Raw genomic sequence first — 144,179 nt, 5'->3', positions numbered from 1 at the left:
AGGATGGGGGTGGGACAAGAAGGAGAGTACATATATCATATGTATATATAGTTATATATATATATATATTTATAACCGATTCTCGATGCTGTATGGCAGAAACCAACACAACATTGTAAAGTAATTGTCCTCCAATTAAAATTTTGTAAGATAATAATAATAACCAATGCCATTATGGCATATTTGAGGCAGTCAAACATGTTTGATATTACCTTGATTACACGTCTGTAGTAACGCATACAATAATTTATTAATTTTTTTTTTTGGCCGCAACACACCACTTATAGGATCTTGGTTCCCTGACCAGGGATCAAACTTGGGGCCTCCACTGTGAAATTGCAGAATCCTAACCACTGGGCAACCAGGGAATTTCTAAAACTTACAAAGTTTTAAACTCACAAATTTTAAGAATTTAATACAATTATTTTTACTTGATTTTCAATACTTTTTCTAGAAGTAAAAAAGGAATTTATTAATGGATTAATAATGTTTTAAGTAAAACTATTCATTTGAACAAATAAGACTGATAGGCATAAAGCAACTATATATGTCTCCCACTGTCCTTCAATTTAATCCTATCTGAAGCAAGTTTCTCCCACCTCCTTAGATAAAAATTAGGGCAGTTTCAAGAGTTTTTCTGGATTTGCTTAGGTAAGAAACATTCCTCTCATGACTCTGGTCCCCCAGTCTCAGTACATTTATAAAATGTCTCTGATTGCTATTGTTGTTAGTCACTAAGTCATGCCCAACTTTTTTGCAACCCCATGGACTGTAGCCCACCAGGTTCCTCTGTCCATGGGATTTCCCAGGCAAGGATACTGGAGTGGGTTGCCGTTTCCTTCTCAAGAGGATCTTCCTGGCCCAGGGATTGAACCTGTGTCTCCTGCATTGGCAGATGTATTCTTTACCACTGAGACACCAGAGAAGTCCTCACTCTCTGCTGCTGCTGCTAAGTCACTTGAGTCGTGTCCAATTCTGTGTGACCCCATAGATGGCAGCCCACCAGGCTCCCATTCCCGGTACTTGTTAAATTTCCAACTATTCTCAAGCTGGGCCTGATTCAGGCTGGACACTGACAGTGACAAAGATGAGCGTGATGCTTCCACTTTTTCTCTACCAGCACTACCCCTTTCCTCACCACCATCCCCAACTCAGCTCCAGCTGGGCCCTCGGATCTCTCAGGGTTGGAGAGGAGCAGAGGAGGGTAAGAGCTACAATATGGTGTGACGCTGTCTTCTGAAGACCTGTATAGCTGACTCCTTCTCCCGGGCTCTTCAGTGGGTTCTTGGGCAGTAGAGGACTTCTTAATTTGTAATCCCAACATGCTGGAAAAGGTATCATCTTAGACTGACAGTTTACGCCTCCTCCCTCAACTGCCATCTGTCTGTGCTTCTCCTGGATCCTCTCGATGGACCCCTCCAGACGGACCTTGGGGCAGATCTGAGATGATCTGTACCAGTTCTCTCTCTTTTGCTGCTCACAGAAACTACTGGCATCTGTTGTTGCACAAATTCTGAGTGTATAGCCTGCCCCCTACCCAGTAACCAATGTTCCCTGTTCTGCCAAAGCAGGCAACCAGTGCCAGACCTGGAGCAGCATCATTCCCTAGGCATGAGAGGAGAGTCAACCCATTCCTCCTCTCCCTTTGGAACTTCTTAACTTTCCCCTAGATTTCTTATGTCCAGTTCCCCTCTGAGTCTCTTCGACAATGCTCATAGGTTGGAGACAGGTGACCAGCTAAGGGTTACAAACCATTTCTCAGACATCTTCACTGCTTCCTTAGTAGTCTGGACCTCTGTTCACACCCATTGTTTTGGGACCTGAGCCAGAACTGATCACATTTTTTAACATCTTGTTCTTAACACTTTTGCAACACCTGCCAAGATGATTAAAACACCCTGGAATGTAACAAAGCCAGGACTGGAAAATGTGGTAGTAAGCATTCAATTTATACTGTTTTAAATCATAGTATCCGGTTGAGGAAAGATAAATTCAGAACTTCATGCTATTTTCAGACCAGGGAATCGAGTGCTCCCAGATAACAAACCCAACTGGGACCATAGAGACAATGGAGAAGAGGTAGACGACAGAGGCTGACCGATTATAAAAAAAAAAATTGATCCTGAAAGGGAGTCTAGGCAACAGGAAAGAACTGTTAAAGATAAAGGAAATCAATCAGAAGCCGGTGGAAGACCCATTGGCACTCCTGGAGCACCTCAGGGAATGGCTGCCACTGACCCTGAGTCATTGGAAGGGAAGGCAATCCTGTTGCATTTCATTTCCCAAAGTGCCCCTAGCACTAGGCATAAGCTTCCTACCTCTCATCTGGTCAAGGTTGCCTAGCAGGTGTTTAAGAACAAGACATAGAGGAGGATAAAAAGCCCAGAGGCAAGGCCATCTACTGGCTGTTTCCCTCCAAGGTCAGTCTGTCAGCAGGAAAATCTGGACTAAACCACGCACAGAGACTCTTGATTCCAGTGAGCAAGCCCTGGCTCCCATCAAGGGACACCCAGCCAAGGAAACTAGGACCCAGTCAGTGCGCCCCACGTGGACAAGAGGGACACTGGGAAAGAGAAGGGCCTCGCTGTCCCCACACAGGGATGTAAACGGCAGATCCCAGCCACTACACTTGAATGCAGATGGTCCAAATAGATTGAGCACGATGGGGCTGGGGGCAGGCGTACTGACCCCAAGGAGCCCCAGCTGACATTGGACGTGGAAAAAGCCTGTCGAATTCTTAGTCGACACCAGAGCCACCTACTCAGTTTTGAACACCAGACTGAGCAAACTCAGTCATGATGGTTGTAAACCTACGGGGGTATCAGGGAAGGTCTAAGAAGAGGCACCCACAGAACCTTTAGAATGCCATCCTTTCCTGCATGTACAGATTGGAGATTGGCACCCCCCTTAAACAAAGGGCATAATATGATAATATTAATGGCTGAGGGCAAACCTCCACGGACAGAGCAGATCCATCTGCCCAGAGTAAACTCCAAGGTTGGGGCTCACAGGTAGGTGAGTTGTAAATGTTACTTCATGGAACTTTTTTTTCTGTAATTTGAAGTAATTATTCAAATGACCTGTTTCACATGGGTCATTTGTAATAGGTTCTACCTTTACCATTTCACGTATGTTTTCAAGTGAGCATCTATAGAGTATATACTCTATAGACGTTGAGTGTTTGTTAACAGTCTCTTACTAGCCTCTTGATGTCTATAGGTTTAGTGTAAAACAAAAATTCAATCCAGTAACTATTAAAGATCACATACATTAGTTTTATATGGTTTCTCTCTACAGTGGAGTCTCTTTTATTGAAATATAATTGATTATAATATTGCTCATTTTGGCTATACTACATAAAGTGGTATGTGCGTGCATGCTAAGTCACTTCAGTCGTGTCCAGCTATGTGACCTATGGACAGTAGCCCACCAGGCTCCTCTGTCCTTAGGGATTCTCCAGGCATGAATACTGCAGTGAGTTGCCAGGCCCTCCTCCAGGCATCTTCCTGACCCAGGGGTCGAAGCCACATCTCTTAGTCTCCTGCGTTGGCAGGCGGGTTGTTTACTACTAGCGGCACCTGAGAAGACCCACATAATGAAGTAACATTTGCATTTGCTTTATAATAAGGAGCCAATCCCATGATAGTCCATCAAACACCTGAACATTCACACCTACCAGACATGAGCACCTCTTTGTAGAGAGGCCTTGTTGGGCATGGCCTCCTGATACAGGGCCTAATTGACCAGGGCCTTGTTACATCAGGCCAGTCAGCCTGTTCTCTCTCCATTCTCCCCACAAAGAAATGCACTCAGGAATGAAGGGTGGTGCAGGACCTCAGCGCAGTCAGTGAAGCGCCCCCCCACCACTCACCCCCCGCCCCGGATATACACCAATGGTCCCCAATCCCTACACCCTGCTGGTTGCTCTACTGTCCACCAGGAGCTGGTTCTGCATTAGACCCACATGAAGCTCTTCTTCCAAAACTAAACAACAAGACGCCAGGGATATTCAGGCCTCAATACCAGGGCACACTCACTTCCAGGCAAAAGATGTAGATCCCTTCATTTTTTTTTAGGAAAAATGTAACATGTGACCATTATTCCCTTGCTAATATTTGAGCCATGCACCCTAAACTGTCTAGAGTCCTTTGTCTTCAAAAGGTTAGACAGATGGTATTCGCTCAGGGAGACTGAGGCCTGAGGACCACTAAACACATCTGAAGGTAGCTGAGGAGGTCTGCTCCTCCACCCGCAGGTGTAACAACACCCACACTCATAAAGCTGGGAAAAATTGAGGGCAAGAGGAGAAGGGGGCAATAGAGCATGAAATGGTTGGATGGCATCACTGACTGGATGGACGTGAGTTTGAGCAAACTCAGGGAGATAGTGATGGACAGAGAGGCCTGGCGTGCTGCAGTCCATGGGGTCGCAAAGAGTTGGACACGACTAAACAACGAACAACAGAAAATGCAGCTGCGTCCCTCAGCACCCCCTGAGAATGAGGAGCAGGACAAAAGGCAGAGGAGGGGTTTGTCACCAGCAAAGCCCATTAACAATTTCCAGGGACTCGAGTGGGAGTGATAAAGTCTAACCTTCTTCTTTTCCTTGTGTGTAGTCTCTCTCACTGGCTCACCGGGTGCTGTGTGCTGAGGCCTCACACCTGCCACTTGACATCAGAGTTCCTCTTGTAAAACGGCTGCCCCGACACCTCACCTGGGAGGGCCGTGTGCAGAGACCGTGCCCACCACACCGCAATCCAGGGTGGGGGCAGCGGGCCGTGTGCAGGAGCGCTGTGCCCGGCACTGCCGTCTGGAGCCCGGGGCTGCACACCTGGGCCTGCCTCACAAGAACCCCGTCCCCCCTCGAGATTCCTGTAAAGCAGCCTGTCCGCGCACCACGACCCACACCTGTCCGCAAGAGCGTGTGCTCCCAGCAGGAGCCTGCATCTCTCCAATCTGTGATGAAAGAATAAAGCATTTTTACCCTTTGCTTCTGAACCCAACTCTGTCTCGCTCCACTGTCTCAAAGAACACGGGACAGGAGGACCCTCGTTGGGGAGCAACTCAAAAGGTCAGGTGACATTAATCATCAGTGCTCAGATTCAAAGCAATCTGGGGTCTTTGGGCTTGTGCTCAGCACATAGCAGCATCCTCCACCTGCGGGGGGGGTGGTCTTCCTTCCTGCAGAACAGCTCAAAGGTGTGTGTCAAGTTGTTCCTCCCTTCTGGAGGAACTAGGTATCCATTTTATCACCGAACTAGGTTCTCGACCGCTTTTCCTCTGTTTCTGCATTCCCTCGCTCTCCTAATTGCAATTGCTCCTGCCCGCTCTTTGGAACTCAGGAAAGGCCTAAGGGACTAAGATCGTTTTCTTACAAACAAGAAGTGGGGAGCCTAAGTGGGCTTTTATATTTAGGAAGGTTCCCCCAGGGTCCTGCTCAGTTTCAATCACCCCCGCTTTGCTTTGACACTTCTCAGTCCTGGGGAAAACAGAGGTGGGACAAGAAAAGGAAGAAGGTTTTGGGCAGAGAGGTTAATTATCAGCTCCACAGAGGAACTCAGTTTTAGGGGAACTAGGTTTTGGTGGCAAGACACATACACAGCTGGGGAATGTTAAAGTTGGTAGTGTCAAAGGTGACTATAATATCATCGAGTTCAATTCTTTTCGAACTTTGGAAACACAGAAGTCCAAAGGAATGCCTCAGGGTCCCCACCAGGAATAAAGGGACAACTGATCACATGACTTAGGAACGTTCCTCTGCAGCTTTAAATGGAACAGCTTAAATGTAATGTTTAAATATGAGACTTCCACAAATTGTTTCTTTTTTTTTTTTTAAAGGGTCCTCATGCAGGAGCCTGGACTACCCTGTAGCTCAAATGGTAAAGAATCTGCCTGCAATGCAGGAGACCTGGGTTCAATCCCTGGGTCAGGAGGATCCCCTGGAGGAGGGTCGGGCAACCCACTCCAGTATTCCTGCCTGGAAAATTCCATGGAGAGGAGCCTGGAGGGCTACAGTCCATGGGATTGCAAAGTGTCAGATGACTGAGCACGACAGTGAACAACTGGGAAACAAACCCCTGCTAAAAAGCAGAGCGCTTATTTACAAGAGCCACCACATGGCCTTCACTTTCTTATTGCCGTCACCATCATGTTCTGCAGTAGCAACTCCATACATGGCACTTGCCCAAGACAACACTGGAGAAGGAAATGGCAACCCACTCCAGGATTCTTGCCTGGAGAATCCCACGGACAAAGGAGCCTGGCATGGGGTCACAAGAGTCGGACACGACTTAGTGACTAAACCAACCACCACCCCGAGACAACACCGCTTATCAGTGGTAAGCAGAGACTGGAACCGAGGTCCCCAGATTCGCAGCCCAGGGTTATGACTGCCATTGTCACACTTATATTCAGCCCCATTGTCTTGGTTGGTCATGGCTTTTCTCCAGACTTAGCTTTGGGTTAAGGTAGGACAAAGGGTTCCCTTGGTGGTGCAACTTGAAGAGGAGTGGCTATGGCGACACCATAGAGAACCCAATTTCCAAGCCTTTTGATAGAGATTTCTGTTTACCAGACTTCTGCTCTTTCAGTACAAAATTTCGCATCACCATAAGTCCCTTTTTCTAATGCAAATGCTTCTGGGTAGACCAATTGTCATTATCAAAATGAATTAGATCAGTGATTCAAAAAATGGTGCACAGCTTTTATCTAGGGCTCTCCTTACAAAGTAACTTCTGATTCGGTCTTTCTGGAGTGAGGGCTGAATTTCTGCATTTCAAACAAGCTCTCAGGTGCCTTGATGCCGCCACCCTAGGACCACACTTTGAAATTAAACAGTCTCCAGAAAAAGACTTGGAGGGAATAGAAGACAGGCATAAATCTAGAGGCAGAGTTTCTTCGTGAGTTCTAGATTCACAAAGGCCAGGTCTTGGGGGTTTCTAGCGGGGGAGATTCTAAACATTTTCCAAGAAAGACCTCAGTGTGGTCACGAAGCGCAGAAAAGGCAGGGCACTGAAGACCGTTTGGCTGGAAGCTGCCTGGTTTGAAAAAGAAAGTAAAGCTGAGTTCAGCCAAGGGAATGGGTGAGTGTTAAAATGAGCCGTCTCTATGCTTAGCACCCACCTGGGCAACCACGAGAGCCTGGCGTCCTGGATTGTTTAATAAGACCCACTTCCCAGGCTCCCTTGACTTTCAAGCTAACACCTCGCTGAGGTGACTAAGCAGTAAGCACGCACTGGAGTCACACCTAGCTCCTCCGCGGCAGCAATATTATCTGATTGGAGATGATCTTCATAAAGGCTGGGGGACAGGAGTGTTGGCTAAGTTGGTTTCAGTGAGACTTTCACAAAGCTCCTTAAGCAGTTTGCCGCGTAGCAGGCAATATCCAGCCTTCCTCCCTCTGTGGCGTGATGCAGGGGCTTGGAGTTTCATTAGCCCCAGCTTAATTTTTACCAGATCCCTACTGAGCATACATAGAAGCAATTTTTTTTATTGGCTATTTTTTTTTTATATTTTGTACTTTTCTTTCTTCTTTTTTTTAAATTGAAGAAATACTATTGCACAAGGGAGATGAGTCATTGGTGAAGTTTGAAGTTTTATTTGTCAGAATTTTTTAAGGCATTATGGTAAAGCATATCTTCTCTTTCTTAGACCTATACAATTTAAAAATATATATGTATCTTTTAAGGGTGGGGAATATCTTTGTATAACATAATAAAGAAAAACTAGCTCTAAAATAATTTCCCAAACTGTGGCATACAGAAAATTACATCATTCACTCCTTTGCCAAATAAGGTATAATTTTAACGTCTAGAAATAATAGCCATGTACTTTGTGCTTATCTTGAAAACATCTTTTCTCTAACTGAAAAAAAAGAAACAGATTATCTTAATCATTTGTATCATTTGTCAGCTGCACATTTGAGGCAATTAATCTCATTTTTAACTTTCTGAGTTTGTTGACACCACTTTGCATTCAGATAGCCCTCCTTCTCCCAGAAAAGGAAAATTTTCTTGTTGGTATTCAGTCAGTACATTCTGCAGGATCGTTTTCCTAGTTCTCATCTGCACTTCCCATGTTGAAGAGTCTTCCTACTTCTTTTCTAACACTGAAAACTTAATGTTATTTTAAAATGTCCCCTGTCACAGCCTAGATTCTCCGGAGGAGCATATTCCTTTCCATAGAATGGGCATTTTTGCAACTTAATATCTTACATTTGATTACCATTGGTGCATATTTAAATATTGTCTTGCTCATCTTGTTTATTACATATATGTATTAAAAACTAATAAAAGCAAAATAAGGCAAAAAATGAACATTTCATTTTGGCATCCTCCCTACTACAAAACCCTGCAGATGTTTGGCTGCCTGTGATATATTTTGGAGGATGGAATTTGCAACTGTTATAATTAAGCAATACCATTAAGTCACCCGAGAGTAAATTAGAAACTAAACTGGTGCTGTGTGCTCAGGAACCCAAGATTATGGGCTGAGATCTCTATACAGTATCTGAAGTCAGCTCCCTTCAAATTGATTCTGAAATAAAAGGTGTTATTTCTATTCCCCACCTCCAAAATACATAAGTGTATAAAACATGTCCCTAATATTGATTTGGCATGCCGGTTGTAATCTTAAATTGTAGGGGGGAAATGTTTTCGTAAATAGAGCTATTTCTGTTTTGCTACTACTGTTTCAGTTGTAATGGGCAAGAGAAATGTGTAGGTCTGGATTATTTCCAGGGATTTGGCCAAGATCCATGAACTCAGTTGTGGTTTAAAAAAAAAAAAACATGGAAAGAAAGAAATCAAGAGAAAGAAAGGGGGAAAAAGGAATCTTAGCACATCCTGTTGCAGTTAGAATTAGATAAAGGTAATGTCATGTCTCAGACTTTTCCCTACATAATACCATCTAGAAAGACACAATCAAATCCCAGCAACCCAAGATACAAATTGTCCGTAATCAGAATAGAACATCAATACAATAGCTGTCATAAAAGGCAGTTTGAACAACCTATAAGATGATACATTTAGAATCTTAACAACTAAAAACTTGTTAATAATTACCTAATAAAATTAAACTAGATAATCTTGAACACAGCACCAGGCTAAACTCTTTAACAGCAATTTAAGTTGGTTAAACTAAAACATAAAGGTCCAGTCCCTCGCTACTAGCTGCTCAAATTAATGGTCTTTGACACCAGCCCCTTGCTACTCTGGGTATGCTCTTTGAAAGCACTATTATGAGCACAGGCTGGGAGTTTGTTGGAAATGCAGAATCTTGACCCCACCCAGGACCGAATCTATATTTTCACAAGATCCCCAGATGATTCATTCATATCTTTAAGGAGAGAAGCACTGATCTTGGCTTTCTACCTGTTTTCAGGGCCCAGGTCAGCCCAAATTCACAAAGCCTTTAGTCACAGGACAGGGGCAGCTTTTTTCTACTTCCCCACTTGTCAGTCATTTCCTTGACTTTCATGACGTGGCTGATCTCCCTAAAGTCACACTGCATTTCAACAGTTTCCAAGAATTCTTTACAAATACCACTGGTGTAGAGGATTGGATCCCAGCTCTTCTTTTCAGTAGAGCCACTTTTACGGAGCTCCTCACAGACACGTTGACAAGATATTGATGCTATACATTTTCAGAGTAGTTCTCAGACTGATCTTTCTGCACCTGAACTGTTGTTAGGATGGCTTGCTTTTCTCCCCAGACTTGACATATGCCTCCCCTGATCTAACAATCTGCTGCAACTTGGCAGCCTGAATTTATCAAGTTTTCTATTCTTTCAGTTTTTCTTCTACAGATAGTACTCTGATTTTCTTCTTCATTTGTCTGGGATTGATCAGTTTTGAGGCTTCCCTCATGGCTCAGCAGTAAAGAATCTTCCCACAATACAGGAGACACAATGTAAGAGAGACAGTTTGATCCCTGGGTCAGGAAGATCCCCTGGAGAATGGAATGGCAACCGACTCCAGTGTTCTTGCCTGGAGAATCCCATGGACAGAGGAGCCTGGTGGGCTACAGTCCATAGTGTTGCAAAGAGTCTGACATGACTGAGCACACTGACCAATACAGTAACCGGTTTTGATCTGATAGACTTGATGCAAAAGGAAGCTATTTGTAGAAGTAACATTTGTCCTTTATAGATATGGCCAGTCAGGAATGTGTCCTCCCTAGGGTGATTCCAAACACTTCCTTTCATGGCCTTCTCAGGCTCCCACTTTTTCACTCTACCCTATCAACAGAGGTGGAATGGTGTTCACATTCCTTGTGATTTTGTTGGAAGACTGCAAAAGACGTCAATACCTGAGGACATGTATCCTCTAATGAACTTTAAGGAAAAGAAAAAACAAAAAGACAAACCTAGCTGCATGAGGTCCATTGCACCATGTTAATACAGGTACAAAACCATGTTATGGCAAAGTCCCATCAATCGCTATGGTAACTAGTATATCAACCAAAAGGCCAAGAGCTGCTTTGTCCTCCAGGCAGCCTCTAAAGATCCTTCTCCTCCTCCAGTTGCCTCCACAATCATGTTCAATCCAAGATTTTGCTACATAGGGTTTGCTTTTATTTCTTCTTGGCAATTTCATTTCTGCTATGACTTCCACAAACTCAACATCATGAATCACTTGAACAAATAATGAGCCAGTAAGCACAGATCCAAGGGAAATTTCTACAAAGCCGTCTTTTGACTCTTTTCACACAGAGTGAAGTGTTTCTTGTCATGGGATAATAATCTGAGAAACAACATCTGGCCAGATCCACAACTTCGTTTCAAATTGCAAACTATTTTAATATGTTAGAATAAACATTCCTTTATGCAATCAATATCTATTCAGTGCCTACTTAGATGCAAGAACAAAAGAAGAAAGGAACAACTCTTACAGCCTGAAGAGTTTTTTCCCCTTATTTCTTCAAGCCTGTGCTTCTCAAATCCATCAAAAGCGCCTCCTAACTAAGTGAAAGGTCTCCGTGGCTCCCCCTACTTCTAAACGGCTCACATCAACCCTGGGAGCACTATCAATTCAGAAGAGGCCTTGAACACTTTTCAACTCCCCATGGAGGCACTCCCCCAAGCATCCAGGAGACAGCTCTTGATGGCAAATCAAACATAATTTGAGTTAATATGTTTCTTAGTCATCTCAGTTTAATTTTTGTCCTCCCCCCACACATGCACCATTTTTCGTACTTCTTCCAATGGTAACAATTTCCCAGCCTCTTGAAACTCTATGTGCTCAGCACTGGGGGACCTAATCAGATTTTCTAAGCAGCTCCATGCTGTGCTCTCAGCACTCTGGGACAATGCAAGACAGCGCTGAAATAAACTGGGGGAAGCATGTTTTTCTTTCCCGATTCCCAAGTATGCAGTTGGTTCTCACCAAGTTTGCTTCTGATATAGTAGCCAGGCATAAAACCTTGTGATCATATTGAGAATCACTGCCCCCAAGACGCGTCCAAAGGGGCAGAGAGACTGCTGATACCAGGCGGGGGATTTCACAAGACCAAGGAAGCAGCACTCAAGAGAGGCAGTCCACACTGGATGCTGGGTTTGTACATCATTGGCTGGGTATGAGTGGAGAGATGTACACGAGCAAATAAAATCTCATTGTGTTGAAAACCCTACTGGTTTTGGCTACCTGCTCCAGTTTGGACTGTTTTCCCATTGAGATGTTCTTTAACTTGGAAGAACTCTTCGTTCTATTTTCCTCAACATTCCTTGGTAAATTCTTCTCTTTTGCATGTGGTAAGTTTTTGTTTGTTTGTTTGTTTCCAAGGCTTTTCCTTCTAAGCCTTCCTAGAACTTCATACTGCCTCTTTCAGGAAATACCATAAGAGAAAAGGCACAGAGGATTATAAAGTTTAGACCAATGCTACCTGATTCTAAAACTAAAAACAAATAAGATTCAGCCATCACTGTCTAGGAAAATAAACCCTATTAATAATAATAGGATGCTTCTGGTACACCCCCTACTTTATACTTTGTAAATTAGTCTGCCATTCTCATCAGTCGCCCCTCAGGGTTGGCGAGAAGAGCACTGGAGCCCCAGGTAATATTTTTTTGGCAACCCCTCCCCAAAACAACAAAGCCAGTCCCCCACTGCTCTCTCCTCTCCAGTCCTCAGGTCGCCCCATGTCTCTAATTGGTATTCATCCAACGTGGAACAGTAGCTATCAGTACTTGATGATTAACAGCCTTGTGAGACCTTGTGCTAGCAGCAAGAGTTGGCTCTTGTAGCCACCATTTAAAAGGGATGCTTGAATGTGAGATTCTTGTTTCAAAGAGTTACAGATGGATGGCATTGTGTTTCCACCATCTGAATGGGTCCTGGGAGTAAGGGATGTGTGGTGGAGGACATATACCAAAATCCCTCTGTGTTCCCTCCCGACTTTGCTATGTACTGGGAAACTTTTAAAGCTTGATCTGCTTCTACATCGCTCAAACATTAATAAATCACTGGACTGTTTAGTGCTGAGACACCCATTTGTATTTCAAAGGACCTTCTGATCTGTATTCACTTTTCTCCTCCATGTTGATTTTTGTGCAATGCAACCCTCTTCACCCCTGCTACCCCCTACCAATCCCAGATTCAGGATTCCTGACTCTCTGCCTTTTGCCCCAACTTCACTGACTCATAGGAAATTGGATGATCATCTACATTTATATTAGAGAGCAACCCAGAGTTGCATACAGGATTCAACTTCTTTTCAGAATGATCCTAAAGGTCTCTAGTTACAAAGATCTTTGCATGTCAAGATGATGATTCCACCATATGGGGCTCTTGGCTTTGCACTGGACCTGGGCACAGGGTTTCAGAAACAAGGTTTGGGTCTCATGGAACCACCAAGAATGTTTAGATGGCACCAGACTTCATAAGCCACAGGGAAAATTGTAAATACTTTGGGATACTGGTGCACATTTTATAAATAATTCTGGCAGAGCTTTAATTCTCTAGGACTTTAGAGGTTTGTTATATTCCATTTTTCATTATTTGTTCATTTCCATGTGGCCTTATTTCTGCAAACACAATTTCTTGAAAAATGGAATTAGGTCCAGATTTAGCAAATACAAAAGGATGATTTGTAACATTCCTCTCATAAACTGGTTCTAAGCAAAGGCAAAAGGAACTCATTTATACTTAGAAGAACATAATTGTAAATTTACACATAAAAGTTGAAGGGAAAAATTGATATTTTGAATTTCACCAGTGTCTCCAGTTGCTTTCCTAACCTCTTCAGGGTGACGAGGCCTTTCTCTTTCTGTCGGTCTTATGCCCAGAACCCCACAGGGCCTGTGTACTGACTACAGGAAGCAGTGACCCAGTGGCTCCGGAGACAAGTTCCTCTTAGTAGAACCATTTCTTTTCTGAGTGCTCTGGAGTCACCACTGTGCACTGGTTCTACAGAGTGACCCAAGGAGAAAAGAAATGGCTCATGTAAAAATAATGTGTGAGCTATGACTCGATGGACGTGTCTCAGTGAACTCCGGGAGTTGGTGATGGACAGGGAGGCCTGGCGTGCTGCGATTCATGGGGTCGCTAAGAGTCGGACATGACTGAGCGACTGATCTGATCTGATCTGATTCATGTGATTATATTCTTTCTGCCTGAAATACTCTGAGCAGGTGACACGACATGCCTCACTCCCTCACCTCTCTTCTGGTCACTTGGTTGCCACTTTCTCAAGAAGGACTTCCCTGACCACCTATTTTACATTGCAACCCATCCATGCCCAAACCCGGATCCTCTCTCTCTGCTTTTTCTCCAGAACCACTGTACATACACACACGGACACACAGACACCACTAGGATGCCGGTGCCATGAGGAAGTGGATTTGGGGGCGCTTGGTCACTCCTGTATTCCCAGTTCCTAGAATCGTGCCTTGCACAAGAGAAACACTCTATAAATCCTTGTCGAATAAATGAAGGTATACAAGTCCATAAACAATGTACATAAAAACACACTCTTGGCCATATTATCTCTGAAGAGTTCACACTAGGATATTCACTTTTCCCTTAGACTCATTAGGACCAAGCCTACACCTGATATGCCTTTTAACCTGCTCTTATCTCTGTAGAATCCCCCTCCTCCTCCCATAATTTCCTCTCTATTCTCCTTGAGCCTTGACTTCTTGTTTGTCTTCACTAGAGATCTATAGTGTATTCATCTGCAGAACCCAGTGCCTGGAGAAGCTAATAAAACTGAGCTATCAGGGTACTTTAAAAGTCACATGAACAAATGAGATAGATGATGAGCTCCGTTTTACGTGAGGAAACTTGAGGCTCTGTGAAGTAATGTGTAACTCCCATGCTCACAGGGTCTTGGGTGAACCAGGGTGGGAACCAAGTCACCAAGGGTTGGTGCTAGAGCTAGGTGGTGCTGTTCGGTCACTTAGTCATGTCCGACTCTGAGACCCCATGAACTGTAGCCCGCCAGACTCCTATGTCTATGGTGATCTCCAGGGAAGAATACTGGAGTAGGTTGCCATTTCCTTCTCCAGAGGATCTTCTCAGCTCAGGGATTAAACCTGTGTCTCCTTCATCAGCAGGCAGGTTATCACTGAGCCACCCAGGAATCCCAGAACTAGATAATGTAGCAAAAAGGCAATGATGAATGAGTCTGAATCTGGGTTCTAAAGAATGCTCAGAGTTAAGAAGAGAAAAAGATAGAAAAAATTAGGATGCCTGGGAGCACATTTGCATAAACCAAGCAAGGAGGAGTCTGGATAACTGCCACAGAACAACGGAGATGTTCACATAATCTCTGAAATTTATATTTACTGGCTGTTTGGTGGAATTGATCAGAAAATGTTGGGGCTAGGACTCAAGTTGAGGTCCTCTTCCTCAAATACCATTAACTTTTTTTTTTTTTAATGATATAAAGCTCTTGGTTTCCTTAATCCATTTTATGGATTGTAGATGTCATTCTCATCTAACAACTTAATTAATAACTTCCTTGTATAGCTCACTCTTGAAAGATGATTAGGAATCAAGAATATTTACTGAAGTAATTCATCTCCACGGTTCATGTTAGTTGCAAAAGAGTAAAGAAGGAAGAAGAGAATTAGAGGGTATATGGCTTCCTCAAATACCATGGCTAATTGGGGGAACACTGTACTCTCTGGAATTCAACAGGGCCATCACTTGCTGCTTGCTCTAGTTCTGAAAGAGCTGCTGAAGAGCTAGCTGCTAACATCAGGTGTGTCGTTCTTATCAAGCTTCCCAACAAGGCGCTGATGCAGGAGGCAAGACGACTGCCTTCAACCAAAGGTGAGTTATGGGGAGAAATGACCCCATGTTTCCTGGATGAAGGCAAAAATGATGGGAAGTATGAGTAAATACAACACAATGACAATATTTGGGCCCACTAATAATGTGACTTGGAAGACTTTTTTATGATTCCTATTTTGGGGAAACTGTTTTAAAATCTTTCACTGGCCAAGGCAGACCTGGTACTGTTAGCTAGACTGATTAATTTTACATCTGTTCTAACACAAATAGCCAACAGGCATATTATTTCCAGATTCCTAAAGGTTGGTGAATAGCAGTGGAATTAATTCTTGCATACACATGAGAACACGCTCTCCCTCTACTTAAATACCATTGTGTTTTTTCTTATAGATGACACACAGCAGAGCCTTGTTCACAGTACTCGAATTCTAAGAAAACCTGATCCTTTTGAAAATCTGAATTCAAAAATTTTGGAGTTTCTATTATACGATTGCTATAAAAATTGTGAAATTCATCAAAACTGTGATCCTGGATTTGATTTAGATAAACTCCTAATAACAGAATTATTATAGCAAACTATGTGTTAAAGTTTGGTCTTCCTCATGGAATTTACTCTGAAACTAGATTTTATACATATATTTATATATATATAGCATGCATGCTAAGTTGCTTCAGTTGTGACCAAGTCTTTGCCACCCTGTGGACGGTAGCCACCAGGCTCCTCTGTCCATAGGATTCTCCAGGCAAGAAATATATACATACATATATATACACACATATACATATACGTGGGCTTCTCTGGTAGCTCAGGGGTGAAGAATCCACATGCCAATGCAGGAGACTCAGGTTCGATCCCTAGGTCAGGAAGATCCCCTGGAGAAGCGCATGGCAACCCATTCTAGTATCTTGCCTGAAGAACCCCTTGGACAGAGGAACCTGGCGGGCTACAATCCATGGGGTCACAAAGAGTCAGACACGACTGAGTGACTAACACCTTCAGCTTGACCAACAGATGACACAGCAAAAACTCCCTTGAGAAATACTTGGGACTATTTGTGAAGTTTTATCGCCTGATGTTCATCTATCCTTTCCCACTAATACATCTTTCCATCTCAAATGCACAGACTAAAAGCAAGAATAACTTAAGATACAAGATTGTAACCCAGCAGAGCTAACTGTAACCAAGGGAGTGGCTCCATCTAGTACAAGAGACACGAGGGCTCACTTGAATTCCAACATCCTCAAGGGACTGCCTTCTACCTCTCTCTGCATTGCCCTGCCGGGAAAACGGGGCCAATTCAGCTCTCCTGGATAACCCACAGACACAAAAGTGAAAGTGTTAGTTGCTCAGTCGTGTCTGACTCTTGGTGACCCCATGGACTGTAACCCACCAGGCTCCTCTGTCCACGAGATTCTCCAGGCAAGAATACTGAAGTGGGCTGCCATTTCCTTCTCCAGGGGATCTTCCCGATCCAAGGATCAAACCCAGGTCTCCCGCATTGCAGGCAGATTCTTTACCATCTGAGCCATCAGGGAAGCCCCACAAACATGAAGAGAAGATGAATTATTCAGGGTTCACCAAGTGCTTTCAATATGAAAAGCACGATGTATGTCACAAACAGAGGGCTCTGACTTCAGGGGAGGCAATCAGCAGCAGGCACAGATGAACTTTTAAAAAAACAAAGGCCCTATTCTCATGTAAATACTCCATAATAAAGGCTACGGAAAGGAAGCTGCAGGAAATATAAAATATAAACAGAATATTTTCCATGAGGAGTCAGCAGATTTTATCAAGTTAATAAATTATTACAATAGAGTATATAAAATCAAACTCATGCAGAATCAGACCAGAGACTATCACGTGTGGCTGCTGGGATCATCTGGTGGGAAAGATCTCATTGATTTTTATAGAGCACTGGATCTGGGAGATTTTTAAATTAGGTAAAGATGATGACCCGGTCTGGGTGGGAAAAGCTTAGATTCCCAAGGAAGAACACAGCCCAAGAAGAAGTCTCTGGAGGTGCAGTTATTTTTAACCTTTCAGACCTGCATGACATGAAGAGAATTCTGAAAACTGAATGCAAAAAGGAGACATTTTAAGAACTTCTATATCCACTTCTCCTTGTCATGACCTGGGCTAAGATTTTAAAAGGACGGGCAAAGTTTATTTATATTGAAATAGGGATTCAAGGAAGATAAAATTCAGCTTGATATTTTATATTTACCAGTATATGAAGGAACACAGCTGGGTGGATTTTCTCTTGGACTGTGATTGGACTAAGAGAGCCCCATAGGAAATAAAGGCCATGTGTAGTCACTTCAGTCATGTCCTACTCTTTTCAACCCCTTGGACCATAGCCTGTCAGGCTCCTCTGTCCATGGGATTCTGCAGCCAAGAATACTGGAGTGGGTTACCAGGCCCTCCTCCAGGGGATCTTCTCAACCCAGGGATCTAACCCACATCTCTTACGTCTCCTGCATTGGCAGGCGGGTTCTTTACCACTAGCATCACCTGGAAGCTACACTGAGATGGCTGAAGAATGTTTATTTTGAGACTACAGCAAAGTGCTGTCATCACCCACCATGGTTCCCAACAGTAACTGAGGCCTGACACTGCCCAGGGCAGCCTCCCTTTCACTGCCTACATGTAGCAGCTGCTCCAAAGCTTCCCATGCTAGTCAAGTTCTCCATACTCCATGAAGATCCTGCCTACCCTCAGCAGCTAACTTGTTCTTAGAGAAAAATGCACTCACCAGGACCTGTCTCAAACTCTTCTCCTCTTCTACCTCTCCCAACTTGCACTTCTGCATGTATCCATGCAACAGTGGATGCTGTGGGTGCCCAGATCTTCTTTACTGAAAGGTAATTTTGTCCCTCAGGCTTTCCATGTGACTCAGTTCAGTCTGACTCTTTGTGACCCCATGGACTGCAGCATGCCAGACCTCCCTGTCCATCACCAACTCCCAGAGTTGACTCAAACTCATGTCCATTGAGTCGGTGACGCCATCCAACCATCTCATCCTCTGTCATCCCCTTCTCCCACCTTCAATCTTTCCCAGCATCAAAGTCTTTTCAAATGAGTCAGCTCTTCACATCAGGTGTCCAAAGTATAGGAGTTTCAGCTTCAGCATCAGTGCTTCCAATGAATATTCAGGACTGATTTCCTTTAGGATGGACTGGTTGGATCTCCTTGCAGTCCAAGGGACTCTCAAGAGTCTTCTCCAACACCACAGCTCAAAGAATCAGCTTGTCAATGCAGGAGATGTGGGTTCAGTCCTGGGTTGGGAAGACCCCCTGGAGGAGGAAATGGCAACCCATTCCAGTATTCTTGCCTGGAAAATCACATGGACAGAGGAGACTGGCAGGCTATAGTCCATGGGATCTCAAGAGTCAGACACAACTGAACGACTGAGCACACATTCTTTTGTCCCTCAGCTGTTCTGAGAGCTGGTTGTTTAAAATTCACAGCTACTGCCTTCTGCAGAGAATTGCCCTCAGATCAACTGTATGTACCTAGTCTGGAAGGCTATGACCCATGCCCCTGGTGGGCAGAGCTTAACCAATGAGTAACTGTCAGGAGGAAAGGCCAGTCCTCTGGCTCAAGGTGGTTAACTTTGTGGTGCAGCCCTCCTTCCATTAGAGTGACATTAGTTTCCAGTCAAGATCACAGTCTTGCTTAGCTTTCTTCCCTACCCCATAGAGAAGATACAGAGTAGTATCAGAAGAGATTTTACAAGAAAAACGAATTGCTTTTGACATGTTAAGTCTTCAATGCCAGTGATATTAAACTTGAGATGTTGAGTAGGCAATTGATATTGATGGTTTCAAGAAATTTTGTGTTGGTAAATACATAACTGGCTCCTGGTGGAGGAGGGGAACGCATGCATACATAAGCATTTAAACATTTTCCTGATGTGAAGGATGTGTGGTGCCCAACTTACACATACTAATAAAATATAACACTCTATTGTAAACTCTGTATCACCAACCAATTCTCATAAAATGTTTTTGTTGACTTTGTGCTTGGATCCACAGAAAACCTATAAATGCAACTGACAAATGAGTGCAGTTATGGTCAATATTTATGTTTAAGAGAAAGCAAAACAAGTACTTCCCTGGTAGTGCAGTGGATAAGAATCCTCCAGCCAATGCAGGGGGCATGGGTTTGATCCCTGGTCCAGGAAGATTCCCCAGGCCACAAAGCAACTAAGCCCATGTGCCACAACTCCTGAGGCTCACGTGCCTAGAGCCTATGCTTTGCAACAAGAGAAGCCACCTCACTGAGAAGCCTTCGAACCGCAGCAAAGTCCCAGCACAGCAATAAATAAATAAATGAAAATTTTTAAAAAGAGAAAGTGAAACAATAAAGCTGTAGGTCAGGATTGCTCTTGTTCATCAATGAAAGAACTAATTTCTTCGCTGAAGTGGATTATACCTTTTGAATACGAAAAGACTATTTCCTCAATTTTTGGCATTACTATGTTACAGCTAGGAGAAGGCAATGGCACCCCACTCCAGTAACTCTTGCCTGGAAAATCCCATGGACGGAGGAGCCTGGTGGGCTGCCGTCCGTGGGGTCGCTAAGAGTCGGACACGACTGAGCGACTTCACTTTCACTTTTCACTTTCGTGCATTGGAGAAGGAAATGGCAACCCACTCCAGTGTTCTTGCCTGGAGAATCCCAGGGACGGGGGAGCCTGGTGGGCTGCCGTCTATGGGGTCACACAGAGTTGGACACGACTGAAGTGACTTAGCAGCATGTTACAGCTATAGACATGACACTACTAAGCTTAATCTACATTATTAACATTTTCTCTATCACCTTCGTAAGTCTAGACAATCAACTAAACAATAAATTAAACCCTGATTTGAAGCATTTCCCAATTTCCATGGCGTAAATATTCCCACTGTGGCAGTTTTCAAGTTACCAAGATGACATCGCAGAATGCAAGCTGCGAGAGATGTGCAGTAATACGCCACCATCAAGTCCTTTCAATATATAAATACAACCGACACACAAAATCTCAAGTGCATTAATAGTTTTAAAATGTAGAAAAACTGTTAGGAAGTAATGAGTTTTAAGTATTTATTACCTTTGTTTTGTTTTTTTTTTTTTACTATAATTTATTTTGTTGTAAATTTATAATAAAGGCTGGGTTTGGCATTTGGCAGCTGGCTCACAAAGTTCCTGAAAATGTAATAGCTGGCTGGCTGCAGCACACCATCAGTGTAAAGTGAAGTTGAGTGGTCTGGGCTGAGACATTAAGTATATAAGTAATAGCCCAATCAGGGATATGGATGAAATTCCCCCAGGGCGGATATTTTTCATAAAAAGGTAAGACAAGGTAGTGAGGAGGAAACCAACATTTAAAGGCAGGTAGCAGAAAAGTGAGTATGGGGAGGAGATAAGACAGAGCCAAAGAAAGAGAACAAACGAGGCAGCAGAGGGTAGGGGGGAGGGCAAGGGTGAAAAGTGGTGTAAGAAACTGGGTGTGGTAACACTGTGAAATGAGGCCAGGAAGTGATCACAAGGAATGAAAGTTATCCATTCATTCATGGGATCATTTGTTTACTCATTCAACACTAATAATTCATTAAAAATTTTTTTATCGTAGTAAGTCACATAATATAAAAAACATACACCTTTAATCATATTTAACCGTACAATTCAGTGGCACTAAGCACATTCCCATGGTTGTGCAATTCTCACCACCATCCATCTCCTTGATTTTTTACCTTCCTAAACTGAAACTCTGTTCTCATTAAACACCAACTTCCCATTCCCCCTCCCCCACTGCCGCCACCCCCTGGCCCTTGGCATCTACCAATGTACTTTCTGACCTGGATTTGACTTTTCTAGTTTCTCTGTATGTGTGTGCGCTAAGTTGCTTCAGTTGTGTCTCACCCATTGCGACCCTGTGGGCTGTAAGCCACCAGGCTCCTCTGTCCATGGGATTCTCCAGGCAAGAATACTGGAGTGGGTTGCCATGCCCTCCTCCAGGGGATCTTCCCAACCCAGAGGTGGAACCTGCATCTGTTATGTCTCCTGCATTGGCAGTGGGTTCTTTACCACTAGTGCCACCCGGGAAGCCCATCCCTGTGTAAGTGGAATCAGAGTATTTGTTTGTACCTGGGCTGCCCAGGTGGTAAAGAACATGCCTGACCGTGCAGGAGATGTAAGAGATGCGGGTTTGATCCTTGGGTCGGGAAGATCCCCTAGAGGAGGGCAGAGCAACCCACTCCAGTATTCTTACCTGGAGAATCCCCATGGACAGAGGAGCCTGGCGGGCTACAGTCCCTAGGGTCACACAGAGTCGGACACAACTGAGCAACTACGCACAGCACAGCAGCCTGAGGGTGCCTCACTCCAGGAAAGTGTCCACCTAAGGGGCAGGCTGGAGTAGTCTATAGTCTGGGTGCTCGGACACTCAGTTGTGTCTAATTCTTTGTGACCCCGTGGACTGTAGCTCCCCAGGCCTCTCTGTCCATGGGATTTTCCAGGCAAGAATACCAGAGTGGGTTGCCACCTGCTCCTCCAGGAGATCTTCGCGACCCAGAGAGGGAACCTCCCTCTTACCGCTAGCATCACCTGGGAAGCCCTCTACAGCCAGAGAAGGAAGCTACGTTTGAGAAGTACCACCTCAAAGGAGGACCTCAGCCTCTCTGAATGCATCCTAAGGGCATTCTGCCAGAGGGCCAAGCAGTCTCTGGAAAATGGCTGGAGGTGTACATTTGGCTGCAGAGATCACAGCTGCCCACTTTACCATATTTATTTTCTTTCCTTAAGTTTCTATGGCATAATATCTCCCAGTTTTCCTCTTGATTTCTCACACTGTTTCACTAATCCTCCTTATCCACCCACTCCCACACCTGCCTACGTCGTTAGCCATTCAGTCCTCCTTATATCACTGAGACTCCTCTGTAAAATTATCTTCAGAAAGAAATACTACTTCCTAGTTTGACCTGAATATACTATATTTCACCTAAGACTCGTGTTTTATCTGAGTTTCCAAACTGAAATGATAGAATATGGCTTATCTTTGTTAGTCTGAATTTTCATACCCTTTCCTTTGTCTATCGTGGCAAACTTCTCTATGCATCAGTCCAAATATGAATGTACAGATCCCACACGTGATTACCAAGGTATTCCAAGGAGCTCTTGCTATCTATTTCTCGTAGAAAAAGACAATTTAGTAACAGTAATGCCACGTCAGAAGCCCCTCATGTAAGGGAGCTGTCTACCAGAGGAACTTGGAAATGCTTAGAAGCCATAAAATGTTAATAAAGGAAACAGGTTTAACAGGCAACTTGATTGAACATGGTTGAGTGAATATTATGCGGTAAGGAAAGCCACTTGGAATGTAAAGGAATGTTTGTGGAGGGTGATGGAAAGGTGGGGGAGAAGCTCTAGGAAACAGAAGGGGCATTGTTAAGGCAGGATGGGCGGGCAGCCAAGGGTACGAGAGAGATGTGGAGAGGACGAAGAAGTTCCTGATGGCAAGATCATTCTGTCTATCACACAGTGGGCTACAAGGGTGAAGGAGGAACACTACATTTTTTCCTCGTAAGTTGTAGGATCCTTATCATTTAGCTCTGGGCACAGAGTAGAGAATAACAGAGACCAAAACAAAGACAGGAATGTTGTCATCAATGTCATCATTCTCCTCATCTAAACAGACATGCCTGAGGAGATTTCCCTTTTTTTATTAACAAGGGGAAATAAGACCAAGTTAGCTTTGATTATCATTTTATAACTATAAACTTATTGCAATTCTATAATTAATAAGTCACCAATATAAACAGGCAACTACTCCTTGCCTACTTAAAAATGAAATGTATTGTTCTATTATACAGCTTAGGTGGCTCAGTTGGTAAAGAAACCTGCAATGCAGGAGACGCAGGTTCGATCCCCTGGGTTGGGAAGATCCCCTGGAGAAGAAAATGGCAACCCACACCAGTATCCTTGCCTGGGAGATCCCATGGACAAAGGAACCTGGAGGGCTGTCCATGGGGTCACAAAAGAGTTGGACATGACTTAGCAACTAAACCACCCCAGATATTGACACAGGTTCACAATCCCTTATCTGAAATTCCTAAGACAAGATATTTCATATACAGTATCTTACAGCCACACCTCAAGGGGAATCTGAGTCAGATAAAGACAGGCTAGGCTTTGCAGGCAGATGACCAGAGGATAGGTCAGGACTGGGGAGTTTTGAAAAGGGAATTGTGGACCTGTGTTATTAATAATAATAAAACCCTTCCATTTTAACCCATTTGTTTCATTACTTCATTTATGATTCCTACATAAATTACTACAGCCTAATTCATAACCAACATTCCTGATACACTTTCAACTAATACTTATGGAATTTCCTTTACCTATCAGGCATTATTCTACACACTGAGAGACCAGCAATAGACAAAGTCCCTGCTTCAGGGAGTTGACAATGACTCCCTTTGAGCAACAGGAAGATTCATAAATGAGCTACAAAGTGATGAAAGAATTCGATTTCCTTTCTAAATCTAGTCATGACTCCCAAAGAAGCCAAAGACCACATCCTACATCTGTTTTGCGATATTAATACCAAATGTAAGAAGTTTATGATCAGGTTGGCGATACAGATCTTTTATAGTTCTAGCAAATATTTGGAATACACAATACATTTGTAATCACACTCCTTTCTCTTTCTCAAACTACTTGCTGCTGCTGCTGCTAAGTCGCTTCAGTTGTGTCCGACTCTGTGTCCGACAGCACCTCACCAGGCTCCTCTGTCCCTGGGGTACTTACTTGTACCTTAATATTTTTTGTGGTCAAATTATAGCTCTGTTAGTTATTTTCAAAACACAGATGTGGTTCTTATTTGATGATCCTTTGTCTTATTTTATTAATTTACGATCTTTATTATTCCCCTTAAAAATCTTCCTTAGATTGTTTTGTCTGTGTTTAGTTTTGGCTTCCTCATCCATATTCCTGAGGTGAATTTATTTTCCACCTTTTTGTTTTCACATAAAGACATTTAAGGCTATCAATTTACTTCTAAGAACTGTTGCATCAACACCTCACAAGTTTTTATATTGACTTTTATTTTAGCTCAGTTCTAAATGTTTTAAATATCCACTGCAATTTTCTCTTTAACCACAGATATTTACTAATAAATTTTTCAAGTTCCCAGCACATGTACCACTGTCAGATAGTGACTCATCCAATATGGATTCTGTAAAATTTGATCAGGTTTTATAAAGTAGCATAAGGTCAATTTTTGTAAATATTACATATACTTGAAAAAAATTTATACTGTCAGGTATAGGACTTTATATTTACCTATTAGATTTTCTGCATCAAGGCTATCCAGCATGGTAGCCACTAAGATAGGGTTGCTGAGCACTTGAGATGTGACAAGTGATGCACTGTAAGTATGAAATACAAACTAGATTTCTAAGACTTACTTTGAAAAGAATGTGAAACATCTCATGAATTTTATCTCGCTTGAAATAGCATTTGGGGTACTATGGGTTACACAAAACATATTATTAAGTTTCTCTGTTTCCATACTTTTAAATGTACGACTAGAACACATTTTAATTACATATGGAGCTGATACTACATTTCTATTAGACAGAAACTTTCTCTATCTTTATTGGTGTCTGGATAGCAGAGCCAAGTTTCTGCTAGAAATAGATTAAAATCCTTCCACTAAGGCTGTGCAGGCGTTCCTTGTGGCTCAGCTGGTAAAGAATCCTCCTGCAATGCGGGAGACCTGGGTTTGATCCCTGGGTTGGGAAGATTCCCTGGAGAAGGGAAAGACTACCCACTCCAGTATTCTGGCCTGGAGAATTTCATGAACTGTATAGTCCATGGGGTCACAAAGAGTCACACACGACTGAGTGACTTTCACTCACTATGGTCTTGCCGTTTTACATTTTGCTTCTAATTCTCAGTTTTTGCTTTATATATTCGAAAGTTATTATACCTTAAGTGGTTTTTCTATTTAATTACTTCAGATCCTTTATTCTGTTACTGCTTTTGCTTACAAATTCTACTTTGATATTAATATACCTGTTTCTTTTTCTACCTTTTTGTTATAGTTTTAGTAATATCTCAATAAGAATAGTTGGGTTTCCCAATTTAATATCCTATAATGAGTAAGCTTAATCTGTTTATACTTACTGTTACTGATGTATTTAGATCTAATTCTATGATATTCTTCATGAGTTTTTACCACCCCATCTCTTTTTCTTCCTTCCACTGGGTTAACACATTTTCTCTATTTCTTCTTCTTTTTTCCTCTTCCTCCCTCCCTCTTTCCTGGCTCTTAAATTTATTATATTTGTTTTTTAACATGACTCATTCTTTATGCTGACACTTTTAACATTACTCTTACAATTATACCCTAAAAATTTCCAACGAAGTCTAAAGCTTTTCAGTCTTTCTATTCCCCTGAACATGAAAGAAAACCTACAAGCCTCCTATCTTGTATCTTGTTTTTGTATCAGCTATCTATGGCTGCAATAATGCTTCATAACAAAGAAATACATACACATAGTCAGTGACATATAACAAAACAAGAGCTTAAGAGCCTGCAGGGTGTAGTTGATCTGGACCAGACTTGAATTTAACCTGTGGTCAGCTGACTGGCTGGGTGGCTTTGCTGGCCTTGCCTGGTGTTCACTCTGTTGATTCGGCTTTGCCTCTCATGACTCTCCCATTCCTGGGCTGGTTAGCCCGGGCAGATTTTCATGGCAAAGGCAGAGGCACAGAGTGCAAGCAGAACTACACCAGTGCTCTACAAGCCCTCTATATAAGTTACATCTGTGGGTGTAACAACCCATGGGTAAAAAGCAAGTCACACAGCCAAAGTCAGAATCCAGAACCCAGAAAATGAACTCAGCCTCTTCAGTGAGAGCAAGTGCAAAATCACATGGCAAAAGTGCATGAACCCAGAGAGGGGTAAAGAACTGAGATCATGAATGCAACCAACCTACCACATTTACATTTATTATTATTATTTTTTAACCTTTACCTTTCCTTTCCATGGGCTTCCCTAGCGGTTCAGATGGTAAATAATCTGCCAGCAATAGAGGAGAGCCAGGTTTGATCCCTGGGTTGGGAAGACCCCCTGAAGAAGGGAATGGCTACCCATTCCAGTATTCTGGCCTGAGAAATTCCATGGACAGAGGAACCCAGAGGGCTCTAGTCCATGGGGTTGCAAATTGCAAACAGTCAGACATGACTGAGTAACTAACACCTTTTCTTTTCCATCCCCTAAAGAAGTGATCTGTTTCCTATGAATAATTACATTTGACAAATTTTATGTAATCTCTTTTCATCATCCTATACCTTCTTCTGATCATTATTATTCTTTCTTTCCTGAAGTACATCTTCCATGGATGATAAATTCTCTTGGTCTTTGTAATTCTGAACATTTCTATTTTGCCTTCACTGAAGAAGGCTAGTTTAGCTAGGAATAACATTTAGACTGACTTATTTTCCCTCAGTACCTGCTTCTCTGTGTCTTTTAGATTGTTGCAGATTAATTCTCTTGCCAAAATTTTATTTCTTCATAGGTAATATGTCTTTTCTCTCAGGTAATTTTTAGATGTTTTGAACACCATCATAATGTTATCTGAATATGGATCCATTTTCCTTTGCCCTCACTGGACCTATGGCAAATTGATAATTCAAGTATTAATAGACTGAATTGTGGAAAACTGTCAGCTTTTATCTATGCATACTGCTACTGCTACTGCTAAGTCACTTCAGTCATGTCCGACTCTGTGCGACCCACAGACGGCAGCCCACCAGACTCCCCAGTCCCTGGGATTCTCCAGGCAAGAACACTGGAGTGGGTTGCCATTTCCTTCTCCAATGCATGAAAGTGAAAAGTGAAAGTGAAGTCGCTCAGTCGTATCCGACTCATAGCAACCCATGGACTGCAGCCTACCAGGCTCCTCCGTCCACGGGATTTTCCAGGCAGGAGTACTGTATCTATGCATAGCTTTCCTATTAATCCCTCTATTTTCTTCTGGAGCTACCTTATTGAAACTCTGCCTTCACTTCCATCTCTCTTCAATGTTCCTTCATTCATATATATATTTTAACGTTTCGTGTTCTTGTATGAGACAATTTCTCACACTGTCATCTAAATCACAAACTTCCTCTTCAGTTGTGCCCAGCCTACAGTTTATGCCAATTGAGCTTGTTTCCGTGGTATTATTTACTTGTAAGATTTCTCAGTGGTTTTTATATGTTTCTTCATGTTTTTGTATTGTAATTTCATATCCATTCAAGGATGTGACTGGATAAATTTCCTTGAGCTGCTTAAGCATTCACATTTTAAAATGTCAGACCCTTCTATACCTTTAATTTTATATAGTGGGGATACATGTTCTTCCAAGTGATTCTGACATATCTTGAAATTTTAGTTCGTGGGTTTATTTAAAGGCTTTACTTGTACTTTTTTTCTCTTTTCCCTACTCTTCTTCCTTCTTTCTGCATTTCCATTTGCACTCCTGGACCCTTGCAGAAAATTCAGAACCAAATCTCTAAAACTTCTTTCCCTACAATAATTATTTTAGGAATATTTTAGAGCTAATTACCAAGTTTCAGAATACCTTGGTTCTGCTCCATATTAAGATGCTAAATATGTATTATCCAGCATCATTATACTTAGCTGCCTGGAAAGAAGGCCCTAGATAGTGATCAGCAGATTTTTTTTAAAAAACAAAACCTCCTTTTGGATGTGTGAACAGTTGGGAAGAGTCAAATTCGAGCTTCTCTGATGTTAAATAGTAATCTTGGCTCCAGTGTCCAATCTTATTACTTTTAGTTTTTATTACTTCACAGGAGCCAATTTCTTAAGTACCACTACCTGCTTCTAGACTCAAAACCCAGGTGATCTGTGGTTTCAGTGTCACTCACCAATTCACATTTTTTATTGTTTTTGTTCCACAGAGATACTTGGTTCTTGGAGTGTGATGATATCTGCTTTGGTTCATTGTTTTGTCTTATCTTACAGTAGCAGTATTAGTTATTAGTATGCCTTTGGAGATAATACATCAAAACATGAACATCCCTACTTAATCGGAGGTCTACATGGAATGTTCAAATACATACATACCCCAAAACAAACCCCCAGAAATCCATACACATTCTTTCTGACTTTGAGTGACTGATCTTAATCATTTTCCATTTCCAAAGAAATTTTAAAATCAAATGATCTATTTAGTGATATTAATGACATAAACTGTTACCTCCCAGAAGACTATCATAAATTATGGTCCAAAGTCCTTTAATCATGGGAACATTGAGGTATATTTTATTTCAAAGAACCAGAGTTAAGTGCCACTGATTTGCAACTTGGAATTATTTCTTCTTATGAAAATCCAGTTATAACTTATTAAAACTCAAAATAAGTTTTAAGTTGGGGGGGGTGGCTGAAGGAGGATGAATGACTTTTAGAATAGCCTGAGAATCGTGAATAAAGAAAAACATTGCTGTGTTTATTTAGAGAGTATTACCCCTTGGAGCCAGCATTTGCACTAATGCATTTTACATTAGCATGCCGCATCAGGAAATCCTGAATTCTGGTGCCAAGGGGGTAATTAATATCCGTTCATGTTTTCAAAATGGTTGTGTTTATGTGGGAATGAGGACTGAGCACTAACATGTTGAGTTTGAAGTATGAAAGCTTGCTGTGAAGCAAGATCTTGGGAAAGAATGGAATACTGAAATTAATGAATAGGAATAGGATTTCTATGGACAGACTAATATTAGTACTGAAAAGAAAGCCACTGCCACACTTTCTTGTTATTAATTTACTAAGCTAAGCATTAACCGAAATAATCCCCTGGTATAGTCGCATCGATAGAAGATAAAATCTTTGATAGATATAAACAGTATTTTGGTCCATGATGTCAGGAGTCCTAAAAGTTCAAAAAACTTGATGTGTATGAAAAAGTATGAAAAAGTATCAATATTCTAAGATATCCTTCCATAGCTAATATAGTTACACTTCCTATAGATATTAAATTCTTTATATTTGACCTGAAGCTGAATGATAAAAGCTGCTACAGGTATAAAATTAGAATGCTTTTAGTACATCTTAATGCCCTCCCCCCTCCAAAGGAAAGTTGGCAGGTAAACTAGAATCAATGTATACACTTCAGATAGTGAAAGTCAGAAAACTAAGGAAATAGCAAGAAATTAGAGAAAAGGGTCCAAAGATCAAGTTAGTAAGGCAGAAGAAGCCATAATAAAATTAAAAACATAAGAGATTTTATGAAGTCCTATCTAAAACATAATCCTCAAAGTAAGTATTTAGAAAACATGCTATGTATAAAATTTATAAAGATGCCAAATGATAATAAATAGTAAGTATATTTTTTACCAGTACTTTAACTAAATCTATTGTTACCAAATACAGCATTTAGCTAATTCAAGTGGTGGAAAGCTGAATATGATCTTAAAGGAAACAGAAGGGGTTTTGTCCTGTTTCACTAGTTAAGAATATGAACTATGAAGTACACTACACACACTATTTATAATGTACCTCTCACAAAAAAACCTCTCAGTATATTACCATAGTTACAAATTATAGCCTAAACATAAATACACTGCTCACACATTTAAGTTCTTAAACTATAGATCCCTGTCAGGAAAAAAAAATTTTTATACATACATTTATTCACATATATACAAATATATAATATACACATATATATGAATGTGTATGTATAATGTATATTTCAATAATTCTCTTACTATTAAGAAGCCACTCATTATTTATACCATTGCAGTTAACTCTTAGCCAATAGTAAAACCCTTGTGAGGGGGAAAAGTTAATAACTTTATGCCAACTAAATGAAGTCATATTTAAATAAATCTAAGTAGTCTTCGAAATGGCATGAATCAAGCATGCCTTAGCTATAATTAATTTTTTAGATAAACAAAATAAGGTGACTTCTTAAATAAGTTGGTTTATTCAGTGAATGATATTGAAAACAACTGGTTATCATATAGGAAAAAAACTAATACTCTAAATCATTTCATGTACAATAAGTTTTAGAAAAAGTATGGGGAATATTCTCAGAAATTTGGAAGTTAGGGAGGTTCTAAAAAGCTATGAAATTGAATATGTTAAGTTTTAAAACTTTAATACAGTGAAAGATATCAGTATATCTACAGTTAAATAATAGAGACTAAAGAGATGGGCAATATAAAAAGAGAATTAATATTTGCATTTAGAGGACCATAATAATTTTGTAATTTGTGTATATGTATTTATACAATTTCCTGTCTCTCTTATATGCCCAAAGGAAAATGTACAAAGAACATTAAAAGCCATTTCACAGCAAAAAATAATAAACTCCCTTTAAGTATTTCGGATGCTCAAACTTGAAAATAAATCAAATGTAACTCTAAATTCTGAGATAGCATTTTTTAAAACTCTATTAGAATTGCAAAAACTAACAAGGCTAGTAATCTCATGTTAGCAAGGATATATCCTTTAGGAAGATAATAATGTACATGGTCTTAAACCTAACATACTAAAATTTATAGTTTAGAAATAGTCCAACAATCATATAAAAACAAAAGCAAAAACACCTTGCCAGATAAGTTTATGAAAGCTTTGCTTTTGCAATTGTAAAAAACAAACAAAAAATCCAAGATATACTTTACCTAAATAAAAAAAAAAAGGCTGCAAAACAGTGTGGTTAGTTCAATTACAATTTTGTTTAAAAAGAGAAAATATCTCAGCTTATGTGTATAAAATCAAGCTGGAAGGAATGTATCAAACCTTCTTAACAAGTGTTACATGTGAGAGATGATATTAGGAAAACTGTACACTTAATATACTTTTGCTAATACCTGAATGATTTAATACAAATGACTTTTTAAAATGAAAAGGCAGCAATTTAGCCATACATATTCTGAGATGATTTTTCATTCATTGTTAACACTGAGAATACAAAATTTCCAGAGCAGGAAGAATCCTGGTACCAAGGTGTTACTTTAAAAAGTATTTATCTTTTAGAGATATTTATTGAAAGAATGAAAGGACATAGTGTTGGCTTCAATTTGTGGGTGGGTGTAAAGACAACACAAGACTGGCCAGGAATTAGTGCCTCAGTCAGATTTCTGGTACACGAAGATCCTCATACCTTTCTCCACACACACAGAAAACGCCATTGAAAACAAAACCAAAAACAATTTGCCATCAAAGCTGTACAGAATACTAACATATTTTCAAATGACTAAACTAGCACAGTTAAATATTTTTAAATGTTGATCAGTAACTGCCCTGCTCTTCTTAGTAATGTTTTGCTTCTGAATTTCATGGGACAGTATGATATTTCTTCATAATAATCCATTTTGCTAAAACGAAATTTCCAGTTTTAGAATATATGGTCTATATGGTGATGTCAAACTTGGTAGGAAGCTACTGGTAAAGTTATTCAGCTTACTAGGTATCAAAGGAGTAAGGTAATTTTTGTCACCACCAATTAAAAACTTCTACGAAACAGGACTGTTATAAAACAATTAAACCTTGCAAATGTGGTAGTCTCCAGGAAGAAAGTCCTGGAGGAAATTCTGCTTATTAAAATTGCAATTTTAGTTTCCATTAAAAGGAGAATAAGACAACAGAAGATGGGTTGGCAAGACAAATTATTTCTTAATGTCAGTTGAGCTTATTTCAAATGAGATAACGTATCTACACCAGGTTGGGTTCAGCACAATTTCATCTCCTCAACTCATTTATCTAATTCAGTCATCTTGATTATAGCCTCATGGACTTCATTTTCAGAGAAAGAATTCCATAACAAACAGCCCACACAACATGCTGATTACTGAACAGTTAATTCTAATTAACTTGGGCATGACAAGAGAATTTCGATAGTCCTAGAATACAAATATAGGCTGCTTATACTTGACTAACTTATATAAAAAACCCACAGCACAGTCTCCAGACAGAACAAGAGAGTCAAAGAGATCTAATTTAAAAAAACAAATGAGAAAATTAAAATCACAAATAATTTATTCTTCTGTTAGAGTTGATACAGTTTTAAATAGCAACAAAGTACACAGTGGTGGAAAATTGGCACAGAACCTAAAAGCATTTCAGTCACAATAAGGCTGTCCATGCTTTATCTGTTCAAACTTGATGTCCATTTTCTACTGACCATGTTGAAAAAAGCCTTATTCAGACCTTAAAACACGCGCACACTCTCTTTCATACACACAGAGACACATTAAAATTTTTCCTTTTGGTTACAGTATGTTGAGAACAGTACATTTTGCTTTTTCAAATTTATGGCACCCCTTCTGTTTTGTTTCCAGTTGTAAGTGGGAAAAAACAATCCAATTATAAAGAATATACCTTATTCCCTGGGCACAGGCAACTGTGATGAAAATAGCAACTTACCTTTGGGCTAGATGTTTTCAGATTATGCTTAAATAATTGTGGTTATAAACTTCTCAATGCATGATTTCCTGCCCAATGCAAAATCCCTGAACTCAGCTCAAACAGTCAGGCACAGGACAGTCTCAAGTATGATTAAATAGACCATGCTAATAAAACAGAGTGATCTGAAATGCAACCTCTATGCTTTTAATATAGATCAGAATAAACCTCATCAGCAAGCATTTTCCTAAACATCTCTGTGTTCTATTAACCAACATAAAAAAGGGGAAAACGTAAAAGTATTCCTTTATAAATGGCATTATTTCCAGTCAAGAAAAGTTGAAAGGAAGGTTTATAAAGTCTCCTGAACTATTCTTATTATAGAAACCAATTATCCTTCTCATGTTAAAAAATAAAATGCATCATTGTTGACTCTTCTTTGATATCACTTATAAAATGTTCTGATATTACTTACTAGTGATTAGTCAAACCAGGTAAAATCAAAACTTTCAGGTTCAGTTATTGCTGTTTTAGGAGAAGACTTACATGAAACTGTTAACCAAGATTCTTCAGATCCCACATGAAGTAATTCTTATTGCCTCACATTTTAAAACAGAATTATAAATGATCTTTTATAAAAAAGGTTTTTGTCCACAAAACTGGAAAGCTTTTTTAAAAAACGCCTTTTTACTCAAAACTGTACCACAGTGCCCCTGATTAGCTAAGAGAGGAAAGGGGTCTGAACGTCCTCTGAAGAACCCAGTGGTGGACACGTGGGAGCTTTGTCTCCCCCTCGCCTTCAGCTTCACAGAACCCCACGTTCAGACTAGCACAATCAAGCATCCAACGTGCTCCCATCCCCAGCAACAGAGGATCTGATTCTGTCCAGCGCGTAGTGTACCGCCTTGCATATTCACCACATGAAATAAACATAATATACAAAATATTGCTGCTGTAAAAAGTGTACATTTCCCTCTTCCCCTTACAAAAGAATCTATGGAAAAGTATTAAATTCCCTTAACCTTCATAAACATACAAAGCTGTTCACACCTTTCAGTCTGTAACAGTCCGTTTGAAACGCAGTTCCGAAATCATTGCAAATTGGGTATGTCATTGTATTTTCTGTCCAATGTTGCCATCTAGAGTAGACATGTGAAATCAAGAGTATTTTTGAGCTACTAAAGCCTTTTTATAACTAAGCCACACAGGCTGCTTACGGATGAAACAGCCGCTTATCCACAAGGTTTTTCCAAAAACTAGATGGAATGGAAGGGTCTCTTCACAGGAAGGAGTCCACAGTGCTGAGGCGACAATATGGCTGCTAGCAGATTCTGGCTACTGGAATGGAAGTATCTTCATTGCTGGTAGTTTCCATACTGCCCCTGAAAGATAAATTTTAAAATGTAATGAGATGATCATTTGACCATAATAGTTTGCACAGAAAATCACAAGTCAGTCTTTATAGTGTCATATGGCAAAACCAGCTACTTTCAAAACATACAGAAATTGTTCTGTATTTAGGTATACAGTATCTCTGTAATTTTTTTCTGATATCACATTCAACTGCAAATGGATTTCCAAGTCTTTGAGCCTAGAACAGCACATAATGAGAATTTAAGTTTCTGGTGAATTTTGATGAACTGAAGTGATCAGGAATGAGTGAGAAGTTCTGACTCTAAACTCTGCCATGGTGTATATCAGTGTATAAATTATATGCTAATATACAAAGTCTGTAACTGTTTGGATTATTATAATAACTTATGTATTAACACCAAGTTAGGATAAGTACCAAGGATGAAGAGATATCTGGGAGATAAGGGGCATAGAACCTTATAGCCTGTCTATAGAATTTGGGCCTTTCCCTGAGGCCAGTGAGGTATCAGCAGACATATTCAGGTAGGCAGCTGGTACATAAAATCAAAGAAAGACTGTTTATCTTTTGTTGCTTTTAATAAGGTAGGTTTGAAGGGCCTATAGGCTGACAGCAAGGGAAAGAAAATCAAGTATAGATATAAAACAGGTAATGAATGAAACAGTAACCTTCTACAAGGGAGGTAAACAATGTCCAGTATACAACTGTTACAGCAGGTTTTTAGAAAAGAGAAGGAAAATCTTTTTCTCCAAAAAAGAAAGGTAGAAGAAAAGAGAGACCAGAAAAAATTTACTTTAATAAAATGTCTTAAATGTGTTTTAAAAAGATGCTCATAAAAGCACTTATTTTCCAAAAACAGTATTCACTGGGAGCTCATAATCAGCTGTTTCCTCTGGCTAAACATCCCCCTCTAAGTCCTATTAATTATTTTACATCAAGAAAGTATTCTAGAGTTGAAATCCTCCTATACTGTTAAGTAGTACCCTAAAAATTTACACTTCCATAGAAGCAGATATACTTGAAAATCTGCTGAATAGCACTATATCTGAGCAGATAATGCACTATAAATAGAATTAAGGTTTTAAAAATATTGAGGTATTTTACATAATTATATTCAGAACAATTTAAAGTCAGAGCTCATCTTAAAATATGTGTAGGGCTTCCAGGGTGGTCCAGTGGTTAAGAATCCAACTGCCAACGCAGGGACACGAGTTTGATCCCTGCTCTGGGAAGATCCCACATGCCAGGGAGCTAGTAAGCCCATGTGCCACAACTACTGAGCCCATGCTCTGCAACAAGAGAAGCCCACACACCACAAAGAGCAGCCCCACTTGCCACAACTAGAGAAAACCCCACACAGCAATGAAGCCTCACACAGCCAAAAAATAAACAGGCCATTAAAAAAAACAACATTATAAAAAGAAATATTTATAGGTAGGATTTGCTTTATAAAATAGGATGGGACATATATAAAACAACATTGGTAAAATGTTGATATTTGTTGCAGTTGGTTTGTGGGTATACAGGGATTCATGAGGTTCTTCCCTGCTGTTTTTGTTTAAAAATTCCTATATGCTCTGCTTAATCATTCAGTTGTGTTCAACTCTTTGCAACCCCATGTGTCCATGGTGATTCTCCAGGCAAGAATATTGGAGTGGGTTGGCGTGCCCTCCTCCAGGGCATCTTCCCAACCCAGAGATCAAACCCAGGTCTTCCGCACTGCAGGTGGATTCTTTACTGTCTGAGCCACCAGAGAAGCACAAAAACTCCTATAGTACAAAGTTTAAAATAAGAAATGCTTAGTGTACAGGAACTTGCTATTCAACTATAAAATTATCTAAATATTAAGTCCCAACTCTATTGTTAATTTTTTGAGATGCAGATTCTTCACCTATAAGGTGGGGACCATAACATATTCATCTCTGGATCTCATTTTTCTGTTTAAGGTTACACAAGTTCTACCTCATTTGTTTGCCAGGACACTCAAATAAGAGAGGACATGAAAAAGCACTTTCAAAAATTACAAAAAAATTAGAAATAAGCAAGTCTTAATGCTGGAAGGAAATGCTCTCCTAGTGAATGTGTATAATGAGATAGTAATGATGAAAGCAAGTGGCACATGTTATGAATGACGTGAATGCAGAAGAGAGGTAAAAACTGATGTGCTATATAAACAGAAGTTATAATCTATCTACTATAGTATGAATTAATGATAGGGACTAGGTCTTATCCATTCTTAGTCCCCAAGTATTGATGAGTGCCTGACACATAAGACTTCTTCAATAATGTATGGCAAATATGATATTCAAGCAATTACAAACGTTTACTGAGCAAATATTATATGCTCAGCACTGTAAGAAATTTTAAAAATGGGGAAAATCAGATTTACAAATAAAGTGTAGTTACAGAACAAGTTCTATAAGCATTCAGAAAGGAAAAGGTTAACACAACTAAAATTATTTTAAAAATATTTCACAGAGACTGTGTGCCTTAATAGTAAAATCTGAATAGCAGAGAAAAGAAAAAAGGGGCAATTCAAATAGCAGACATAGCTAAAGCAAAAGTGGAGAAAAAATGGTTAAAAAATGCTTAGGGAACTGGAGAATAAAAAAGAATGTACCATAATAAGGAGTAGAAGCTATTGATTATTTGGTAACACACAGCTTGAAGTAATAGATGTAAGAAGTCTGACTAATATCAATAATAGCTAACTGTTAATATATCTCAATAAGATCTTAATTACCATATGTCAAACACCATAATAAGTGCTTTGTGTTCATCTGTTACCTATGCAGTATACATATCTCCATTTTATAGATGAAGAAACTGAAGCCCTGAAAATTTAAGTAACTTGATCTAGACTTAATCACTTTGCTAGGATAAAATCAAACCACAAGCAAGCCCCCACAAATACTGTATATTTACAACCATTAGCAAATTCTAGGGTAAAAATAAGGGTTTTGCAGCCGGAAATCTATTTCTAGTTTTAACTCTCCTGCTTAACAGTTTCTTGGTCTTGAGGCCAGTTACCTACCTTCCCTTTCTTGATTTTCTCATCTGACTAGTGAGGATAATTATAATTCCTGCTTCAAAAAGTTATTCAAGAAGAAGAGCATGAAGATGTTCTGCACACAGCTGGTGTGGCTGGAGGCAGCCTGGTACAAGGAAGGGTCCAATCACTGGGTCTCTAGTTGACTACTCAGGACTTACCACCCAGCTCGACCACTTCTCACCTCTGTCATCTTGGGTCAATCACTTCTACTCTAAGCCTCGGCATAGCATCTCTCTCTTTGCCTCTTCAATTTTTCTTTTCCTTTTTTAAATTACAAAATTCCTCTGACTAGAGTAAAGAATGAATGGGAAAGGATGCAAGAAGATAGCATGGGAGAATCCTTCATCCGGTGATGAAGTTAGGACATATTAATGGTCTAAACAAAGATACGGCACTTTTAGAAGTGGATGGATACAAGAATGTTAGAGGAGACCAGGCTAACAAGATTCTGTCATTTACTAGATGGAGAGAGGGAGATGGAGAAAGACATAAGTACCACATGTGGCACATGGCTTTCTAACTTGGCAACAGTACCTGTCTCTGACAGACAACACTGAAAGGAGGAATGTGTGGCACAGAGATTATGAATGCTTTGGTTATATGAAACTGATATGCTATTTCTAACTGCAGATGACTACTAGGCGCCTGATGTTCAAAAGAGAAAGTCAGACTAGAAATAGAGACTTGACAGTCAACAGCACGATAAACTGAAACCCTGTGAGTAAATGAGATTTTCTAGAGAGTGTATGGTGTGAGAGTCCCTAGATTGAACAATAACTGAGTAATATAAACTATCTTTAAATTTCTCTTTTTCATTCACCTAATCCTAAAAAGGTCTTAAAATTACTGTCAGAATACTTTTTAGAGGTTTCTTTATTCTTATGATCACAATTCAGATTTAGGAAGTAATGGCCTTATATGTTCACTTACCACATTTACTGACTACTCAATGTGTTCCCTCCTGGAAGAAAAACTATGACAAACCTAGACAGCATATTAAAAAGCAGAGACACTACTTTGCCAACAAAGGTCCATACAGTCAAAACTATGGCTTTTCCAGTAGTCATGTAGGGATGTGAGAGTTGGACCATAAAGAAAGCTGAGCACCAAAGAACTAATGCTTCTGAATTCTGGTACTGGAGAAGACTCTTGAGAGTCCCTTGGACTGCAAAGAGATCAAACCAGTCAATCCTAAAGGAAATCAATCCTGAATATTCATTGGAGGGACTGATGCTGAAGCTGAAGCTCTAATACTCTGGCCACCTGATAAGAAGAGCTGACTCACTGAAAAAGACCCCGATGCTGGGCAAGATTGAAGGCAGGAGGAGAAGGGGACAACAAGAGGACAAGATGTCTGGATGGCATCACAAACTCAGTGGACATGAGTCTGAGCAAGCTCCAGGAGACAGTGAAGGACGGGGAAGCCTGGTGTGCTGCAGTGCATGTGGTCACAAAGAGTTGGACACACCTGAGCAACTGAACAACACTAACAACAGCAACGTGTCCCACAGGCGGTGGAGACTCAACAGGGATAAAAACAGACATGGTGAAGTCATTAAAGAACTGACGGTCTAGGGAAGAGAGTATGATAATCAACAATAACTACATGTGTCACATGGAGATAAGTGCTATGCTAGAAATAAAAGCATCTAACATAGTATTTAATGAAACTTTGCTGCTAAGATCAGGAACCAAGCAGAGATGTCCCCTCACACCACTCTTCCTCAACACGGTACTGAAATTCCTAGCTTATGCAATTAGAAAAAGAAATAAAGATACACAAATTGGAAAAGAAGAAATAAAACTGTCTGTTTGCAGATGACATGACTGACTCGGGAGAAAATCCCAAAGAAGCAACAATAAAAAAAACCTCCTGAAACTAATAAGCAAGGTTGCAGGATACAAGGTTAAGACAGAAAATTCCCCTACACACTAGCAGCTGAGAGAGTCAACTGCTAGGCAGGTTGATAAGAAGTCCAGGGTCCCCGAGGAGGAGAGAGGGGTCTGGAATTCTCAAGAAGGAAAGGACAAACGTCTTTTTTTTCCCTCTATGTTCCTTAGTCTGAGTCATAAAACATTTTTTTCTTTAAGCCTGGAACTGATGATTACACAACAAACAGCTTGGTTTAAACTCTGTACTAAGGATTATATAACAACTTATCCTGCTTGAGGACAGTTTCTCCTTCCTGAAAATCTTCTGACTAATCCTGGTATCTTAGAATGTATATTATGGGAGTGGGCCTGGTAAAATCTTTCTGTTGTTAACTTCTAATCCTATTATCTTAAAATGTAAACTGTGGGAGTGGGTCTGGTAAAATTTTTACAACTTGAGACATTCTTTTGATTTACTGTAATAACCAATTTAAAAAGTATATAACTCCCTTGCTAACACTAGTGAGGGGGCACTCTCTGCCCCCCTTCTGATGTCTGTGTCAGAAGCTTTCTCTGTCCCTTTTTATACTTTAATAAAACTCTGCTACACAAAAGCTCTTGAGTCATCAAGCCTGGTCTCTGGTCCTAAAGCTAAATGTTCTTCGGAGATCATGAATCTCACACCATTCACCCTAAGCTATCACAATGAGCAACAGGAATTTGAAATTAAAAACAATACCATCTACATAAGAATTCTCCCCCACAAGTTAAACTCTTAGGTATAAATCTAATAAAATATACATAGAATTGCATCAGGAAAACTTAAAAAGTAATAAAAGAAATCAAAGAACTTAATAAATGTAGAGATGTTCCATGTTCATGGATAGCAAACCCAGTATTGTTGAGATATAGGAGTTCTTCTTAACTTGATCTAAAGATTCAACCCAATTCCAACCAAAATCTTAGCAAGTTACTTTTGGATACTGACAATGTAATTATAAAATATATATGGAACGGCAGAAGACCCAGAATAACCATAGAATACTGGAGGAGACAACAAAGACTGACAATGTTCAACTTCAAGACTTACTATCAAGCTACAGCAATTAAGACAATGTGATATTGGTAAAAGAACAGAAAAATAGATAGATGGAAGTGAATAGAGAGCCCAGAAACAGATCCACTTGGATACAGGCAACTGATCTTTGGCAAAGGAGCAAAGGTAATACAATAGTGCAAGGGTGGTCCCATTCAACAAATGGTGCTAGTTAACTGGACATCTGCATACAAAAAAGTGAATCCAGATACAAAGCTTAACAAGTAAGATTTTCTCAATTCAGAGAATTAACTTAAGTAAGAACTTGACCTCAATGTAAAATACAAAACTAATAAAGCTCCTAGAAGACAACATAAGAGAAAACACAGGTGACCTTGAGTTCTGCGGTGACTTTACAGATACAACATCAAAGGTGTGATCCATGAAAGAAATAACTGATAAACTGGACTCATTAAAATTAAAACTTTCTACCCTGAGAAAGACAATGTCAAAAAAATAAGAAAAGTCAAGAAGACAAAGCAGTTAAAAGACACATCTGATAACGACTGTTATCTAAACCATACAAAGAATTCTTACAACTCAACAATAAGAAAATGAACAACTCTACTAAAAAATGGGCCAAAGACCTGAAAAGACACCTCACCAAAGAAGATATAAGGATAGCAAATGAGCACATGAAAGGATGTCTATGTAATATGTCATTGGAGAAATGCAAAATAAAACAACAATGAGATATGCCACACACCTATTAGAACTGCCAAAATTCTGAACACTGATAACATCAAATGCTGATGAGGGTGCAGAGTGACAAGAACTCCCATTCACTGCTGGTGAGAATGCAATACTCACATTGTGGTTGACCCACACCATTACCAAGATAAAAACCAAGCTCTCCTGTACGCCTTACAAGAGTCCTCCTAACCTGGCCCTAATTTATCTCTCCACCCTTTTGCCTCTTCCTCCCCACACTTCTGCTTTACTGAGCCACATAACTTAACACTAGTCATTCATGAGTGCACTTCTTTCTGACGAGAATACCCATCTGTTCTCTACAACAAGCTGGCTAATATCTTCTCAGCCCTGGGCTCCTGCACTTATACTTCTCAAGAAACATATATCTGAGTTAAGAGCTTCCTTTCACAAAAATCTTGCCTTCCCTCATACAAGTACCTTCTCACACTACATCATATCATCTATTACTTGTCTGTATCCCACCTAGACTTAAGTTCACAAATGCAGAGTCCATATCGATCTAATTTTCCTAACATATTCCCATCTTGGCACACAAATGTTCCTCAAGAACCATTTGCTTAATGAATGATACAAGTTTAGGAGATTCAGAAACATGATGAGTCAGGAAGAAAATGATGAAGTTGAAGAAAATGGCAAGACACCCAGAGAGATGTTCTGTACACAGTTGAAAAAATGGAGCTGGAGTTGGGTTGAGAAGGGTGGGCTAAGGATACTGAAAATGTAAGACAGGAGGAATAGAGACTGAGAAAAACACCAAGCCAAGGACTGATAAAAGAAACTGATGGGGTAAAAGAAAGATGAGAAACAAGTAGAAAGTAGAAAAGGAATCACTGGAAATTAAGAGGAACAAAACAGTAGTCATGTAGAAGCTAAAAAAGACCAGTTAAGAATGAAGATAGGAACCTGAGTCAGATGCTAAAGCGAGGTCAAGGAAGATCGAGAGAGTTGCTCCATGGGCCGTAAGGACCAGGTCTGTTTCACTCATCCAGGACACAATAGTGTCCAGCACACACAGGAAATTAATAAAAATTTGTTGAATTATGGAGTAAAAGACCACTTTTCAACAGCAATCCTGTGGATTAGAATGAGCCTAAACTATATCTGCTCAGGGATCTTGTCCTTAAATACTCACTAGTCAACACTTATTTTACAATTAAATAAAACTTCCCCTAATCCTGTGACTTAATCTTAGTACATTCTTTTTAATATTACTTATCTGTCCACATCCTTTTATTTTTCCCACCTAACTAAGAACTGTCAGTACAAGAGGGTTGTCCACTTGAGAGAGTGTTGACGAAAGAGCTGCTCATGCCTCAGCATCTAACCAGCATTGTATATGACTTGTTCCTCAAACCAGATTGTCTCTACTGGTCCTGTAACTCTAACATTAAAAAGTAATGTATTTTAGGCAGCTTAAGTGGTGAACAGATCAGATTCTCCTCACTGTAAAGACATTAAACAAACCTGAAATCAATAAAAGAAAAAAAAAAAAAAAAACCCTGCCAATGTAATAAATCATCTTAATAATTTAGAGCATGTATGAGAAGATTCATAAAACAATGACCGTGGCACAGGATTATGAAGCCTGAGCAATTTACTGATGAAAAGAAGGTTTAAGAGAATACAGACATCATAGGATGAGAAACACTTATACTTATCTGAAGGAAGTAGAAAGAAAGATAACAGGGGAGATAGAAAGATTATTAATATCTGACATAATGGATATGGGTATAGGAGGCAGCAGAGAAAGGTTATGAGTATGAACTGAAAGAGAAAGGACATCGTGGCTGCTAAGGAAGTGGAGTGAATATGCTGACATGAAGCTGGGAGCCAGGGAGAGCACTGACTCAGATGGACTCCACATTTCAACAGGTCAAGTCTTGAGTAGTCTTGAACAATAAACAGGAGGGAAATAAGAGAAATCAAGGGGTTTAGAATACAGAATAATGTTTGGAAGGGCTAAGGGAAGCATGCCTGCAGGGTAAAGACTAGAGAGAGACTACAAATGAATGAAAATGAATGAATGCTGGTGCCTGGAGAATGCCACGTTTTATATGCTACAGTAACCATGATTAACTGTGCTGCTGCTGCTGTTGCTAAGTCGTTTCAGTCGTGTCCAACTCTGTGCGACCCCATAGACGGCAGCCCACCAGGCTCCCCCATCCCTGGGATTCTCCAGGCAAGAACACTAGAGTGGGTTGCCATTTCCTTCTCCAATGCATGAAAGTGAAAAGTGAAAGTGAAGTCACTCAGTCGTGTTTGACTCTTAGCGAACTCATGAACTGCAGCCTACCAGGCTCCTCGGTCCATGGGATTTTCCAGGCAAGAGTACTGGAGTGGGGTGCCATTGACTGTGCTAGCATTCTATGAAAAAGACTCAAGAGAAAATTTTTTTTTTGGTTAACTCATGTTATAAACAAAAGGAGGGAAAAATGAGTCACCAACTGAAAAATACTTAAGGTAATCAAGAGTGAGCACACAGTGGGGCAGCCACACAGCTGGCCAAGGAACTTACCTGGTCGTACCCATAAGGCCTCTGCTGTGGTGGCTGTGGGGGTCCAGGCTGTGCCGGTCTGTAACCCCCGTACTGCTGACCTTGTCCCTGTGGGTAGTTAGGATACTGAGGACCTGGGCCACCCTGTGAAGGACCTGCAAAATAATTAACACAAATAAAACTCCAGAAGAAAATATAGCAAGTTCCTAGAATTCTAGAAAGGGTTTAGAATTAGATGTTACTATGTTCTCATTTTTAAACTCAAAAGAATAGTTTGCTATCTTGATTCTTCTCAAATGCTTAAATAAATTCCAAAATTTATAAGTAAAAATACTGTTAGGTTCAAGAGGAAGGGGACATAGGTATACTTACGGCTGATTCATGCTGACATTTGGCAGAAACCAATACAATATTATAGAGCAATTATCCTTCAATTAAAAATAAATTATAAAAAAATACTGTAAAGATACTACCATGTACCAAGATGCTTTGATTCAGTATAACTATTAAGCTATGTGTTAGCCATTAAAATTTCATATGTCAAAATGAGTAAGAGACTCGGGAGTTGTAAAGCATGTGATGTTAAGGAAACTCATCTGTATTTCCATTTGAAAGTTAACCAGTATAAGCAAGGGGGTGAAAGAAAAAAGCAAGAAGCAGATTCAGATTAAAATACTGAAGAAATTTCTAATTAAAGTTTGGAAATCAGTGATAGTCACAGCTGTATCACTCAATATTTACACTTGCAATCACTAGAAGAATCACAAAGAACGATTTTACACGTAAATTTCAGATTTACATTCACAACCACCAAAAGAAAGCTTTATGCTCTACACCGACAAGCACCGACAAACAGAAACTAAAGAAGACTTGAAAAGCCACAGACTGCATGTGAAAAAACACGATTCAGAAGTTACCCTCTGTGTACCCATCACCTTTAATACTTAACACATATAAGTGAATGATTTCAACGTCCAGAGAGAGACAAGGGACTAATTTGGCTTGCCAAACAAATATGTCTATTTCGTAAATCCTACTACTGTCTGTTGTTAGGAATGCTTTATAAAGCATACGCTGAAATGCTTTCCTGCTTAAATGTTTCAATCACAGCCATTCAAAACCTGTCATAGAAAACACTGATTATAGAGGAATGTCAAAGAGAATAAATTTTCCAGCTTAAATAAATTCCATCAGTCTTAAAAACATTCCACTCTTTTGACTATTTATCATGCACCCGATTATTAAAACTAAATTTTCTATTAGAATGAAGTTTGACAACTAAAACCTACAGATAAGCAAAGTGGGAACATTTCCATGAGGGTACCCAGTGTCAGACAGAAAAGCATTTAACCATTTAAACCCAAATTACTAGATTTCTTTTACTCTCTCTTTCCACTGAAAATACTTCTCTTAACTCAATAAACTTACCTGACTGATTTATGTAACATTTGTGGGCATTGAACACAATAAAACCAGAATACTCTATTTATTCAATGTACAAATGTCCAATGGTCATGAAATGGAAATGCCATTTGAGAGTAGTAAGAATATCCCTTCAAAAAGACAAGAAATACATGCAATATTTCTAAAGTCATATTTGGAATTAGGAAACCAGAACTGATCAATACCTAACTTCCAATACTTGACTGAAATTTCAGTGCTTATTTGTGAAGGTTCAAGAGAATTTTAGCCTGGTTCTGGTTTTCAGATTTGCTATCACAGGTGGAAAGAGGTGCCCATAACAGCAGAGTTTAAATCAATGAATAAAAATAGTAAGACGTTGTTGTTGTTCAGTCACTAAGTTAGGTCTGATTCTTTGTGGCCCCATAAACTGCAGCATGCCAGGTTCCTCTGTCCTCTACTATCTCCCAGGGTTTGCTCAAATTCATGTCCATTGAGTCAGTGATGGTATCTAACAATCTAATCTTCTGTTGCCCCCTTCTCTTTTTGCCTTCAATCTTTCCCAGCATCAGAGTCTTGTCTCATGAGTCAGCTCTTAGCATCAGGTGGCCAAAGTATTGGAGCTTCAGCATCAGTCCTTCCAATGAATATTCAGGGTTGATTTTTTAGGATTGACTGGTTTGATCTTGCAGTCCAAGGGACTCTCAAGAGTCATCTCCACTATACTGATTCTTCCAATCCATGAACATGGTATATTTCTCCATCTATTAGTGTCCTCTTTGATTTCTTTCACCAGTGTTTTATAGTTTTCTATATATAGGTCTTTAGTTTCTTTAGGTACATATATTCCTAAGTATTTTATTCTTTCCGTTGCAATGGTGAATGGAATTGTTTCCTTAATTTCTCTTTCTGTTTTCTCATTATTAGTGTATAGGAATGCAAGGGATTTCTGTGTGTTGATTTTATATCCTGCAACTTTACTATAGTCATTGATTAGTTCTAGTAATTTTCTGGTGGAGTCTTTAGGGTGTTCTATGTAGAGGATCATGTCATCTGCAAATAGTGAGAGTTTTACTTCTTCTTTTCCAATTTGGATTCCTTTTATTTCTTTTTCTGCTCTGACTGCTGTGGCCAAAACTTCCAAAACTATGTTGAATAGTAATGGTGAAAGTGGACACCCTTGTCTTGTTCCTGACTTTAGAGGAAATGCTTTCAATTTTTCACCATTGAGGATAATGTTTGCTGTGGGTTTGTCATATATAGCTTTTATGATGTTGAGGTATGTTCCTTCTATTCCTGCTTTCTGGAGAGTTTTTATCATAAATGGGTGTTGAATTTTGTCAAAGGCTTTCTCTGAATCTATTGAGATAATCATATGGTTTTTATTTTTCAATTTGTTAATGTGGTGTATTACATTTATTGATTTGTGGATATTGAAGAATCCTTGCATCCCTGGGATAAAGCCCACTTGGTCATGGCGTATGATCTTTTTAATGTGGTGTTGGATTCTGGTTGCTAGAATTTTGTTAAGGATTTTTGCATCTATGTTCATCAGTGATATTGGCCTGTAGTTTTCTTTTTTTGTGGGATCTTTGTCAGGTTTTGGTATTAGGGTGATGGTGGCCTCATAGAATGAGTTTGGAAGTTTACCTTCCTCTGCAATTTTCTGGAAGAGTTTGAGCAGGATAGGTGTTAGCTCTTCTCTAAATTTTTGGTAGAATTCAGCTGTGAAGCCATCTGGACCTGGGCTTTTGTTTGCTGGAAGATTTTTGATTACAGTTTCAATTTCCATGCTTGTGATGGGTCTGTTAAGATTTTCTATTTCTTCCTGGTCGAGTTTTGGAAAGTTGTATTTTTCTAAGAATTTGTCCATTTCTTCCACGTTGTCCATTTTATTGGCATATAATTGTTATGAGTATACTACCCAAAGCAATCTATAGATTCAATGCAATCCCTATCAAGCTACCAACAGTATTCTTCACAGAGCTAGAACAAATAATTTCACAATTTGTATGGAAATACAAAAAACCTCGAATAGCCAAAGCGATCTTGAGAAAAAAGAATGGAACTGGAGGAATCAACCTACCTGACTTCAGGCTCTACTACAAAGCCACAGTTATCAAGACAGTATGGTACTGGCACAAAGACAGAAATATAGATCAATGGAACAAAACAGAAAGCCCAGAGATAAATCCACGCACATATGGACACCTTATCTTTGACAAAGGAGGCAAGAATATACAATGGATTAAAGACAATCTCTTTAACAAGTGGTGCTGGGAAAACTGGTCAACCACTTGTAAAAGAATGAAACTAGAACACTTTCTAACACCATACACAAAAATAAACTCAAAATGGATTAAAGATCTAAACGTAAGACCAGAAACTATAAAACTCCTAGAGGAGAACATAGGCAAAACACTCTCTGACATACATCACAGTAGGATCCTCTATGACCCACCTCCCAGAATATCGGAAATAAAAGCAAAAACAAACAAACGGGACCTAATTAACCTTAAAAGCTTCTGCACATCAAAGGAAACTATCAGCAAGGTGAAAAGACAGCCTTCAGAATGGGAGAAAATAATAGCAAATGAAGCAACTGACAAACAACTAATCTCAAAAATATACAAGCAACTCCTCCAGCTCAACTCCAGAAAAATAAATGACCCAATCAAAAAATGGGCCAAAGAACTAAATAGACACTTCTCCAAAGAAGACATACAGATGGCTAACAAACACATGAAAAGATGCTCAACATCACTCATTATCAGAGAAATGCAAATCAAGACCACTATGAGGTACCATTTCACACCAGTCAGAATGGCTGCGATCCAAAAGTCTAAAAATAATAAATGTTGGAGAGGGTGTGGAGGAAAGGGAACCCTCTTACACTGTTGGTGGGAATGCAAACTAGTACAGCCACTATGGAGAACAGTGTGGAGATTCCTTAAAAAACTGGAAATAGAACTGCCTTATGATCCAGCAATCCCACTGCTGGGCATACACACTGAGGAAACCAGAAGGGAAAGAGACACGTGTACCCCAATGTTCATCGCAGCACTGTTTATAATAGCCAGGACATGGAAGCAACCTAGATGTCCATCAGCAGATGAATGGATAAGAAAGCTGTGGTACATATACACAATGGGGTATTACTCAGCCATTAAAAAGAATACATTTGAATCAGTTGAATGAGGTGGATGAAACTGGAGCCTATTATACAGAGCGAAGTAAGCCAGAAGGAAAAACACCAATACAGTATACTAACGCATATATATGGAATTTAGAAAGATGATAACAATAACCCTGTGTACGAGACAGCAAAAGTGACGCTGATGTATGGAACAGTCTTATGGACTCTGTGGGAGAGGGAGAGGGTGGGAAGATTTGGGAGAATGGCATTGAAACATGTAAAATATCATGTATGAAACGAGATGCCAGTCCAGGTTCAATGCACGATACTGGATGCTTGGGGCTGGTGCACTGGGAGGACCTGGAGGGATGGTATGGGGAGGGAGGAGGGAGGAGGGTTCAGGAGGGGGAGCACATGTATACCTGTGATGGATTCATTTTGATGTTTGGCAAAACTAATACATTTATGTAAAGTTTAAAAATAAAATAAAATTAAAAAAAGAAAATGAAAAAAAAAAAAAAGAGTCATCTCCAGCACCACAGTTCGAAAGCATCAATTTTTCGGTGCTCAGCCTTCTTTACGGTCCAACTCTCACATCTGTACACAACTACTGGAAAAACGTTATTTTCAACTATACGGACCTTTGTCGGCAAAGTGATATCTCTGCTTTTTTAATACACTGTCTAGGTTTGTCATAGCTTTCCTTCTAAGGAGCAAGTATATTTTAATTTCATGGTTGCAGTCACTGTTTGCAGTGATTTTGGAGCCTAAGAAAATAAAATCCGTCACTGCTTCTACTTTTCCCCTTCTATTTGTCATGAAGTGATGGGACCTGATGCCATGATCTTGGTTTTTTTAAATGTTGAGTTTCAAGTCAACTTTTCATTCTCCTCTTTCATCCTCATTAAGAAGCTTTTTAGTTCTTCTTCACTTTCTGCCATTAGAGTGGTATCATCAGCGTATCTGAGGTCATTGATCTTTCTCCTGGCAATCTTGATTCCAGCTTGATTCATCTAGTCCTACATTTTGCATATGAGTTAAATAAGCAGAGTGATAATATACAGCCTTGACATACTCCTTTCCCAATTTTGAACAGGTCATTCTATGTCCAGTTCTAACTGTTGCTTCTTGACCCACATACAGGTTTCTCAGGAGACAACTAAGGTGATCTGGCATTCTCATCTCTTTTAAAAATTTTCCACAGTTTGTTACGATCCACAAAAGGCTTCAGCATAGTCAATGAAGCAGAAGTAGACGATTTTCTGGAATTCTCTTGCTTTCTCCATGATCGAACAAATGTTGACAATTTGATCTCTGGTTCCTCTGCCTCTTTGAAAACCATCTTGTGCATCTGGAAGTTCTCAGTTCACATACAGCTGAAGCTTAGCTTGAAGAATTTTGCGCATATCCTTGCTAGAATGTGAAATGAGCACAACTGTGTGATAGTTTGGACATTCTTTGGCAATGGAATGAAAATTGACCTTTTCTAATCTGTGGCTACTGCTGAGTTTTTCAAAGTTGCTGACATATTGAGTGCAGCATTTTAACAGCATCATCTTTTAAGATTTTAAATAGCTCAGCTGGAATTTCATCACCTCCACTAGCTTTGTTCATAGTAATGCTTTATAAGGCTCGCTTGACTTCACACTCCAGGATGGCTCTAGGTGAGTGACCACACGATTGTAGCTACCTGGGTAATTAAGACCTTTTTTGTATAATTCTTCTGTGTTCTTGCTACCTCTTCTTAGTCTCTTCTGCTTCTGTTAGGTCCTTAGCACTTCTGTCCTTTATCATGTGCATCCCTGCATAAATGTCCTGTTAGCTCCAATTTTCTTGAAAAGAACCCTAGTCTTTCCCCTTCAATTATTTTCCTTTATTTCTCTGCATTGTTCATTTAAGAAGGGCTTCTAATCTCTCTTTGCTACTCTCTGGAACTCTGCATTCAGTTGAGTATATGTTTCCCTTTCTGCCTTGCCTTTCACTTCTCTTCCTTCCTCAGCTATCTTTACAGCATCCTCAGACAACTACTTTGCCTTCTTGCATTTCTTTTTCTTGGGGATGGTTTTCGTCACTGCCTCTTGTACAACATTATAAACCTCTGTCTATAGCTCTTCAGATACTCTATCAGATCTAATCCCTTGAATTGATTTGTCACCTCCACTGTATAATCATAAGGGATTTGATTGAGGTCATACCTGAATGGCCTGGTGGTTTCCCCTACTTTCTTCAATTTAAGCCTGAATTTTGCAATAGGGAGCTAGCTCATGATCTGAGCCACAGTCATTTAGACATACTGATGTAAAAAAAGAGACCCTGTTAGCAAAAGATGATATCTAATTAAGCAGCTGTATCTCCTATCATAGGAACCATATTTTCCTATATCTCAAGTAGTCATAGATAATTAAGACTGATATTTAAGACTGAGATATCAGGTCTGTATCATTCCCCACTCCCTATCTAATAGATAGCCAACTAGTAAATACTACAGTGAGAATATAATAAGAAAAGATGGCTATACTTCCTCCAAATTCTGTAAGATACATACCTGCAATAAACATACCCCTATGGAAGTGTACACAGCTATTTTAATAGGGCATGACAAAAACATTTTCTCTAGGCATTCCAAATGGACCTCTTTGAACCCTAAAACATGTTACTTTTCATGGTAACAGTCATTAGTTTTGGAAACGAATTTGCCAAGCAGATTATGTAGATACTGTTAGTAATCACCCAACTCATCAGTTTTCTAAGCACATGCAAAGCTACTGGCTGGTCATGAACGTCAAACAGGTTTAGGAATTGATTAATTAATGAATTCATTTCAAATTACTTTCTATACCTTACCTGTGGTCAATGAGCCATCTCCAGTTTATGCTTTTTCTTAAACAGACTACTAGTTTGAAGAACATTTTAAAGAGACACTCCATGAGTAGACTGAGCTAAAGCTGTGAATTTTCAAATGAACATTAAATATCCACTTCCACATTTTGCAGGGGGGACAAAGTTAAAGCTGCTGGAAGCGATTACCGTAGCCCTGCTGCTGTCCTGGGTAGCCTTGCTGCCCTGGGTACTGCTGCTGGGGTGGGTAGCCCTGCTGGGGAGGTGGTCCTTGGTAGGCATCTTGCTGTTGGCCATACTGCGAATTTCCTACATGATAATTGGAGAAGAGGACAAAAAGAAAATACTGAGGAGTTTGCTTAATTAACTTTTTTCCTCTAAGATGCATAGCCAACAACACAAGAACAAAATGAAATGCTATATTGATTTTTTAAAGTTAACAAAACAAAGAAAAAACTCAAACCAAACAGAAGGATTTCGGCCAAACAAACTGCAGTTAAAGCCAATTTTGCAAGGTTGAACTGCAGCATTTTCAGCGTCTCTGCCATACGAGCATTACATTTACTGGAACATCACAGTCATAAGATCATGACTATGCTAAATAAAATAAAAAAGACAAAAATTAAAGACAGCTACAAGAGCACACACTAGCTACACAAGATCAGCAAGCTGTTTCCTAGAGGCACTAAACTTATATGTAAAATTATACATATGTGAACACACAACAAGAAAAAAAATTGGATTGATGGATTTATGTTCAAATAGAAAATTTCCACTGAGGAAAAAAATTATTTTAAAATGTTTTAGTCTTTTTATGGTTGTTAGAAATGGCAAGTCATGGTTATACATTTTAAATATTTGTAAGAAAATTATTCTGATTGTTCTAGGCTCCCTGGAACTTTCAAGACAGCCAGCAACTAGTATTCTACGAGAGCTTTGCGTGGGTAGAAGTTGTCTTATGCAAGAATTTTTGTTCCTGTAGAAGGGGATATATATATGTGTATGTGTGTGAAGGTATATAGATACCTCCTTCGTAGTAATGTTGTGAGGAATCCTCATAAGGCCTATCGTAGCCTTGTTCAGGATACGACGGTTGCTGATAACCGTAATCATTATGACCTACATCAATTCGACAAGAGACAGGAAGAAACGTTAATGGCCACTGAGTGAAAACCCTAAATATATTTATACTTTCAGATAAAACTGAAAAAAAAAGAAAAAGAAATGGAAATACATAAAAAATTTCATTGCATTAGCCAAATATTTACCAAATGTGATTGCTTTCATATTGAGATAACGTGCAATTTTCTTTTTAAAGCAAAAAACAGTTTTAGAAACATTACACTTAGTCTTAACTCTGATAATCCTCATCAAGGAGGGGAAAAAAAACTTTATCTTTTATTTTTTTAAAAAAAGAAAAGGAAAGCATTTAGGCCTTTCACATGTAAATAACCTGAATTAAATTAGAATGAGCAAAGGAGGCAATTATCATATTTTGTCAAACACCTGTTCTGCTGGTCGCCAATTCCACAGCATATGCTAAAACAACGCAAAATGTAAAAGAACTCCGTAAGTTTTTTTCCCCCTAAAAGAAACTTAAATATTTCACATTCTGTATTAACTTCCTTGAAGTATTTGTATCTCAAAGTATTTTCAGATGCAAAAACATATTGCTTAATGCTGCCATTCTGGGAGTCTTTAGAAAATATTTCTAGAGTATCATAAACATACACCTTCAAAAATTAATACCGTGTTAATTGCCAGAGCACGTCTTTCATTTTAAGGCACAGTAAGTTACACCTGCAAGATGACTAGGCTTAGTCCTTTTTTTTTTTCCAAAGTAAGAATTTCATTTTTATTTGTTTGTGCACGTAGTTTTTACAGAAACTCTTACTAGGCTTAGTCCTTTTAACTTAGTTGCCCAAAGAAACTGCAGGAAAAAACCTTTCAGTTAGCTAAAATCTGAACTAAATTTTAGAAGAATACCTAATTCAGGAAGGAGGAATATAGTTATGAATAAAGATAATACTCATAGCTCTAGTATTCCAATGTTTCCAAACCACCTCCTAAATATCTACATTATAGATTGGCAACCTATGGCCTGCAGTCTAAATACAGCCAGTGGCTTAATTTGCAAATTAAGTTTCACTGGAACAGTCATACCCATTCATATTTTCTATAGCTGTTTTCATGCTACCGCAAGAGTTTAGTAGTTGAGACCAAGACCATAGGACTTGCAAAGACTAAAATATTTACTCCCTGGCCCTTTACAGAAAAAAGTTTGCTGGTCCTTAATCTACATATTTACTGGAATAAGTATCTAAATCTAGTAAGAAAACATTCAATGCTGTTTAAGAAAATTAACTGTTGCTAAAAATGAAATACTCTATGTAAATACTGGACAAATATATTAATATACATTTATGTAAAAATGATATATGGCTTAAATTTTTTAATTCCATTGTACAATAAAAGAATTATTTATAGCAACCTTAAAGTTCTGCTATTTACAAAGAAAACATCTATCTTGAATAGAAAGTTTGTATTTGTAACAATATAAATATACCTATAGTATATAAATGTAACTAAAGTTTTTCAAGGAAAAAAAAGTTAAAACAATGTCTACATGTGAAAGGAAAACAAAAAACCTCCAACATTCTAAATAACTGAGGGCAAGTAAAACATTTTTTAAAAAATATTTTCTAACCAAAATTATCCTTATTATCACTACCACTAAGAAACATATTTTGTGTGCAAAATTCTATAGGGAGTGTTTGTTCTGCCTATACAAGCAGAATCTCTGCAGGAAAAAAACAATGTCCATATAATGCTTGTGATTTACACTCTGACACAAAGTGGCAGACAATATGGTTTTTAGATACACCAGTCATATCCTCCTGCTAGTGTACATTAGCTTCTAGTCAAATGGTCTCAACATTTCAGCTTCAAGTTCTTAGTTTCTCCAAGTTTCTCTGTTAAGTAGTTTTACCTAATTATATCAAGGGAGCTTAATATAAATGAAGATTTTGGCAAATCCTTCCAACAAGGCAGATCACTTTGTAATGTGAACAGCTACCCCTATCTGATCAATTTTATGTGTCTGGATTATTTTTGCTTCAATATTGTATCATAAAATTTTCAAGCATACAGGTAAACAAAGAACTGTATGATGAAAGTCTACTTGTATGCTTGGCTAACTACTAAACACAGTACATCTTTTACTGACCATTTTTTCACAAGCCACCTTCTCGTTAAAAAATAAAATTACCATTAAACTAAATAACTAGAGTTAAAATCTGATTTTCAAATGCCTTTCTATTCTACTAACTCTATATAAACAGCTATATTATGGATATAATTTAGCCTCCAAAATTTTTCTCAAATGCAAATGATAACTAACATATATAAACCATAGTTCTTTGAGACATATGTAATATTAACTAACAGTATAAAATTTGGTAGAATACTCAAGAACTATATTCTTTGTATTTATACAATGAATAAAAGTAAATCAACAGTTGAACTTTATGGTGTATGAATTACCTCAACAAAGCTGTTTTTTTTAAAAAGCAAATCAGTAACACTTGCTTTGGTTCAAATGAACAATTCCAAATATAAAAGGATCTTCTTTTACATAAGATAGGATTTCAATGATAGAACATGTTGCCTGACAATACAAATATGGAATAACCAAGCAAAATATACTTTAAAATAGATTATAAATTAACGCCACGATTGATGCTTTAGATTACCGATGTGTTTCTAAATTTGGAAGAAACACAGTGTTAGTTTTTTCGTTCTCATTACAACGTTTTGAATAGCTAGCTACATTAATACTGGGCAGGGACAGAAAATGGGAAAGTTAACATTAGGAGAGATTACCATCAGGGTAATACTGCTGGTTCATGCCTTCTGGAGGACCTTGTCCACCATGACTGTATTGTTCCCCATAATAGTCTTCCTGGCCTGAGTACTGCTGTGGTGGGCCTGAAAAACCACAACCAGTCAAGATGTAAACAGTTTGTTCTCTGGGTCATCAAAGGCATTCCGTCTAATCTGATGTTAGGACAGATTATTTCTCAGCCGTAGATTCCCCTCCCATGCTTTGGCATCTCAGACACTTCTGACTTTTCTTACACACACACATATATAAACAAACAGCAACAACACATACCACATTTCACAGAAATCAATGTTAAGACCATACATGCAATATCAAACAACAGCAACTCAAAAAACACAAACACTACCTTTCTAAAAAGAGATTCAAACTGGCAGAAAATTAATTTCCTTTCTGGTATTAGAGCAGTTTGAAACAAATTACGGTTTGTTTCTGATCATACATTTAGTAATTTCTCAAAAATAAAATATTTTCTGCTGTAAATTAGTGAGCTTATGATAATAATTTGATGACATAACTTTTTCCCAGAAAAGAATAAATAAAACCATAAACCAGGGAGTTCATATCCACTTTTCGTGACCCTCTGTACATAGTATACCCATTACCTTTTAAGAAAAATAATAAAATATAATTTTCAAAATCAAGAAAGAAAAGGCTCTAACTTTGCCTATATGAAAAGTTTGTTAAAATGGAAAGCCTTTCGAGCACTGTGAGAATTTTTCCCCGTGGAGCCGTACCCTGTTGAGGTGGTCTATAGGGAGGGATCTGCCTCTGACCCAGCATATGATTGCCTTGGTTAACTTGACTCATCATTCCCATTGGTGGCTGCTGGCCTTGGTAATGCTGCCCACCTCCCTGGGGCATGTTGTACTGTTGAGAAGGAGGCTGCTGGTGCATCACTGGACCTGAAAACAGACAAAACATTACACACATAATTGCTGGCATTTAACTTAAACATCTTAAAAGAAATACAAACTTCTTTTATTGTCATATAGTCCCTAAACTAGGTAATTTATTGGAAGATAAACTGACTTCAAGTAATACAAGCAAATCTTTGAACTACAGTTCACGTGCCTAAAATAACCTGCAAACTAGGGAAAACAAGTGATCCACCATAGCTGATTTGAATTCCACTGGAAGAATATTGTAGCAATTTCTTAAAAAACAGAGTGGTTACAATATATGACCTTCCCAAATGCATATATGTTTCATTATGTACTATATAATATTTATCCAGACAACCTTTCCAGAAAACACAGAATCTTATGCTACATAAGAAAATATCTCAAAACAAAGAAAACCACAAAAATCACACAGCAAATGAGTACTTAAACAGAGGGAAAGAAATCTAATTCCTGGGTATGTCTTTTTCCTTTTTCAATGCCCAATCATTATGTAACAATAGGGAATCTACAAACACATGTATAAATGTACTACTTGTATCAGTGGAACTTCATACACAATTTTAAAACAAAAACCTAAGGGTCTTCTATTTTTCAACTTTGTGAGTATGTGTGTTCAGTCACGTCTGACTCTTTGTGACGCCATGGACTGCAGTCTGCCGGGCTCCTCTGTCTATGGGATTTTCCAGGCAAAAACACTAGAGCAGGTTGCCATTTCCTTCTCCAGGGGATCTACCGGACCCAGGGACCGAACTCTTTTATCTCTTGTGTCTCCTTCACTGGCAGGATGGTTCTTTACCAGTTGAGCCACTAGGAAGTTTTTTCAACTCTAAGATTTATAAACTATAACGGTCTTCCTAAAATCAAAGGCTATAAAATGCTTAATAACCTCTAACACAGTCAAAAAATACCTAGGCAGAGAATTACAATAAGCCATAGACTTAGAAATCAGAACTGCGTAGTTTCTTGAGTGAGCAATATGCAGATAGTGGAACAGCCACCGCTACAGTATCACACTGGCAACAGTAAAAATGCATCACGTGATATAATCAGCAATGACCATGAAGTTCTGTGTCGCCCGTCCAACAAAGTAGGTAGCTCAGAGGGTCACTGGGCTAAGTTACGATATGTGGAGCTCAACATTCGGACATTATAACCATTACTGCCTGAGAAGCATGTATGAGTTGTCTCCCAATTTCCTGCTTAAATAGCTACATGCCCCATCCCACCTTCACTGACTTGGGGAAAGAATTAGAGAAGTTGTACAGATAAAATTGTCCAGATGAGCCAAAAGATCACAATTTACATAAAAATTTAAAATGCAACACACCCATCTCTTTAAATATATTTCTGACTTAAAACACCAGGAACAATGTGAGCACAGAGAATTCACTCTTTTCCAATATGAAGAACTGGCTATCTAAAGAAGTACTCTATCAGAGCTAAAAATTCGTTTTTCTCCTATCTGCCTTCTTCTATTCTGCTTCTTTTCAAATTTCTTTTTCCTTCTAATTTTGTCATAAATATAAGTCTTTCAAAGGTTACTCTGGGACTTTGTTTTCAACAAGGAAGTGAACTCAATTGTAGGGATAAGACAGTTCAGTAGAGACTGGAAGGGGACAGACAATCTGACACAGAATGCACTTATGTTCACGTTTACTTCATGTCAATCACTAACAACCACCAGAGGTAAGGATCCTACCTGTCAAGTGTTCAGCCAAGAAATCCTAAGATCAAGATTATATTAGCTAATAGACATCAACTGGGAATCAGGCAAAACTCCAGTTAGATTTCAAAGCACATTTATTCCACTATTCGTCACTGCCTCTGCTCCAGCTATAGCCCAGTGAGTAGTTCAGAAGCAAATTATGCAATGAAAAAGTTTCAAAATACTACTTTAATTCAGGTTACAATTATCAAAACATTTTGTATATTGAACACTAGCATACATAATAGAATAGGCAGCATAACTGACCATTTACAGAATTCATTTCCAGTAAATGAAGGTTTTGCCTTGTCTTTCTTCTTCAACAGTGATTAAAGATCTCTTGTTTTAACAGAAGATCACTATAAAATTAAAGCATATAATATGCAGTGGAACCAAAATTAAAGGAGAAAGAAAGCAAAAACAGAACAGTTGGGGAAAAATCCAGAAAGACACAGTAATAACAAAGTTCTCAGGTTTGCTATAAAGGAGAAAAGTAATGCTAGCTTAAGCCCTAGATAGAAAAGACCATGCCACTTGAGCTTTATCTTTTGGGACTGTCAGCAGTTCCAATCCCAGAGAGCTCAATTACCACCCTTCTTTTATTTTCTGTCACTGCTCTCCCTCTAAGGATCCATGACATCACTCAAGATCAAGCCTAAAACTGCAAAAAACAGAGCAGGAGAGCACGGCTAAACACGGCACTTCCCATCTTCTTCCTTGAAGCCTTACCTATTAAAAAAAGTTACAACTTAAATTCTGATTGTTTAGAAAGCATATTGTTTTTCTTATGATAATGAAATATGTTACACTATGCCAAATAAATGTGTATTATCTACTGAGATACTAATGGAAATAAGAGCGCTAAACCTCAAAAGGCTACCCCAAAAGAAGTTCTAAAAATTTGTGCTACAGAGTAAAGATTACAAAATGAGTCTATTATAACCATTTTCTACAAAGTGTGACATTTCACATTACTATATGCTTAAAGGCTATGTTTATCTTTCACATAAACCTTTCTGACACTAAGAAGTACTATAAAGGATGATATATACAAAGATCCTACAATCAAATACTCTACAGAAACAATGTCCTATATTTTAATCATATCTTGAGATGCAAAATAATAAAACTCTAAAGTCATATCATTAATCTATGAATAATTTTAAATGAAGATTAAAAATGACAGCTAACAGTTAATGAACACTTATGGCCCAGGCATTAAGCTTAGAGCTTTATGTCTATTATTTATCCTCCTCAAACCCTATGAAACAGATAGTATTGTTGTCAACTTCACTTTATAAGTAAGAAAACAAGGCATACAAGCATTAAGACTCTTACCTAAAGTTGCATGGCCAGGAGATGGTGAGAAATCTAAACCATGCTCTTAGCCATAATATGTACCTCTCCTCCAAAGTCAAATCAGACTTCTCCAATGTAATATCTCCGAGAAAAACAGTCCTACATAACATGATCGCTGTAATAATAAAATCCTAGAATACAGTACGTTCCTTCTCTTCATCTATTATCTCTGTGTTATAGTAAGAATGAATACAAACCCATGTAGATAATATCCACTACAAGCCCATTTGCCTGTTCATCTTTCATCACCTATTGCCCACATTTTACTACTTGTTCCTTAACCATTCAATCTCAAACTAAACCATTTATAGCTCTCATTTGAAAGCATTACTAATGCTTTATTTGCAAGAAGAAAATCCCTGTATTTCAGTAAATTCAATTAGCTAACCCACTACCTATTAAAATGCCATTTAAAGTGAATAGGATTCTTTACTTACCTAAAATCTAAACCTGCCTTCATCAAGAGTTTTAAGTGGTTCATAAGACATTTAGAAAAAAACATCAAGGATAAAAGAACAAGAGCTAAGTAAGAAAATCTCAGGAGTTTAGTAAAGTCACTGTTAACTAGTGCAAACTGAGCTGAATTTCCTAGCAACCAATGAAGAAATAGAACCATGACAGATTTTATCTAGTAAAAAGAACAATTTTTAGAGAAATCCCATGAAAGTATTTAAAAAGTACTGAAACATAACAGTATCAAAAACTTTTGTTATTGTTGCTAAGCTTCTTCAGTAACACAGACCACCCTTACATGCAGTTCTTACAGTAACCATTTCTTAAGGCTGTGATTTTCAACCCTGAGTGATTTTGTCCCCAGGGGATATTCAGTAAAGTTCGGAGACATTTGTGGTTGTCTCCACAGGTGCTGGGGTTGCTACTGCCACCTAGTGGGTACAAGACAGAAATACGGCTAAATATCTCAGTGCACAGGGTAGGCCCCCCACAATAGAGATTTAGGTAACTCAACATGTCATTAGTGCTAAGTTAAGAAGTCCTGGATTCTCAAGGGCATAATTCTACATCATAGGCATCTCTACAAACTAGTCTGAGGATTAGATTATATATTTAGCTTTCTGATGATTGAAAATTAGAAAAGGGATGTGTTGTGCCTTCATAAATCTGGCAAAGCAAAAAGCTATGCAATTTCTCAGTCAACTCCTCTAAATAGTTTCAACTATACTATATAATAATATTAATTCAAAAACAAAAACCCTGTAGACTGCATCTACTGTAGACTGAAAGGAATTCCAAAAGCTCTAGATTTATGGGACACAAGTGACAATCTGCTGTGAAAGTAAAGTCCCCATCTTGCCCAAACAGGAAGCCACGGACACAGGCTATCTGAGAACATACAGCTTTGTGTCAACTTAGCATGAAAGCTGAAACTTAGGAAGCATCAGGTTCAGGAGAGATTATCCTGCCCAGAAAAACTTCAGATGGAATGGGCTATGTAAACAGGCATGACTTGGAAGATTTGTAAAATGTAATTTCTAAAATTTACCCCTAGAGATTCTCATTTAGCGGGCACGGGGTAGAGCAGACAAATCTTGTTTTAACAGGTACCCCTGATGATGCCAGTGGTCTTAGGATTACACTTTGAGATAAAGACTTCTAACAGAAAAAGCAAATCAATCATCCCCTTTTACCATAAAAGAAGCTAGATTATGGTTAACACAAAATATTTAAACCGGAGTAAAACGGCATCCCATAAAGGCACCTAAAATGTTAGTTATAAAACGAAGGCCAAGGAGTACATGTGTTACAAATACATCAAAACCCAGTGAATGAGACACTTAAGATTTTTGTATTTCATTGTATGTAAATGTAAAAAAAAAAAAACTATTAAAAGAAAAAGGAAAAATTTTTAAACGTTGTGTTCAAATGCTATGCAGACCAAAGTATTAATGGGCAAAAGTATAATAATATCTGCAAAACACTCGGAAATGCATTTAAAAAGAAGATGCCATTAATGGATGAGTAGAATACAGGAGACAACTATACAGGTACAATTCCTTCAAGTTTTCTATATGTTCGAAATTTTACACTAAAAAAAAAAACTGGGAGAAAAATTTTAAATTAATCCTAAAAGAATATACGAAGATTTCTCAAAACTCAACAGTTAGAAAATAATTCAACTAGAAAATAGGAAAAAGACATTAAGAGACATTTCACTGAAGAGGATATACAGATGGCAAATAAGCACGTGAAAAGATGTTCAGCATCACTAGCCATTGGGGAGATGCAAATTAAGGCCACAAAGAGATGTGATCTACTACTCATTTTTAGAACAGCTCAGATTAAAAAATAACTGACAATACCAAATGCTGGCAAATATCTGAAGAAAGCGGATCCCACATGCACTGTGCTGCTGGGATGGTAAAATGGGAGAGCCTACTTTGGTAATCACTTTGGCAGTTTCTAAAAAAACTGAATATATAACTGACAATAAACCACTGTAAAATAAGAGTAAACAAACCTGGCTATGACAATATTTTTTTGCCCTTCATATTTATATGGTAAAAGTACTGAAATTTCCCACTACTCTAATGTCAAGCTTCTAGATCACATCATTATCACTTGCAACTTATTAGCTAAATGAATCAAGACTTTCTTAATACTGTTCAAACAAAACTAAAGCCAGAGATAAATTAGGTCTTATGGCTAAAGAAGACAATCGCCAATAAACAGATCTCAAGTTTTCATTATTACAAAAACCCTTGGTCTCATTTTATGTCAATTATACAAATAATTATGGAATCAGGATTTTTAAATGCATCATCTCACTTAATCTTACTTAAAGAAATTAAGAAAATTAGATAGAGGTCCCATACACAGTCATCTATGGGGCCAAGACCTGGATCCAAGTCTGAAGAATTGTATAGCATACCTGGAACTTGTGAAATATATGCTTTAACACAAACATAACAATCTGCGAAAATCCTTATGTTTGAATATGTAATAAGTAAGTAAAATGGTGTTAAAATCTGGGAAGCTATAATCACTAATGCCTGGGAATGAAAAATATGCTGGTTCTATCAAATGTTAACTTTTGTTCCAGAAAGCCTACTACTCTACTCAAATTAATTAGACTTTTAAAGAAACATCTTTAAGGCACTAACTCTCCATCTTTCTGGGTTATCATGTAATATTTGGTTTCAGTTCCCATTCACTGAAAAGACAGATCTGCAGGCCTACCCCCAGGTTTTGTTCTAGACCCCAGAACAAAAGAGGCAAACCTCTGCCTCTTTGGAGCTGTATCTGAACTGCAGTGGAGCTGACGCTCTCTACGTAAGTGAGTAGATCCAACATGTAAGAAGGTGATCAACTGTGAACATGAGCCTTACTCCTAAAGTTCAAAGTGAACATCACTGAACATAACCTGGATAGTAGTTAAAATAACACAGGAAGTAGGTCGGATTAACTATTTACAACACTGTGCAGCAATTTAAGAAAGAAATTAACATTAAAAACTTGCTAAACCACTCATCTAAAAACAGTAGTCCTCATAAGAGAATATACACTAAAGGCTAAATTTAAAAATATTTGCTTTCTCAATTCATAGATATGCATAAAGCTACAACTAAAAAAAGGTAGGCACCAACTGCAATGCCACTGTCATATAAGTTCATTTAACTTATAATTTTTTAATGACCATGAATATAGTAATCAGTAAATTAAATGGGGCCAATTTTTTATTCAGCTTTTTGAAATGACATGTTTGGTGTGGTAGGTCTACATGTTTTCACTATATCAGACCTTGCATTAATTTGGTTTACTATTATTTTTCAACTTTTCAGTAAAAATTTAAAAGCTGAAAACAGCTTTTAGAGATTAATGACATCCAAAGACATTCCATAATTTCATTGCCAGAAATGATACTTTTACTATAACATTAGTACACAATGTCCCCTTTTACATTAGAACTATGAGTATAAATTATCATGCTGCTTCTCCTTCCTTTTTTAAACAATCAAAATGATAAACTGAAAATGTATCCTTTGAATTAATTTCAATCAGACTCCAAAATACATGCCAAATTTTTAGACGAGTACTTTTTTCCTCCTGAATTTCATTTTCAAAGACAGGAGGAAAAAAAGAAGGAAAGGAAAGGAAAGGAGAGAGGGTAAAAAACAAAGCCACTTCAAAAATATCAGAATAAAACACATCTAGGTCTTGACCTGCAACGTTCTATTTAGAAAACTACTATGACATCATCAAATAAAGTACCCAAATATGTCACCTAAATAATTAATAATTATTAACGTCACAAAGGTTAAATAATTGCTATTTGTTTTTAAAACATAATTATCTGGACTGGCTTTTCTCCCCTTCGTTTGTCATTGGACAGAGATTTAATCTAAGAAATCCCACTATTTCATTATTAAATATTTAATAAATTTCATTATTAAAAAGTAAGTGGTTTTAACATTTTTTTTTCTAATAGCTCTTGATGTAGGGATATGTATACAGAAATAAGCAGATAGTTAAAAGATCTCAACGTTTTGAAATCTGAATTAACTCAAAGAACAGCAAATAATATCTCAACAAATATTAACAAAAAATTTTTAAAGTAGAAAAATTTCCTTTTATAGAATATTGGTATTCCTCTAAGCTTTTGCTTAAAATATTTTAAAATGTAGTCTCCTCTAATTTCTTTCACCTATTTATCAAAACAGAAAAAATTTAATGTAAAACATATAGGTTATTTTTATAAAACTATCTAAGGAAAGGTTTTATAATAAAATAAACATTAAAACTTCAAATAAAATATATCATGCTGAACAAGTTTTTAAAAATCCAACAGGTACCACGTCATTAAAATATTTTTATAAGGAATTCCAAAATATTTTTATAAGAAATTTAACTGAAAAGTTTTTTATTTGTGATTAAGAAAGCAAGTATTGCTAAAAACTCATATAACTTTCCCTCCTTTTTCCATGGTAATTGTAATTTTCTTTGGTGGTTCTTGATTCTGAAATGTCAAAATTTAACTGAAAAACGTTATATTTGTCCTGAAGAGATTTTTTAAAACAATGGTAATTTCCTCCCTAACATCCTCTTTTCTCTTGAAATGTAGCTTTTATTTCTAAATCAGATCCTCAAAGTCATGTTTTATACAGTCTATTTTCTATTCATAAATTCAAAAATTATGAGAACAAAGAAAAAAAATAAGTTCTAAAAAAAGAAAAAACTATACATTGATACAAATATGACATTTTTCAGAAGAACACTGTGGGGTGTTGGGGGTGATGCACAAAATGGGTGAGAGAGGTTAAGAAGCACAAACTTCCAGGTATAAAATAAGTAAGTCATGGTGGTATAAAGTACACATAGGGAATACAGTAATATTTAACAATTTAGTTCAATAACATGATAAGTGGACTTGTGATCATTTCATAATGCACGAAGCTATCAAATCATTATGCTATACACCTGAAACTAATACAGTATGTTAACTGTAACTCAATAAAAGAAAAATAATTTTAATTTCAAAAACAGTAATAGCTGGTGGCTATGTTTTGAACAGAAACTCCTATAAAACTTTAACTCCTTTTCCAAAAACAGTAAAACTATTTTCTCCATACACCCTGCTGCACATGTTATTTTTCTTCTTCAAACCTTAAGTGCATGCTCAGTTGCGTCTGACTCTTTCGAGAACCTATGGGCTGTAACCTGCCAGGCTCCTCTGTCCGTGGGATTTCCCAGGCAAGAATACTGGAGTGGGTTGCCATTTCCTTCTCCAGGGGATCTTCCTCACCCAGGGTTCAAACCCAGGTCTCCTGTACTGTAGGCGGATTCTTTACCACTGAGACACCTGGGACGCCCCTTCAAATCTTAAGATGCCGTATCAATCCATGCTGCAGCAACATCCATTTTCACGCATGTTTTTCTAAGAAGTGTGCCACCATTATTACGGTGGTTGCTGTAAAGAATCACTATCGCTTATTTTTTTGCTCTCTTTCCTGGTAATCAAACTGTATAGGAAACATCTGAACCACTCCTAATCTAGCACTGACTGGATCTTGCTGTGGTTTTGAACCTTTATTTGATATAACTTAAAAAAGGAAATATTCCATAATGGGCACTCAACAACTTTCAAGGTAAAAGAATGGAACAAGTGCCAGTTCTGTGAAGCTATGTTCACTGACAATTTGTTCCATTTATCTACCTTTGTTTCTAGTGTATTTTACCAAAATTACAGAAAATATCTGCAGATTTTTAAATCACAATATATTATTTCATCAAAAATAATGATCAACAGATTAATATTAACTTCCTTTATCTGGGTGTATTTTGGTGATTTGTTTTTCATAAGCAAAATCTAGACAATTTTATTGCAAATACATTTAATTCTATCTGAGACTCTTAACCTCATCACATTTCATAATTGAAATAGCTTTAAGCTGGCAACAGGCCAAATGTTTTAACAGGCAATTAGCAGAACAGAGCGCCACTTACTGGTTTTTAGTTATTATTCACAAGAATACTTAAAAGAGAAACATGATAACAATTTCATTCTCTGAGATTGGTAATAAACTTTAATAGACTTCACACCACTCTAATAATACAAGAATACAGCAGCACCTCCACTGAACATTCTAACAACAAATTACCTTAAAATTACCTTTAATGCTGAAACACAGCATCAGAAAACATTAAATCAAGGAAGATTCAAAGAAAATTAATATATTCTTCACAAGTAAAATGAACCACAGAGCAGATGCTTTTTAAGGAGTGTACTTAATAAAATAAAATTCTATTTTCTCAATTCTCTAGGTCTAACCAAATGTTCTGCTATTCACCAATTAGCTTCAAAATCCAAAAATACGGTCTCAAACTGTCCAAAAAATATAAAAATAAATAAGCTTAAAAAGCTAAACTGAGCAATTTAATTCCTAAATGTAAAAGAAAAAAATTATTTTCAGCTGGTTTCAAACCTGATGTTCCTTTTCTGAGTATGACTTAATTCAAACTTGTTTTTTTGAAAATCAGCTAACATTTTGAAAAAACTGATTTTCAACAGCTAATGGAGCATTCTAGTCGAGAAGGGTATAAAGAAAGCTAACTTACCTTGGTTTGGCTGCATACTCATATTTGGTCTGGGGCCGTAGTTTCCCATGGGCTGTCCTTGACTCATGGTCATCTGGTTCTGTACCGGCATGCTCTGGGATGATGGCACGGAATGGTTGTAACCTCCCATGGACCCGTGGCTACTTGAAGGCATGTTCATGGAACTGTTTGTCATATTAAGTTGATTGGGTCCAGGTCCCTGCATAGGGATATGGTTGGGCCCTTGAAGAAAAGTGATCAAAACCAAAATATGAAAGTTAAACAGATGATCTATACAAAAGTACCTTAAAAAGCTTTTTTTTTTTTTGCATTAATGCAATAGTAATACCAAATAATAACTTGAGTATTTAATCAGTAGCAAAAAAAGTAAATGCTTTACTTGAATGATAGCAAATACTGTGAGGAGGACTGCTGCTGCTGCTGCTGCTAAGTCGTTTCAGTCGTGTCCGACTCTGTGTGACCCCAGAGACGGCAGCCCACCAGGCTCCCCTGTCCCTGGGATTCTCTAGGCAAGAACACTGGAGTGGGTTGCCATTTCCTTCTCCAATGCATGGAAGTGAAAAGTGAAAGTGAAGTAGCTCAGTCGTGTCCAGCTCTTAGCAACCCCATGGACTGCAGCCCACCAGGCTCCTCCATCCATGGGATTTTCCAGGCAAGAGTACTGGTGTGGGGTGCCACTGCCTTCTCCAAAGTATTGAGTATTTAATCAATAGCAAAAAAAGTAAATGCTTCACTTGAATGATAGCAAATAGTGTGAGGTGGACTACTATTCTCATTTTACAGACTAAGAAACTGATGCTTTTGAAAAGCCAGAAACATTCTAGAAAAATTAAAAAAAAAAAAAAAACAACAGTATGAAGGAGGACTTGCTTTATAAGAGACCAAAACATAGGAAGCTGAATTTAAAATGTGTAGTGCTAACACATAAATGAACAAATTAACACATCAGTGAACCTAGAGCACAATCTAAAAACTGACCCCAAAGCACAATCTGGTAAACAACAATGGTTCTGAGATTAGGTATCTGTGAGCAAAAGAAAGATAATTCAATAAGTGATGTTGTGACAACTGAGTAGACATCTGGAAAAACACAGGCTGGATTCCCTACCATGTTTTTTCTAGCAAAACTAAGTCCAGATGTAAAAGAAGAAAGAAAAAGTAAGGAAACCATAAAAGAGTCTTTCAAACTGGAGAATTTCTAAAATAAACTTAGAGTGGAAGCGCTTTTCACAACTATAAAAGATTTATAAACTAGAGTACATAAAAATAAAACATTTGCACATGACCAACAAAGCAAAATTAAATAATAAAAATATTAACTGAGAAAAAATATTTACAAGAAATAGCACAGACCAAACTAATTACTTAACATATAAACTAAGTAAGTAAAAGTCCACCAGCAGTAAACAGGCAAAGTACATGAAACATCAGTTCACACAAAAGCTTTACAAAAGGGCCATAAATATGAGAAAATTCCTTGTTTCACTTAATATAGTAAAAAGGCAAATTAAAACCATGAGATCCATTTTTAATCTTTTAGATTTGCAAAGATCAAAAGCTTTGTTCCAACCCTATTATGAAGAAAAAAGCACTTTCATACTTCATTGGAAGACTATAAATGTATAAATAAGTACTATTTTTATGTAGACCAATATGACAATAACTACCATATTATAAAATGCATATACCTTTAACCTAGCAATTTTAGTTCTAGGACTTTATCCTATAAATATACAAGTTTTTGAGTGTATATGGATATGGATACAAAACTGTAAATTTGTTTACTTATTTATATTTCACAGGCATATTCATAACAGCATAATTTTTAATACCAAAAGACTAGAAATAACCTATATTTCTATCAGAAGGAAACTGTCCAAATAAATGAGAGGCATCCATAAAAAGAATGTAATACAGTCATCAAAAACAACGAGGAAGCTCTTTATATACTGAGTGGTCTCCAAAATATACTCTTGCCTGGAAAATCCCATGGATGGAGGAGCCTGGTAGGCTCAGTCCATGGGGTCGCTAAGAGTCAGGCAGGACTGAGTGACTTCACTTTCACTTTTCACTTTCATGCTTTGGAGAAGGAAATGGCAACCCACTCCAGTGTTCTTGCCTGGAGAATCCCAGGGACGTGGGAGCCTGGTGGGCTGCCGTCTATGGGGTCGCACAGAGTTGGACACGACTGAAGCGACTTAGCAGCAGCAGCAGGTCCAATATATATCTTTATATACTCATGGTGTCTAAGGGAAATCTTTAAGAGGTAAAAATATGAAATATAATACTATCTAACATATGCTACCATTTGTGTTTAAAAGAAAAGAGAAGAAAAAAGAATGTACACCAGCACATGTTTTAAAGGGTAACTAGACACCAATGACTATCTGGAACAATGAGTCTGGGTAGATAGGGGCTGTGTGCCTTTTCGCACCTTTTGATTTTGGTACCATCAGTATATATTATCTAATTGTTTTTTTAATCAGCTAAATTTATTTTAAAGGAAGATACGTGACCAAGATCAAACAGCATATAAAGAGCACTACCACTTACAAGACAAAATATTAAAAACACAACTAAAATCAGAAATTAAAAGCCTAGATACAAATTTGTGTACAGAAAAAGGCTGGCTAAATACCGTAGAAACTTATTAAATAAAAACAATATAACTAACTGGACTTCCAATTTCTCCTACACCTAACTGTAAACTTTCTAACAATGAGTTGTTTTACAAGTTCTCCAGTATTCTGGACAACCTAGGTCATAACTGGTTGAAAATCCCTGGCTCATAAAGAGATATCTTATTCCAGATGGCCTTACACAAAAAACCAAATGTCATGTTAACAATAATTACACTGCTGCTCACTTGCTTCCTCAGCCTTTGGCGTGAATGTTACCTGGAGAAGTTGAATTGAATTCCTAATTAAAGGCACCACTATAAAAAAAAAAAAAAAAATCACAAAACTCCCCTGACTTACGAAGCTGCATTGGCACTACCCTGACAGTTTTAAAAGCAACATGTCCTGATGATCTAACTGTGGACAGAGCAAGAAGCTTCCTTCGACTACAACCAGTTCCTTCTGGCTACAACCAGAAGGAAGCAAGAAGCTTCCTTCTAACTACAACCAACAAGCTGTTATGTCTTTAATCCTGCCTCCACGTGGGGTGAGGGCCATGTGGGCCATGACTGTGGAAACCCCGGCGAGAAAGCTGCCACCAAAACACCTCACCCTCCTACATGACCAATCAATCACACATCACTCTCCTGTAAGCCAGGTGACCTGGCCTCTTCTGCTCCGTACTTTCTACATCCAAAGACCCTGAACACCAATGCTACCAACACAATCAGTTCATACTATCCTAAGGATGCTAATAATACTAATTTTAAAAATAAACTTCTCTGTGATTTTAATTTACTCTCACTATTGCTATTTGTATAATACATTCTTTATGTTAATGAAAATAACCTTTGTTTTTAGAAAGCAAAAATTCTCACATTAAATGTAGAAAACACTCCACCAAAACTTATGGGTATGGGTGTGACTATTGTTACAAAAACAAGATAATTTAAAGATACTTTTCAGATTAAAAATTCAACCCAGCAAAAAGTGTGTAAATCAGCACCTGATGGTCTGGTATTTTAAGTAGCTCTAAACTTAAAATGGATAAACAACAAATAATGCATTATATAAGAAAGCTGACACTTTTCAGCTTTTAATTCTGCTCAACTTCCATATTTCCATTATGCTATAAACATATATATTCATAAAAATCCAAGCTCAGTTTCAATAGACCAAGGAGGAAATATTAAATACATTCGCACTTTAGAGGGTGTTTCGTTTTTATCTCCCCATGTGTTATTTTTTCAGCAGTGCCGTTTCTGAGATCAATAAAATTTCAAGTAAACACAAAACTCAGAGAAATGCTACAATACATTTTTATAAACATTTTAATTCTTATGCCATGCCTTTTTCCCCCTCCAAAAGCTTCTAAAGCCAGCTGTATTGCATAGTTTCAGACAGACTAAATTTAGCCAGTTCTGTTCATCAGAGGAATGCTGTGTGTCAGCTACATCAAAGCCCAAGGGCAGCCTGATAAACACTGAATACAGGTCACGTAGCTCTGTAGCTAACAAACTCTAAGAGAGCTTGGACTCGAGGGCATTCAAAGCAGTTTTGTCATCAACAATCTAAGTATCCCTTGAGCCCCCATGTCGTTTCAGTTGCTAAGCAACTCTGGTGTTAATGTCTTAGAGGAGAGAAACTTACCAGGCATCTGGCCGTTCATCTGGTTCTGCATGTGTGGTGCCGGAGGACCCCCACCTACCATTCCATCTGAAGGCATGTTGTGAGCGCGCGGAGGTGGGGGAGGGCCGCTCGGACTCATCCCTCCGGGACCCATAGGCATATTCTGTGTGGGTGGCTGAAAGAAGACAGTTTAGTAAAACAAGACAAACAGTCAGACTAATATATTAAAGATGCATATGGTGTAACGGTTGCCTATATTATTCAAGTGAACAGGAACAAAAACACACATGCATTTCAACTTATTCTACTGCATTTTAATTATGGGCTTATTCACATTGTATTTAATACGCTCCAAAAACTTCATAGGATCATCAGCATGGATGTATCCTCTGACCACCTTAGACCAAAGGAAGAACCACAATTCAGGTCTATTTTACTTTACAGTTAAAATTTAAAAATCATAACATTCGATACAAAAAGAATTCTTGTTTATCTATAAAGATCTCTAAGGTGCCCACTACTGCTATTTCAATTATACTTTAAAAATCAAGTCTCCTTTCATTATTGATATATTTGGATATATTTACTCTTAGTGATGTATTTCACCTGAAAAGATACAGTAACAAAAGACTAAGGTACAAAAACTTCAAAATGTGATACATTTTATATTGTTGGGGAGGGGGTGGCTTTGGAGGGGGAATGTTTTAAACCACAAAGATGCAGCTCAGCCCAACATTTTTGTGCACTACTCCTATAGATTGGAAACATTACTGACGGCCTCCAAGGGTACACAGACAGCTGCCTCAAAAGGATGCCTTTGGCAAATTTCCTAATGAAAGTGTGAAGAAAATCACTGACTAACCTTGAGAGTTCACAAAAGGGCAAAAGGAAAAACACAGATATAAGATAAGGTGGTCTGTAAACCTGGCTCCCTTTTTGGGGATTTTTGGGTAGAGAAAGCATATAGTTTCTTTCCAAAACCCAGTTTTTTAAGCCTGTAAGAGGATACGGAAATCTTACCTTTACAGATCTATTTTGCTTTCTTTCTCTACTTGTCTGTGTTCTAAAAAGAACGTCCATTTCTACAACTTCAGTCTTCCTCTGACGTGTTTACTGTGTCTATACTACTCAGATTTTGCAAACACAGTCCTCCCTAGCACACTGAGCAGATAGATATACATTGTTCTTTAGACATCCCATGTAAACACTCAAATCTCCAACCACCTCATAACCACTAACACTTACAAAATTAAACAGATTCAAAATCTTAAATTCATAATCTTAGTTTCTTTCACTACTGAACCCAATAACTGCTTATTAAATATTTCCTCTTCAAGTCTTATCTTAAATTCTTTATCCAATTTGTATTCTTTAAATACTTTGCTCCATTTTCAAGAAAATTACCAAACATCAACTCGGTGTCACATATCTCACCTTTAAATCACCCTTTATCTTCCTTCAACATGGCTGACTTGATCCCCTAGTTTGAAAATCAAATTCCTTCCTCCTATTATCTTGTCTAAATTTTCTGTTCAGGAATTTATGCTCTCACTCTCAGTAAGTATCAGTTTCTCATCTTCTTGTGGTTCAACTCATAAATCAGTGTTCTCAGTTCCCATCATAATAAAGTAGCTTGTATCAAACTAACCCTCTTGCTAATAAAAGCTACAAAATCCAGATAGGCCACTCTCTCCTTCCAAGATGGCCCAAACTCTGTCTGTGGAGTGTCTTTTTCTCTAAATCCATTTCTTACCTATCACTTGGTTCTCACAGAATTCTTTCTACCATGAGACATCAAGAACCTGAGCTTCATCAAGTTCTGAAACCAGGAGGTGGATCGAGAAAGATCTTGCTGTGATTTACGTCAAGGAGTATTCTATGTTTTCCAAGACTCATTACTTTATATTTGTGCCTCTTTACCTGGTTAGTTGTACTTTTTGAAAATGGCAAAACAAAACAAAACAAAACAAAATTAAAACTGTTTCTCTAAAAAAAATAAAATCTGGATAAAAGGAAAAATCATTTGAAGGCACTGAAGAGTAATGTACACAGAGAGGAACAAGAGGGGCGACAACTGTTAAAAGACGGGAAAATGGAAACAACATGACCCCACAGCCACGCTGGCTTTTCCTGACTTCCCTGTGGAACAGAAAGCAGCCCACGCAGGAGGTGGCAGTCCCACTAGGTTGAGAGAAGACGGAGATTTTCGGCCACCAGAGAGCCGGAAACTAAAGTGCAAAGTCCCAGAGAGGAAGAACCAGAAAGAAGGGGAAGATTCAAGAAAACTAGCAGAAAACAGCCATTATGACAAAAAAGATCTGAGAAGAGATTTCAGCTCTACCCTGTTCAAGGGAGACAAAGATTGGAGTAGAGGTCTCAGCACATCAGAAGGGCCTTCATACAAGCCAATCCCTCTGTTAAGATTTCAAAAGAGCCTCTACTTGGCTTAAGATCAAAATTTAAATACATCAGCTCTATCAAGTCCAAAAACCCTCAATTAAATTTAAAAGGCATTCTACAAAAAGTAAGAAGAAATGGCCAACACTCATCAGGATGGCTACAATAAAAACTTTTTTTTTTGAACTATAGAAAATAACAAGTGTTGGTAAGAAAGCGGAGAAAATAACTCTCATACATGCTGAAGGGACTGTAAAAGGATGCAGCTGTTATGCAGAACACTTGAGCAGTTTCTCAGAGGTAAACACAAGAGCTATCAAAGTGAAGTCGCTCAGTCGTGTCCAACTCTTTGCGACCCCATGGACTGTAGCCTACCAGGCTCCTCCGTCCATGGGATTTTCCAGGCAAGAGTACTGGAGTGGGGTGCCATTTCCTTCTCCAGGGGATCTTCCCAACCCAGGGATCGAACCCTGGTCTCCCGCATTGCGGGCAGATGCTTTAACCTCTGAGCCACCAGAGCTATCAAAGGACCTAGCAATTCCACTCCAGGTATAGATCCAAGAGAACTGAAGACATACATTCACACCGTATTTATAACATGAGTGTCCACAGCAGCACTAGTCATAAAATGGCCAAACAGTAGGGAAAAAACTAAAAGTTCTTTAACCGATGAATGAGTAAACAAAATGTGATAAATTATATACACAATGGAATGCTTTTTAGCCACAAAATGGAGTGAAGTCTGATACACACTACAACACAGACACATCTTGCAAACACTTATGCTAAGTGAAGAAGTCAGACTCCAAAGTCCATACATGGTACGGTTCATTTATATGAACTGTCCAGAACAGTCAAAGCCAGAGAACAGAAAGTAGACTGATCAGTCTCTGCCAGGGGGATGGGCAGAGGGGACAACTGGAGCTGATGGTCAATGGTCAGGAGTTCTCTTTTTGGGGTGATGCAAGTGTCCTGAAATTAGATAATGTAATGGCTGTATACCCTGTGAATACACTGAAAACCACTGAATTGTATACAAGCATTCCTCACTTTATTGTGCTTCAAAGACACTGTGTGTGTGTTTTATAAATCAGAGGTGTGTGGCAACCTTGTGTGAAGCAGGTATACTGGTGCCATTTTTCCAACACATTTGCTCATTTCAAGTTTCTGTGTCACGTTTTGGTAATTTTCACAGTATTTCAAACTTTTTCATGACTATTATATTTGTCACGGTGGTCTGTGAGCAGTGCTCTTTAATGTTACTATTGCAAAAAAGATTACAACTCACTGACAGTTCTGATGCTGGTGAGCATTTTTTTAGCAATCGAGTATTTTTTAATTAAGGTGTATACACTGATGTTCAGACACTTCACAGACTACAGTACAGTGTAACACAACTTTTATATGCTCTGGGAAACAGAAAAATTTCTGTGACTAGCTTTATTGCAGTATTCACTTTATTGTGGTGGCCTAGAATGCCGCGTCCGACTCTTTGCAACCCCATGGACCATAGCCTACCACGATCGTCCGTCCATGGGGATTTTCCAGGCAAGCATACTGGAGTGGGTTGCCATTTCCGTCTCCAAGAATGGAACCCACAAAGGTTAAATGGAACCCATTTTAACCTTTTAAAGTACAGTCACCCACCCATATCTGAGGGTGACTGTACTTTAAAAGGTTAAAGTGGTGAACCTCACACTATGTGAATTTTATCTCCATTAAAAAAAGAACAGAGGAGATGGACGACCAACAGAAGTAATAGAAAACAGAAAAAAGACACATAGGTCATTCACATTTTAGAGTTATATGAGAGACCTTAATAATGACTGATGTGTTCCAGGCAAAAAGCAAACAGGATAAATGGAGAATTTCAGCAAAGCCTAGAATTCTTAAAAGAGTAAAATGGAACAACAAAAGTGTAAAATAAAATCACACATCAAGATAGAAAAAATGGAGAGAAAACACAACTCACAAGTGTTAAAGACATGTATGTCATGCTAAAAAGGCCTAACACACATCTAACTGGAGTTACAAAAAGTGGAGAAAATGACACATAAGCAGTAAGAATGCTGGTCAAGAATTTTCCAAAGCTAACAAAAGACATGAGTCTCTAGCAAACGTATGAAGCTCTACAAACCTCAGTAGGATATGAAGCAAATATAGCTAGACATATCAGAGTCAAAGTCCTAAAAGCCAAAGTCAAAGTGAAAACCTTAAAAGCAGCCAGGGAAAATACGTCACATTTCCTTCAGGGGAATGGCAATCAGACTAAAAACCTATTCTGTATCATAAATAATGGAAATAGAATACAAAAAACCAAGATCTTTAAGGTGCTAAGACAGAAAAAGAAAATAATAAATCAACCAACCTAGAATTCTATACTAAGAGAAAATATACTCCAAATACAAAGATGAAATAATAATAGTTTCAGATGAATGAAAACTGAGATAACTTGTTCAACTGAAAAGGATTCATCCAGCTAAAAGAAAATGGCCCCAGACGGAAGCACAGAACTAGAGGAATTAACAGAAAGGAATGGAAAGGTAAAAATGTAAACAAATAAAAACATTAACATTTAAAATAACAGTAACAATGACTAGTATAGTTTAAAGATGTGTAGAAGTATAAAATATGACAAGACTAACATAAAGGACAACAGAATAAATAAATTGCTATAAATTTCTTGTATTTTTCAGCAAGTGTTAGATGTACAAATTTAGACTGGAATCTAATAAACCAAACTTGCACAATGTAATCTATTGGGTAACTACTTCAAAATGCCTATACACATATAAAGGAACAAATAATGCTTGATTAATTCAAAGAAGGACCAAAACAAGACAAATAGAAAACCAGGATCAGGCTGACAAGCTCAGAACCTATTATATCATGTTCTACATTAAATGTTTATGGACCTCTCAGATTTCAAATTCATATTCAATTTCATATTCATATTCAATATTTCAATAAAATAACAAATATTACTTAATTTTTAAAACACTTAACTATATTCTGTTTATAGGAGATTTGCTTTAAACTTAGGGACATATAGATATTAAAAGAAAAATAATAATATATAAACATTAATTAAATGTATGGTGATGTCACTATGTATCAGTTGACAAATCAAAAACTATTACTACTAGAAAAACTAAAGGGACAGTTTACTATAATAAAAGGACCAATTAACCAGGAATGTAACAATCATAAATTTGCATACATCTTATAACACAGCTTCAAAATCTATATCGTAAGAGTTGACAGAATCAAAAGGAAAAACTGAATAATCCATAATAATGGTTGGAGATTTTAATATACTTCTAGTAACTGACAGGACAAAAAAACATCTAATAACAATAAAAAGCCTTAGAATATAAGATTTGACAACACTATTAACAACTCAATTTAATTAACATGCTTAGACTACTATACCCACTCTAGTGTTCTTGCCTGGAGAATCCCAAGGACGGGGGGGGAGCCTGGTGGGCTGCCGTCTATGGGGTCGCACAGAGTCGGACACGACTGAAGCGACTTAGCAGCAGCAGCAGCAGCAGCAGCAAACTACTATATACAACAGTTGCATAATACACATTCTTCTCAAACACTCAAGGAATGTAGACCAAACTAGGCTATATACAGGGCCACAGAGGAAGTCAACAAATAACAAATGATTGAAATCACATGTTACATGTTTTGAGAACAGTGAAATTAAACTCAAAATCAGTAACAGAAAACTAATAACCTGTTAGTGAAGAAATCACAATGGAAATTAGAAAATATGCTAAATGAATGAATGGTCTCAAAATTTGTGAGACAGGGACTTCCCTGGTGGCCCAGTGGCTAAGACTCCGAGCTCCTAAAGCAGGGGGCCTAGGTTCAATCCCTGGTCAGAGAACTAGATCCCCCATGCTGCGACTAAGGCCCAGCACAGCCAAATAAATAAATTTTTCTTTTTTTAAAAAGCAGCAGCAGCCCAGAAAAAAAAAAAATGAGATACAGCTAAACCATGAACATTTATAGCTTGAAAATGCATATTTAAAATGCATTTTTAAGAAAGGTTGAAAAATTAATAAGTTTCCATCTGCAGTAGTCAGGAAAATACAGCAATCAAACCCCAAATAGTATAATGAAGGAAATAAAATAAGACAAGTACAGAACTCAAGGAACCATATGCAATCTTTTAGAGAACACAAAAATGGGGAACAATTTCCAAGTCTTAATGAGGTCACCAAAACTCTGATACCAAACCTGACAATGACATCACAAGAAAGAAATTTACCCGCCAACACTTCTCATGAACAGACACAAAAATCCTAAACAAAATTTTGCAAATCAGATTCAGACTGCATAAAAAAGATGATGCATTATATAAACAATGGAATTTATTTCAGGAAAGCAGGCTAATTTAACTTTTGGAAATTAATCATTGTAACTCACCAAATTACACAATAAAATTCATATAATCATCTCAATAAAGGAAAATTATCTGTTAAAATTCAACATCCACTGAAGACTTTAAAACATTAAGAATGGGAACATCCTTAACCTAATAGATCTAGTTTACAAAATAAAATGTATACTCAATATCATCTTTTATTGATGAAAATACTGGACTTTCAGGAAGAAAATAAAAATTCAGGAACAAGACAAGTATATTCATTAACACCGTATATTCAACAAAATAAACAAACCAACAGACAAATCAACAGTATAAAAAAAGAATAAAGCAGGGGGAAAAATAAAAGATTGGTAATGACATATAATTATTATTCAAAGATAACATGATTGAGTGCATAGAAAACAAGAGAATCTTTAACCAACTGTTAGAATCACTAAAGTAACTAGACACAGGTGTCAAGTAACTAGACACAAACAGGTATATATATATATATATATATATATATACACACACACATATATACACACCTATATATGTGTGTGTATATATATAATTTCTATCATTTCCAATAAACCAGAAAACTAAAATTTTGAAAATGATACCATGTATAATAGCATCCCCAAAAGGTGAATAGCTAGAAGATAAATCTAGCAAGAGAAGTATAATACTTCTACACTGCGACATTGTTGAGAGAAATTAAGGGGTTTACTAAACAGAGGGATATGTCATCCTCACTGACTGGAAGACTAAATATTGTGGAGATGTATCAGTTTCTCCAATGTTGGCTTAGACATTTTATGTAATCTCAATCAAAATCCCAGCAGGCTTTCTGCAGAAATTAACAGGCTAACTCTAAAATTTACATGGAAATACAAAAGACTTAGAACAGCCAGGATTCTAGAAGAACAACATTACCTGATGTGCAGTGTTCAGGTATGTGGCTGATCCAAGGACTGATAAACAGACCAACAGAATCAAAGAACTGAGGAACAGCCCCCCACACACAGTCACTTTACAACAAAATGATTTATATTCAGTGGGTGAAAACTGATCTTTCCAATAAATGGTACTGGATAAACTGAACATCATATGAACAAAAATGAACCCTGACTCCTAGCTCAGATCATAAACAAATTTAATCTGCAATGAATCATGGATAAACGAACTTTCAGAAGCAAGGATATCTTCATGACCCTTATACAAGAAAGTATTTTGTAAACAAGACACTGAAAAGAAAAGAAAAAGACTGATAAACTGGGATTTCACTTACATTAGAAACTGTTCATCCAAAGACACCATAAAGAGAATAAAAAGGTAATGTGCAAACTGGAAGAAAGTATTTGCAATATACATAGTCAGTAAAAGATCTGTATCTAGAATATAGGAAGAACCCCTACAAATCAATTTAAAAGACAACCCAGTTGAAAGTGGGCAAAAAACAGGCATCAGAGAACTTTTTTGGAATGATAGCATTATTCTATATCCTGCCTGTAGCGGTGGTCACAAGGATTAGTCAAAATTCATCCACCTATACAATTTAAATGAATGAATTTTATTCTATATAAATTATAGCTCAAACATCATTTTCTCAAGAAAGCCTTCCCTTACCCTCAGGGTCATCAGGCCCCATTATCTGCCCCCTTAGTCCTAGATGCCCTTCCTTCAAAGCATTTGCAACTGTTACTAAAAATGTTTGCATAGTTACTTAATTAACATCTGTCTACCACACTATATGTTAATTTCTGTAAGGACTGAGCCCATAATTATATTTGCTTATCAATGTAGCCCCGAATCATCTAGTATCAAATAGAAGTGAAATGTTAATTGCTCAGTCGTGTCCGACTCTTTGCAACCCTATGGACTGTAGCCCGACAGGCTCCTCTTTCCACGGGATTCTCCAGGCAAGAATACTGGAGCGGGTTGCCATTTCCTTATCTTCCCGACCCAGGGATCCAACCTCGGTCTCTGGCAATGTGGGCATATTCTTTACCATCTGAACTATCAAATAGAGGTACTCAATAAATAATTGTTACGAAAAACTGGGGTTTCCCTGGTGGTTCAGGTAAAGAATCCACCTGTAACGCAGGAGACCTGAGTTTGATCCCTGGGTTGGGAAGATCCCCGCAGGGGAGAGAGAATGGCAATACACTCCAGTATTCTTACCTGGAGAATGCCCATGGACAGAGGAGCCTGGTGGGATCATGATTTTTGATTGTCAAAATTGCCTACTCAACTCCACACCTCCATTTGGAAATCTATTAGACACTCAAACTTAAAATCTACAACACTGAGTCCCTGACATCTCAGCCTCAGCCTCAAATCCCTTTATCCAACACTATCTATCAGCTGATGGCAATTTCATCATCCATTTGCTCTGCTGAAAACCAACAGGGGCATCCTTTACACCTCTTCTTACATACTGCCTCCTACATCCAACTTTCAACATATCCTTTGGGCTGTACCTTCAAAACAAACCCACAATTTGACTTCTACTACCAACTCCTCTGCTACCACCCTAGTACAAGCCACCATCACCACGTATGCTCATGATTACTGCAAAAGCCTCCTTGAGGACTCCCTGCTTCGACCCACGCTCCTCCATGGTAAATTCTCCACAAAGTAATCAGAATGAACTTGTTAAACATCAATATAGTAAATTCTCCACAAAGTAATCAGAATGAACTTGTTAAACATCAATCCACTCTCTGGCTCAAAATCCTCCATGAGCTTCTGGTTTCAGAGAGAAAAACAAAGTCCTTACAACAGCCTGCTATTAGGCTCTGTTCACACATCTTCCTTACCTTATTCTGTTCCAGCCACAACAACCTTCCCATTGTCCCTTGAACAAGCCAGGCACAGTCTCACTTCAGGAGCTTCCCACTGCTTGTTTCCTCTGCCTAAAACACTTTCTCAGGTCTTAGCTCAGACTTCACCTTCTCCAAGAGGTCTACCCTGACCACTCTAATTTCATATTATAAACTCCATCCCAGCTTCCAGTATTTCTAATACACCTCTTCCTCTCCTATTTGTTTGCCTTTCCTTAGCTCTTTCTATCTCCTAACAGGCAACATGATTTAATTATTTATCACGCCTGCCTTGCTTGGTACAACATAAAATCCAAAAGAGCAGGAGTATTTGTGTTTTGGTAAAGTAATTAACTATTGCCTAACACACAGCAGGCATCTAATACTTAGGGAAAAAATTAAGAGGCCATCAAATTTAAACAATTTACTATAAAACTAAAAATAATTCTGACTATATCTTCACTATTTCTTTAGAATATTTTAAAAAACTGAAAAATACAAACTTTAGTTTAATAATCTTTGACCTGTATAAATATCATTAGTTTAACTGTCACTAAAATAATTCCCCAAAGGAGGCAATCAAGTGACATAAAGAAACAGATTAAAAGGAAATTATTTAAAACAGGCTACATATATTTTACATATAGACACATATACACATATAAATACTTCCAAAAACTGATAAAGAGATGATCCTTAGACACACACAAGAGTCTTGATGAATCAACCAAGAGTGGATACAAAAGCCCCATCCATATCATTATTTGTCTTACTTCCTAGTCCTAAAACCAGTCTCCCAAAATGAGTTTTACACAAATCTGAAACAGTTTAGGAAGGTCTCCTCAGTTCCTCATTCATGCTATCCAGCAAATACCTATCATGATTTTTCCTAGCAGTCTGAAAAGACAAGATAGGCAACAGTGTTGACAAAATGCTCCCTGTATTAGCGTAGAGAAATGTGTTCCCATAAATTAATTCTCTATGAAATGCATGGTTACCTCCTTTATGAAACCTTCTCTAATCCTCAATAGAAGAACTAATCACTTCTGTTTCAAATGTACTTGAAATATACATACTTCTAAAATAGCATATAATTATACTGCAGAATTACTGTTGTCTTTAATTTCATTTATAGAATGCTCTGGCATATAAAATACAGATAGACATTTCAGAAGACCGTTTCACCTGCTGTCTTGCTCTGTTTTTAATACCAAAATGTCTTAATTAGACACCTTTTATTTTGCAGCACTTATTAAGGTAGAAGAGAAAGAAGACAGCTGTGGCTGGTGAAAGAAAAGCGCGTAGTCTGAGATGATCACTGTTTCTCAGTAAAGAACTCAGTGTTTATACTACTCACTTGAGACAGGAAATACGAAAATGCAGGCTGTGCACTTTTTTCCCCTTTAACAGCAGGGAACAGAGGAAACTTGAGAGAGATGAGTTTTGCCCACATCATGTGGTGAGGAATATTCAAACTGGGTATGCCAAATGGAAGCTAGATTCACGGTGCACACCCGGGCAAGAAGATACTATTTGGGAACCAAGAATATGGAGAAAAGTGAAAGTGAAAGTCGCTCAGCTGTGTCTGACTCTTTTTGACCCCATGGACTGTACAGTCCAAGGAATTCTCCAGGCCAGAATACTGGAGTGGGTAGCCTTTCCCTTCTCCAGGGGATCTTCCTAACCCAGGGATCGAACCCAGGTCTCCCGCATTGCAGGCGGATTCTTTACCAGCTGAGCCACAAGAGAAGCCCAAGAATACAGAGGGGGATCTTCAAGTCAAGAATATAAAAAACCAGGAATGTGAGTGAAATCTCCCAGAATGGGTGTGTATAGTAAAAAAAAAAAAAAAAAAAAAATGTTCAAGGATAGATCATCAGCATTTCATGGGCAGGTAAAAATAGGGAGCTGAGTAACTAGAAAAGTAAACAAAGAAAACTCACAGAAGTTAACACAAGCTTCACCATCATCACACTGACCAAATAAACATGATCATGTTCATCAAACACTTAAAACATTCTGAAACACTCTGAAAAGATGCCAATATTGAAGAAAAGTCCGTACCATAAATCTAAATAAAATTTTAAACGCTTTCGTTAAAAAAAAAAAAAACTAATATAAAATAGGACAGTGTGTACTGCAAGGTTCTACCTGCATAGAAAAGAAGGGGAAAGTATGTATTTACATTGGCTTTTATTTGCATAAAACACAGCAAGAAGACAAGTTGGAGATGGGTTTTGTATTGCTTTTTGCAATCCTTAATGTTCTAACAACATCAAAGTATTATTACCTGTGCTAAAAATTAAGCTAAAATTTATAAATGAAACAGACCTTGCTAACCTTTAAAATGTTCCACAGCTCTAACCATGTGTTCCTTCACTTCACTTGGATCACACCTGCAAACAGCTAATTTTGTAAACAGCAAATCCTATAATATCAAACTTGAGTCAGTGAAACATCTTAACCAATGAGTGCTCTGCCAACACGGTCACTGACCTGAAGACAAATATATGACCGTTTTTACTGACACTTGTCTAAGGAAAGGCTAATTGAGTGCTCAACGCTAACTCAGACTATCAAGTGTGCATCCTCCAAAAATGCAATTTAGGAAATAAAAAAACAACATATAAAGTGTAAGGCTACTTTTTCTAAGCTGATTTTTAGTAATAATTTAAGACTTTTCTTTTTTTGTACAGAAAATAGATTAAACAAAAATTATCTTTAATACCTAACATTACCTGGTTAAATTAGAGATTCTTTTTAAAACTCAATGCTCATAGTGAATTAAGTGCAAAGCCAAGACAAGCAATTCCAATCAACTTTCAGCCTTCTTTTAAAATTAAATGCACACACACTCAAACTCAGTGAAGGGCGTGAGTATCAGTGAAGTCTCCAAACTCCTTCCCTTATCCTGCATATGTGTTCAGTAACTGAATCTAGCCAATCTTCTTTCAAACACTCCCAAATCTGCATTCTCTTTCTATGTGTCCGTTCCAATTGCATACTACCTTCATTTTCATCACCATCAATATTTGCTGAGTACCTCCTACATACTGGACACCCTGAAGTGTTTTATTTAGTCCTCCATGTAATAGATTCATAGAGTAACTGTAAATTCTCATATTGTAAAATGGTCACGGTATACATCAAATGAAGGTAGATACTACAGAAAAAGGAATCATATTTTTCCAAAGCTTTACATATCCTCAAACGTCATTGGATATCCCATTCAAAATATATAGCAATATAAAATCCTCAATTCCTAGTTATACAATAGAATCAACTGAAAAGCTTTTAAAATGTGCAGCCAAGGTAAAGAAACACTAGACTATATGATTATCCAAGTTCCTTCCAGCTCTAAAACTTTAATTCTGTAGAAATATTTCCAGACTGTATGTCTTCAAAATGAAATGCCACAATAAAAAAAGACTATTTTCTCCCCAAGTTCTTCCCAAAGAAAAATTAAATCAATAGATAAAAGCTTTTTAAAATTTAAACTGTTCTCTCATAACTCTTTCCTAAATCAATGGTTAGTGATTGATAAAGATCAATGGAAAGTGAAAGTTGCTCAGCCATGTCCAGCTCTTTGAGACCCCATGGACTATACAGCCCACTAGGCTCCTCTGTCCATGGGATTCTCCAAGCAAGAATACTGGAGTGTGTTGCCATGCTCTTCTCCAGGGGATCTTCCTGACCCAAGTATTGAACCCAGGTCTCCTGCATTGCAGTCAGAGTCTTTACCATCTGAGCCACCAGGGAAGCCCACTGTTGTTGTAGACAGTAAATACCAACTCTGAAAACCAATATTCCAGTGATGCCTCCAACATCATAAGGTAGACAGAACCCTATATACACATACTAAATGGATTCAGAATAGTGTGCACTTTGAACAATGCCAACTTTGTATAAATATTTGGGCTTTTTCAATGTCACCTCAGATGTCAGGCATACTGCTTTTAAATAAGCCTGACCACAGACTACATTCTTCTGAGTTCTGATTTGTGATTTGCTGCTTTCTGATTATGGGCTTAAAATTGAAAAATCAAACTGGTAAAACATATATAAAATTAAGAATAGTTTCTGTTAGAAACTTACAATGCATTTGAAACAAGAAAAGAATACCCAGGACCCAGACTAAGGAGTACAATGCCTAATGGTTAATACACTGGCTTTATAAGTCGTCTTTCTCCTTTTAGGTCTTTTTCCATTTATTCCTGGTCTTTTAATTCTTGACTTTCATTCAAACAGAAGAGGCTTGCTAGATCTGGCCTAGTTTCAGATACATGAAATATTACTATAAACACATAATCCCTCTTTGGGGGGGTGATTAAAAACTGAGAGTTGAGCTTACATATAAGAATGGGCACATTTCCAATTCCTACAACCAGTTAAAAAAAGTGAAAAACTTCAATCTGGAAAACTTGAGTAAAATCACCCCAAAACATACAGTCTTTTTTCAGGGTCAAAATTTCTCACTCTACAGTTAGTAACTAGTATATTCTATCCCTTTTTGCCAATTGGTGATATGTATTCTGCTATTTCAGTTTTCCCAAATTCACCGTTCTTCCTATTTCATCTCTAATCCAACTGCTTCCCTTGCAGCTGATTTTTCCCCTCTCTAGCCCAGCTTTTCTTTATTGGTCCAACTCTCTGTTGTTCCCCTTACTATGAGGATCGATTTATTTCTAGTTTCTCTAAAACTCTTCCTCCTTTGCTAATGTTGCTTTTCAAACAAGCTTCAAAATACTCATTTTTTAAAATGAAAATTGGTCACAAACAGACTTCAAATAAAACTTTGACCAGTATTAAGACGGAAAATTTTTATTTCAAAGTACATAAATGGCAATATCTATCTATATTCTTTAGCAAAATATGTAAAATAGTGCCTCTGTGTTAAATGAATCTGAAATAACGGTAGGTTTGTAACGAAATCTGTCTTTCCTATGTGATAGTTCTTAACTAGGTGATGGTAAAATAATATCTGCCTTGAATACAAACAATAATAATTTTTACTGTCCTATTTGATCTATAGGGAAAAATATAAATGCTATTATTAAAAATTGCAAAAAATTCAGTAAAGTGTATAACTGAGCAACAGGTGAGAATGGACTAGTAAATTCTGAGCCAGAAAATTCTACGGTAGCATATTGAATTTCTATGGTAAGCTACATTTTACCACACTGGCTTCTCAATAATTACTACTTTCCCGAGGATGGACAAGAGAAATGAGTAACTAAATCTCAAGATGCGTGCTATGAACCAACACTGTTGCGTTCTCCATAAAAGCTAGAGAGAATAAGGGATGTCAAATCCCTTATGATTATACAGTGGAAGTGAGAAATAGATTTAAGGGACTAGATCTGATAGATAGATAGAGTGCCTATGGACAGAGGTTCGTGAAATTGTACAGGAGACAGGGATCAAGACCATCCCCATGGAAAAGAAACGCAAAAAAGCAAAATGGCTGTCTGGGGAGGCCTTACAAATAGCTGTGAAAAGAAGAGAAGCAAAAAGGAAAGGAGAAAAGGAAAGATATAAGCATCTAAATACAGAATTCCAAAGAATAGCAAGGAGAGATAAGAAAGCCTTCCTCAGCGATCAATGCAAAGAAATAGAGGAAAACAACAGAATGGGAAGAGATCTCTTCAAGAAAATCAGAGATACCAAGGAAACATTTCATGCAAAGATGGGCTCGATAAAGGACAGAAATGGTATGGACCTAACAGAAGCAGAAGATATTAAGACGAGGTGGCAAGAATACACAGAAGAACTGTACAAAAAAGATCTTCACAACCCAGATAATCACGATGGTGTGATCACTGACCTAGAGCCAGACATCCTGGAATGTGAAGTCAAGCGGGCCTTAGAAAGCATCACTACGAACAAAGCTAGTGGAGGTGATGGAATTCCAGTTGAGCTATTTCAAATCCTGAAAGATGATGCTGTGAAAGTACTGCACTCAATATGCCAGCAAATTTGGAAAACTCAGCAGTGGACACAGGACTGGAAAAGGTCAGTTTTCATTCTGATCCCAAAGAAAGGCAATGCCAAAGAGTGCTCAAACTACTGCACAACTGCACTCATCTCAGACGCTAGTAAAGTAATGCTCAAAATTCTCCAAGCCAGGCTTCAGCAATATGTGAACTATGAACTTCCAGATGTTCAAGCTGGTTTTAAAAAGGCAGAGGAACCAGAGATCAAATTGCCAACATCCGCTGGATCATGGAAAAAGCAAGAGAGTTCCAGAAAAACATCTATATCTGCTTTATTGACTATGCCAAAGTCCTTGACTGTGTGGATCACAATAAACTGTGGAAAATTCTGAAAGAGATGAGAATACAGACCACCTGACCTGCCTCTTGAGAAACCTATATGCAGGTCAGGAAGCAACAGTTAGAACTGGACATGGAACAACAGACTGGTTCCAATTAGGAAAAGGAGTATGTCAAGGCTGTATATTGTCACCCTGCTTATTTAACTTATATGCAGAGTACATCATGAGAAACGCTGGGCTGGAAGAAGCACAAGTGGAATCAAGATTGCCAGCAGAAATATCTATAACCTCAGATATGCAGATGACACCACCCTTATGGCAAAAAGTGAAGAGGAACTAAAAAGCCTCTTGATGAAAGTGAAAGAGGAGAGTGAAAAAGTTGACTTAAAGCTCAACATTCAGAAAACGAAGATCATGGCATCTGGTCCCATCACTTCATGGGAAATAGATGGGGAAACAGTGGAAACGGTGTCAGACTTTATTTTGTTGGGCTCCAAAATCACTGCAGATGGTGATTGCAGCCATAAAATAAAAAGACACTTACTCCTTGGAAGAAAAGTTATGACCAACGTAGACAGCATATTCAAAAGCAGAGACAACAAAGGTTTGCCAACAAAGGTCCGTCTAGTCAAGGCTACGGTTTTTCCTGTGGTCATGGATGGATGTGAGAGTTGGACTGTGAAGAAAGCTGAATGCCAAAGAATGGATGCTTTGACCTGTGGTGTTGGAGAAGACTCTTGAGAGTCCCTTGGACTGCAAGGAGATCCAACCAGTCCATCCTAAAGGAGATCAGTTCTGGGTGTTCATCAGAAGGACTGATGCTAAAGCTGAAACTCCAATACTTTGGCCACCTCGTGTGAAGAGTTGACTCATTGGAAAAGAACCTGATGCTGGGAGGAATTGGGGGCAGGAGAAGAAGGGGATGACAGAGGATGAGATGGCTGGATGGCATCACCGACTCGATGGACATGAGTTTGAGTGAACTCCGGGAGTTGGTGATGGACAGGGAGGCCTGGCGTGCTGCGATTCACGGGGTCGCAAAGAGTCGGACACGACCGAGTGACTGAATTGAAGACTTTAAGATATTTCCATATTCTATGAAGACAGTATTTCAAATCAAGACAAACTGACAAAATTCAGAATTGCACAGTATCATAAGTTACAGAGACTCTCCCCTGGTTGGGCCAAAGGGATTTGGAAGGAGTAACAGGATCACCTGAGAACACTGTGCACACTGCTCACTCCCCAGCCACCCACAGGATTCTGGTAACAGCCTGGGGGAGAATGTCCCCTCTCCACACTCAATGCCCTGACTTGAGAATCCTGTAATGTGTTACTGTTTTGACAAGAACATGATCAGAAAAGTGTTATATCTTTCAGGTGTACTAGAACAGGAGCAAAGAAAAACATCACCATAGGCCACCATGGTGACAATAAGTGAAATTCTTGGCCTACATCTTAAATCCACAGTATAGTCCCCAAACTATAAGCAGACTCATTCATTTAACATGTTCTTTACAAACTTAACACCTAAGGACAAGAACAATGCTAGACAAAAAAGAAATAAAAGTGATTAAGGCATTCATTTACCTAACAACACAACAGAACAATCAAGTCACTGCAGGTTGTAAAATTTAGATTCGATTCAAGCTCTAGAAAAATCTAGCCAACTCCTACCCTGATACACAAACTTAAGAGCAAAGGGATCAAACTTTTATTTCCATTCCATCCTAGTAGTAACATGACTGACTGATTTAATGCATGAACCGCTTTCAGTAAGGCGTGGGTTCAAGGGTCATGCTACCACTTACCAAGACACCCGAATCATCCTGAGACTCAGTTTCTTCAACCATGAAATGGGACCAATATTTTAAAGAATTCTGAGGATGAAATACAGTACTCAAAGAACCCAGTACTTAGCAGTCCTTCTGCAAGTGTGTTCTCTCTCCAGTGAAACAGGCATATCTGAGAAGCCATAAAAATAATTAATATACTATGGATAGCAGACAGAATTCTATTCTAATACTTAAAGGAATCACATAGGGTGATGGCAAAGGAGGTCATTCAAATCCTCCCCGGTAGACAACAAAAAAGCTGGAGAAAATATTTGAAAAATATTTTTCATGACATAGAAGAACAGACAAAGCAATTAAAAATGCACAGGCCAAGCTCCAGAAGAAAAAAAATGCAGAGACATGGGCCCAAATCTGGGGCTACATTTGCTGTGGGCACAACAGGCAGGACAGAAAGCTGGTTGAGAATTTCCCAAAACTGATCAAAGATTTCAATCCACAGACTTCAGAAATCTCAACAAAACACCAAGCAGGATAAATAAAAAGAAAATAGATAAATATAATACCTAGAGAGATCACACTAAAACTGCAAAAACCTCTAGACAAAGCAAAACTCTTCAACACAGTCAAACTGCCTTCAGAATAAAAACATTTACATCAACACAGCTGTCGATAGATAAAGATGAGAAAACAACAGCATTATTAATTTAATGTACTCATATGCCAACCTAAAATCTGTCCCTGGCAAAAGCATCTTATAAGAATGATAGTAAAAAAAAAAAAAATTTCAGATCACATATACAAAAAAAAGAGACCTGAAGGTATGTGCCACCACCAAACCAGTGCTAAAAGGAAATGTTCAAATATGTTCTTTTGGAAGGAAAAAAAGAAATGATCTGAGAGAAAAGGCTGAAAATGAAGGGAGGAATGAAAAGCATCAAAATTGGCAACAATGATAATGCTAATGAATACTAACTTTACAAAAAGTAATTATCACTTGTGAGTAAATAGTCACAGATTTAAAATGTGTAACAACAGATAAGTCATTGAGAAAATGAATAGAAATACAGTATCTGAGGGTTCTTGAATTAACTGTATAGTAACCTATATAGTAAAAGAAGAGTAAGCATGTAAGTATATAAAAACGAGCATAAAGTAAAAGGAATAATAAAAAAATTATCCAGACAGAAAGAACAGTAAAAAGGAATATAAACAGATGAGACAAACACAAAGTGTTTGTATGGTAGGTTTATATGATGGTAGGTTTAAACTCCAGAGAAGGCAATGGCACCCCACTCCAGTACTCTTGCCTGGAAAATCCCATGGGTGGAGGAGCCTGGGAGGCTGCAGTCCATGGGGTCGCAAAGAGTCGGACACGACAGAGCGACTTGATTTTCACTTTTCACTTTCATGCATTGGAGAAGGAAATGGCAACCCACTCCAGTGTTCTTGCCTGGAGAATCCCAGGGACGGGGGAGCCTGGTTGGCTGCTGTCTATGGGGTCGCACGACTGAAGCGACTTAGCAGCAGCAGCAGGTTTAAACTCAGATATATGAACAATTACGTTCACTATAAATGGATTTAATGTTTCAAGTAAATAACAAAGATTGTTAGATTGGATTTTTTTTTAAAGTTTACATATTATTCATAAAACAGGTATCTCTAGCACAAAGAAATGGAAAGGCAGATACAACATGAAAATGCTAAAGAAAGCAGACTGAGCTACACAAAAACCAGACAAGTAGATATTAAGACCAAAAGCATAATTAGCTACAAGGAGGAATACTTCATAACAACACATGTTACAAAGAATCAGAAAGCTGTAACATTTCTAAACATATAAGCACCCACTAACAGTGCCTCGGTGTGATAAAATCTTAAAACTGTACGAGGGAAAACAGTCAATCTATAACTATACTTGGACATTTTAAACATACACCTCTCAGTAGCTGATAGAACAAACACAAAAATGAAACATCACGAAAAAAAAAATCAGTCATTAATAGAAGATTCAAACAAGATTAACTTGTTTGAAACAAGTTAATACTTGAAACAGTCAACATATATAGGACTCTGCACTGAGGGGCTAACGAATACATGGAACTTTTATAAAAACTGACCGTATGTTGGACCATAAAACAAATCTCAAAGAATTCCCAAGAACTGAAATCATATGAAGTGTTAACTACCCACAATGCAATGAAGTCAGAAACCATTAAGAAAAAGAAACAATAAAATCTCCCTGCTTGCAAACTAAGAAATATATTTACCAACCCATGTATAAAGAAGAAATAACAATGGAAATTATAAAATATGTGGAACTGAATAAATATGAATATGCTACACCAAAGAACTGGACAGAAATTTATGCCCTCAAATGCATAAATGAGTATGGAAGGATTAAAACTGAGGAAGCGAGCATTCATCTTAAAACTCAGAAAAAGAACAGCAAGATACAGTGAAAGACAATAAAATGAAACAATAAGTAAGATCAGAAACGAGCCATAGCCAAAAACAGACAAAAGAGTAATGTCACAAAGTCTGGTTCTCAAGAATTCTTTTAGGGAATCCGAAAGGTGAAAACTATTTCCATAATAGTACTAAGATGATGTTTGCCTTTTAGGCTGTGTTGATATTTATAACATCAGGGTGCAACAGCAAAAGTGGACATAACAGATGCAGCCTTATATCAAGGCATCAAACTCTACTTAAATCATTGTATTATTGACTATCACAGACTGGCAGTAAGAGAAAGTCTGTTTCACTTAAGAATGTCCTTGATAAAGCAGTAAAAATTATTCATTTATTCAATTCTCCATGTGATGACAAAATGAGAAAATAATAAACATATCTGCCACAAATCAAAGTGAAATGAAAACACTTTGTGACTGAGCTGCTTGCTGATTTAGGCACTGTTTTCATGGAATACTGGGGTTCGTTTTTTCATGAAACATCTGTGGCTCACATGGTAAAGAATCTGCCTGCAACACAGGAGATCCAGGTTCTATTTCTGGGTTGGGAAGATCCCCTGGGAAAGGGAATGGCAACCCACTCTAGTATTCTTGACTGGAGAATTCATGGACAGAGGAGGCTGGCCAGTTACAGTCCATGGGGTCACAAAGAGTCAGACACGACTGAGCGACTAACACTTTCACTTCCCTTCATGGAACACCAACTTTACTTCAAAGAACAATTTCTAGACAAATTACACTTATCCAGGCAGACATTTCCTCAAAACTGGACACAGTGAGCCTGGAAAACAACTGGCAGTACTTGTTGCCAAAGATCACATTGCCAATGAGCCTTGACTTTTCAAGGAAGAAATGGGAATTTGGCAAACATATTTTCTATCTTGAGCTTGACAGCATCCCAATATATAAGAGACTTTTCTGATAAGACTGGTGGTGATTTCAACAAATGTGGTTTTTGGTATCACATACTGAAACATATCAGTATTTAGAAACTGTGCAGAACTAAGTGAATTTATTATTTTCCAAATGAGCAAATCATGATGTTCTGAAATCATGCATAAGTAAAAGATCCTCCAAAAGTGCAAGAGAGACCAATGAACTTTAAGGTACCGGAATAAGATAAATGTACTGATAAAATTTCAGATTCCAGACTGCAACCAACCTTTAAAAAAAAACAACACTTGCTGAGATGTGCTATACTACCAGATTATTCACAACAATCTGAAAAGGCTAAAAATATTCTTCCCTTTATAATCTTCCTATTTGTGTGGGACTGGGTTTTCTTCTACTTCAACCAAAACATATTATGCTAGATCGAATTCAGAAGTAAATATGAAAATACAGATGTTTTCTATTAAGCCAAACATTCAAATGAAATTTGCAAGATTATTAAACAGTATCATTTACCTCACTAAATTAGTTCTCAAAAACATAGTTTTTTCTTTTTTAAAGAATCTTATTTATATTAACATGCAATGAGTTTAGTATCGTTCATTTTAAATGAATAGTAGTATAATAAGTAAAATAAAATAAATACATCATATATATAACATATGAAACTCCTCAGAGTGTTCAGTAATGTTTACATATAATGCAGTTCTGAGAACAGAGTTTGAGAAATGATGCAACAGGGAAAGATCAAAGACAAACGCTGATTCTTTAAAAAGATTAAGAGAAAAAATACAATAAATACTTGGCAACCGTGATTAAAAAAGATTTTTAACGAGAAGGCACAAATAAACTACAATGAGGATTTAAAAAAAGAAACTATCACTACAGATCCTATAGATGTTAGGAAAATTCTACAAAACCCTAACAGATGTTAGGATTATTCTACAAACTTTATTATCAATAAATTTGAAATTTTAGATAAAATGCTAAAAAGCACAATTTACTGAAATAGGTATCTCATAAAATATAGAAATGCATAAACTGTCCTATAACCATAAAGAAATTGAGCAGGTAAATAAAAGTCTTCTCACAAAGAAAACTCCAGATCCAGATGGCTTTTCTAAAGAATTATACCAATCATCTAGGAAATAGCTATATTATGCAAATTCTTCCAGATAAAAAAAAGTGGGAAAATTCTGCAGCTCATTTTATAAAGCCAGCATAACCTCAAAACAAAAGAGAGACAAAGGCATTATAAGAAAGGAAAGCTAAAAGGCAATTACACTCATCAACACACATAAAATCATGATCAAAAATTCAACAAACTGCAATTTTTTTAAGACTGTGACCAAGTAGGTCGTGAAAAGGTAGGTTAATTACTAAAAAATTCAAGACTGAACAATAAGAAGTAAATCAGATTAAAGAGAAATAATAGATTAAGTTATTAATCTGTAAATAAATAATTAATAAAGTAAACAGATTAAAGAGAAAACTATGATCTTCTCATTAGATGCAATAAAAGTATTTAATAAAATTTAACATCCATTCAATATATAAACTCTTGGCACAAAAGAAACAGAAGGGAACTTCCTTAATCTGATTCAAGGTATCTACCAAAAAACTACAAGGAACATCACAGGGAATGGTTAAACAGTGAAAGCTTTCGCTTTCCCTTTGTGATCAGGAACAAGATTAAGATGTCCTCTGTCCGCACTTCTACTCAGGAACGTACTGGAGGTCCTAGCCAGAGAAGTAAGGCAAAAGAAATAAATAAAAGGTCTAAGGACTGGCAAGAAAAGAACAAAACTCATTATTCACAAATGATACATCGGTGAATAGAGAAAACAAAGTATCCCCAGAAAAACTGTTAGAGATAAGAATTGAACAAGACTATGGGATTCAAAACCAATTGCGTTTCTTTGTAAACAGCAATCACAGTTACAAAATAAAACAAAAAAGCACAAAGATTCCATTTTAAAATTGCCTTAAAAAGACAACGTACTTAGCAATAGATCCAAAGAGAAGTGTGTAAATCCTCTCCAGGAAAATCACAAAACTTCATTGACAGGGAGTAAAGGGCTAAATAAATCAAAATATATACAATGACCATGATTTGAAAGACTCAGTATTGCAGAGACATCAATTCTCCCCAAACTGATTGACAGTCAAAGTCATCTCAGTGAAAATCATAATGCAGTTATAGTGAACACACTGACAAGTTTAAGTATATAAGGAAATGCAAAGGACCAGTACCCAGGATAGTCTTGGGGAAAAAAAAGGAACATAAGGAAGAAGTAAAGAACCTCTCTAATATACATCAAGACTTATTACAAGTCTTGACTATGACAAGTGTGACAGGACAGAGGAAATCATCAAAACCAGCCAATGGAACAGAAGAAATAAGACACAGACCCCCAGGTATATGGGCATTTGATATATGATACAGGTGTCATGACAGAAGTAGAGAAAAGATATTTTGCTTTGTTTTCCCGATAATGCTGTGAGAGAATTATCTACCTGGAAACAAACAAAATCAAACCTATTCCTCATACTAGCTGGTAATCAAGATTATGGTAAAAAAAGCACATTATTTCAGATTCAAAACAAAATTTATTCATTATATACCCTTAGTGAGATATATCTTAAGAACAAGCCTATTATTGTTAGTGGCAACCCTGATATTGCTATATTGAAATTATGTTACATACATAGTAGTACAAAGTAAACAAGTGACTATAAAGTTGCCATCAAGATTTTTAGAAAAAGAAGAGACATTAATATACAAAATTAAAGCTAAGTTTAAAAAAAAACCTTTCCTGAGACGAAAAATATCACTAATATTTTCTTTATTTTTAAAAAGAAAAAACATGCTTACTACCTCTGTCCACTGAAAATGCTCCAAACATTCAATGGAAGGACTGATGCTGAAGCTCCAATATTTTGGCCACCTGATGCAAGGAGCCAACTCATTGGAAAAGACCCTGATGCTGGGAAAGACTGAGGGCAGGAGGAGAAGGGGGCGACAGAGGATGAGATGGTTGGATGGCATCACCAATTCAATGGACATGAGTTTGAGCAAACTCCGACATAGTGAAGGACAAGAAAGCCTGGTGGGCTGCAGGGGGTCGCAAAGAGTCAGGCACAACTTAGTGACTGAACAACAACCAAACTCAAACTTAGTAACAAATGCCCCAAACGTCCAAATTGTGGTCTCTAAATATCAACTCCCACAGAAAAAAAGGCTAGCTGAAAAAACAGCTGGGGCAGAATACTTCTGGGGCAGAAATATAGTCAGTCTTATCTCTCTCACAAATTCTAAAGCAAATAAGCTCTACAAGAATACTGGAATCATGTCAGCAGGACATAGGACGCCAAAGGAAGGGATTCCCACCGACCAAAGGTGAGAAAACTTGAGCATCACAGTGTCTCAATGGATTTAAACACATTAAAAATATAGAAATGTGTACGTTCAGATAATAATAAAAACAAAGACAAAATCCTTGGTCATCCTTTGCAAGGTGCTGCAGACCAACTTGTTATTCTGAAAACTGATGAATTGATTAAAAAATTGATAAAGAATAGAATCAAGACTTTATCACGACTTTCCTACAGGAACTCTATTTCAAGATAACCAAATATTTGCTGAAATTTTCCTTTTTAGAAGAAGTACAATGCAGGAGGAACTGTAAAATGAGAAATTTATCATTCTTAGATCCTAAGAAACAACGGACCCAACCAACGAGCACCAATGACTGATAAACCCATCAACTGAAAGGTAGATGAGGAACTTTATAATGGTCTGGTGGAACCGGTATCAACTGTGAGCACTGATCAACCTTAACATCACTAAAAATGGGACAACAGAATATGTTCCTCCCAACGAGATACAACAGCAACACTTACATGGTGCAATCAATGAAATATTCAACATAAAATAAATCTAATTATAGTCGAGCCTCTCCATCTAGAAAATACCAATTTAAAGGAAATAAAAATGAGATGGAGGAACATGTTAAAGGATCATGAGGCTACAAGCAGCCAAATCCAGAATGTGAGAAATTCTACAAAAAAATGACCCTCTTTCTTCAGTAAGTAAATGGAGAATGAAAGAAACTGATACAGGTTAAGAAAGACCTAAGACACAGATAAACCAAAGCAAAGAGTAGGCCTTGTTTGAATTCTGTGGCAAACAACCAGCAAAACATTCAAATTATTTTTATATAACTGGGGAAAACTGAAAACATCCTGATTATTATAAGACATTAAGAGATTCTGGCTAAGTTTGTTACATGGGATATCAGTCCTTATCTGCTAGAGATGCATATTAAATTACATACATGATGGACAGGGATCTACTTTAAAATATTACAGATCTGTTCCTAAATAATTTGTGTGATTACACATCAAAATAAATGAATAAATAGGTAGGTGGATGGGTGAATGAATAGATGGATAGATGCAACTTCCTTGGGCAGCCAATCAATTCTAGATGAATTAATTCAAATTAAATATGAAGGCAAAAGATTAAAGCTAATAGATCATGTAAACGAATATCTTCATGTTCTCAGAGGAGGGAAGGATTCCTAAGCAAATCTCAGAATCACTCAACAAAAATCGGTCCTTCTGTACAGAATTCCACAAATATTATCTACACTTCCCACTATTTTAAAGGTACTTACTGCTGGTAAGAGAGACTGCATGTTCTGATTAGAATCTGCTATTGTAGCAAGGTAGACCAAGTTGGTATGCAACATCTGTTGATACCTATTAAAACAAAACAAATGTCAATATTAAAAAATCATGTTCTTCCTATCTGCTTACACACAAACAGCATTCTATTTCTCAAGTTTTTAGTAAGAGATTCCTGTTACATGAACATCAGCAGCACTTCAATTTTTTCCTAGTTCTTCTGCAAAATAACTGCAAATAAGTACATTCAAAGACAAAAATAAACACAGGGCTCTTGCCATATGCTAGATACTTAAACATGCTTTATATACTTAAACATCAAACCAACACTAGGAGGTAAAGGTTCTTATCTTCTCCATTTTACAGATGAAGAAACTGAGGTTTAGAAAGGTTAATACCTTGTACAAGACTGTACAGCATAGAAAATGGAATATACTAAGACAGGTAAGGGCTCCACACAAACTACTGAGTTGGCCAAAAAGTTCTTCTGGTTTTTCATATTATATATTACACCTTAGGGGAAATCCAAATGAACTTTTCGGCTAACCCAATACATTTACAAAGAGATCTAGGATGAAGGAGTCAACAAAACTGATATGCTCATTCCGTTTCCTCTGCCATTTTCGTGTTGCCAAAAACCTCAAAGTCAAGTACAGTCAACACACTCTGTTAAAATGTCAGAAAGGAGGTGGAAACCACGCGTTTTTTTATCCTCATTCCCGTAGCAGTGACCAATAATTTATGCCCGCTGTAGCTGTGCTGCCCAACTATCAGGACCTAGCATATAGAGGACAATAAATGCTACTGCTGCTAAGTCACTTCAGTCGTGCCCGACTCTGTGCGACCCCATAGACGGCAGCCCACCAGGCTCTGCCGTCCCTGGGATTCTCCAGGCAAGAACACTGGAGTGGATTGCCATTTCCTTCTCCAATGTATGAAAGTGAGAAGTGAAAGTGAAGTCACTCAGTCTTGTCTGACTCTTAGTGACCCCATGGACTACGGCCCACCAGGCTCCTCCGTCCATGGGATTCTCCAGGCAGGAGTACCAGAGTGGGGTGCCACTGCCTTCTTCGAGAAGACAATAAATAGGTGTCTCCAATTAAAAAGCAGAGACTTTACTTTGCTAACAAAGGTCCGTCTCATCAAGGCTATGGTTTTTCCAGTAGTAGAGTTAGACTATAAAGAAAGCTGAGCGCCGAAGAATTGATGCTTTTGAAATGTGGTGTTGGAGAAGACTCTTCAGAGTCCCTTGGACTGAAAGGAGATCCAACCAGTCCATCCTAAAGGAAATCCGTCCTGAATATTCATTTGGAAGGACTGATGTTGAAGCTGAAACTCTAATACTTTGGCCACCTGATGCGAAGAACTGACTCATTTGAAAAGACCTTGATTCTGGGAAAGACTGAAGGCAGAAGAAGGGGATGACAGAGGATGAGATGGTTGTATGGCATCACCGATTCAACGGACATGAGTTTGGGTAAACTCCGGGAGTTGATGATGGACAGGGAGGCCTGGTGTGCTGTGGTTCATGGGGTCACAAAGAGTCGGACATGACTGAGCTACAGAACTGAATTACAAAAAAAAAGTTACAAGCTAAAGCACTGAAATGGAGTAAAGAACAGGACACCAACACCATTACGAATTAACTTTAAAAAATAAAGCAAACTCTCATTATTGGCGTGAAGTGGCTAAACATGTTTATTGCTATTTACTTGTGAATAATTTTTGCTAAGCCTCTCTTCATAATTTTAAAAATTAATTCCAATGAAACCAGACTGAAATTAGCAGTGATTCAATTACTTGTGTTGGTAAACACACAAAATACAAACTTAAAATCTGCATCAGATCATTATTCTTTTAGAATTTCATTTACTAATAAACAGTAAATAAATTAAAATTATGAAATAAGTAAAAAACACCTTTATTCTGCTAAATAAAGCCTTCTAATACAGATCCCAACAGACACCATAAATCCTAGCAAATTCTGTGCTGTTAGAAAAACTACCGATGCTGCTAAGTCGCTTTAGTCGTGTCCAACTCTGCGACTCCATAGACGGCAGCCCACCAGGCTCCCCTGTCCCTGGGATTCTCTAGGCAAGAACACTGGAGTGGGTTGCCATTTCCTTCTCCAATGCATGGAAGTGAAAAGTGAAAGTGATGTCGCTCAGTTGTGTCCAACTCTTAGCAAACCCATGGACTGTAGCCCACCAGGCTCCTCCTTCCATGGGATTTTCCAGGCAAGAGTACTGGAGTGGGGTGCCATTGCCTTCTCCCTGTTAGAAAAACTAGTAAACTCTTTTTCCTGTTAGAAAAACTGGTTTCATTACTTTTTTCTTATTTAGTGGGGAACAAAACTTATTTCTCACTGAACTTGAAGGTTCTTAACTAACAAGATTATGCTTTTGTAGTTTGCTTGGTTTTTTTAGATTTATTGAGTTATAACTGATATTTATAAAGAACTTCACATATTTAATATGTACCATTTGATGTTTGGACATACATGAACACCTGTGAAAATATCACCACCGTGGAGGTAAGACATACCTAACACTTCCCAAGGTTTGTTTCCTTTTGTTACTATTTTTTTATTGTTGTTTAAAAACAAGTCTACAGGTTCTTTACGTTCCTCCTCACATATATTATATACTACGCTGCTCAATCATACGTAATATTGTTACAATGACCCTTATACAAATAAGGACCAAGAAATAATATTTTGAAGTTATTCATAATTCATAATTATGCCACTGAAATTCATCAAACAGCACTGACAGGCACCACCAGCTGGAACTACTTCATTATTCCGTAGGGATCTTAAATGGAATTTAAGGTGCAGGGTTCCACAATCTTGCCATTTTTAAAAAACCAACCAGCCGTTTTTAATTAGAACATATAATGCATTTCAAAGGCTACTCCTTCAAGTTTTCCTCTTTTTCTGAGTACTGGTAAGGCTCTAATACACGTACTCAGATATGAGATTTGCTGACTGCCCTATCAAAAATAAAAATGCCAACGTTACGAAGAACTATGGCTTACTTATGACCCTTTAAGAAAAATTGTAGTCATGGTTACTGGTACTCAGTCAATCAGTACTAAAATATTTAATCTGCCACACTCTTGAGGCCCCATTTAAAAAATACTGGCAGTGAGAGTGGATCCATAAAGTGCTTGTAGTTCTAAGTATCTTCAAATACAGCACCTTTTATCAAGTATTTTAAAACATTTCCCTAACTTTCAAATCCTAATTTTTAATCTTGAAATAATCCCAAATTCAAGAATAGTATGAAGAACTCCCAAATATCTCTCTCCCACACTCCCTAACTGTCAGCATTTTACATTTGTCTCAGACTATCTCTAAACACACAAATCAACATACACATGCATGCAACTACACACTTTTTCCCAAAGCCATCTGAGAGTCAGTTACTGACATAATACTTATCACTCCTAATACTACATTTGTCAGTTTCCCAAAAACAAGGATATTCCCTTACATAACTACAGTACAACCATCCTAAGGAGGAAATGAATGCTGATACAATGTTAATCAAATCCACAGAACACAGTCAAATTGCTACAACCGTCCCAATAGCCAAATCTTTTTATCTAATATAAGGGGAGAGGTAAAAATGAAAAATTTTAATGGGTCTTTTGTAAGTAACTTCATCAGGTTTTCTCTCTGGTAAAACTGCATTCTTCTTACAGCACTCACCAAATAAGCTTATTCTCAATTCTTCTACAAATATTCTTCTGAGAAACTTTTTTTATTCTATAAATACTACTAATTTATCACTGAAGCAGTTTTCAATGTATATGCTTATAATTTCTAAAGCAGTATATTTTATATAAAAAAACTAAATAAACAAAGGGCAGATATAAAACATATTCAACATCTTATATTTGATGATGGTAACTGCCTAATAAATACCGACAGGTACTTCCAAATAGCCTTAATTATTAACCTATTAATTGTGAGGCAGTTCACTTCCCAAAGATTCCACTAAGAGCCACTATATCAATTACCCTGAAAAAAGTTAAATAACCACTACTGAATTTACTGATATAATTATAAAATGAATCAAAAATCATGAGATTTCATTTTGAAAAAGACGTCTTTACCTAGAAGCTATGAAGATATATTTATAGGTTAATAGGAATACAATGTACAGAATAAAAGTTATCTTCATAACTAGAGATTTTAAACAAAATTCATTTATATTATGATGAACACAAATTTTTCATTTGAGAATTGTTTATAACACATTCTGAAATAGATGCAATCATCCTGAAAACAAAAAGGGCTGATTTAAGCAAATATATGGAATCATTTAGAAAATGCTCAAACCAAACACCACAAGAGAGCACTAATATATTCTTACATGTACGTTGTCAGAATTTCAAGCGAAGAGGAGCTGGGTGTACAAGCTCCACAGAGATGCACTGACTTACATGGCTGTGTGTGAATGAATGTATGTATGTAGCTAAGGAAAGAGTAATACACACCAACAGAGCTTCCCAGGTGGTTCCAGTGGTAAAGGATCCTCTTGCCAAAGAGGAGACACAATAGACACAGGTTTGATCCCTGGATCAGGAAGATCCCTTGAAGTAGGAAATGGCAACTCACTCCAGTATTCCAGCCTGGAAAATTCCAAGGGCAGAAGAGCCTAGCGGCCTACCATCCATGGAGTTGATGTAATCAGCAAAAAATCTTTGGGTGATGAGAATATGGTGTTCATTCTCTAAATTTTATATATCCGTGTTTCCTAATTTTCTACAATATATATACTGTGTTCATAAAAATAAAGTTATTTTTTTATTTATAAAAAACTCTGCTTGAGGCAGTTATCACATCTTAAGGAACTGTTTAATTAAAATTGAACTGTCAATTCCCAAATGGTTGTCATTGACGTTTCTCTTTATTTTCCTTTCGCTTCTCCTCCTGTGAGAAACAAGAACATTTATTAACATTGAGAGGAGAGATTTTTTTTCTCTTCACTCCTAAACCAATTCTGACAACTTGAGAAATAAAGAGTACCTGGAAAACTCTAAGAATGAAATTAAATTCAAGAGAAAGAGCAGAATTTAAGATTCTACCTAAATCAATTTAGGCCCCATTTATACCAGATACATCTATGTGAGCAAATGAGGTCTATGCCAATAGGCCGAGAAAGAGGAAAATGACAGTATGCACGAAAATGCTGAGAATATAAAGAATAAGACAGGATGAACTTTTGCCAACAAGTTGGAAAAGAGGGTTTTAGATCTGAATACGTCTTATCCCCGTCACTTACTGCCAAGGCCTATAGGAAACTGAACCAACCCTACGCCCTCGGCTCTGCCTGGCATTTTAAAGTCACAGGTGTGGTGATCACTTTGTAATGTACAGGAGGATCAAATCACTATGCTGTGCACCAGGAACTAACACAGTGTTATAGGTCAGTTGTGCTTCGAAAACAAACGCACAGAAAAAGAAGTTAGATTCGTGGTTACCGGGGCTTGGGGGAGGGTGGGGAATGTGGACCGGCAGAGGTGCTGGATGAAGGCAGTAAAAAGAAAAAAGCCCCAAGTGAAAACGATTATTCTCATCAGTGCCTCACAGCCGTTACTATTCCACAGCCAACTTGAGGTAGTGATCTCCTGACAACTGATGATCAGCCACAGTTAAGCTAAGGAAGTAGCTCCGCTGGTAATTTCTTAGAAGCATTTTTCACATATAAACAGGCAAGATTCATCAAAGAAAATATACGTAAAAGAAATGGCAGAGGTGACATAAAATGCAAAATGCACAAATGATTAGAAAATAAGATCCTAGCATTCAGATCTTAATTTCTGAATATTATTTTCCAAAAAAAGAACGAGGGCCTGGAGAAATGGACAATTCCAGACTGGGCCAGAAAAAAAGTACAAGATAAGCCTGGAACCTTTTGTCATGCAATAAAATTCTGTAAATGCTCAAAAAATAATAAGAGCTGTATCAAGAAGCCAGCTCGAAGGGCTGCCAGTGGCCAGCATTTGGGACAATTTGAAAAAGGAAATATACAGACTAACAAATTATAATCCAGAGGATACAATAAAAATCCTTAAGTCCATTCAGATATAAATCAATGAATGAATGAATGGGAGCAGAGCTTTGGAAATTTCTTCCTTACAGTAGGATTCCAAACAATGTAGAAGGAAAGACAGATTCTGTCACCTTTTGGCAACCAACACAGTAGTAACTGAGTTAAGAACTGTTGTTGTTACTGGTGTTTAGTCACTAAGTCTACTGCTGTTTAGTCACTAAGTCGTGTTCGACTCTTTTGCGACCCCATGGACTGAGGAGCTGGCAAGGATTTCCCAAACAAGAATACTGAAGTGGGTTGCCATTTCTTTCTCGAGGAGATCTTCCCAAGCCAGAGACTGAACCCGCATCTCCTGTATTGGCAGGTGGGTTCTTTACCAGAGTCACCAGGGAAGCCCCAAGAATCACTGGTGGATGTTACAATGAACATGTAGAAACAGGCTAAGAAACAGTGTTACATGTGTCTCAAGGTATCTCCCCAAAACATAGGAATTATCAAGGGGAAAATAGTAACTTTATAGTAGAAATCTTGGCAGACGTGACAGCACCGTAACAAACTGGCCAAAGTTATCATGAATGCTGGGACAGACCACGGTCACACAGCCGCCGCGGACGCACCGAGAAGACGGCAGAAGTATGTGAGCATGGGTCTCATCGAGGACGAACGGCAGGCAAGCTCCACAGTGAGGGACACACCACACAGCTGGCCTGTACTTTTCAACAGTGTAAACATCATGAAAGAGAACAGATAAACTGAAGGACAGGTCCAGATGAGAGGATTCTGAGACCAACCTAAACATAGCATCTGCTCCTGTACCAGACTGTGGACCTGAGCAAATACACTAACGGGAAAACTGGTAAAATTTCTAAAAAGTCTGAAACTAGACAACAGTATTGAATCTTGATTTGAACAATTAGACTCTTAAGAAGTTGTGCCTGTTTTTATGAAATATGTTATGAAATACACAAAGATATTATAAAAGTAAGAGAGAATCATGTCTGTAACTTTTTCTCAAATGTTTCAGAAAAACCATGTAGGGAAGAAATTAATGATATAGCAAGGTTGCTAATACATTAACATTTGAGGAATTTCAGGGAAGGACACAGGAATTTCTTCTACTATCTTTGAAATGTTTTTTTGTAAGAGTGAAAATATTTTAAAATAAAAAATTTTAGGAAGAAATACCACTCTTCACCAATCTATGTAAAAAAAGTTTTAAGATGGCCACTATCCACTGCTGGCAGACATGGTTGGAAACTAGGTCTCTCAAACCTAGTTGGAGGAAGGCAAACCAGTACAATACAATCGAGTAATCTGGAGATTCAGCACAGTTTTTGACCCAGCCATTCCTTTTATAAAACTTTAACCTATTGAAAACAAAATGTCTGAATGTGTTTATATAAATATGAACACATATTTGTAAATGCACAGAAAAATGTTTGGAAAGACAGAACTAAACCACCGTTAAGTAGTTACCTCTATGGAGAATAGAGATAAGAGTGAGAAATAATTACCTCTATGGAGAATAGAGATAAGAATGAGAAATAAGAAGTGTATGCCGATGGCCGATTCATATTGATACATGGCAAAAAACATCACAATACTGTAATTACTTTCCAATTAAAATAAATAAAAATTTTTACAAAGTTTCATCTCTACAAACTTTTATGCTTTATGATTTTAATTCAAAAATAATTTTAAGCAAAGGGGAAAGAGTCATGGAGAAGTCATGAAGGACTCAAAATTAGGAAAGGGGTTAATCAGATAATGGCCAAGAGACCGGCACAGAATGAAAGCCGTGCAGAGCCAGAGTTGCTGAAAAACACCTTTCTGAGAGCAGACCAGTGAGATCTTCAGGAAATAGATGAATACCAAAACAACAGTGGGAGAAAAGTATTTACAAGTGAATTGTCCAATATGGTAGCCACTGCTGCTGCTACTGCCGCTAAGTTGCTTCAGTCGTGTCCGACTCTGTGCGACCCCACAGACAACAGCCCACCAGGCTCCCCCGTCCCTGAGATTCTCCAGGCAAGAACGCTGGAGTGGGTTGCCATTTCCTTCTCCAATGCATGAAAGTGAAAACTGAAAGTGAAGTCGCTCGGTGGAGTCGGACTCTTAGCGACCCCATGGACTGCAGCCCACCAGGCTCCTCCATCCATGGGATTTTCCAGGCAGGAGTGATAAGAGTGGGGTACCATTGCCTTCTCCATCAGTAGCCACTAGACACACTGAACTTGAAGCTAGTACAAGATGATGTTAGTAGAATCAGATGCACAGTGGATTTCAAAGACTTGGTATGAAACAAAAGAACATAAATTAACTGATTAATATTTTTATACTGGTTATATATTGAAGTGATATTTTAGAAACAATGAGTTAAGTAAGATATTATTAAAAATAATTTCACCTGTTTCTTTTTACTTGTATAATGTGCCTACTGGTGGCTGAGATGGTAAAGAATCTGCCTGCAATGCAAGAGACCCAGGTTAATCCCTGGGTCAGGAAGATCCCCTGGAGAAGGGAATAGCTAGCTACTCCCATATTTTTGCCTGGAGAATCCCTTGGACAGAGGACCCTGTGGGGTACATTCCATGGGGTCGCAAAGAGTCAGACACGACTGAGTGACTAACACACACACAAAAGCAAATGTAGAATGACTTATGTGGCTTGCAATGTATTTCTGCTGACAGTACTGTTCTAAAGATTTTTGATAAAATATTCAATTTGTTCCACTCTATCAGATCCTACTAGATATAGGGTACTGTTTATTTCAGACACATCATTACTTTAAAATAAGAAGTTCAGTTCTTACGAGTGATAATCAATTCTCTATTTATTAGATGTAAACTTTACATTCTCAACCACGTACAGTTGACCTTTACACAAAAGGGATGAAGACACTGAGCCACCTGCAGTTGAAAATCCAAGTATAACCGTACAGCTTGCCCTCAGTGGTTTCGCATCATGTATTCAACCAACCACAGATCATATAGCACTGCAGTACATCTACACTGAAAAAAAAATCCATGTAAGCACACTTGTGTAGTTTAAACCTAAGCTGTTCAAGAGTCAACAGAATACGCACGTTAACTATGAATGTGAAGATCTAACTGTTCCAAAAATCAGACTATAGAAATTTGAAGTCATTTATAACACAGGATAAGAAGTGTAAGGAAAAAAATGATATATCCTCCAGCCCAAGTAACAAATTTTTCTTTTACAAAAATCAAGAAAAGTCACACAAAAAAATTTCACACAAATGTGCACAGCATCACTCATCATAGTCAAGAACTGGAAACAATCCAAATGTTCATCACTGATAGATAAATAAAATGTGGTAGAGCCGTGGAAGATTATTTAGCAATAAAAAGGAAGGAAATACTGATATAAGCTTCAACATGGATGAATCCTGAAAACACGATGCTAAAAGAAAGCAGTCAATGAATGAATTCATTTGTATGAAGTGTCCACAATAAGCAAATCTCCACAGACAGAAAGCAAATTAGTGGTTATCAGCGGGTGTGTCATTAGGAGGTGAGAATGGGGAGTGACTGCTTATCACAGGGTTTCTTCCGGGACTGTTGAAAATGTTTTAAACTGATCAAAGCGATAATAGTACAACTCTATGAATATACTAAAAACCACTGAATTGTACACTTTAAAACAGGTGAATTATATGGTATGTAAGTTATATCTCAATAAAGCTATTCCTAAAAAGAAAGAAAAGTTAAAAAACTAACCAACACAGAAAAAGAAATACCAAAAAACTTTCATATCAATCTTACTGAGAACACTCTGAGGTCTTTCCTTTATTCTGATAGTCCATTATACACTGAATAAGATGGTTATTTTCATCCAGCATCTGAAATAAAAGTAAAAAAAATTTATTGTAAATCTCATGCATCAAGTAAAATAAAAAATTAAGATTTCTAGAAAAGTTTATACAGGAACTGAATCCACAGGTCTTTTTTATACCTACAATATAGCTCTGCACAAAAGACCTTATTTTATATCTTTGGGATGTTATGTTTAATCAACAATTTTTAATTTTTTTTTTTAACCACTGCCACCCAGCTTGTGGGATCTTAGTTTCCAATCAGGGATTGAACCTGTGCCCCCTACAGTGGAAGCTAATCTGTCCTAATCCTGAATGAAGTAAACTGATGAAAACTTCAGCACAGGAGGCTTAAGGAGATAGCTGGTTAGCTTCCAAGTTTTATGTTGTTGTCTGACTCTTTGAGACCCCATGGAATGCAGCACACCAAGCTTCCCTGTCCTTCACCCTTTCCCAGAGCTTGCTCAAAAGTCCATGATACCATCCAACCATCTCTCCCTCTGTCGCCTCCTTCTCCTCCTGCCCTCAATCTTTTCCAGCCATCAGGATCTTATCCAAGTTTTATGCAGCATGGTTTTGTGACTTTCCAAATATGCAATAATTAATGCCAGTAATTTCTAGGTAAGTACTATAATATTAACCACAGACCCTATGAGCCAACCTTATAATTGTCCTAAAAGTTTAAAAACAAGCATATATTTATCATACTATGAAAACAATTCAAAGCAAAACTGGCTTTAAGGGTTAAATAAGCAGAGTGGTTCTGAGGAAAAAGCACTGATGTAGCAATTAAAAGGCCAGTTTTACTGTGATGCTATCCTGAGCAAACCACTCAAGATGTCAAAGCTCAGATTTATCAAGGGACAGGAGTAGATGTTCCTCCTCCAACCGCCCCCACCCTTCCAGGATTTCAAAGCTTTAATATCATAACCACTCTTTCTCAATTTAGTTAATGTAATTCTTTTAATTAAACACGAAGATCCATTTAAAAGTGTGACCTCTTTTTTGCACATGAATCAGTCTTTACTTGGTGGAGAAAAAAAAAACATTAACATGCCCTTCAAAAGAAACAAATGCAGTTTTCTTCTTATATCTACTCATCAGATGCCAAAAAATTTGTCTTTAGAATGTGTTTTAATACAACCTCCAATCTAACGATTTCCCAACCTATCTTCTCAGTAGATTCCACAGTTTAACAATCTTCACCATTAGAACGTCTGGGTTTGTCTCGTATCTAACGTCATTCCCTCACGCTATACAAGCAGGCACTTAATGTGGGATCCTTTTTCTCTCCTGAGCTGAGGATGAACACTTTAACTGATCAGCATCTCTTGAGTTAGGCACCCACGATAAATTATCTTAAGATGTAAGTAAGAAAAACTCTTTATAGGAAATACAAACTCAGAACTTTTCTACAGTCCAAAAAGTGAAGCCTTCCAGAAACACGTTTTGAGTACGTGTACTCGGAGCTGTCTGCCAGGCCGCAGACTTCGCCCAGCACGCTATACAAAAAGCACTGCATTTCCAGGCAATGCCAAGCCTGTCTCTTCATAAATAAAGCAACAGTTGGGCAAATGTCAAACGCCACACTGTAAAGAGCCTGAGAGTCAACAGAAGCCTATTAACATAAACTACTAGGCATATGATGGTGGTGTCTTGAGTGGTCTTAAAAGTTGACTGTATTTTTACACTTTCATCTTTGTTCCGGTGCATAAAACAAAACCGAACTATTTAGGGTAAACTGCAAAATTTAGCAAGTAACTTTTCAAACTCTGGTTCACTAAAATTCAGAATGCTGCCGTGCTCAAAGGCAACAAGGGGCAGAAAACAATAAAGAAACCTTTGTGTCCCCAACTGGCAAGTAACCGCGGCCACAGCGCAGCTCCCCGCGTGTGTATCACGTCTTCTGAAACTGATCACGAGGCTCAGTCGGTCTCCACCACTCGACCCTAAGCTCCCTGAAGGCAGGCAGGGATCCTGCTCACCACCGCAGCCTCGGCGCCTACGCTTGGCGCTGCAGCTGTAAATGGGACGGGGGTGGACCCAGAGGGAGAAGCGGGTCCGAGAGAACCCCGAAGTCTAGAGGGTGCTCCCTCGTCCGCCTCGGAGCCTCGGCCGAGGTTTCCCGCAGCATCCCCCAAGTTCTGCTGTGAGCTCCCCAACTCGGCCGGAGTTTGCGGCCGAGCGCCGAGAGCGAGCAGCGCTCCTACTTCTTCCTAGGCCCACTCCCGGGACCCGCGGTGGGGTCGACCCGGGGCGGCCGCCGCACCGCGCGGGGCGGGGCGACGCCAAAGTAACTCCGGAGCGACGCGCGGACCGCGGGGGGCGCGGGCCTCGGAAAACAGCCCTGCCCCGCGCGGCCACCGCCGCCGGGCGCACGCGCCCCGCCGCGCGAACGCCGCCCCATCCCCAGAGAAATCGGGCGGCGGTTACTCGAGCTTTTGTGCCGGTAGGAAGAAGCCCGAAGGGGCGCGCAGGACTCCGCGAGGGGAGCAGTTCGCCCCTTCCGCCACCCACTCGGGCGCAGCCCCGCGGCTCAGGTTCCCACACCCGCCCGCCCGCCCAGCAGGCCCGCCTCCGCCCCCGGCGCGGCCGACAAGCCCGGCCCGAGCCCAACCCCCGGGCTCCTCCTCAACGCGGGCCAGGCCTGGCATCCCCGACGCCGCGCGGCTTCACCTTCTGAATCGCGGCGGGAGTGATCTCCCCCTTGCCGCGCTGCCTCGGGGCCGCGAACGCCACGGACATGTTGCCGCCGTCACCACTACGGGCAAGTCCCGAGCGCTCCGGGTGAACGGCAAACTGGGGGAGAGACGCCGGCCTCTCGGGCCGAACCACGTCGGGCTCGCGGGGAGGGGGGATGCTCCGGCGCCCGACGGGCAGCCGGCCGGCCCCGCCTGCGGGAGAAGCTCGGGCGCGAGCTAGTCCGGTTTCTGCAGGGTACCTGGGAGCCGCGGCCCCGGCAGAACGTCCCTGTTCTCGGTCGCCTTCCGGTTCCTCCGCCTGTCCTTCCCAGCCACCCCCGGCCCTCTGCGCTCGTGGTAGGGCCGCGCCCCAGCCCTCCCTCCGCTTCAGCGATTCAGGAAATGGTCCCGCCGCCCGCGGGAGAGGGAGCGGCTAGGGCAGCCCCTGTCACAGGAAATGCGAGCGCCCGAGCCGGCCCGCCCTCTTCGCGCGGGGCCACTTGCCTCTCTCTCCGCGCGCCCGGGTGTCCCTCGGCGGCGTTTCGGCGCTCCGCTCTATAGCTCGAGCAGTTTTGCCAACTTCATCCTTACCCCCTCCTGGGTAGAAGTGGCCGCCCCGAGCTGTGCGGGTACCCTGAGAGGGGAAGAGGAAGGTCAGAACCCGAGAGTTTCGTGCGCACCCGTGGAGCATCTACTGAGACGGGGCAGGGGTGGCCGGACTAGGGGAGCGCCGATTCGCTGGTTTGAATGGCTCGGCTACGCCCTCGAAGTGCGCACCTCCGAGTCCACGGTCTCGTGCGCACACAGAGCCCTGCCGAACAATTAGAAAGTAAGCGCGACCCAAAATCGGGAAACGAAGGCTATGTCCTGTACTTCAGGGGCAGTCGGCCAACTTGGCTGCAGCGCCCAGAGTTCCCCTCTTAGGATAAACCCTTGACGGAAATGTGGGTCAGTTTCATCTGACTTGCATCTTTGGAATTAGGTTTTGAAATAGGGCACCCTCGCGCTTTTCTTTTGCAATTATGTATTTACTGGCTTGCTTGTACATTAGGCCCAAGCTAATCAGTGTGAGGGGAAAAGCCAAAAGTTTTCAAATTGTGGAAGGGACATGGGCAAAGGTCCGTAATATGTTGGTGCAGGGTTTATTAATACACAGTAAAATTAGACTTTCATGTAACACGAAGGAAAAGTTTATATAAAAATGTCACCCAACATTAATGAGGCTCAAAAATCAATCCCTCGGTTAATATATAAAATAAACCGGGGGAAAAAAAAGGGAAAATTTCCTTATTTGAAAATATAAGTTTCAAATAAATGCTGTTCACAAAAAGGTCATGAGTTTCATTCATTCAGCAAATTTGGGTTCTTTTTATGTGCTCGCCTTTATTCTAGGCACCTGGGATACAGCTGTGAACAAGATGGACCGAGTACCTGTTCTCAAGGAACTTAAACTCTGATAGGGTTCAGAGACCAGAAACAAGTAAACAAATAGGTACATAGGTAAAGTACTTAGGAAGGCAAGCAAACTGGGGACTGAGAGCGACTGACAGAGGCACTCAGGTGGTTGTGATGGGAAGTCCCCTTGGTTATATTTAACCTGAGACCTAAAGGATGAAGACACTCAAGACATCCTCAGAATAAAAGTAAGATGATTTGTACTTCTGCAAATAGTAGTTTCTTTCAGGAATTGTCTTTCACTACCCTCAGCGTTGACAAGTAAACTTGGACATAATGCAAACACATCAATTTGGAAAACCTATTGAATTCAGAACAGAAACTAAGTCTTATCCAAAAGCCTGGTTTCCATGGTGGTGTGTTGATGTTTACACAAATGTGCCTTAGTAGTTGAGAACATCTCAGTAAGAGAAATGAAACTCTTACTGCTCCACTTCCATCTGCTAGGGAGATAGCATGGAAATTGAAAGAGATAACAGCTCTGCTTAAGTTGTTTATTCCTTCAAAGTAGCAGGGCAGGGCCTAGGGCACCCACTACCTCTAGACATGGATAAGCACAGTTTTCTCTGATACCAAGGGCTTCCCAGGTGGCAAGTGGAAAAGGATCTGCCTGCCAGTGCAAGAGACACCAGAGGCATAAGTTCAATCCCTGGGTCAAGAAGATCTCCTGGAGTAGGAAATGGCTACCCACTCCAGTATTCTCACCTGCAAAATTCCAAGGACAGAGGAGCCTGGTGCTCTGTTGTCCCAAGGGTTGCAAACTTGGACGCCACTGAGCATGCACACATATATGCCAAAAAGATACCGGTTTTTTCTGTGTCCATCCCATGAAATCAGAGGGCAAGCACGGTGTAATGGTTCATCCAAAGATACAAATGATCTCCCTGAAGAATTCACTTTTTTAAAGGGGCCCTATCTTACTCCTGGACTTCCCAGGTGGCGCTAGTGGTAAAGAATCTGCCAGGTGATGCAAGTTGTAAGAAACACCGGTTCTATCCCTGGGTTGGGAAGATCCCCTGGAGAAGGAAATGACAACCCACTCCAGTATTCTTGCCTGGGAAATCCCATGGACAGAGGAGCAAGGCGGTCTACAGTCCACAGGGTCGCAAGAGAGGGACACAACTTAGCAAACAGATACTTACAACAATCTTACTTTTAAGCTTTCAGTATAAATCCAATCAATCAGCTTGACCTGGACAAGTAAAAAATTCAGCAAGTGGTAAGGAAGACTGTAACCTGGAGGAACTCTCTGGGAATTTTGGAGTCTTTGTACCTATAAGATCCCTGAGTTAGGGAAAAGATAGAAGCATCTAGTCTCATTTTACCATTAGTTTAGAGAGAGGAATCCCAAGGTAACTACAAAGTGATAGCAGGACTGGAAGGGAAAAGAATAAAGAGTCCCCAGCATTTAGATAAGGAGAAAACAGAGAATGAATATGGGTAGTTGGCCCAAGTTTGAGAAATGACTCGGAACTTAAAAATGAGCTACGCAGGCAGCCGTCTCCCCAACTAAAAAACTCCGTCCCATTATTTAAACTGCTCTTGGACTGAGACATCTGAAAAAGGAATTCAGTCCCATAACAAAGAGGTGAAAGGTTTTTGCGAATATACAATAGCTCAGAATAAGTAAAATTATCCACATGAACAATTAATTGATCTTGATTATTCACACTAATGAATGTAGATACACTTTTCAAAAATAGTAATGAGGAAATTATCTGTGCTTGATTTTCAAATATGCTTAAATTCTCTATTTGTTTTACATGAATTTGTATTCCTAAATGTATTTAACTGAACCAACTGAATCAAGTGCTATAGGAATATGTTCAATATTTTATAAAACTATAAAATCATGGCATTAAAATTATCTTAATACACACAAAATACACCATGAATTTTCAGATAATTGAGATTACTTTCATACAAGTATTTCTTTAGTACTTACTGTTTCATAATTAGTAGACTCTCTGTACTACCAAATTAGCTGGTATTTTACGCCCCTGTGCTGCCATCAATTCATATAATACATTGGGAATGCACAGACCAAGGCTGTCTGCTTATAATTGGGCTCAGAGCAAAACCCCTCAGGTAATATCTTTCAAAATATTTCTGCTCACTGTCACCATGGCATTTGATGAGTCATTTTGAGTTGTGGCTTCCACAGCTTTCAAGACTATAAGGAGAACAGCAGACATCTATATATAAAATCATTATTCTAGGCAAGAACAAATCACCTTTCCCAATCCTTCGTAAAAGACTTTATTTTCAATACTCCAGAAGATTTCGTTCAAAGTAGACTATAACTTAACCTCTCTGGCACATTTCCATTTCTTCTAATACTATCAAATACTGAATGAATTAAGGAGGAGTTGAATCAATTATGTTTGGGGGTTTAATGTTATTAGAAAGCATTGCTTCAAAAAACTAGTTTCTTTGTGAAGCTCTGTGCAACTGTAACTAGCTCACTGTGATGAATGCACAAGTTTGGAGTTCCAAGTTCTTCCACCTATGCCATGATACTGGACAGGACACTTTATCTCATTCACCTTTTGCCACCCTATCTAAAAGACTATGAGGAATAATAAGGTATTTAATTATTTAGTTAGTATTTATTATGCACAGCCACCATGCTGAGTGATTCTTTAAGATGTCGTCAATCTTAACTGGTAAAATATGCAAAAAAATGTGACATTGTAATTACTAAATAAGGATAAGATTTGTACTTAATAATCTAATAAGGAGAGAAATACATACTTCAAGACCAGAAATGGTCCAAAATACTTGACAGTGCAGCCTCCTAAGATATTTTATAACTTAGAGATCATATTTTTTCCTGTTGAACATGTTTCCTGACCTTGAAAATGATGTGCAGTTACTTTACCTTTAGTAAAAGAATATAATAACTGTCCTTGAACTACTTCACAATTTATGGAGAGGATGATGACATACTAATTTCCCTATGAATTGTTAACTAAGTTCCCTATGAATGGATGCAATAGGCACTGTAATTTCATCCTCACAAAGATGACTACTTCCCAATCCTCAGAACCTGTGAATATGATAACTTACTTGAAAACATGGTATTAAGGTTCCAGTTGGAATTGAGGTGGTTAATCAGCTGACCTTAAAATACAAAGATGAACCTGGATTATTTGGTTGAAAGTTAAAGTCTCTCCATCTGTCCAACTCTTTGCAACCCCATGGACTATACAGTCCATGGAATTCTCCAGGCCAGAATACTGGAGTGGGTAGCCTTTCCCACTGGGAAGATCCCCTGGGAAGATCCTCCAGGGGATCTTCCCAACCCAGGGATCGAACCCAGATCTCCCGCACTGCAAGCAGATTCTTTACCAGCTGAGCCACCAGGGACGCCCTTATTTGAGTGAGCCTAAGTGCAGCAATAGCACCCTACTCCAGTACTCTTGCCTGGCAAATCCCATGGACAGAGGAGCCTGGTGGGCTGCAGTCCATGGGGTCGCTAGGAGTCGGACACGACTGAGTGACTTCACTTTCACTTTTCACTTTCATGCATTGGAGAAGGAAATGGCAACCCACTCCAGTGTTCTTGCCTGGAGAATCCCAGGGACAGGGGGAGCCTGGTGGGCTGCCGTCTATGGGGTCGCACAGAGTCGGACACGACTGAAGTGACTTAGCAGCAGCAGGTTCATCCACCTCATTAGAACTGACTCAAATGTGTTCCTTTTTATGGGTGAGTAATATTCCATTGTGTATATGTACCATAACTTCTTTAGCCATTCATCTGTCGATGGACATCTAGGTTGCTTCCATGTTCTAGCTATTGTAAATAGTGCTGCAATGAACAATGGGATACCATGTGTCTTTTTCTATTTTGGTTTCCTCAGGGTATATGCCTAGGAGTGAGATTGCTGGGTCATATTGTGGCTTTATTCCTAGTTTTTTAAGGTTTTTATCTTATTTTATATAATTTTATTTTTTTATATTTATTTTATTCCTAGTTTTCCATGTTCTTTATGGTATCTTTTGAATGTGGGTGGCCTCCAGATGCTGAAAAGGCAAGGAAGGAGATTCTCCCCAAGAGCTTCCAGAAGACATAAAACCATACTAACACTTAATTATAGCCCAGAGAGGCCCATTTTGGGTATCTGACCTCTAAAACTGTAAAGTCATAAATTTGTGTTGTTTTAAGCTGTTCAGTTAGGGATAATTTGTTCACGCATCTATAGGAAATTTCTCTAACATTCATGGTTGAATTATGCAATGTGCACTAAAATATGGATGTTATTCAATATGTTACAAACTGCTGTCCTAATTATATACTAAGCTAACCTAATCACACTTATTATATATTTTCTTTTGAAGAAAATATTATAGTGCAGTCCTATAGACACTGTAGTTTCAGCCTTCTGGACTCCAGAATTGTGAGAGAATACATTTCTGTTATTTTAAGCCACCAGATTTGTGGTAATTTATTACAGCGGCCATAGGAAAACTAATACAGATGCCAAGATAATTCAGTGGAGGGAAGACTATTTTGCAACAATTCATGTTTTAAAAAATGAACTTTGACCCTTTCCTCACATAGGCACAAAAATTAACTTGAAATATACTGTAGACCTAATGTAGAAAGTAAAACTATAAAATTCTGAAACAAAAAATTGGATAAAATCTTCATGACCTTGAGTTAATATTTCTTAGATATAACAAATATCAAGAAGCATCCAAGAACGATTGCTAAAGTGGATTTCAATTAAATTTAAAAGTCTCTTCAATCCTCTTCAAAGGATTATAAGAAAGTAAAAATGCAAGCTATACTCCAGGTGAAAATGTATGAAAACAGAGAATTTGTATCTAGAATATTTAAAGAACACTTGCTGCTGCTAAGTCGCTTCAGTTGTGTCCAACTCTGTGCGACCTCATCAGTAAAAACACAAACAACTCTTAACAAAAATGGACAAAAGATTTAAAGACACTTACAACAATGATGTGGGAGCGGCCAATACATAATGCAGGTTTACTGTGATAGTTTCTTAAAGATGGTTGAAACTTACAGATTCTTACCAATGTATTTTTATTACTCTTGTTGTTTAGTCACTCAGTCGTGTCTGACTCTTAGTGACCCCACAGACTGCAGCACACCAGGCTTCCCTGTCTTTCACTTTCTCCCAGAGCTTGCTCAAACTTATGTCCATTGAGTCGGTGATGCTCTCCATCCAACCATCTCGTCCTCTGTTGTCCCCTTCTCCTCTTGCCTTCAATCTTTCTCAGCATCAGGGTCTTTTCCTATGAGTCAGTTCTTCGCATCAGGTGGCCAAAGTATTGCAGCTTCAGCATCAGTCCCTCCAGTGAATATTCAGGGCTGATTTCCTTTAGGATTGACTAGTTTGATCTCCTTGTAGACCAAGAGACTCTCGAGAGTTCTCCAGCACCACCGTTCGAAATCATCAGTTCTTCTGCAATCAGCCTACTTTACGGTCCAACTCTCACATCCATACATGACTACTGGAAAAACCGTAGCTTTGACTGTACAGACCTTTGTCAGCAAAGTAATGTCTCTGCTTTTTAATACACTAAGTTGGTCATAGTGTTTCCTCTAAGCAAGCATTTTTTATTTCATGGCTGCAGTCACCGTCTGCAGTAATTTTGAAGGCAAGTTTGTTATTATTCCAACTCTATTACATTAAAATCCATTGGTCTATGTAGTCTTTTATTTATACATAATTGTGTGTCTTGCTTTGGTCCTTGGAAAATACTTGTTCACTGAATTATGTATAAATTCCAAATTCAGTACTACATAAAAAATTAGACTTTTTCATTGCCACTAGTCTCATCAGTAAAAGTTTATTTTTTTGCCATTTAAGATTTTAATTTAAAAATATTTTACATATACATTTTTCTATTCTTCTTCAATTTTTTTTTCCTAAATGGGTTATTATAGAATACAGAGCAAAGTTTTAATTTATGGGGAAGTTGTCCAGTTTATGGTGATATATGCAGGTCTTCCAAAAATTCTAATTTTTGCTTAAATGCTTGAATTTTATCTTTTGAAACACACACTATCTGGTTTTGGGGGGGTTGTTTTGGCCTTGCAGTGGGGGTTGTAGGATCTTCGTTCCCCAACCGGGGACTGAACCTGCCCTAAGCAGGGAAAGCACAGAGTCCTAACCACTGGCATGAGTACCTGCTCAGTTGCTCAGCTGTGTTTGATTCTTTGCCACACCATGGACTGTAGCCCACCGGGCTCCAATGTCCATGGGATTTTCCAAGCAAGAATACTGGAGCGGGTTGCCATTTCCTTCCCGACTCAGGGATGAAACTGTCTCCTGCATCTCCTGCACTGGCAGGTGGATTCTTTATCACTGAGCCACCTGGGAAGCCCTCTAACCACAGGACCACCAGGTAACTCCCTATATGTTGTTCTTTTGAAATGACAGGTTAATGTCATTCAAGAAATGTTTGCCCAAATATCTAACTCTGAAAAACCACAGTATGTCAATCATTCTTTCAAGAATAAATGATGTTCCATAAGAAAGGGGGTGGTTCAGCAAACAACTCAAATATTTAAAAAAATGCTTTTTCTCAAGCTAACATCTTAATTTGAAGGCAGAAGAGGTGTTCTATGTGTACTGCCCCTTATCTCATTCTGAATATTAAAACGGCAGGTACTCAAGAGAGATTTAATAAAATTCATAATTAAGTGCTTATTCAATAACATTCTAAAGTGAATTTGGCATTTCTTCCCACAGGTGCTCAGTGGTAAAGAGTATAATGTTTACTAGTACAATTTTGTACTACTGCCTTGATTTATTCTACAACTCTAGCAGTTTTACCCGTTTCTTTGCATTGTCAGCATAAATATCCATACAGTGAAAGGGCAAATACAGTTTTTTAAAAAAAATTTTTATTGGAGTATAATTGATTTACAATGTTGTGGGACAAACACCGTTTCAGTGTTATCACTATAGACTTGACATTGTGAATCCCTTGAAAGGTTTTTGGGTCCCTCCAAGATCTCTGAACTCCAGTTTGAGAAACATTGCTTTATTCCAGTAGGACCAAGATGATTCAAAGCTTGGTATTGGTCCCTGTGAGAAAAGGTCTATTTTTGTTTCATTCTTACTTCGGGTTGTGGCCCTCTGAATCCCAACAAAAGCCTAGATGTTTTTCGTTACCTCTGTACTCTGAAAGGCTTTGAACTCCAATTTTTGTTTATTAAAGGTCTCCTTTGCTTCTAATCTAGGAATAGGCAGATACCTTAAGAAGAAGATGCTAGGCTTACTCTCTATGAGTTTTCCTTCTCTTCTGAATCCTGGCACCACAAACCCTAGGTGGAGTTAGCAAGCATGCATATATTTTTTAATATTTTGTCCAATATTTCTGATTGTTCAGTAAGATATTTGGCTCAAACCATCAAGATGTCATTGTTGGAAACCTCTAGGCATTAAACTATAAAGTTTAATGTTGCTTTTATTGTTTAAGTATAAATTATGTTTGCTGTGGCTGAGCCACTTCCCTGGTGGCTCAGATAGTAAAGCATCTTGCTTACAATGTGGGAGACCTGGGTTCGATCCCTAGGTCAGGAAGATCCTCTGGAGAAGGAAATGGCAACCCACTCCAGTACTCTTGCCTGGAAAATCCCATGGACAGAGAAGCGTGGTGGGCTACAGTCCATGGGGTTGCAAAGAGTTGGACACGACTGAGCGACTTCACTTTCACTTTATGTTTGCTGTAAAAAATTTAAAATAATACATACATATATATACAGTTTGGAACAATATCTTCTCTTTTATTACCATGTCTCCCCATTCTCCTTCCAATCCTTGGCCTTTTGCAAAGAAAACCATTTGGTTGACAAGGTGTATATTCTTTCACTCTTTTTTCTGTAGATTTAGAAATACATATGTATACACATGTACATTTAAAAATATATAAATGAGTTCATGCTAAATTTTTACACTTCCTAATTTTTCTCTGACAGAAAAATCTTAACTTTTTACTTAACTCAATGATTAATAACAATGGTTATCATTTTTCAAGTGCTTATATGTGTTAGCTAAGGTGGACTGGTATTCCCATCTCTTTAAGAATTTTCCAGTTTGTTGTGATCCACACAGCCAAAGGTTTTGGTGTAGTCAATAAAGCAGAAGTAGATTTTTTTTTCTGAAACTCTTTTGATTTTTGGATGATCCAATGGATGTTGGCAAGTGGATCTCTGGTTCCTCTGCCTTTTCTAAATCCAGCTTGAACATCTGGAAGTTCATGGTTCACATACTGTTGAAGCCTAGCTTGGAAGATTTTGAGCATTACTTTGCTAGCGTGTGAGGTGAGTGTAATTGTGAGGTAGTTTGAACATTCTTTGCATCACCCTTCTTTGGGATTGGAATGAAAACTGACCTTTTCCAGTCCTGTGGCCACTGCTGAGTTTTCCAAATTTGCTGGCATATTGAGTGCAGCACGTTCAGCTCATCATCTTTTAGGATCTGAAATAGCTCAACTAGAACTCCATCACCTCACTAGCTTTGTTCATAGTGATGCTTCCTAAGGCCCACTTGACTTCACATTCCAGGATGTCTGGCTCTAGGTGAGTGATCACACCATCATGGTTATCTGGGTCATGAAGATCTTTTTTGTATAGTTCTTCTGTGTATTCTTGCCACTTCTTCTTAATATCTTCTGCTTCTGTTGCTGCTGCTGCTAAGTCGCTTCAGTCGTGTCCGACTCTGTGCGACCCAATAGACTGCAGCCCACCAGGCTCCCCAGTCCCTGGGATTCTCCAGGCAAGAACACTGGAGTAGGTTGCCATTTCCTTCTCCAATGCATGAAAAGTGAAAAGTGAACGTGACGTCGCTCAGTTATGTCCGATTCTTAGCGACCCCATGAACTGCAGCCCACCAGGCTCCTCCATCCATGGGATTTTCCAGGCAAGAGTACTGGAGTGGGGTGCCATTGCCTTCTCCGCTGCTTCTGTTAGGTCCATACAATTTCTGTCCTTTATTGAGCCTATCTTCGCATGAAATGTTCCCTTGGTATCTCTAATTTTCTTGACAAGATCTCTAGTCTTTCCCATTCTATTGTTTTCCTCTATTTCTTTGCATTGATCACCAAGGAAGGATTTCTTATCTCTCCTTGCTATTCTTTGGAACTCTGCATTCAAATGGGTATATCTTTCCTTTTCTCCTTTGCCTTTAGTTTCTCTTCTTTTCTCAACTATTTGTAAAGCCTCCTCAGACAATTTTGCCTTTTTGCATTTCTTTTTCTTGGGGATGGTCTTGATCACTGCCTCCTGTACAATGTCACAAACCTCCATCCATAGTTCTTCAGGCACTCTATCAGATCTAAACCCTTGAATCTATTTGTCACTTCCACTGTAAGGGATTTGATTTAGATCATACCTGAATGGTCTAGTGGTTTTCTCTACTTTCTTCAATTTAAGTCTGAATTCCCCAATAAGGTGTTCATGATTTGAGCCACAGTCAGCTCCTGGTCTTGTTTTTGCTAACTGTGGAAAATTCTTAAAGATATGGGAATACCAGACCACCTTACCTGCATCCTGAGAAATCTGTATGCAGGTCAAGAACTGAATATGGAGCAAAAGACTGGTTCCAAATCAGGAAAGGAGTACGTCAAGGCTGTATATTATCACCCTGCTTATTTAACTGATATGCAGAGTACATCATGAGAAATGCCAGGCTGGATGAAGCACAAGCTGGAATCAAGATTGCAGGGAGAAATATCAATAACCTCAGATATGCACATGACACCACCCTTATGGCAGAAAGTGAAGAAGACCTAAAGAGCTTCTTGATGAAAGTGAAAGAGGAGAGTGAAAACATTGGCTTAAAACTCAACATTCAGAAAACTAAGATCATGGCATCCAGTTCTATAACTTCATGGCAAATAGATGGGGAAACAATGGAAACAGTGACAGACTTTATTTTCTTGGGCTCCAAAATCACTGCAGATGGTGACTGCAGCCATGAAATTAAAAGACTCTTACTCCTTGGAAAGAAAGTTATGACCAACCTAGATAGCATATTAAAAAGCAGATAGATTACTTTGCCAACAAATTCCGTCTAGTCAAAGCTATAGTTTTTCCAGTGGTCATGTATGGATGTGAGAGTTGGACTATAAAGAAAGCTGAGTGCCAAAGAACTGCTGCTTTTGAACTGTGGTGTTGAAGAAGACTTGAAAGTCCCTTGGACTACAAGGAGATCCAACCAGTCCATCCTAAAGGAAATCAGTCCTGAATATTCACTGGAAGGACTGATGCTGAAGCTCAAACTCCAATACTCTGACCACGTGATGTGAAGAACTGTCTCACTGGAAAAGCCCCTGATGCTGGGAAAGACTGAAGGTGGGAGGAGAAGGTGAGGACAGAGGATGAGATGGTTGGATGGCAACACCGACTTGATGGACGTGAGTTTGAGCAAGCTCTGGGAGTTGGTGATGGACAGGGAAGCCCAGCGTGCTGCATTCCATGGGGTGGCCAAGAGTCGGACACAACTGAGTGACTGAACTGAACTATCTGTGTTAGGCACTGCTCTACAGGCAGTAACACATTATTTCATTTTCTCTTCACAACAACCTTATGAAATAACTATTGTTATCCTTGTTTTACAGATCAGAAAACTATTTTTCACCATCACTAAAAGACTATTTTAATGATGAGAAATATACTTGCCCAAAGCCACCCTGTTGGTTGCAATGTCAATATGAATCCCTGAATGTGTTGATTAATCCTTGTCAACATTTGAATGCTATATTTATTAAATGTATGCTATAACACACTGTAACACTTTCAAATGTCTTTCAGTCAGAGCTATGTAATTATTTTATACCAATGTCAATTTCCTGGTTCTGATATTGTACTATCGTTAGTATGATGTAACATATTGGGCAAACTAGATGAAGAGTACAAGAGCCCACTCTCTTTTATCATTGTAACTTCCTGTGAATCTATAATTGTCTTTAAAAAAAGTTACATACTGTATAATATAACAAGGGAATAAGGGGAAGAGAGAGAAGGAAATTCTAGAATATGAAACCAAACAGAAGAGATTGAAAATTAATTACCACTGGTTCTCTAACAGGTTTGTGGAAAATAAAAATACCTAATCTTCTAAATTCTGGGTGTGTGTCTGTGTATATGTGTATGTATGTGTGTGTGTGTGTGTGTGTGTGTGTGTGGTCAGTCATGTCTGACTCTTTGCAACCCCATGGACTATAGTCCACCATGCTCCTCTGTCCATGGGATTTCCCAGGCAAGAAAACTGGAGTGGGTTGCCATTTCCTTCCCCAGGGAAATCTTCCCAACCCAGGAATCGAACCCGTGTAATCTGTGTCTTCTGCATTGGCAAGAGGATTCTTTACCAATGCACCACTTGAGAAAGACCTATTCTCACTATTAAGCCCTACTCTTTGAGATAGTTTTCACAACCCCATCCTGGAGCAATACCAGAGTGGAAAACCGGGACTCAGGAACCAGGAACTAAGGGTAGCACTGAAACAGAATCACAGTCGATTCGCACTTAGCACGTCTCACCCGCGGTTGCAAACACTTCCGGCGGCGTCTTGAGGAGCACGTAAGCACTTCCGGATAGCACGTGGCCACAGGCCCTGCCGCTCCTCGGCTGTGATAGTGTGTGGGGGGGCTCAGCTGGAATAGGGGTAGTGGTGTGCGATGGCGTCTCGGTATGACCGGGCGATCACTGTCTTCTCCCCGGATGGACACCTATTTCAAGTGGAATATGCCCAGGAAGCAGTAAAGAAAGGCTCCACCGCGGTGAGAGAGCAACTTTTCTTAGCCATCGGCCCCTGCCTTGTGTCAGGCCTTGATTACTCCACCGTCCCAGCCCATCGCTGGATATGGGGGGACCGGAAAAGAGTCCCCTACGTGTGAAAATTGCCTCCTTTCTGTATCAAGGGAGGTGTTTCTGAAACTAGGGTTGGAAACAGCGGAGTTAAAAGTTGGTAGATTTCTTAGGTTTCCGTTGTTGCAACTGCCATTAACAGTCGCCATAGACATGTACCTGGGGCGAAGCGGGTCTGGGGTGGGGGTGGGGGGGAGTGTTTTGTAGCCTTGACTGTAGAAGAGACTTTTTTCCCCCCCAAACTTCAAGCTTTTTATTTTGTATTGAGGTATAGGGGATTAACAATGTTGTGGTATCTTCAGGTGGACAGCAGAGGGACTCAGTCATGCGTATACATGCATCGGTTCTCACCTAAACCGCCCCCGCCCCCACCATCCATGGAGGCTGGCACATAACATTGAGTTCCATGTGGTGTATAACAGGTCCTTGTTGGTTATCCGTTTTGCAAATAGCAGTGTGTACAGTGACCTTCCCAAACTCCCTAACTATCCTTTCCTTTCCCCGCCAAACATTAATTCGTTCTCTAAGTCTGTATCTTTCTGTTCTGTAAGTTCATTTGTATCATTTCTTTTTAGATTCCACATATAAGGGATGTCATACCATATTTCTCCTTCGGTGCCTGTCTGTCTTGTGGAAGAGAGATTAATGCTGTGTCTGACAGTTAGGAAAGAAAAGACTTCTTTCAGCCTGTAGCATCCTACCTGAATGCACACTACTCACTTCCTCAGGATTTGGCAGACACGTGGAAAAGTAACAATTACAGTAAAAATCAAAAATTGAATATGTCTGTCAATGAAATGTGGCCTAAATCGATGTGAAATTAAATCTTGTGGAGAAAAACTGTTGAAATGGCTAACCTACTCAAACATTTTCACCTGTTAAAAATGTTTGTTCAAAAATTTACTCCTGAGTATTTAGCGGCCATCTAGAGATTTTTAAGCCCCCAAGAATCTCCACTCTTTGGCCATTTCCCACTTTTGGTTTGGTTGTTACAAAGGAGAGTATCAGATCAGATCAGATCAGTTGCTCAGTCATGTCCGACTCTTTGCGACCCCATGAATCGCAGCACACCAGGCCTCCCTGTCCATCACCAACTCCCGGAGTTCACTCAGACTCATGTCGGTCGAGTCAGTGATGCCATCCAGCCATCTCATCCTCTGGCGTCCCCTTCTCCTCCTGCCCCCAATCCCTCCCAGCATCAGAGTCTTTTCCAATGAGTCAACTCTTCGCATGAGGTGGCCAAAGTACTAGAGTTTCAGCTTTAGCATCATTCCTTCCAAAGAAATCCCAGGGCTGATCTCCTTCAGAATGGACTGGTTGAATCTCCCTGCAGTTCAAGGGACTCTCAAAAGTCTTCTCCAACACCACAGTTCAAAAGCATCAATTCTTCGGCGCTCAGCCTTCTTCACAGTCCAACTCTCACATCCATACATAATCACAGGAAAAACCATAGCCTTGACTAGACGGACCTTTGTTGGCAAAGTAATGTCTCTGCTTTTGAATATGCTATCTAGGTTGGTCATAACTTTCCTTCCAAGGAGTAAGTGTCTTTTAATTTCATGGCTGCAGTCACCATCTGCAGTGATTTTGGAGTATACCCTCCTTTAAATTGATATATCCACATTTCTGAAAAACTTTCAAATACTCAGGGTAGCAGTAGTACTCCTGCCAAGGTTTAATTACGTTTAATAATCTTAGTGATTTATAAAAACTAAAAAGGACAAAAATGGCCTGGTGACCAAAAATCTGTTACCCCAAATCTTCCAAATCCTAGCCATTGGGTTCAGGAGGATTTGATGTTTTAAAATCTTTCGAATTTCATGAGCATGTTTGTTGTGTATCTTGGAAAAGGAGACACCAGCTATGAGAATACACAGTGCATTTCTAAGTCTAGCAATGTCTATATTTTCTCTCGCTTTCCATACCAACCTAGTTATGGAAGGAAATAATTCACTTTTATTATAAATCTATCAAATGTGAAGTGGTAAAAAAAATAACACTAGAAGGAATCTTATCATCATTTTAAAAGTATTTTTCTATTTAATTGGGCCCTCTAGTTTTACTTCTGTTTTGTAAGTAATTCTTTTAGAATTGTAAATTTAAGAAAAGTCTGATGTAGCTTAAACCAAAGGGGTACCATTTTGATAAAAACAAGAAGTTATATAATCCCCAGCATGGCGTGAAGCATATGGTTAGAAAATAATGCCCCAGTTTTAGAGCCTAAAATAAAGGGAGTAATGGGAGAAGACTGAGGTGTAATAAGAAACCGCATTGGCTATTTAAAATGTTTTAAGAATGCTATAGAACTGATTGATAGTTCCTTTGTAATGAGCTGTAAAAGGGTAAGGATATAAAAATACCTATAGTGGGCATTTTTAAAGATACATTGCGAGGAGGAGACAGTTTTGTCTCAGGATTCTGGATTATAATTTGCATCTTTGTATGGAGTTATTCGTTGTGTTTCCTTTAGGGTGCTATGACCTGTCACGTGGGGGTAAAGTTTATAATGGCACTTTTTATTAAGATATGTCACAGAAGATTCTGTCTGTAAATGACAGTTGATATGATGAGTTTTAAATAAGCCAGGGTTGGCCAGTTTTGACCAATATGAAGATGTGATATTATTTAGTAATACAAAAGTTATATGGGCTGCAACTAGAGACCCTGGGTTCTGCTTTCTTCTTGATGATTATCTTACAGAATGAAGTGAGGCAAGAGGCCTGTTTTCTTTTTCCTTAGTTCCCTTTTTATATAAATGAAAAATATGTTTGAATAACATTTTAGAGAGGTAATACCTTTCTTTTTAGGAAAGGAAAAAAATGAACCCCTCACAGTATTCCCATGGAAATGATAGGATTTATTATCGTTCTTCATTCTGTCCTTTCTCTGACCCCAAACTGTTATTGGCTCCATATTTCCTACTTTATCAAACCCCAGATCCACAGTCTGGCCATCAAAGTCTTCCATGATCCACTTTAATTAAGGGTGCAGCTTTGTGGTTTTACCAATATATGCTTCTGCCCTTGTAGGTGGGGAGAGCAGAAAACACCTCTGTCACTCTCCATCTTATTCTCTAAGAATCTCTGCATATTTCTCTCCTTTGTGGAGCCATCTCTGATCCACTCCAGTCATCATGGATCTCTTGGTTCTCTGAATTTATCATCTGTACTACAGAACAGTGTATAGTATTTATTATTTGGCCTCATGGGCTTCCCTGGTGGCTCAGTTGGTGAAGAATTTTCCTGCAGTGTGGGAGACCTGGTTTCAACCCCTGGGATGGGAAGATTCCCTGGAGGAGGGCATGGCAACCCACTCCAGTTTTCTTGCCTGGAGAATCCCCATGAACAGATGAACCTAGTGGGCTATAGTCCATGGGGTCGTAAAGAGTCAGACACAACTGAGCGCCTAAGCACAGAACATTTGGCCTCATACTCTCTTTAATGTCAGATATTCTTAATAGTCTTCTCACTTCAACTGGATAGTAAGACCTTGGTAAAGAATCCACCTGCAATGCAGGAGACTCTGGTTTGATTCCTGGGTTGGGAAGATCTGCTGGAGAAAAGATAGACTACCCACTCCAGTATGCTTGGGCTTCCCTTGTGGCTCAGCTGGTAAAGAATCCGCCTGCAATGTGGGAGACCTGGATTCGATCCCTGGGTTGGGAAGACCCCCTGGAGAAAGAAAAGGCTACCCACAACAGTATTCTGGCCTGGAGAATTCCATGGATTGTGTAGTCCGTGGAGTCACAAAGAGTCGGACACAACTGAGCAACTTTCACTTTCGAGAATTTAAATGGTGTAATGCCTTTTGTGTTTCTACTGCAGGATATACAGTGGAGGAGCTGAGAAAGAAGTAAACTACCATTTTAAGTAATACTCATTTTCCCCCACATATGTCGTGTACATTGTCTTATACCGTATGCTCAATTGATCAGTCACGTCCAACTCTTTGCTACCCCATGGACTGTAACCCGCCAGCCTCCTCTCTCCATGGAATTTTTCAAGCAAGAATACTGGAATGGGTTGCCATTTCCTACTCTAGGGGGTCTTCCCAACCCAGGGATGGAACCTGCATCTCCTGCATCTTCTGTGTTGGCAGGTGGATTCTTTACCACTGAGCCACCATTAAGAACAGTGTTTAATCCCCTTTTTAATGTCTGTGGGAGCTGTGATTCAGAAGCTTCCATAACTTGGTAAGGGTACCCAGCCAGAAAGTCAGAGTCCATACCCTCACTTTAGTTTCTCTGCTTCCACAGCCTTTGCGCTTTGTGTTGCACCATGTGATTTATTCCATAAATGTTGGTATATTAATTATGTCAACATCTTAAATGTGGAAGCTAGATATGTATCATATAAGGCAATTAACTTCTCTAAGCTTCAGTTTTTTAAATAGTAAAATAGGCATCAAAATAGTGCCTGCTTCATAGAGTTGATTTGAGAATTGAATTGAGGCAATAATATGTGTTCACCATCTTGCAGTGTCTGGTTCACAGCAAGTACTTAGTAAATGGTAGTTATTCTTCTTTACTATCCCTTTGTTTTCTCTTTATCCTTCAATTTTGTCTGTAGTTCTTCCAGCACTTCCATTTACTATTTAAAGACATTTTTGTTTAACACTTACACCTGCCAGATGTGGTGCGAGGGCCACTGGTTTCACAGTGGACAAAAGAGACTCAGTCTTTGGCCTCAGAGAGCTTGCTGTCTAGCAGGGATGTTGGATAACGGTGAGTCTATAGTCCTAACAAGGCCTGTCTAAGTATTATAATGGGAGATTATGAGGCATTGTGGGAACTCTAGGTATTAGGTCCTAGGTCCATGGTCCCTATGAGGAAGTATGTAATATTTATGTAGACACCTGAAAGATGAAGTTAGCCAGATGAAAAAGTGGAAGGGGAAAGAGAGTATTATAGACAAAAAGAACTAACGTGACAAGACCAAGTAGGAAAATACAACTGTGGTTCACAAACTGAAAGACATTCAGGATTGCTGAAGCAATGGAAAAATGGGAAGAGGTGAAGCCAGAAACAGGAGCCAGACTGTGGAATGCTTTTAAGGGAATAAGAAGGCTTGAAGGGTTTTGATGTGGCTATTATTGTTCTGCCTTTCTAATAACAGACTCCATTTGTCTCACCAAAGAGGTACTCACATGACCCAAGAAATGTCATTCGTAGTTTCTGTCCTCCTGCAATAAGCAAGGGACAGAAATCTAGCCAGTATAAGTCCATAGAGCAGGACTTTTCTAGCTAGAGATACTGGTAGCTTTTTTCCTCTGGGAGAACTATTGGGATATGAGTCCAGGGTTCCCATTTTTTTTTTCCTGAACAGATAAAGCATGTCTGCATTAAGAGAGCAGAAAGCTGATAATACAGAAGTAAATATTACAGTCCCTAGATCCTTTTGTCCCAAGTTTACTTCTGTGTTATCTTGGTTTGCCTAGTGAGAAATGTTCCCTACTAATACAAGTTTTAAGTGGGGGAGTGCAACATTCCGATTTTCTTTTCTTTTTTTCTTCATATTTTTATTTTTCAAAGATTTCTCAGACTGCATCATGGTCAGTGGATTAGATGAAATCAAGGAAGTGGGGAAACCTCATAGGAGTCGATGGGAGTAGCCCAGATGAAAGACGATAGGAGGTGTTACTAGGGTTGGGGCAAAAAGGGACACACGGCAGATTCTGGAGAAAATTCCATGGTATTGTTGATACGTTGGATGATTATTTGGATGGTTTTGGGGGTTGAGGAAGGAGAAAAGGTATTGAAGAGGGAGGAGTCAGAGAAGGTGCCTCTGTTTCTGGATTTAGTCTCTTGGTATATGGCACTGCTTTTTTTTTTTTTTAAGGCAATCTGAAGCAGTAATTGACATGCTTGTAGGATCTGTAGTAAGCAGCCTCCAAAATGGCCTTTAATGATCCCCAGCTTCTGGTGTTCATTCCTTCAAGTAACCTTCTCCCTGTATGTGAGCTAAACCTAGTGGGTGGCTTCTAAGGAATGGGATGGGAAAGGTGATGGAACGTCACTTCACATGTTGGGTTTCAGATGGTGACTTACTTCAGCCTCTTGCTTGCTTACCCTGGTGAAGCCCAGTTGGCATGTTGTGATTTGTCGTATGGAGGGTTCTGTATAGCAAGGAACTGAGGGAAACGTTTTTGTTAAAAACCCAGTATGGAGCAAAACCCAGTGTGGAACTGAGGTCCTTAGTCCAGCAATCCACAAGGAACTGAATCTTGTTAACAACCTTGTGAGTAAGCTTGTAAAGATTCTCCCCCATGAGCCAGGAGATGAGTGCAGCCTTGGGTGACAGCTTGGTTGCAGCCTTGTGAGAGACTGAACTTAGCTAAATTGTCCAGATTTCTGACCTACAGCTGAATATACATGTTTGGAAATCAAGAGACTGATCTAGGCTCGGAAATACTAATTTTAAAGTGTATCCTTTCTCTCCTCAGCTTAAAACCTATGTTGAAGGTCAAGCAAATGAGTTTTCTTAAGTACCCTTCTTCACTCAAGAAAACAAAATATAGACTACAGACTGTGTAGAGGATAGACTAAAGCCATAAGGGACCTTAATGACCTATGAGTAGTCCACCTTGGCTAAACACTGGGAGGAGTGGGGTGGAAAGCAGGTTGCTGTACAAACTAAGAGTTGATGACAGTATTTAGCCTTGAAAGGGTTAAGAGAGAGAGGCAGAATTGAAATAAAGTGGTCTTTAATATTTTGTTTAAAATAAGAGAGATTTAGCCATGTGTTCAAATGTTGGTGAAAGTTGCTCAGTTTTGTCTGACTTTGCAATCCCATGAACTATACAATCCATGGAATTCTCCAGGCCAGAATACTGGAGTGGGTAGCCTTTTCCTTCTCCAGGGGATCTTCCCAAACCAGGGGTCAAACCCAGGTCTCCCTCATTGCAGGCGGATTCTTTACCAGCTAAGCCACTAGGGAAGCCCATAAGGGAAGCCACAACGGACTTCCCTGGTGGCTGAGACAGTAAAGTGTCTGCCTACAACGCAGGAGACCTGGGTTCGATCCCTGGGTTGGAAAGATCTCCTGGAGAAGGAAATGGCAACCCACTCCAGTATTCTTGCCTGAAAATCCCATGGATGGAGGAGCCTGGTAGGCCCTAGTCCATGGAATTGCAAAGAGTCGGACACAACTGAGCGACTTCACTCACTTCAGATGTTGGTGAGAAAAACCCTGGAGAGAAAGCTGAAGTTTATTTGTTTTTGGCTTTATTTGATTTATTTTAAACTTTTTATTATGGAATATTTTACATTTACAAAGACATAGAGGGAACAGTATAATTAACTTCTGTATACCCATTACGCAGCACCAGTAATTATCAACATTTTTCCAGTCTGTTTAATCTTTCCTGACTTTTTCCTGTCTCCAGTGGAGTAATTTTAAATGTAATTTCTACTGAGATCATTGTAGATTCACATGCAGTTGGAAGAAATAAAACATAGGGGTTCCTAGTATACTTTCTGCATTTTCTGCCAATACTAACATTTTGTAAACTGGTACAGTGTCACAACCAGGATATCGATGTTGATGTTTTATTCCAAATTCTCCAATTTGCCTTGGACTCATTTGCCTGTGTACATTCCTGTCTGTATCCACAGTCAAGATACTAACCATTTCCAGCTCCACAATTCCATATGTTGCTCTTACTTAACCATACCCAACTCTTTATTTACCTTCCCTGCCAAACTGACCTATCGATGGCCCTAATCCCTGGCAGCATTCATCTGTCCTTCATGTGTAAAATTTTGTAACTTCAAAACGTTATTGAAATGACATCATACAGTATGAAACTTTGGGGATTTGCTTTCTTCCCTTGAGTTTCATCCAAGTTGTTGCATGTATCTGTTTTATTGCAAGTAGTGTTCCATGGTATGCATGTACCATAGTGTTTAATTAACTCTTCATGTATTGGAGAACATTTGTTTCCAGTTTGGAGTTTTTATGAATAAAGGTACATTCATAGCAGGCTTTTGTGTCAACATGCTTTTATTTCTCTGATAAAATCTCCCAGGTGTACAATTACTAGATTGTATGTTAATTGCCTGTTTTATAAAAAGCTGCCAAACTGTCTGCTCTGGGCCCTAATCCTTATCCCTCCTGTGAGATGTTTGAAAGGGCTTTCAGGATTTTATCTACTTGACCTTCTAGACTGCTTCTACTACCACCAGTACTGGTACTGCCCATTTTACAAGAAATGGTCATGTGTTCCCAGCATCTTCTTTCATTTGGGTGAACATTGTCCTGTTTTTAGATAGTACTCCCTTAGGTGTCTGAGATTAGGACAGTCATGTAGTTTCAGCACTGGTGGTGTGTTCTTCTAGTTTATACCTATTTGCTTTGAGTTTAGGAAATAGACTTTCTGTAAGCCTATACTTGTGTGTTTTATTTTTCTTAGATGTCTGTTTTTCTCTTTTATACTGAAGGTTTAAAGAAAAGCCTTTTCCTGTAAGTCATTTGTTAGAATAATTTGATTATAGGCGTTAAAATGGCCAGCTCATTCTTTTTTATAATGACTCAACAGGTTGGAATTCGAGGTACCAATATAGTTGTGCTCGGGGTCGAAAAAAAATCCGTTGCCAAGCTTCAAGATGAAAGAACTGTGAGGAAGATTTGTGCCCTTGATGACCATGTCTGCATGGCTTTTGCAGGTACTTGTGGGCCTACAGTAATGATGCAGAGTATGTTGATGTAACACAGCTGGCCCCACGGTAGCTGTTACATAATATACATACTTCATAAATATACTTCATAAATATACATTTCTCATTAAACATAAATAGTATGTCTTATATTTTTTGGGAAAGTCACAACTCTATAAACCAAGATTTCTGACAATGAGTTTTCTACATATGATACTTTTATTTTTCTATAGTTTTGGATCATATCAATATTTACAATGTAAAGAAATACTGTACTTCAACATCTCCTATCATATTTTTAAATGGAGTGAAGCTTTTAGCCTATAGGGTAAGCTAAGTCAATGTATCACCATTTCTTTCTCTCAGATAACCTTTGCAAAGAGAAAAGAATCAATTTTTCTCTTTAACTGAGTGTCTGATTATAATTCATACCCTACTCCTGAGTGTTAGAGTGGTTCTCAACAGTGGCATGTTCTGACAGCTGCTGCTTTGTTGGTTACTGTTAACTATCTTCAGGAACTAACCATTCTTCCAGGTTTATAGAAACACATTTTGAAATGGTGTGGAAGGGAAACAAGAGTTTGTGACTGCCGAAGACTGATTGGTTATGTGAGAAACGGCTGTTTCAGAGATTTTGTGAATGAGTTTTTTGAGCAATATGATATTAAGAGAGTGGAGAAAGAAAGTAAATGGTGATGAAAAGGTCAAATGCCATAAAGTCTTCAATAGAAATGTTTGTAATCATTTGAATCCATTTAAGTTTTTGGTCATTTTGATAGAAACATCTTCTATCTCCTCCTAGAAGTGTTAAGAATTCATCACATGATGTTTTGATGCGATAAAAGCAAGATGAAGTTTTTTCTTTCCTTCTTTCTTGGTTTTTGGCTCTAACCTTGTGGTATCCTAGTTCCTGACCAGGAGTCGAACCCAGGCCCTCAGCAATGGACATGCCAGAGTCCTCGCCATTCGACTGCCAGCAAATGCCCTTCTTTTTCTGTTTTAATGTTCTTCATTTTCAAACCCCTAATCTTAGACAAAAAGCTGACAAGCGGCATGTCACGGTCATGTTGAAAGCAGATTGAGTTCGTGTTTGATAATGAAGTTTCGTTGTTTTCATAAGAAGAAATCCAACTTAGTTTATGTTTAGGTAATAAGTAGCTTGGTTCTGGAATCAGGATAGATGGTCAGCTTTTGAACAAATCTGCCACTGATACTGTCTCAAAAAAGCTTTTAAAATTTGACTACAGAGTTTTTTTTTTTAATTTAATAAAACCTAATAATCAAACCAGCTACTGTAAATTAAACCATCCTGATCTTTGGGAAATAGGTTACTTAACCTTCCTGTTTAAATATTATTTAAAACAATTTTCTTTAAAAAGTAAATAACAATGGATCAAATGAAGGAAACAAAGCAACTTAGGATGAGTGATACTCTACTTCATAAATTCTTTATTATGGACATATATTGGAAAAAACAAAGAATGTTACAGGAAAAATAGCATGGTGGCCAAAACACTTTTAATGAGGAAGACTTCATTATTCTTTGACTGTTTTTATAGGCCTGACTGCTGATGCAAGAGTAGTAATAAACAAAGCTCGTGTGGAATGTCAGAGTCATAAGCTTACAGTTGAGGACCCAGTCACTGTAGAATATATAACTCGCTTCATAGCAACCTTAAAGCAGGTAAGCCAGTATTCCAACAGATTTCAAGTGTTCTTTTTTCCACCATGATGGGTCCTATCATGGGAATACTAGTCACTCCAACCATTCAGTCTGTTAAAATGTACTAAATTCCTTATTATTTCTCATTTCATATTCAGATTCTTATTCCAGTGGAGTGGATTGATTTGATCACTAGAAATCTCAATCAGTATCAATTCTGAGAATTAAATATTAAAAAAAAAAAAGAGTGACCTTTTAAGGAGATTTCTGTAGTTCAGAGATGTAGCAGTAAGACACCATTTTTAAAGTTTTCCACAGAAATACCTGATTCTTTCATCTACAAAGCTAAACACAACTGATCAGGTTTAGAAATTATGTCTTCTGAATCCATGTGTAGATACATGATTTGATCTTTAGTATAATCATGATGCATATAAATATTGCTTCATTTATTATCATTTTCTTTGCTATTTATCCACAGCAGCATAGTTCTTACACTCACCATCCTAACTATATAGTACTGTTTCTAATTGCCGTCTCCTGATGATTTAGGTTGCTCCAGGTTCTTCTTTCCTTTTCTCCTTCCCTCCCTCACTCCCTCTTTCTGCCTTTCTCTTTCAATCTGCTACTTTAATAACATTATTCTATCTTGGTCACAGTTTTTTCTTTTTTGAGTTATATTGTTAAATTAATTTTCAGTCTGGGATTCCTAGATTAAAGGTTGTAATTAGTTTTAAGACTCTTGTTATATGTAGCTAAATTGCTTTCTAAAAAGATTGAACAAATTTTTATCGTACAACTAGCAGTACCTAAATATTTCCCTAAAGAATCATCAGCATTGGGTTTTTCATTTTTCTTTTATTTTGCAAATAAGTATAGCATAGCATTGTAACAGTTGTTTTAATTTGTATTTTATAATTAGTAGTGAGGTCAATTTTTTCCCCACATGTTTGTTTGCTATTTTCATTTCTCCTAGTGTAAACTGTCTTTTCTTTTGACAGGCACTCTGGCAGTTAAGAATTTGCTCCCAGGAGCGAGAAATGTGGGGTTTAAGTCCTGGCTTTGCTACTTCCTAGTTAATGCCCTGGGCAAATCATTTAGCCTGTTTTGCCTCAATTTCCTTATTTATAAAATTAACATTACAATGTTTGTTGAGTTGCAATATATATAGTACACTTAAAGAATTTAGAATATTTCCTGGGATGAATTTTACTATTTGTTTTTACATAGAGATTTTTTTTATAGGTTCTATATATTCTAGATACTACATTTTTAAATTTCATACTTACAAGAAATGGCCCTATTTTTTTTTTTTTAGAATTTAATTCGTTTCAACAAAGTTTAACATTTTTATATTGTTCTGTTTTTCTTTCTTCATTGCTTTGATTTTCCCAAGTTAAAAGGTACTCACCAAAAGCCAAGGTAGAGAAGATTGTGTACACAAGGTTCCCAGTTAAGGTTTTTAGGTTTTCTTTTGGAAATATAAAAACTATTATGCATGGAACATTTATAGAGACACGCATTGTGAATCTGTAACAGTGGCGTTGCTACCGAGAAGCCTGAGGCTCTGGAACAGAAGTTATCCTCATGTACAACTTTTGTTCTTTTAAATGATTTTACCCTTGTGCACGTGTTTCTTTTTCACACTGGGGATGCAGCTTCGATCCCTGGTGGGGGAACTAAGATCTCACATGCCTCTCGGCATGGCCAAAACAAAACAAAGTGGTTGCTTAAGCAAACAAAGTAAAAGTTTCTTTCCTTTAAGGTATGTTTACAAAACATCTACTTCATACCTACGTGTGAACTAGGAACTTTAGGGAATAACAGAGAAAAAAGACAAACCCTATTCTTTCAGAGTTTATGTTGCAACTAAATCTAAAGTGGCTTTGGAAATTCCCTGGCAATCCAGTGATTACAACTCAGGCTTCCACTGCTTGGGGGTGCAGGTATTTTGAGCTAAGATCCCACAAGTTGTATGGCATGGCTGAAGAAAAATCAAACAAAAAAACGCCAAATTTAAAGTGGCTTGTAAATATATATATATAATAACATTAAAATTTTTTTAAAAATTATGTAGACAAGTCCAAGAAGAAAGCTAGTCTAAATACAGGCCAGACTTCATACAGTTGCCTACAAATGTGGTCCTGAGTTTTCTACCATGGCTGCCTCTCTGCACAACTTCTGTGGATGCCAGTCTCAGAATCACTCCCTAGGACACAAATTTAGAAAGTTCCTAGCACCAAAGTAAAAAGATAAAACTGGTTTCCAGTGCCCCATTGTCAGGAAAAAACATGCTTTTTCTTCAACAGAAGTTTCTTGTTTTGAGACTGAAAGAAATGTCTTAGTTGGATTTTTATGTAGAGATAAGAGCATACTGAACAGAATATACTTGATAATAATAGTATCAAGTAAGAATACTTGATAATAACAACAGTGTCCCTCACAATGAAACCAAGGCCGTGCTTCGCACAGCTCACTGAAATCAACTTTGTTGAGAACCGAAATGACCTGACAAGCACAGTTCTCTGCAATAGGAAAATGGTTACAGTCTAGTTATGCTACCAAACTTACATAAGGCAACAGGAAAACAAATTTGAGACCATACATAAGAAACTTATGATTTCATTTTACAAGACTGTCAGTATTTACTTTTTAAAATTTTCATCATGGATTGAGGTTACTACAGAAAAGTTCAGCAAGAGGATCTTGAAGTTATACAAAATAGAAATTAATAAAAGATAATTTTATCAGGAATACTTTATATTAGAAATTGTTATGTGTTAAGTAATAGTGTTGTCCTTTCTTTGGCCTCATACAGAGAGTAGTCAAGAAAACATTTTATTTTTCAGAAATATACTCAGAGCAATGGACGAAGGCCTTTTGGTATATCTGCCTTGATTGTAGGTTTTGATGATGATGGTATCCCAAGATTATACCAGACTGATCCCTCTGGTACTTATCATGCTTGGAAGGTGAGTCAGGAATTTGTTCATGTCTTTTAGAATTTGAGGGTTATACTTGTTGGATAGCATCACCGGCTCAGTGGACATGAGTTTGAGCAAACTCTGGGAGATAGTGAAGAACAGGGAGGCCTGGCATGCTGCAGTCCAGGTCGCAGAGTTGGACACAACTTAGCGACTAAACAACAACTGCTGAGAAGCATTTTTATTTCAAAGTCAGTTAGGAAAATAATGGAGATTGCTTAATTGTTGGCAAGTTTATTTATCATCTGGGTCTGAAACTGCTTTGCTGTGGTGTTGTAAGGCCAGGTGGTGGAGGTGGGAGGGTGTAAATAGTGCGAGCATGCGCGCACACATGTACACCGTGTCATCCTCATTTCACTGATTCTATGTATTGCACTTTCTTATAAGATTTTGGTTGAAGGAAGCATTATGCAACTTAAAAAAATCATCTATAACAAAAAATCTTGGAAACTTTTTTATTCTATACGTTTGAAGTAATACTCAGGAGTTAAGTGACTTTTTAAGTTTTCACCACTAGTTAATAGCAAGACTGGAATTAGAACTCAGGGTCTCCTGCTTCTTAGTGCAGGGTTCTGTCCTCTACTTCATGCTACTTCCCTCAAGCCAGATGATTCTCTCTATAGTATATACATTCTGATATCCAGCCTTTCAATGTGGAGTAAATTCTTGTGGTTTTATTTTTATTTAGGGGTGTGCCCTCTGGCACTTTGTTAAACATAAGGTCAAGTTTCTCTGTTTTCTTTTTTGTTTGTTTCTGTGTTTTGTTGTTTCTTACTCTGACCTAGTACACCACACATCCTGGTAAGATGGTACTGTGGACTGCTGAGAACGGCTGTGTCATCACTGTGTAATGACAACACTTTGCAGTGCTAGGTTGTAGTCTTACAAGGTATGGTTAGAGGACATGTGAAATAGATAGTAGAGATTTTTGCACATTAGAGTAACATGATCTGATTTATATTTCAAAAGTATCTCTCATTGAGAATAGATTGTAGGGCGGAAGCAGGCAAGCAAGTTGTATGCATGCTCAGTCACTTCAGTCCTGTCCAGCTCTGTGCGACCCCATGGACTGTAGCCCACCAGGCTCCTCTGTCCATGGGATTCTCCAGGCAAGAATACTGGAGTGGGTTGTTGCCATGCCCTCCTCCAGGGAAATCTTTCCTACCCAGGGATCAAACTTGCGTCTACCTGCGTCTCCTACATTGCAGGTGGATTCTTTACCTACTGAGCCATGATTTAGGGGACTCTTAATAATAAGTGAAATCAGATTTAGATCAGGGGTGTCGGCCAGTGAAAGGTAGGGATAGATCCAGCCTACTCTGTAAAGGAGGAGAACCCAGAGAGTAATATCCTGGATCCCGAGTGAAAACAGGATTCCAAGAAGAGTTGATCAGCCAAGTCAGCACCACTGATAAATCAAATAAGAAAACCGCTGTGCTATGATTGAATTTGGCAACATGCAGGTCATTGGTGACCTTGGCAAGAACAGCCTGGATAGAGTGATGGTGATAAGCTTATAAGGCCAAGTTTTTTGCTGTGTTGGTAATACTTTAAACAGGAACAAAGTTAGTATGTTGTATACTTCAGAACAGTGTTTCTCAAAGTGTATTTCTTTGGATGTTAATATATGTAAGTTAAGCTGTTTAAGGCTAATTAATGTGGGGAGATGTTTTTCTAAAGAAATTTAATAAATTTTCTTAAGTTCTGCATGTTCTAAAAGGCATTGTAAATATTCTAGAAACAGTTTAAGTAGTCCCCAAGATTACTTTAATTTGGAACCCTTTTATCATAGATCCTCTCTCCACACTGGTATTCTTTGGAAAATACCATTTAACCATCATTAAAGGCCATTTAACCATCATTTTTAGTAAGTGCTTTGGGGACTAGCATTTGTTGAAGGGAACAGATGAGGCTGAGGGAAAAGTGGGGCTGCAGTGGAATCTCCGTAAAGGCCTCATCATCCTGTGGGAAGCCCTGGGGCAGGGATAGCTCTTCAGAGTTGTTTCAAGTTGGGATGGGGGATCTGGGCATTAATAGCTCTTCATCAGTCAGTCGTTGGATTTGTCCACCTCTGGACAGTACAAGACCTTAAGCGAGATAGCTCTTGCTAACAAAGGCACCTCTCAAAGAAAGTTAAGAGGTGAAGGCCATGTGCCGTTAGCACTGCCAGCAGCTGGAGGAATAAGGCTTTCATTTCTGAGGGGGAGTAGGGCAGCACATCCCAGGATCCACTCAGAGGTCTATTTGTGAATTACTGTTCTCAGCTCCTAACCACAGGGACGTGATGATCCTTAACACGTAAGGATTTATCTTTCCTGCATAATGAGAAGGTTGAAGTAGGCAGTTACTGGTGTTTGTCTCTTTTATTATCTTAGTCTTTTCTCATGCTCCCGAGGTAGTTACTAGACCTCCAGCCAACATGTCTGCATTATAGGCAGCAGAGATTTCTAGAAGGTTCATCCAGTTACTTCCACTTGTATATTCCTTTTGGTAACAGAGGGTAGGACATGACATTTTTCAGCAGGCACATTGCCTGGAGTTCTGTCACAGAGGAAGAATGAATACTGGGGTTGGCAGCTAATATTCTTTGCCACAGAAAATCATCATTAATCTGGACAGGCAGGCAGGAAAAACATTGCAAAACCATCAAGAGTCTGTTGAAATGAGCTCAAGTGGGTAATGGGGTTGGAGGGAGGGTGGAGTTATAAGTGTGGTAAGAAGCAGCTAGATTTTAGGAAACCAGTCAAATAGGTTAGAGGGTAAAGAATTTTGACATCAGCTATTGGAAGCAGTGGACAGGAAAGTCACCAGGCATTTACAAGGTGACTTTTAAAGGCTCAGTGAGATTTCTGGATAAACCACTACTTTATGTACTTCCTCTCCAGGAGGCAGCCAGTTAGCTGACCAAAGCAAACTTCAAGCTAATAAACTCCGAAGTCACACCAGGCCGAAGGGTTTCTCTTTGATCTTAATGAAATTTCAAGGCCACAAACTCCGATTTAAAATTTCATAGCTATTTATTTTAATCTTCTGAAATATAAAGGTATGGTAAAAGTTCTGCGAAGTTCAGTTCAGTTGCTCAGTCGTGTCCGACTCTTTGTGACCGCATGGACTGCTGCACACCAGGCCTCCCTGTCCATCACCAACTCCCAGAGTTTAATCAAACTCATGTCCATTGGGTCGGTGATGCCATCCAACCGTCTCATCCTCTTTTGTCCCCTACTCCTCCCGCTTTCAATCTTTCCCAGCATCAGAGTCAGTTCTTCGCATTTTGTGGCCAAAGTATTAGAGTTTCAGCTTTAGCATCAGTCTTTTGAATGAATATTCAGGACTGATTTCCTGCAGAACTATATGTTCATGTAGTACAAAAGGTATGTTTTCATACTCACTTCCTAAAAATCTCCTTTGCAATCTCTTTTCAGTAACCATAGTACATACCAGTTAGAACTGGGACATTCCCTATTTGCAGCCAGAACCCTTCAGTGAAAGGATGGGCCTTTCTGCTGGTTCTTTTCACTCTCTGGAGCCATCACAGCAGAAGGGCATGTGGCAGCACAGTTGTATAGAGCTCAAAGCTCAGATTGATGATTTGGTCTACTTGGTTTCAAAGCTCATATCTTCTGCTTACCCACTATATGATCTTGGGCAAGATTACCTAAGCCAGCGGTTCACAAATAGGGGTGATTCTGTCCCAGCATAGGGACATATGACAATATCTCAAGGCACATTTGGTTGTCATCACTGAGGTAGGGGATACAACTGGCATCTAGTGAATAGAAAGCTGAGCGCCGAAGAAATGATTCTTCTGAACTGTGGTGTTGAAGACTCTGGAGAGTCCCTTGGACTGCAAGGAGATCAAACCAGTCAATCCTCAAGGAAATCAGTCCTGAATATTCATTGGAAGGACTGACGCTGGAGCTGAAGCTCTAATACTTGCGCCACCTGATGCTAAGAACTGACTCACTGGAAAAGACCCTGATGCTGGGAAAGACTGAAGGAAGGAGAAGAAGGGGACAACAGAGGATGAGATGGTTGGATAGCATCACCAACTCAACGGACATGAGTTTGAGCAAGCTCCGGGTGTTGGTGATGGACAGGGAAGCCCAGTGTGCTGCAGTCCATGGGGTTGCAAAGAGTTGGACATGACTGAGCGACTGAACTGAACTAGTGGATAGAGACTGTGAAACATCCTGCAATGCACAGAATAGCGCCCCCACCACAGCAAAGTCATCCAGTCCAAATTGTCGGCTCTTTTAACCTTTTCAACCCTTCATTTCTTCCTTCATGAATTAAAGTTAGTAATAGTATCTTTTTAATTGTTTTTGTGATGGTTAAGATGAGATAATCTGTTTAAAATGCTTAACATAGTGCCTGGCACATTAAGTGTTCTGTTAATAAAAATTACTGTTGTTATCATTATCATCACTAGTACTCATCTGGATAGTTACACTGAATGGAAAGAACAGGCTATATATTACCTGTAGTCATGCAGCCAGGGAGATGCTTTTGCCACTTCCTTTCATCTGCTGAAAATTTCTGAAGAACAAAGAAAAATGGGGAATGGAACAGAAGCAGCCCTTCTTGCTTACAGTCAGAGGAGATAAAATGATGCACAGTCCTGTTCAAAGAAACACTTTTCTTCTTCACACTGATGCCCTTTTATTTTTCTTTTTGCATCATATTGCAGTTGTATATCCTTTCCTCTTTACATCTTTTCGAGTTTCAACTCTTTCAATATTTTTTGACTACTAAGGACTTGGGAACCGTTAACGGAATAGAAAGCACTGGCCAGGACAAGGCATTGGTGTATCTGAAAATAAGTCATGCCATTATCTCAGATTATTCATGTAGTAAATCAAATGAGCTGTTGAAATGTTCCCTAAATCTTCAAACTACAATTTTCACTTAGTAATTATGCTAAGTAATAGTGGAATAAACTCTAAACCCCTAAACTTTACTTAGTAACCATAAATTCATTCATATTGCAGTGGTATTAATAATTATCTTCTATCTTTCAAGGCAAATGCAATAGGTCGAAGTGCCAAAACTGTCCGAGAATTTCTGGAAAAGAATTACACAGAAGATGCCATAGCAAATGACAATGAAGCTATCAAATTAGCAATAAGAGCTTTGCTGGAAGTAAGTGATCTAATAAAGCATATACAGAAAATCATGGGATTCCCCCCCTCCCCCCATTCAGTTGCTTATTAAAACACAGACTTTCCTGGAGTAATTCTAAACTTGCACTTGTTTTACATTAGGTTGTCCAGTCTGGTGGAAAAAACATTGAACTTGCTATAATAAGAAGAAACCAACCTTTGAAGGTAAGTCATTAACCAAAGAGGAAAAAGACCTATAGTATAAGGCCTTTTGACAAAAAAATTTAGTATGTTGCTGACACCTGTGAATCTATTACAAGCCTGAAACCTCCCTTAGCATCCATTGACACTATGATGAATTCTGTTTTGTTTCTGTGGGCTGTCACTAATCTGTACATGCTTACTACACAAGCAGTTATCTCTGCCTAGCCCTCTGTGAAGTCCTAGGGGTGCTGAGATCTATGTATAGGCTACCCTACTCTTGAGAGTCCCTTGGACTGCAAGGAGATCCAACCAGTCCATTCTGAAGGAGATCAGCCCTGGGATTTCTTTGGAAGGAATGATGCTAAAGCTGAAACTCCAATACTTTGGCCACCTCATGTGAAGAGTTGACTCATTGGAAAAGACTCTGATGCTGGGAGGGATTGGGGGCAGGAGGAGAAGGGGACGACAGAGGATGAGATGGCTGGATGGCATCACCGATCTGATGGATGTGAGTCTGAGTGAACTCCGGGAGTTGGTGATGGACAGGGAGGCCTGGCGTGCTGCGATTCATGGGGTCGCAAAGAGTCAGACACGACTGAGCGACTGAACTGAACTGAACTGAACCGAACCGCAGTCAGTACATGTTCTTATAATTAGGAATCCCTACTGAGTCCGTCCCATATAGGGTCAGCGTACCGTATTCCCTGTGGAGATTCATTCCTGGCACCATATAGCCACAGTCCCTCTTGCTGTCTTTGTAGATCTGAAATCAAGATTAGCTTCCAGTGTCATTCAGCTGCCATTTATATAATTGTTGGCCCTCTAGGCTTCTAACATAATGTTATCCTTCATTATGTTAAAAAACCACCTTTTTTTGATTGCCTACTGGTTTTTATCTGTTTTCTCTACTTTTCACTTCTGAGTGCCTTAAGCTTCTGTAAGACTTGCATTTTAATATCCAATTGTGGTCATCTTTCCATATTTCTTTATATCAAGTCTAGCATTATTAGTTGTACACCTTTAGTCAGCCATTGTGTGTTAAAACTGCTGGACCACAAAGTAAATTGTCCAGAGCACTGCAATAAATTGTTCCAAACATTGTGATAGAGAACTCATTGGTAAAGAGCATTTGAAATGTGACTGACTGTTCATTAGGTAGAGCTTCACACTGTGTGCCAGCTAGGTCTTTAGCTGAGAGTGTACAAAAGCACTTGCATGGGAAACTATATGAAAAATGTGCCCTACAGCAGTATTTTACGTATACCCTTTCTTTTGTGTTAAGGAAACTATTTCAAGGGGAAATAGTGTTAAAATCAGTGCTGTGTGGAGCAGGGGTTTTGGTTTTTGGAGTTTTGTTGTTGTTTTGACACCAGTGGGTAGGGATGCAAGGACAAGGCAGGAGCAAGTTTCAGTGAATAAGAGAAGTGGGGACACGAGGACTGGGGCTGCCTCTGTGGGGCTCCCTCTGTGGGGCTCCACATAAACAACCAGGGTGCCGAGCAGAGTATGGAGATGGTATGGGGCAGATTGTCACCTCTGCTTCCAGGACTCAGGGACAGCTGTGCCAAAACCACAGGGACACAGAACCACTGACTCCAGAGTCAGCTCTCCAGCCCCACGACATACATATGTATGTACGTTGTTATGTTCTCTACTTAGTTTGGGAGTTATAAACAAAGCACCATGAAAATCATCATTTTCCTACCTCTTTGGCTAGTCCAGGAGCTGATAAAATAAACAAACCCTCATGAGAATCACATTGGGATGGGGGTGGGAATTCAGTAATCAGTTATTTTTTCATGAATAGAATAAGCTTTGCATTCAAATGTGTTCAGAATTATATCCATATATAAGATATGGAACCCAATATGTATTTCCTGGCTTTTTATTTTAGCACAATGATAGTGGAAATGTTGTAGAGTTCTGATTTTGTCCATAATTGTTATAATTAAGCTAATTCTGAAATATTTCATCATGTACTTGAAGTTATAAGATATAAAGCTATAAAAAATAAAATTATAAAATATAATTGGATTCATCGGCATTATAGTTAAGAAATTGTTGCTATAATTGAAATTTGCTTTTTAAAATTTTTTCTTTTCAGATGTTTAGTGCCAAAGAAATTGAATTACAAGTAAATGAAATAGAAAAGGAAAAAGAAGAAGCAGAGAAGAAAAAATCAAAGAAGACCACCTAATTCTTAGGAGAAACACTGGGATATTTTAATATGTCCTTGTACTCAGAATTGCTTAGTGAAATTTTAAAGGAAATAAGTTAATATGCAACATTACATTTAGTAGTTACATGTGTTGAGAATGTCATACTTGTGGCATTCATCTATGACAAACAAACATGATTATGAAGATTTTTTTAAAAAGAGTTCAGTAATTGTTGAAAGCAGTCATGACTTTACATAAGCCTGAGACTATATTTTATAACTTTCTCAGTATGTTACTTTTTTCATATATGCAAATTCAATTAAAAATGTTTTAATTAAAAAATAATTTGGTGCTATTCCAGCATTGACTGTCAGGTAGAGATAACTATTCCAAAATAAACTGAATATAATATTGAGTTGCATTTCTAGGTAAAAACATCCTTGTGTTGGTGAAGTGCCAAAATTTTGTCAATGCCTTATTTTTAAGTGAGCTTCCCAGGCAGTGGTAAAGAACATGCCTGTGAATTCAGGAGATGAAAGAGACCTGGGTTCAGTCCCTGGGTTGGGAAGATCCCCTGGAGGAGGGCACGGCAACCCACTCCAGTATTCTTGCCTGGAGAATCCCATGGACAGAGGAGCCTGGTGGACCACAGTCCATGGGGTTGCAAAGCTGGACGGAACTGTAGCAAACTGCACGTGTTGTCATATTGATCTTACACGTTGCAGTACAGTCATCCGTTGGTGCCGGCCCCTTGTGAACACCGAAACCTGCCAGTGCTCAAGACCCTTGCACAACAAAATGGTGGAGCATCTGCGTGAGCCTACACATCCTCCAGTATACTTTATTATTTCTTCCAATTTTATTGAGATATAATTGATAAGGGCTTCCTGCGTGGCTCTGCTGGTAAAGAATCCACCTGCAATGTGGGAGACCTGGGTTTGATCCTTGGGCTGGGAAGATCCCCTGGAGAAGAGAACGGCAACCCACTCTAGTATTTTGGCCTGGAGAATTCCATGGACTGTTATAGTCCACGGGGTCGCAAAGAGTCGGACACGACTGAGCAACTTTCATGTAAAAACAGAGATTCTGATTATGTATTATGGGCTTCCCAGGTGGTGCTAGTGGTAAACAACCCGCTTCCCAATTCAGGAGACGGAAGAGACGTGGGTTCAATCTCTGGGTCAGGAAGATGCCCTGGAGAAGGAAATGGCAACCCCCTCCAGTATTCTTGCCTAGAGAATCCCATGGACAGAGGAGCCTGGTGGGCTACAGTCCATGGAGTCACAAAGAGTCGGCCACGAATGAAGCATGCAGGTAGTTGATATGCAACATGGTATGTTTTAAGGCATACAGCATAATGATTTGATTTATATACATTAAGAAGTGATTGTCACATTAAGTTTTAGTGGACTTCCAAGTTTTGTGAACATCTCACATAGATAAAAAATGAAAGAAGCACAAAAATACCTTTGTCTTGTAGAGAACTCATGATTTACTCTTCAGAACTTTCATAAATAACAGCAGTATGAATTATATATTTATCACATTGTACATTATAGACATAGTATTTATGTATCTTATAACTGGAAGTTTGTGCCTTTTTGACTGCCTTGATCCAGTTGCCCCTTCCTCCAATTCCTGCTTCCAATAAACACAAATCTGATCTCTTCTTATGAGTGAGTGAAGTCAGTTTGTTTTAGAAGTATAATTGAACTACAATAGTACGTTAGTTCTTGCTACACAATATTGATTTGATACTTCTACCATTTCAAACTGATCACCCTAAGTCTGCTTACAATATGCCACCACACAGATATTACATGGTTGTTGATTATATTCTCCACACTGTATGTTTCATAACGACTCATTTACTTTGCAATTGGAAGTTTGTACTTCTTAATCTCCTTCCTCTATTTCTTTCCTCCCTTTACCTCCCTCCTCTCTGACAACCCACCTGTTTATTCTATCTATAACTCTGTTTCTCTTTCCTTGTTTTTTTTTTCATTTGTTTTGTAGAT

The 144,179-nt window shown here is 38.6% G+C and overlaps 2 protein-coding genes and 1 non-coding gene across 10 annotated transcripts; 1 reads left to right on the top strand and 2 right to left on the bottom strand.

Annotated features, from left to right (window-relative positions):
* Positions 1 to 32,252: 32,252 nt before the first annotated feature.
* On the bottom strand, positions 32,253 to 108,689 carry SS18 (SS18 subunit of BAF chromatin remodeling complex). 8 transcript variants are annotated; one of them, XM_059880977.1, is made up of 12 exons: positions 108,091 to 108,199; positions 105,365 to 105,441; positions 100,021 to 104,590; positions 95,508 to 95,592; positions 69,821 to 69,974; positions 65,553 to 65,774; positions 55,250 to 55,417; positions 54,494 to 54,598; positions 51,638 to 51,730; positions 50,801 to 50,920; positions 43,258 to 43,391; positions 32,253 to 34,018 (listed from the first exon to the last, which is right to left on the bottom strand). In XM_059880977.1, exons 4-12 carry the CDS (start codon positions 95,580 to 95,582, stop codon positions 33,992 to 33,994), a joined length of 1,098 nt encoding a protein of 365 aa, XP_059736960.1. In that variant the 5' UTR covers positions 95,583 to 95,592; positions 100,021 to 104,590; positions 105,365 to 105,441; positions 108,091 to 108,199; the 3' UTR covers positions 32,253 to 33,991.
* MIR2380 (microRNA mir-2380) lies at positions 73,812 to 73,883 on the bottom strand. The gene has a single exon (NR_030806.2). It is a non-coding gene; the product is annotated as a microRNA mir-2380 (primary transcript).
* Positions 108,690 to 121,112: 12,423 nt separating the features above from the next.
* PSMA8 (proteasome 20S subunit alpha 8) lies at positions 121,113 to 143,830 on the top strand. Its single transcript, XM_002697717.6, has 7 exons — positions 121,113 to 121,311; positions 129,935 to 130,061; positions 131,612 to 131,736; positions 134,565 to 134,687; positions 139,719 to 139,838; positions 139,961 to 140,023; positions 142,107 to 143,830. The coding sequence occupies exons 1-7, from the start codon at positions 121,210 to 121,212 to the stop codon at positions 142,197 to 142,199; spliced, it is 753 nt and encodes a 250-aa protein (XP_002697763.1). The 5' UTR covers positions 121,113 to 121,209; the 3' UTR covers positions 142,200 to 143,830.
* The last annotated feature ends 349 nt before the right edge of the window (positions 143,831 to 144,179 follow it).

The sequence above is a fragment of the Bos taurus genome, chromosome 24, assembly GCF_002263795.3.
Source record: "Bos taurus isolate L1 Dominette 01449 registration number 42190680 breed Hereford chromosome 24, ARS-UCD2.0, whole genome shotgun sequence".
In the NCBI taxonomy this organism is placed as follows: domain Eukaryota; kingdom Metazoa; phylum Chordata; class Mammalia; order Artiodactyla; family Bovidae; genus Bos; species Bos taurus.
Note: the sequence above shows the minus strand (reverse complement) of the source record. Positions and strands in the feature narration are given on the sequence as shown.

Excerpts from the sequence above, each read along its gene's own strand:
- SS18 (XM_005224075.5), bottom strand. The coding sequence starts at position 108,159 with ATGTCCGTGGCGTTCGCGGCCCCGAGGCAGCGCGGCAAGGGGGAGATC. Across the intron at positions 54,599-55,249 it reads CTATAGACCACCTCAACAGG|GCCCACCACAGCAGTACTCA; the intron begins GTACGGCTCCAC and ends GTGGTTTTTCAG. Across the intron at positions 34,019-43,257 it reads GGCCTTATGGGTACGACCAG|GGGCAGTATGGAAACTACCA; the intron begins GTAAGTTCCTTG and ends TTTATCTTTCAG.
- PSMA8 (XM_002697717.6), top strand. The coding sequence starts at position 121,210 with ATGGCGTCTCGGTATGACCGGGCGATCACTGTCTTCTCCCCGGATGGA. Across the intron at positions 131,737-134,564 it reads TCATAGCAACCTTAAAGCAG|AAATATACTCAGAGCAATGG; the intron begins GTAAGCCAGTAT and ends TTTATTTTTCAG. Across the intron at positions 139,839-139,960 it reads CAATAAGAGCTTTGCTGGAA|GTTGTCCAGTCTGGTGGAAA; the intron begins GTAAGTGATCTA and ends GTTTTACATTAG.